Source organism: Oncorhynchus masou, chromosome 24, assembly GCF_036934945.1.
Source record: "Oncorhynchus masou masou isolate Uvic2021 chromosome 24, UVic_Omas_1.1, whole genome shotgun sequence".
Taxonomy (NCBI): domain Eukaryota; kingdom Metazoa; phylum Chordata; class Actinopteri; order Salmoniformes; family Salmonidae; genus Oncorhynchus; species Oncorhynchus masou.
In genome coordinates this window covers 57,205,318-57,344,272 of record NC_088235.1, presented here as the reverse complement: position 1 = coordinate 57,344,272, position 138,955 = coordinate 57,205,318, and the positions used below count along the sequence as shown (strand labels likewise).

General features: G+C 42.8%; 1 protein-coding gene and 1 long non-coding RNA gene across 3 annotated transcripts; one reads left to right on the top strand and one right to left on the bottom strand.

Annotated features, from left to right (window-relative positions):
* The first annotated feature begins 41,289 nt into the window (after window positions 1–41,289).
* eno4 (enolase 4) lies at window positions 41,290–80,846 on the top strand. Of its 2 annotated transcripts, XM_064934347.1 has the most exons (13): window positions 41,293–41,568; window positions 42,107–42,235; window positions 56,366–56,565; window positions 64,995–65,131; window positions 65,624–65,793; window positions 66,267–66,398; window positions 66,843–66,911; window positions 70,001–70,165; window positions 70,254–70,379; window positions 70,488–70,683; window positions 77,504–77,565; window positions 79,740–79,857; window positions 80,407–80,846. In XM_064934347.1, the coding sequence occupies exons 1-13, from the start codon at window positions 41,392–41,394 to the stop codon at window positions 80,469–80,471; spliced, it is 1,746 nt and encodes a 581-aa protein (XP_064790419.1). In that variant the 5' UTR covers window positions 41,293–41,391; the 3' UTR covers window positions 80,472–80,846. The 2 variants fall into 2 exon arrangements, with proteins under 2 accessions (XP_064790420.1, XP_064790419.1); XM_064934348.1 differs by lacking the exons at window positions 77,504–77,565; window positions 79,740–79,857; window positions 80,407–80,846 and adding an exon at window positions 72,050–72,117 and having other exon boundaries at window positions 41,290–41,568.
* A 14,799-nt stretch (window positions 80,847–95,645) lies between these two features.
* Window positions 95,646–97,011, bottom strand: LOC135511645 (uncharacterized). Its single transcript, XR_010451285.1, has 2 exons — window positions 96,884–97,011; window positions 95,646–96,516 (listed from the first exon to the last, which is right to left on the bottom strand). It is a non-coding gene; the product is annotated as an uncharacterized LOC135511645 (long non-coding RNA).
* Between the last annotated feature and the right edge of the window lie 41,944 nt (window positions 97,012–138,955).

The following is a 138,955-nucleotide window of genomic DNA, read 5'->3' as shown; positions in this document are numbered from 1 at the left end:
TTCCTCAAAAGTACGTAATGTCACGATTCCAAAGCTATACGATATTACAGAGAGCAATTAGTTATCTTACATCTCGGGAAATATTTGTAATGTTGTACTTCTGGTTGACGAAATTCGTGCTAACGTTGGGTTTTTGAAATAGCGCCCAATAGACTACCATTCACTCCTTGAAGGAGAGCACTCCTCTTCCCAGAATCGCCCAGAATGCACTGCGCGGCCCATTGGCGTAGCATGGGCAACATTTCCCATCTCCTCAAAAGTATATCTGCCATTGTGAATGTCAGACTCCACTCTCTGAGGCACATCGATCTGCCGGTTGAACGTGGTGAGATTGTAGGCTCCTAAATTGATAGTCTAGTTTGTTTTGGTGATTTTACAGCTAACCAGCTATTTTACATGCAGATATTTACTTTGTTATTAATGTGTGTAGCTACATTTGCTACCGAGCTTGTCACGACTTCCGCCGAAGTCGGCCCCTCTCCTTGTTTGAGCAGCGTTCAGCGTTCGGCGGTCGACGTCAACGGCTTTCTAGTCATCGCCGCTCCATTTTTCATGTTTCCATTTGTTTTGTCTTGTTCCCTGCACACCTGGTTTTCATTCCCCAATCACAATACATGTATTTATTCCTCTGTTCGCCCTCATGTCTTTGTGTGAGATTGTTTTGTGTTACGTGTCTATGTTGATGCGCTTTGCTGGTATGCGTTTATTTCCGTGTTTTATTTCACGTGGTATGTTATTGTGTTTAAACAATATTATTGTGACTGTTTATGCGTTTGCACTTTTGCATTGGCTAGAGGTTTCGACTCAGTGGCGCCCGTCTGTTGGTTTCTCCTGCCTAAATAAAGTGTGCACCTGTTCACAACTCTCTGCCCTCCTGCACCTGACTCCGCTCCCAGTACGCACACCATTGACCGAATCTCACACCATGGAGTCAGCAGGAGCAGGTACCCCGGTCAGAGGAGTCGAGGAGCGCGTCCAGAAACACTCTGCAATGCTGCTTCATCTCGGTGCCATGATGGATCGCGTTGTCCAGACTATGGACCGCTGGGAGAGACAGGAAGTCTCTCCAGTGCCTCGACCAGCTCAACCGGGGATACCTCTACCCGTCCCGTCCGGATTCAGTTCCAGTGGGATTTGTCTCTTCCTTCCCAGGGAGTATGATGGGACGGCAGCACAGTGCCAGGGCTTCCTCTTACAACTGGACCTATACCTGGCCATCATTCCCCCAGCTCCTTCGGGAAGGGAGGGAGTGTCCGCCCTCGTCTCATGCCTCTTGGGGAGAGCTCTGGAGTGGTCAAACGCTGTATGGGGGGATTGTGCAATAAATCTTCTGGTAGACGCTGCACTTCCCAGGAGTCACGTGTATCCGCTGTCGCAAGTGGAGACGGCAGCTATGGATATGTCGCAAAATCCCTGCGTCAGGGGTACATTCGTTCCTCCACTTCACTCGCCTCCTCAAATTTATTTTTTTGTGAAGAAGAAGGATGGAGGTCTGCGCCCGTGCATTGACTATTGAGGTCTCAATCAAATCACGGTGAGGTACAGTTACCTGATACCTATTATTGCCACGGCGATTGAGTCAATGCACGGGGCGCGCTTCTTCACTAAACTGGATCTCAGGAGTGCGTACAACCTGGTGCGTATCCAGGAGGGAGACGAGTGGAAGACAGCGTTTAGTACCCCCTCAGGGCATTATGAGTACCTCGTCATGCCGTACGGGTTGATGAATGCTCCATCAGTCTTCCAATCCTTAGTAGACGAGATTTTCAGGGACCTGCACGGGCAGAGTGTAGTGGTGTATATCAATGACATTCTGACATACTCCGCTACTTGCGCCGAGCATGTGTCCTTGGTGCGCAAGGTACTTGGAGGACTGTTGGAGCATGACCTGTAAGTCAAGGCTGAGAAATGCCTGATCTTTCAGCAGTCCGTCTCCTTCATGGGGTATCGCATTTCCACAACAGGGGTGGAGATGGAGAGTGACCGCATTGCAGCCGTGCGTAATTGGCCGACTCCCACCACGGTAAAGGAGGTGCAGCAATTTTTAGGGTTTTCCAATTACTACCGGAGATTAATCCAGGGTTTTGGTCAGGTGGCTGCTCCCATTACCTCACTGCTGAAGGGGGGTCCTGTACGTCTGCAGTGTTCAGTTGAGGCGGACAGGGCTTTTGGGCACCTAAGAGCTCTGTTTACCTCAGCTCCCGTGCTGGCCCATCCGGATCCCTCTTTGGCGTTCATAGTGGAGGTTGATGTGTCCGAGGCTGGGATAGGAGCCGTGCTCTCTCAGCCCTCGGGCACGCCACCGAAGCTCCGCCCCTGTGCTTACTTCTCAAAGAAGCTCAGCCTGGGGAGTAGAACTATGATGTGGGAGACCGGGAGCTGTTGGCTGTGGTTAAGGCTTTGAAGGCGTGGAGACATTGGCTTGATGGGGATAAAACCCTTTTCTCATCTGGACTGACCACCGCAACCTGAAGTACATCTGGGCAGCTAGGAGACTGAATCCTCGTCAGGCAAGGTGGGCCATGTTCTATACCCGTTTTGTGTTTACCCTGTCCTACAGACCAGGTTCCCAGAATGTGAAGGCAGACGCACTGTCCCGGCTGTATGACACAGAGGAGCGGTCCATGGATCAGACTTCCATTCTCCTGGCCTCCTGCCTGGTAGCGCCGGTCGTGTGGGAGCTGTACGCGGACATTGAGCATGCGTTACATACAGAGCCTGCTCCACTCCAGTGTCCCGTCGGGCGTCAGTACGTTCCGTCTGCTGGCCGTGACCAGTTGATCTATTGGGCCCACACACCACCCTCCTCTGGTCATCCGAGGATCGGTCAGACGGTGCCCTGTCTGACTGGGAAGTACTGGTGGCCCATCTTGGCTAAGGACGTGAGGGTTTATGTTTCCTCCTGCTTGGTGTGCGCCCAGTGTAAGGCTCCTAGGCCCGGAGATAAGCTACATCCCTTACCTGTTCCACAACGGCCTTGGTCACAGCTGTCGGTAGATTTTCTGACGGATCTTCCTATCTCACCGGGCAACACCACGATCCTGGTTGTTGTGGATCGTTTCTCCAAGTCTTGTCATCTCCTCCCTCTGCCCGGTCTCCCAACGGCCCTACAGACTGCGGAGGCACTGTTTACAAACTTCTTCCGGCACTACTGGGTGCCTGAGGATATAGTGTCTGATCGATGTCCCCAGTTCACTTCGAGAGTCTGGAGGGTGTTCACGGAACATCTGGGGGTCTCGATCAGCCTCACCTTGGGTTTCCACCCCGAGAGTAATGGGCAGGTGGAAAGAGTGAACCAGGATGTGGGCAGGTTTCTGTGGTCCTATTGCCAGGACCGGCCGGGGGAGTGGGTGGCGTTCGTGCTCTGGGCAGAGAACTCGCTCGGCCACTCCTCCACCAACCTCTCCCCCTTTCAGTGTGTATTGGGGTACCGGCCGGTTCTGGCACCGTGGCATCAGAGTCAGACCAAGGCTCCTGCGGTGGACGATTGGTTCAGGCGTGTGGAGGAGACATGGGAAGCCGCTCATGGCTCTCGACATGGCTCTCGACCCGAAACCTGCCCCTCTGCCTGCCCTACCGGATGCTGGGCCCGCGGTTATTGGGGCCATTTAAAGTCCTGAGGAGAGTGAACGAGGTATGTTACAGGTTACAGCTTCCTACTGTCACGACTTCCACCGAAGTAGGCCCCTCTCCTTGTTCGGGCGGCGTTCGGCGTCACCGGCTTTCTAGCCATTGCTGCTCCATTTTTCATTTTTCCATTTGTTTTGTCTTGTTCCCTGCACACCTGGTTTTCATTCCCCAATCACACTACATGTATTTATTCCTCTGTTCACCCTCATGTCTTTGTGTGAGATTGTTTTGTGTTACGTGTCTATGTTGACGCGCTTTGCTGGTATGCGTTTATTTCCGTGTTTTATTTCACAAGGTATGTTATTGTGTTTATACAATATTATTGTGACTTTGCGCATTTGCACATTTGCATTGGCTAGAGGTTTCGACGCAGTGGCGTCCGTCTGTTGGTTTCTCCTGCCGAAATAAAGAGTGTGCCTGTTCACAACTCTCTGCTCTCCTGCACTTGACTCCGCTCCCAGTACGCACGCCATTGACATAGCGAGCCAGCTAGCCCATTGAGAGAGCATTGCAGATTTTGGAGTTGACTGGAGCTGCAATAGATTCCCACAACAATTTTCCATGTTGCTACCAATCTTATTATAATGCCAAAATGAAACATTTGTTCACCAAAACTATTGTTCTCACATATTAGTGTAATTTCACACTGTAAATGAAAGGAATGAGTGGTTATGAGTGGATTGTCCTTAAGAATTTCCTAGATCAATTGTTTATTTAGTATTGTTATGTAGTTTCAACATTTACATAAAATGTGAACAATATTGGGATGTTAGAGGCTGCTTATGGTAGAGAAATTAACATTCAATGTCCACCAGAGCTGTTGCTAGAGAATTTAATGTTCATTTCTCTACTATAAGCCACCTCCAATGTCATTTTAGAGAATCTGGCAGTACATCCAACCAGCCTTACAACCACAGACCACGTGTAACCATGCCAGCCCAGGATCTCAACATCTGGCTTCTTCACCTGACTGCAGTTTGGCGTTGTAACCGACTTCAGTGGGAAAATGCTCACCTTCGATGGCCAGTGTGGAACAGTGTGCTCTTCACAGATGAATCCCGGTTTCAACTATACCATTTCTACTTTACCGGGCAGATGGCGTGTATGGCGTCATGTGGGAGAGCGTTTTGCTGATGTCAACTTTGCCAGAAACAAGCATCTTTCTGGTAAGAAGAGGGGCGGGGGTGGTATGCCTTATGATTAACGAGATGTGGTGTGATCATAAGAACATACAGGAACTCAAGTCCTTCTGTTTATCTGACTTAGAATTCCTCACTATCAAATGTCGACCGCATTATCTACCAAGAGAATTCTCTTCAATTATAATCACAGCCGCATATATTCCCCCCCAAGCAGACACATCGATGGCCCTGAACAAACTTTATTTGACTCTTTGCAAACTGGAATCCATACATCCTGAGGCTGCATTCATTGTAGCTGGGGAATTTAACAAGGCTAATCTGAAAACAAGACTCCCTAAATTGTATCAGCATATCGATTGCGCAACCAGGGCTGGCAAAATCTTGGATCATTGCTATTCTAACTTCCGCGACGCATATAAGGCCCTGCCCCCCCCTCCTTTCGGAAAAGCTGACCACAACTCCATTTTGCTGATCCCTGCCTACAGACAGAAACTAAAACAAGAAGCTCCCACGCTGAGGTCTGTCCAACGCTGGTCCGACCAATCTGATTCCCACACTCCAAGACTGCTTCCATCACGTGGACTGGGATATGTTTTGTATTGCGTCAGACAACAACATTGACGAATACGCTGATTCGGTGTGCGAGTTCATTAGAACGTGCGTTGAAGATGTCGTTCCCATAGCAACGATTAAAACATTCCCAAACCAGAAACCGTGGATTGATGGCAGCATTCGCGTGAAACTGAAAGCGCGAACCACTGCTTTTAATCAGGGCAAGGTGACCGGAAACATGACCCAATACAAACAGTGTAGCTATTCCCTCTGGAAGGCAATAAAACAAGCTAAGCGTCAGTATAGAGACAAAGTAGAATCACAATTCAACTGCTCAGACACAAGAGGTATGTGGCAGGGTCTACAGTCAATCACGGATTACAAAAAGAAAACCAGCCCCGTCACGGACAAGGATGTCTTGCTCCCAGGCAGACTAATTAACTTTTTTGCCCGCTTTGAGGACAATACAGTGCCTGCAATGAAAACAGCCTGCAACGGCCTGCAACGAAAACATGCGGACTCTCCATCACTGCAGCCGAGGTGAGTAAAACATTTAAACGTGTTAACCCTCGCAAGGCTGCAGGCCCAGACGGCATCCCCAGCCGCAACCTCAGAGCATGCGCAGACCTGCTGGCTGGTGTGTTTACGGACATATTCAATCAATCCCTATCCCAGTCTACTGTTCCCACATGCTTCAAGAGGGCCACCATTGTTCCTGTTCCCAAGAAAGCTAAGGTAACCGAGCTAAACGACTACTGCCCCGTAGCACTCACTTCCGTCATCATGAAGTGCTTTGAGAGACTAGTCAAGGACCATATCACCTCCACCCTACCTGACACCCTAGACCCACTCCAATTTGCTTACCGCCCAAATAGGTCCACAGACGATGCAATCTCAACCACACTGCCAACTCATCTAACCCATCTGGACAAGAGGAATACCTATGTGAGAATGCTGTTCATCGACTACAGCTCGGCATTTAACACCATAGTACCCTCCAAGCTCGTCATCAAGCTCGAGACCCTGGGTCTCGACCCCGCCTTGTGCAACTGGGTACTGGACTTCGTGACGGGCCACCCCCAGGTGGTGAGGGTAGGCAACAACATCTCCACCCCGCTGATCCTCAACACTGGGGCCCCACAAGGGTGCGTTCTGAGCCCTCTCCTGTACTCCCTGTTCACCCACGACTGCATGGCCACACACGCCTCCAACTCAATCAAGTTTGCGGACGACACAACAGTGGTAGGCTTGATTACCAACAACGACGAGACGGCCTACAGGGAGGAGGTGACGGCCCTCGGAGTGTGGTGTCAGGAAAATAACCTCACACTCAACGTCAACAAAACTAAGGAGATGATTGTGGACTTCAGGAAACAGCAGAGGGAACACCCCCCTATCCACATCGATGGAACAGTAGTGGAGAGGGTAGTAAGTTTTAAGTTCCTCGGCATACATATCACAGACAAACTGAATTGGTCCACCCACACAGACAGCATTGTGAAGAAGGCAAGGCAGCGCCTCTTCAACCTCAGGATGCTGAAGAAATTCGGCTTGTCACCAAAAGCACTCACAAACTTCTACAGATGCACAATCGAGAGCATCCTGGTGGGCTGTATCACCGCCTGGTACGGCAACTGCTCCGCCCACAACAGTAAGGCTCTCCAGAGGGTAGTGAGGTCTGCACAACGCAGAACTCCAGGACACCTACACCACCCGATGTTACAGGAAGGCCATAAAGATCATCAAGGACAACAACCACCCGAGCCACTGCCTGTTCACCCCGCTATCATCCAGAAGGCGAGGTCAGTACAGGTGCATCAAAGCTGGGACCGAGAGACTGAAAAACAGCTTCTATCTCAAAGCCATCAGACTGGTTAAACAGCCACCACGAACATTGAGTGGCTGCTGCCAACACACTGACTCAACTCCAGCCACTTTAATAATGTGAATTGATAGGAAATTATGTAAAATATATCACTAGCCACTTTAAACAATGCTACCTAATATAATGTTTACATACCCTATATTATTCATCTCATATGTATACTCCATATCATCTACTGCATCTTTATGAAATACATGTATCACTAGCCACTTTAACTATGCCACTTTGTTTACATACTCATCTCATATGTATATACTGTACTCGATACCATCTACTGTATCTTGCCTATGCTGCTCTGTACCATCACTCATTCATATATCTTTATGTACATATTCTTTATCCCCTTACACTTGTGTGTATAAGACAGTAGTTTTGGAATTGTTAGTTGGATTACTTGTTGGTTATTACTGCATTGTCGGAACTAGAAGCACAAGCATTTCGCTACACTCGCATTAACATCTGCTAACCATGTGTATGTGACAAATAAAATTTGATTTGATTTAATAAAAGGGTGTGATTAGCTAATCATTTTTTTTAAATCTAGACCCCTCCCCCAGAACAGTTTGCCACTGGAGGGAATGCTCAACGTCCTTGTATATATTTTGTAATGAGGGATTTTTAAGGCGGCAACACCAATTACAGAAAACTTAGAGACACCTATCATACAGTGCCTTCAAAAAATATTCACATCCCTGGACTTTTCCACATTTTGTTGTGTTACAGCCTGAATGCAAAATTGTTTAAATTGAGATTTTCTGTCACTGTTCTACACACAATACCCCATGATGTAAAAGTGGAATTATTTTTTCTCTCTAAATTTGTATAAATTACTAATAAATTAAAACCTGAAATGTCTTGAGTCGATAAGTATGTTAAGGCTTATTATGGCAAGCCTAAATAAGTTCAGGAGTAAATGTGCTTAACAAGTCATAATAAGTTGCATGGACTCACTCTGTGTCAAATAATAGTTTTTAACATGATTTATTAATGACCACCTCATCTCTGTACCCCACACATACAATTATGTGTAATGTCCCTCAGTCAAGCAGTTAATTTCAAACACAGATTCAACCACAAAGACCAGGGAGGTTTTCCAATGCCTAGCAAAGAAGGGCACCTATTGGTAAATGGGTATTAATAAAAAAAAGCACACATTGAATATCTCTTTGAGCATGGTGAAGTTACTAATTATACTTTGGATTCTGTATCAATACACCCAGTCACTACAAAGATACAGGCGTCCTTTCTAACTCAGTTGCCAGAGAGGAAGGACATTTCACCATGAGGCGAATGGTGACTTTAAAAAGGGTTACACCGTTTATTGGCTGTGATAAAAGAAAACTGAGGATGGATAAACAACATTGTAGTTACTCCACAATACTAATCTAATTGACAGAGTGAAAAGAAGAAAACCTGTACAGAATAAGTAATACTTCAAAAAAATGTGGCATAGCAATTCACTTTTTGCCCTGAATACGAAGTGCTGTCTTTGGGGGAAATCCAATATAACACATTACCACTCCATATTTTGGAGGTGGCTACATTAGGTTATGGGTATGCTTCTAATCACTAAGGACGGAGGAGTTTTTCAGGATAAAAAATAAATGGAATGGAGGTAAGCACAGGCAAAATCACAGAGGAAACCTGCTTCTATTTGTCATTTTAAAGTGTTTTTCATGGTTGCAAAGGTGAGGGACGCAAATACCACTCCAAAAATCACCCACTTGCTAGTTAGCAAGGACAACTTTATTGATCCCAAAGGGGAAATTGGATTGCATCAACCAATACTGACACAACAATGAATATTGACCAGAACACAAACAACTAACTATCAGTGAATAAAGAAATGCCAAGGTTAATTGATTAAAAAGTCTGTAAACAAGCAGTTGGTGAAAAATATGTTTTAAGCAGTTGGCAAAAACAATATTTGAAACCGGCATTCTGCCTTGCTAAAGGGTAATATACATATTCTTGAAACAACCCTGTGGTAGCCAGTGTGGAATTTTAAAGATACATGCTCAACAATTTGCCTTTGGGGGTGCTCTTAAAAAAAATTGGGTCCCCTAAATGGCCAGAAATAGTGTCTATAAATTACCTCATTGGACAGCAATGGGCACACCTCCCCACGCCCATATGACCTAAAGCTTATATTGTAAAAATTGGTTAGCTTGAGGATTGTGGGGTATAGTACATGAAATGGGATCCATCATTCTCTCCTATAGCCACGGCCCTCCAGTGGAGTGTTACTATAGCAGTACCATCATGTATCAAACACTCAACTCACTTCCACCACATGATAGAGTGAGTAGGTGCCATCTTCCAGGGAAGGAAAAGAGCTACACTGAGAAGTGATGCTACACATGCAGAAGAAGTTTCCAATAAAGTCAGACAGAGTAGAGCCAGACAGCCAAAGCAGCACATACTTCACAACAGGGAATCTTCCTCTCGACCCCATTTCAAACAGAAAAGATGGAGTCATTTGAGAGGTGACTAGCCAGAAAAAAAATGTGAAAACATTTTCCTCCACTATTGTCTCATTGAGAGGATCCACATATATTCAGTTACTGTAGCAACTGGTGAAGAAAAGAGAAAATAACCTATCAAGGTCACTTCAGCATCCTAGCTCGTGGTGCACAAATGACCAGCTCCTTACCCCATCTAGTGGTCTTCTGCTATGTGACTTTCTCACTGTCAACTAACAATGATGGTAGTTAATTATGGTAGTACTACATGTTGATTCAGTGGACTGATAAGTGCACATTGGGTAAGTGTGAACAGTGTGGTATAGTTCACCATTTTTTAAATAAAAATATATATTTCTTCATATATATGCCTGGTTTAGTGTAAACACACCATACCACAGTCCCAAGTTATTGCATCAGAAGTAATCTGTTTACTCCGATTGTGTCAATATGTATTTTTAACTGATAATAACTTATCATCACTGATTATTTCTAAATGTAGACTCAGCAATATGACATCCTCATATGCAGCAAGGTAACTCCTTGCCATACATTCATTCGCTTCAAATAAAAATTGCCAAGACATCCACTATTGGTTCTTTCTCAAGCTTTCAAATGACAATATAAGAAACGCATATAACACACCCAGATTGATCCATAAGTCTAACAGAAAATGTATTGAGAATTCATGGTATATTACTATAACAGAAAACAGCCAACATAGCTTAAGATTTTTCAAAAAGTTTGGATTTGATTTGTCTTGCATTTCTTATTTTGAAATATTTTCAGATAAATAGGCTACTATTTCACACTATTTACAAACTTGTTTCCAAATACATTATTACAAATACTCCTAGGATCAAACATACCTGTGTTTTAATGCATGGACTGTTTCATTATTTGTAATTGAAAAAACCCTTTCCAAGTGTATTTCCAAACAAATGCAATCTTCAAAGAAAAAAAAACTTCAAGACGTATGTGAAAGTAATTGAATACAATAAATAGTATGCCAATTTAAACCCAGGTCTGGCATGCACAAACAGTGCAAGTGGCCATAAAGTGCAGTGGAGCATCTCTGAAACCCTGGTAATCATCTTTTTTAAAGGAAAATAAAGGGAAAAATATCCATTAATGATGCTAGGACACGAGAAGAAATGGTGATGGTGCTTAAGTGCCTTAAAAAATGTATATTGGTTGTGAGGACAAGGACCCTTCTCTCCTATCACAAAGCGCACGAAGGCTTGGATGAATCAGGCAACATTTTAAGTATAGCTGGATTCATGTTCCACCACTAATGATGTTACAAGCGTTGTTTCTTGTTGTAGTCTTGCAGCATTATTATGATTAATTTATATCCGCCTAATTGGAAAATGCTCGCATAATCCTGGAGTGCAAGACATATTTAAGGATGCTAAACACACGAGACGATTTATCCAACTGGGAAAAAGGATTATGTTTCTCGGATTGCAGAAGCACCGCATTTATGCCTGTTCTTTGCCATTCGCTCCCCACTGGGCAAAAACTGTTTCAATCAACGTTGTTTTCACGTCATTGCAACAACAACAAAAACTATGTGATGATGTAGAATCAAAGTGGAAAACTGATTGAATTTGTAAAAAGTCATCAACATGAGGGAATTTCATATTTTATTTCACCTAACTTCTAACCTAAATCCAATGACACGGTGACATGTTTTGTTGGTTGCCTATTTGTTTCCATTTACGTCAATCAATTACCATCTTGAATTGGGATTAGTTAATGTACTATAAATTATAACTGTAAAGACCAGTGTATTTCACTATTTATGTGTTGTGTGAATAAGCGACCACGACGGACTCCTCTTTTTCCAACGGATAAATGAACAACAAACGCATTTCAGAGGTATGCTATGCTCGATCTTTACAACATCAACAGCAGGTTATAGTGATTATGCATACCATTGACAACAACAACTTTGTTTGGTTAAAATGGAGAGAAAAAAATAACATCAATGGGGAAAAAAGAAAGTACCGCGCAGAAGCACATGGAAACTAGAAAATACCCATAAAAGTTATAGTTTCATACAGAAACTTTGTCATGATACACTGATCCAAACCACCACTTCCCTATCCACAAGAGGGGGGTGTCGTTGCAGAAAGAAGAGAAGCACCTGCAGGAGGGTCAACAAATTCATGAAACACATTCTCTAACAAGCATAATATAATAAATACCTGAATTCGCCTACGGAGGGGAGGGTACGTTTCATTCTTTACATGGGGGTGTCTTGTAATAATTATCTTAAACCCATACCTCAAAATGTATTACTTATTTATTATTAACCTTTATTTAACTAGGCAAGTCAGTTAAGAACAAATACTTATGTTCAATGAAGGCCTAGGAACAGTGGGTTAACTGCCTTATTCAGGGGCAGAACTACTGATTTGTACCTTTTCAGCTCGGGGATTTGATCTTGCAACCTTACGGTTACTCGTCCAACGCTAGGCTACCTGCCGCACCATTTTAAACGTTACTTAATTCATTACGAAAGATCTGATAAGATCAACTTGCAGGCTACAAGCGCGGCTACTAGCCTATATCCCCCCTCCAAAAAGTTCGTGAATATGGGAAAATATAATTAAAATAATAATTACAAATCATTAATATAAGTATAATAAAAAATAATGTGCATGTTATTTGTATCCTGCATTTTCAAAACCAACTCAACCGTTTGAATTGTTATCTACATTCAGTGACTAGGCTACAAACACAATCGCTATACATAAAATGTAACACAAGAGAAAATAAGTTTGGATTAATTGTTTTGTTGTTTGCTTCATAATCATTCTCTGTTGTATATACAGGCCTTGAATTAGGCTACCGTTTTGAGACAAGACCTTAGCTATAGGAACAAACAAAAAATAATGAATAAGATGATTTCAGTGTATGTTCAATTATTCAAACACGCTCTGTCCATTATACCATTTTCACACAGCACACAGCGTTGGGCACAAGTAACCTTTTAGGCTAAATTTGTATTGAAATTATTGAAATTTGATGTGTGTGCCAACCTTATCTTTAACCATTCATAATTAATAAACAACCTGTTTTGATAAGGCTAGTACACATTAACTACTTTAAATATGCTCGTAAATCTTGTGTTATTGTATATGACAGGTATGATGAGAATGTTCTCTAAATATCATTGAAATATATGTTTGAAAGAGGAATGAATTATGCGTTCTTCAAAAAGAGTAATTAAATGCTCTTCAAAGTGATGTTTTCAGAATAGTAAGCATGCTATTGCCTAAATGAAAAAACTCAATATTCGAAAAGTTATAAATTTGTCCAAAATGTTGTACAAATAATGTACATTTAGGCCTACTTGCTGTATAAGGCCTGCTTTAATTTCTAACGCACTCATCTGCAGTTTGCTGTGCGATGGACTATTAGTCAGATAGGTTTAAAGTGTTGACTTGGCTAAACAAAGTTTTCATTAATGGATATTATGGAACTATTATGTCTTTTTTCCAAGTAAACAATCTATGTGAGATTCCTATGCTTTTTTCTAAGCTTGCGTTTTTTAACAGAGGTATTGGTCCTATAATGTTTAGACAATTATTTTCCATTTGAAATCCTTATACGAGATATCAGAAGTAATACAATATTCAACTCTACTCCTTTTGTTGTTTGATTATTTTCAACAACAGATTGCAATTTGGACATAGCCTAAAGCCTTAGCAAAGTTGTCCTTGGGCGCTATGACACCTGGTTTGATACAATACCCTCTATTAATGGTGCTCCATATCTATACCCATGTATTTTCCCTTAATGTAATCTACTCATGTAGGAACTGATCGATGTGTGCAGTCTACTCTACACTCTTAGAAAAAAAAGGTTATATCTTCTTGAAAGTGTAGGCTGTCTGATTGATACATAGCCAGCCTACATATACGCAACGGTTGTTAGAAACATTGTTCAGTGGTGCATTCAAGTACCCATTTCAGAATACAATTGTTGTTGGCACGTATAAAACAGGGAGATTAGTGGTTTTGTGTAAATTACACTCTTAAGACTTGGCTTAATAAATGCACTAGCTAGATCTTGCTTAATTTACTCTCCTAAACCCGCTGAGAGAGTTCACAGACAGGTTTTTTTGTTTGCATTATGAAAAGGGACATGGTACACAGAAACTGCTCTGCTTGGGTTACCTGAACACGCCTGAGGATTATATGTTAAACTATTTGTACGTTTCTTCCCTCGTCGCCATCTGGAGCTAACGAAAATGCCAACAATTCATGAGTATGCATTTTCCACCATAGAACCAAAATATCTGTCAAACGTAATTTAATGCAAAGGAAAAGGGGCGAGGACAATTAGCAGGTGAATATCTTATGATACACAACTAGGTCCTTTTGACCTAACTGAACATTTGATAGCCTATAAACATATGAGTTTCGGGTAAATGGGTTCAGAGGCTTTTTCAGGAACTTGAAATAGTTCACCTTTTGAAAATGATCAAGAAACATTTTTGGTCAGTTAAAGGACCATCCTATATAAAATGTTTGATCAGTTGAAGGATTCTGCAATTTTGTGACAATCCCATGTGATGGCATATCAAATCAGTAACAGACTAGTCAAACAGCCTATTAAAGGAATAATCCACTCAAACACGATATTTAGGTATTTCTTTCATTAGTCCACTGTTGGTACAGTCCCAACATGTTTTGCATGTCAGCAATCACGTTTTCAAGATACAATTAGCTTTTTAAAAGTCCTGTAACTTGACACATCATCATGATGATGCCTTTAACATCATTTGATGCAGTTTGCATCATGATGATGATGTGGCAAGTTACAATTAGCTTTTTGAAAGTACTATGAAAACTTGCTGACATGTAAACATTTTGGGGCTGTATCAACAGTGGACTAATGAAAAAAAATAATAATAAAGTTTTGTAGAGGAATACTCCTTTAAGTGCAAAGTCCTTGAATATATCACATCCTCGTCATTGAGGTTTTACCTGTATTTTAAGAGTACAACGGAAATAAAATAAGTTCAGCTAATGGAGTTAGGGCGACCATCCAATTACAAAAAGGTTTGATAATCTTACGGAATCAATTAACATTTTGACAACTCACATTAGCATGATGTATGCAGCCAAATCATTTTGAAGTGCCCTTATTAAAATGTTCTCTTCAAGTTCGATTGAAGAATCAACCCATTTACTTAATTAAAATATTGTATTATTTGATTCAATAATCACAAGTAACCACCCACTTTGTGTTACATTGGACATTTTGTTTAGCAGCATTTGTTGGCCCTAGACTACATGTTCTATACTAATATTATTTCACTTAAAAAAATAGTAAGTCCATTGTGGAAAGACATTGAGGAACTTTTATCCACTATACAGATTTAAGAATGTATTATTCTCACTGAAGAGCGAAATATTGGGTTAGATATATAAATATATGTTTAAAAGACCATCAATACCCCATTCAGCAAACACCTGTTCAAGATTGAAAACATGACTAGGCGGGTATTTCAGTTAGAGATGATGGAAAAAGACGCACTAATTAGGTAGAAACTGCACTTTTTCATGTGACCCCACCAACACCCCTGGTAAGCTGTTTAACATTATTAGTTAAACAATTAAAACGTGTGAATGCAAATTAACCACCCATCTTGGGTTGGCGTGACAATCACAGACGGGTGTTGCATTTGTTTTGAAATAATGTGGCGTATAACACAGCAACAGGTGATTTATAGACTACCATTGTATAACTATAGATTACACTCTTGCTTGCGCCACCCTCTGCAAAATATATTTAAAGGCCTTTCCTTTAATGTAGTCTATATTGTCCGATTCCAAAAGCAGGTCATATTCATTTTTTTTTACCAAGTGGCCTATGTGCGCCACCAGATTAATATTGTGCACTGCATAATAAATAGACCTCAGAAAGACAAGCAAAATACTATTTCAAAAGCCTAGGGCCTACGTTGCAATGGTGTAGGTTTTTAGAAGCCTATAGGCACCCCACCAGGCCACCTCAATAAAATAATTGCGCCGGCCCCAAATGCAGCCACAAATTCGAGGGGTTGGGCAAACAGGGCTGGTCTTTTTTGGAGCTGGTATTTTTTTTAGCTTCACTGGTCGATTTCTGCAATTGAAACATGTATACTTTAAAAACATCTGCTTCTCAAGTAAGGCTATTACAGGTGATGCCGTTACTGGTTGTGCTGTCATTACCTATATAAAAAAAATATGGTCAGCAATTTGAGCAAACAGAACATGCTTGGTTTTAAATGCCACTAATCTTTCTTCCCCCCCCACAGGTTGCTATTTTCTTGCTATTTTCACAGGGAGGCAGCAAGCAAAGGGATATCCACAATCTGTAAGTTTTTATTTATTTAAATGGAAACCCATTATTGTAACCTGTTTATTGAATTCGTTTTTGTTTGGAAAAGAAGATTAGGAATTTCATACATGTTGTGGCACTTGATTTCATGGGACCATTGAGTAGCCAGCTACGTTACATAGTTGTGCTTTTTTAATCATTTATTTCTATTCGATTTTTTGGGGGTCTTACAATGGCTGACAAACGGAGTGCACTTTGTTGGTGCTGTGTTGTTTCATGAAAGTCCTCTTCATTTGGTCTTGTATGGAGCTTATGATGTTCACTGCCTGCATCTTATTGAACATGTAACTTCTTGCTACCAGCCATTACCAATCATCGGGAGGTCATACTGTTTTTGTGCCTCTGATGCATTTAGAAGTCTTCAGAAACAACTTTTTTTCCAATTGTAGTTATTGTTTCCTTTTGCAACATAACAATACAGTTGAATTACATTTGACACTAATTGACAAGCATTGAGATGTCCACTATAAATACAAAAATATCTGGACACCCCTTCAAATTAGTAGAGTCAGCAATTTCAGCCACACCACACACAATTTCAGCCACCGTTGCCGACTGGTGTATAAAAAGTGAGCACACGGCCATGCAACCTCCATAGACAAACATTGGGAGTAAAATGGCCTTACTGAAGAGCTTATTGACTTTCAATGTGGCATCATCATAGGATACCACCTTTCCAACAAGTCAGTTCATCAAATTTCTGCCCTGCTAGAGTTGCCCCGGTCAACTGTAAGTGCTGTTGTTGTGAGGTGGAAAAGTCTAGGAGCAACAACGGCTCAACCACGAAGTGGTAGGCCACACAAGCACACAGAACGGGACTGGAGAGTGTTGAAGAGCTTAGCTCATAAAAATTGTCTGTCCTTGGTTGCAACACTCACTACTGAGTTCCAAACTGCCTCTGGAAGCAACGTCAGCACAATAATTGTTAGTTTGGAGTGGTGTAAAGCTTGCCACCATTGGAATCATGTTCTCTGGAGTGATGAATCACACTTCACCATCTGGCAGTCCGACGGACAACTCTGGGTTTGGCGGATTGAAGGAGAACGCTACCTGCCCAAATGCATAGTGCCAACTGTAATGTTTGGTGGAAGAGGAATAATGATCTGAGGCTGTTTTTCTTTGTCCGGCTAGTCCCCTTAGTTCCAGTGAAGGGAAATGTTAACGTTACAGAATACAAGGACATTCTAGACGATTCTGTGTTTCCAACTTTGTGGCAACAGTTTGGGGAAGGCCCTTTCGTGTTTCAGCATGACAATGCCCCCCTCGTGCACAAAGTGAGGTCCATAGAGAAATGGTTTGTCGAGATCTGTGTGGAAGAACTTGACTGGCCTGCACAGAGCCCTGATCTCAACCCCATCGAACACCTTTGGGATGAATTGGAACTGCGAGCCAGGCCTAATCACCCAATATTAGTGTCCGACCTCACTAATGCAATTTTGGCTGAATGGAAGCAATCCTGGCAGCAATGTTCCAACATCTAATGAAAAGCCTTCCCAGAAGAGTGGAGACTTACACAGCAAAGGGGGGACCAACTCCATATTAATGCCCATGATTTTGTAATGAGATGTTCCACAAGCAGGTGTCCACACACCTTTGGTCATGTAGTGTATAATACAGAAGATAGAAAAGGAAACAACGTTTAATTGTTCACCGTCAATCCCCCGACCCTCCCCCCTCACCACAAACATGGTATGTGTCTGCTAGCCAGCTAGTTAAACACACACAAAACTATCTCAAATGAAAAACAAAATGTTGGCCTAACTAGTTAGCTAGCTAATATTATTTGTGTCTAGCTAGTTAGCCAACAAAGGCATTTTGTCCCATTGACTTAACATGGACTTCGATTACCATGATAGTCAATTAGCATGCACACAGTGGATATTTTTCGCAGTTGAACATGACAAACTGAAAAGAGTGTGAGGGCTATTTATTAACATATGTTGTACAATGAACAAAAAATGAACAACAATGAACAAAAATATCAATGCAACATGTAAATTGTTGGTCCCATGTTTCATGAGCTGAAATAAAAGCTCCCACAAAAATTATCAAAGTGATGTTGTGCTTATCGGGCAGAATTGTTGTAACTTAAGGATGAGGTCAGACGAGTCTCTTGCATAATGAGGGAAAACATTGTACATATAGTTTAATGTAGTAGTCTATGAATTGTGACAGGGGAGTTATTGCCTGACACTATTGGTTGTCCGGGGACTGGGACAGTTTTTTTTGTGTATCTTCGGGACTTTGTAGATTACTCGCATGGACCAGTTTTTGCTCACCAGAAATCTGTTCTCTTTGGGTGAATTTACCTTAGTGTAGGTTCTCAGTGACAATTTGATATATATATACCAAAAGCTGTTTTGTGGGGTTTGTGTCTTCTGATCGTTCAGTTGTCTGAGTACTTCAGTCTTATACTGAACAAAAATACAAACATAACATGTTAAGTGTTAGTCCCATGTTTCATGAGCTGAAATAAAAGATCCCAGAAATGTTCCATACACACACAAAGCTTATTTCTCTCAAATGTTGTGCACAAATTTGTTTACATCCCTGTTAGTGAGCATTTCTCCTGAAAGGTGTGACATATCATGACACTGATTAAACAGCATGATCATTACACAGGTGCACCTTGTGTTGGGACAATAAAAGGCCACTCTAAAATGTGCAGTTTTGTCACACAACATAATGCCACAGATGTCTCAAGTTGAGGGAGCTTGTAATTGGCACGCTGACTGCAAGAATGTCCACCAGAGCGGTTTCTAGATAATGTAATGTTAATTTCTCTACCATAAGCCGCCTCCAACATAATTTTTGAGAATTTGGCAGTACGTCCAACTGGCCTCACAAACGCAGGCCATGTGTATTGCATCATGTGGGCGAGTGGTTTGCCGATGTTAACGTTGTGAACAGAGTGCCCCGTGGTGGCGGTGGGGTAATGGTATGGGCAGGCATAAGCTATGGACAACGAACACAATTCCATTTTATCAATGGCAATTTGAATGAACAGAGAGATACTGTGTAAACAAAATCCTGAGGCCCATTGTTGTGTCATTCATTCGCCGCCATCACCTCATGTTTCAGCATGATAACGCACAGCTCTATGTCGCGAGGATTTGTAAACAATTCCTGGAAGCTGAAAACGTCCCAGTTCTTTCATGGCCTGCATACTCACCAGACATGTCGCCCATTGAGTTTGGAATGTTCTTGATCGACGTGTGCAACAGCGTGTTCCTGTATCCAGCAACTTCGCACATCCATTGAAGAGGAGTGGGACAACATTCCACAGGCCACAATCAACAGCCTCATCAACTCTATGCTAAAGAGATGTGTTGCGCTGTATGAGGGGAATGGTGGTCACACCAGATACTGACTGGTTTTCTGACCCACACCCCTACTTTTTTGTAATTATATATATTTTTCCCCAATTTTGACCTTGTCTCCTCTCTGCAACTCCTCAACGGGCTCGGGAGGCAAAGGTCGAGTCATGCATCCTCCGAAACATGACCCGCCAAACCGCACTTCTTAACACCCGCCCGCTTAACCTGGAAGCCAGCTGCACAAAATGTTACCCGCCACAAGGAGTCGCTAGAGCCCCCTGGCCAAATCAAACCCTCCCCTAACCCGGATGACACTGGGCCAATTGTACGCCGCCCTATGGGATGCCCGATCACAGCCGGTTGTAATACAGCCCGGGATCGTCTGTAGTGACGCCACTAGCACTGCGATGCAGTGCCTTAGACTGCTGCGCCACTCGGGAGGCTTTAAAAAAAGGTGTCTGTGACAAACATATGCATATCTTTATTCCCAGTCATGTGAAATCCATGGATTAGGGCCTAATTTATTTATTTAAATTGGCTGATTTCCTTATATGAACTGTATCTCAGTAAAACCTTTGAAATTGTTGCATGTTGCACTTATATTTTGTTCAGTATATTTATATGAGACAGGAATGGCCAACAGTGCAATCCAAAACCGGAGCTGCCAATCAAATTTTACTAGATAATAAATTGCTCATTAACACAAACACTACATAAACATGAGTCCTTGATAATGCATCTAATATCTAATCTGTTTTATTTATTTTTATTTTTGTCAAGTTTAACATAACCTATACTTTGGGTCCTGTGTGTTTGTGTCTTACCTGTTTGTGGAGGTTGAGTTTGTCTTTCATAGCACCCAAACTCTTTACAAGTGGACAGGGGCAGGAAAAGACAGGGACAAATGGATGGAGGATGGAAAAATGTGAAAGAGTATCGTGGGTTTAAATAGTGACTAACATTTCTCAATAGTGAATCTAGCTCGCTAACATTAGCTACAGTAGATAGCTCGCTAGCTAAAACTAGTTGGCCAACAATTACCAGCTAACATTACAGGCTATGTTGTTTGGCTAGCTGAAGAAAAAACGAAGAGTAGCCTACATAACATTATGTATTGTTTTTTCATAGTAGTTTAATTAATTATCTTAGCTAGCAAATAGCTAACATTTACCCCAGAGCCATGTAGCCTATTTAAAGATATGGCTCTGGTTAAACCTGTCGCATGGTTCACAGTTGAAACAGTGGGGTCATATAATTTTTTTTCTTGAGGCAAGTCAAAGTTCGGAAGCCGAAGTCTATGCCCCTTCATCTGTGATTGGTCAACAGTACTACTCCTAGTAGGAATGTAAACTATGGATGGGATTCTTCAATTAAGTGTTTGTTGTCATTTAAAGAGAGGCAACTACTTTCCATGCAAATTTCTTCACTTGAGAAATACTGCACCAGACATCTTAGTTAAGTGTAAAATTGCGTGACTAAGACCTCCTTGTCAAAAACGTTACAATCAATTTCATATTTCTTCATTTATCTTAGATCAGGGCTCTCCAACCCTGTTCCTGGAGAGATATCGTCCTGTAAGTTCACAGTTCAACCCTAAACTAGCACACCTAGATTCTAATAATTAGCTGGTTGATAAACTGAATTGGGTTAGTTACGACTGGGGTTGGAGTGGAAACCTACAGGAGGGTAGTTATCCAGGAACAGTGTTGGAGACTCCTGTTTTAGATTAATTCAGACTATTTTGAGGAACTGTAAAGAGAGGCCCAAATCAGCAGAAAAGCTGTCTCCCTCCAGCAGGTGGCGGTTTCTTTGTTTCTTTGTTTTTCTACCCACCAAGCAAGGAGTTTTTGTATGGAGGTCAATGAGAGTGTGTGGAATTTGGTCAACAATAAAAAATGTATGGCTTATTTGCTACATGGAGGTTTATTTGATTGAATAGAAGTTGTGTAATGCTTAGGGTGTTAAGAATGTACTGATATAAGTAGGACAAGTTACATCCCTGAAATTTTGAGAAAAAACTGATGGCTATTCATATTGATGGCAAGAGACTAGTGGCATAGCATCTCTCTCCATTGAATACAGGCAGTTGACATCAACAACTCTCATCAAATATTGAAACAAGTATTAAAATAATTAAATGTATCCACCAATCCAAAGAAAGGATAGGCAAGAGCTAGACTACGATGCCGCTTTGTGGACGAGGACTCCCATTGTTAGGGAGGAGAGACAAGTATAGCCATAATCTTTGATACTGGCTATGTTGTTGCTACTGCGTCTCAAGAGGGACAAACAGTAACATTGCAGCTTTTTTCTCGTTTTTCAAGCTAAGATATTTTAAGGGACTATGCAAGGCACAGATGTTGCTTTGCCTAGACAAGTTCTGCTAGAAGCAAACCGAACACGTCGGTAATTTCCAACAATCCGCACTTCCCTAGTGTTTCTTTGACCAAATTAGAATTATATGCACAAGCATCCTACTGGTTCCAAAATTAACCCTTCTTTTGAAAAAGGTTTTTCAAACCACCCGTCACATCTGCAAAGTTTAAAGAACGATCTGATGGCAGAGTATGGGTTCTTCAATTAACCTACAGGTTCATGAAATAACCTTAAGTTTCCTTTTTTAACCTTAAATGATCTTAAGGATAAAAATCTAATTCAAATGTATTGGTCACACACGTGTTTAGCAGATGTTATTGCAGGTGTAGCGAAATGCTTGTATCCACCAGGAAGCTTTCATTTTTTAGAGTGATGATGAAACATGGAGGGTGGAATAGAATTTTTAATTTAGATGAAAAGGCTGTAGTGTGATTACTTCAGCTATGTCCAGTTAATGGTGGCAGTAACAAGAAATCATACTATTTATTCTCCACATGACCTAACAATCATGCATATATAATTAACAATACACATGTATAAATGTGCATAACAATGTATTGCATTGACTGCTTGGTTTTGGACCAATATTGTAATCACTGCCGGTTATCCAAATAAGACGTTTTCCCCAATTAATTACATTCATTTCTGAAGGAAAGGGACTAAACAGGTTTGTCTTATCTTGAAAACAGTGATGGATCATTATTGACTAGTAGGTTAATTAGTCACCAGATAGTCAACTCAACTCTAGAATTAGTCCTGTTTCATTGGACTCACATCAGGGAAGCAGGACTTTGTTAGATTAATCATTTGTGCTTTCATTATATAAAACAACCCAATATGCATGCTCTACTATGTGAATGTGATGGAGATGAGCTTGTCTTTTTTTGTGTCAGATATGATTTGTGTCTAGCTAGCTAATGAATGCGCTCGATTCCGTGGTGTCGCCGACGCTGGGGCCCTCTCGTTGATTTCCTGTCCTGGTGCAAACTGCCCTTTTGAGTGAACCCTGATTACAGGCTTGAGCTGATACACAAGCCTCCTCGCCGGTGTGGCTGTTCATTCAATGCGGTTTTAGGATTGCTTAGTGTAAGGCCACAGTATACATTTGGGTAGAGATAGGGGTGAACAATTTGCTGCATAGTTTTTAAGTATAGTCACATTCTAAGCAACGCTGCTTGTTGGTTTCAACGTCGAAATAATGAACGCATAGATGTTTTAGCAGATGCGCTGATTTTACACACACACACACACACACACACACACACACACACACACACACACACACACACACACACACACACACACACACACACACACACACACACACGACGCATTACTAGCCTATATTTTCCATGTAGGCTATTTTTATTTCTTCCACCGACGATTTACGTTGTATTGATGCTCTTTAAAGATTTATAAAACATAGGCCTGACTAAAACATGGAAATAATATATGTAAATTATGTCAGATATTAAACCACCTCAACCAAACTTGTAGGCTACTATGTAGGTGTTTCTAGCCTATTGAACATACCTTTTGGCCAAATACAGCCTAACTCGAATAAAGGTTTCGCCATGATGTAAATATGTTTACAAAAAAAGAATCTGACTGTGGAACAGTATGCATTTTCTGTAACTGTTTAATTTAAAGAGGAAGGAAAATATGTTCAACTCTACAGTCATATATTCATTTTCTATACAATAGCCTAATGCAATTTGTTCCTTTCCTTCAAAAAACTATTTCAGCATGCCAAATGTGAACTACTGCAGTGTTTTCTTCCAGCAAGTGCACATTTTGATGTCAAACATTGTCTCTTCTAACATCTGTGACCTCTTTGGCAACCAACGGCTGTCAATTTACGAGACCGGTCTTAATTCAAAAAACGAGACATGGCCACATTGGTCTCAATCTTTTCCAGGTAAGCCGGATTTAACCCTGGTTGTCTGCCAAAATTGAATGCCCGGGTGTTATTATTAGAAGTGGACGTGGTAAATATAAAGATGCAGATTAAACAATCAGACTCACATTTGCGGGATATTCTAATTCACCGGACATTCTCCATGAGCACCAAACTGGGGAAAGTGATTACCAATTACAAGAGCATCCCTGAATTGTGCTTATTGCGCGCCTCACACTCCGATACACGAAGTCCTGTTCTCACTTATGATAGTGTAATAGTATTTCTGACTTAAACACGAGAATGCAATATAATTACGTGCTAGATAGGATCACCCATAATCCTGAAACAGGGTTTAAAATAGAGTAGAAGTTCACCATGGAATACCCCAAGTGAAGTCTCAAACTCGGGATTAGCCTATATTTTATTTTTTTAAAGGAAAGAGAACGGAATGCTGTCATCCTTACATCATGAAGTGAAACCTATTTCATATGGCAAAGATGCAAATAGTAATCATTCATTTCACAGTGATGTTTAAAGATGTGCCTAGTTGTTGAAGACTATTATTACATTGTCAGCAAACGGCAGGGGCGGCAGGGCAGCCTACTGGTTAGCGTTGGACTAGTAACCGGAAGGTTGCAAGTTCAAATCCCCGAGCTGCCAAGGTACAAATCTGTCGTTCTGCCCCTGAACAGGCAGTTAACCCACTGTTCCTCGGCCGTCATTGAAATTAAGAATTTGTTCTTAACTGACTTGCCTAATAAAAATAAAATAAACATTGTCAGGTCTATTCATGTCTGTAGGCCTACTACACATTGATTTGGCTATGAATTGTAATCAAACAGCCATCAACCTCTGTTTTTAAACTAATCAATGTATTGTTATCACCAGTGACTCAAGCCATGTGACCATGAAGGGTTGCTCCTATAGTCTAAACAAAATTAGTGTTGGTTGAGAATGAATAGCAGTGTTCAATTGCATAGCATGACCATTTCTGTAAGGCATTGTTTTCTGGTTTGTTATATATTTTTTGTTGTTACATTAAATTCATTTTGGTTTGGAAATCCATTGAATAGTAGACAGGTTGCCTACTGTTGACTGTTGGATAATCTAACCTATTGTCTATGGATAATCTAACAGATAATTTCAATTCATCACCAGATTTACCTCAGCTAATTATGTATACAGCCTTCTTCCCTGACACGAGTTATTATTAAAACAATTATAGCCAAAATGTGGATAATGCAAAAGATATTGCCATATTTCTAGACAAACTTAAAGCCAGATTTGGGTAAGGTGGGATGTAGTGCAGTCTAAAATAAAGATGTGGCAATCAGAATAAAGATTATTGGACATTATGCCGATGTGCTGTGCTATGCTATGTGATAGTAGTAGCCCAAAGGTCAAAGAGCAGAAGTGAGGATGGGAAATCCAAAGATCATCTACCGATCATCTTGAAATGTTCCTTTGTTGTTATTTTAAGTTATCCTAACACAACCTCAGGGTCTTTGCTAAACTATACATGACAGAGTCAACGCGTTCAATGGTTTAGACCTAGCCTACTCCAAATTAGGCCTTCATCAACTAACTTGAATTTATTATCGAAAGCATTTGTAGTGGAGGTTTGAGTTAAATACCAATGCCCCCCCCCCCCCAAAAAGAAAATCCACAATTGAATTATTTTTTTGTGGTTAAAGCTTGGAGTTGATGGGGAATAGTTGTTCTTTATTCAATCATTTGTCTCCAGCTCTGTGCACTCCTTTAATCAAAAGTACCATCATAATTTCCCTCATATTCTTTGAATGGACATTTCTCCCAACAATGGGAGCCTATACTGTAACATTTTTGGATTTGGTTTCTGTATGGCAGTGATACCTGGCTCAGCTGCATGGCTAATGAACACTGTAACCATCGTTTTCTGACCCTTCAAGACATATAAGCCTCAGCTCCTAATGCTGTTTCTAATATTAATAATACTAATATTAATACATTCATAATTTTAATAATAGTAGGCTATTAATAATAATAATAATAGTAATAATAGTAATAACAAATAATAATAATAATAAATCATTAATGATAAGAAATGTGTTTGCTTGTGCTTAAGTAGCTTCTTATTATTATGCAATTCATTACAGCTGTATTATGGTCATACTGTTCTATTTGGGGGTCACATGTTTAACCACAGTTAGCTGAAATCATTTATTATTTTCTTAGGTTTTAACTTTTTTGTTGTTACTGCCACATTTATTTATCCATAGGGGATAGTCATATTGACTTTTTTGTACAGTGGTATAAAGTAACTAACTGATACAGCCTGGAATCAAACCAGCCTGGAATCCACTACCTTCCCAAAGAAAATATTTACGTTTTACTCCATATATTTTCCTTGACACCGAAAAGTACTCGGTTCATTTTGAATAGCCCACTCACAACCTGACCAAAAGCTTAAGAAGGACAGAAAAATGGTCCAATTCACAGACTTATCAAGAGAAAATCCCTGGTTGCCTCCTGAGTTGTGCAGTGGTCTAAAGCACAGCACTGCAGTGCTTGAGGCATCACTACAGACCCGGGTTTGATCCCAGGCTGCGCCGCGACCGGGAGAAACATGAGGCGGTGCACAATTGGCCCAGTATCATCTGGGTTAGGGGAGGGTTTGGCCTGCCGGGATGTCCTTGTCCCATCGAGCTCTAGCGACTCCTTGTGGCGGTCCGGGCGCATGCACGCTGACTTTGTTTGCCAATTATACAGTGTTTCCTCCGACACATTGGCGGGTTAAGTGAGCTGTGTGACTTGGCAGGGTTGTGTTTCGGGGGACGCATGGCTCTTGACCTTTGCCTCTCCTGAGTCCGTACGGGAATTGCAGCGATGGGACAAGAATGTACCTACCAATCAAGGAGAAAAAGTAAAAAATATATAAATTCAAAACCTTTGGTTGAGTAAGTTTGAGGGATGAAGGTAGCACTTTGGGATGTGTGAAACTTATTGATCAGCCTCGTTAGCTAGCTTTTGAGGTGGCGCGATGTGTTTGTGAGTGCGAGGTTCCAAGTTCGGGCCAGGTATGGGCTGAATAGGTAGGAAGTGGTACTCTCTAAAGCAAGCAGCGTGATGTCCCATATGTCTTGAATGCTTGGAAGTCAGAGATTTCTGAGATCCCAGTTGTTTTGAACATGGCAGTCTCAGTGGAGGGAGAGCGAGCGGTTGAGGGCCTCTCCCGGTTCCTGCTATCTCCTTTCTTTTCTCCAGTGAGACTGACCAGAGAGTGGGCACCGTCTTCGACCTGATGGAGTCACACCCCATCTCATGCATAAATTCATGTTGTTCCTATGACCAGAGAAATTGAGATAATCATAGATATTAAAATAGACACAACGAGCTGCTAATAATAACAAAAAACACAGGGCACACTTGGCTACTCTTTCATTGCCGCACAAGTGGATGTAGGAAGAAGTGTGTTTTATGATTGTATTAAAGTGCTGAATAAAAGTGTTGATAGTGCTAAATACATATTTAGACTTGAACTCACTCGTAAAAACAGAATCTCTTTGCTGTGTTCTTTGAAAGTCTCTCTCTCTGGTAATGGTTTTAAAAGTTATGAAATTTCACAAGAAGAAAGAGGGAACAACTAGTCGCCATTAAAGAGCAGAGAAGACTCAGAGGGTTGGTATCCTCTCCTTTAGACAAGATGTTGGAAACCAACTACATTAGGGCAGAAGGTTTTTATATTAGTTTTATTCAGTGCAGTTTTATTTTTAAGTGAATGTGGCTGGCAACGGTTTTGACCTTAGAAAAAATATATTAAACGAAATACAGACAAGACAATAACGACATTGACAAGACAACCATAAAAAATCTGACCATTTTCTTCAAGATTTTTTTTGTATTAGAATCCTATCCTAAGTTCATATGTCTTGTTGTGCTTCTCTCCAGGCGTATGTCCTAGCTCCAAACACAGACCACGCTGAGGACTTCTCTGCCTTCCCACTGGGCACACACTAGTTGATTCAAAGTTGTTTCCACGTCATTTCAATGAAATTACATTGACCCAACGTGGAATAAATGTTAAGTTGGCATCTGTGCCCAGTGGCTTAGCTTACCAAGACGACAATTCCCCTGGTTGACATTTGCCTCCTGGTGAAATGGGTTGCACTTTAACTCTTATTTAAGCACTGTTTGGATTTTTTCTATTCCAACACACTGGTTATTTTGTACATTTTGGTGTCATTTCTCCTCCTGGCTTGTTTTCTGATAGAAGCACTATGAAGGAAATGTTCAATTAGGCCTGTGATAAAAAATGCGCTGGTAATGTTGATGGCTTGTCTCATCATGCTTTTTCCACTGCTATATTGAGGATAAGGAGTTACCTGTCTAACATAACACAGAAGGTGTTCTTTAATGGAAGCCTCCAACAAAATCCAGGTAGAATCAGGAAGGGCAGTTGTCTTGGCCCCTTACTTTTTTCAATATTAACTAACGACATGCCAGTGGCTTTGTGTAAAGCCAGTGTGTCTATGTATGCTGATGACTCGGAACTATACACGTCAGCTACCACAGTGACTGAAATGACAGCAACACTAAACAAAGAACTGCAGTTAGTTTCAGAATAGGTGGCAAGGAATAAGTTTGTCCTAAGTATTAAAAAACTTAAAGCATTATATTTGAGACAAATCATTCACTAAACACTAAACCTAAACTAAATCTTGCAATGAATAATGTGGAAATTGAGCAAGTTGAGGAGACTAAACTGCTTGGAGTAACCCTGGATTGTAGACTGTCATGGTCAAAACATATTGACACAACAGTAGCTACTGTAGGATGGGGAGAAGTCTGTCTATAATAAAGCGCTACTCTGCATTCTTAACAGCACTATCAACAAGGCAGGTCCTACAGGCCCTAGTTGTTTCACACCTGGACTACTTTTCAGTCGTGTGGTCAGATGCCACAAAGAGGGACTTGGGAAAATTTAAATTGGCTCAGAACAGGGCAGCACGGCTGGCCCTTGGATGTACACACAGAGCTAACATTAAGAATATGTCAATATCTCCTGGCTCAAAGTGGAGGCGCGATTGACTTCATCAATACTTGTATTTGTGAGAGGAATTGACATGTTGAATGCACCGAGTTGTCTGTTTGAACTACTGGCACCCAGTTCGGACACCCATGCATACACCACAAGACATGCCACCAAGTCCAGAACAGACTATGGGAGGCGCACAGTGCTACATAGAGCCATGACTACATGGAACTCAATTCCACATCAAGCAACTCATGCCAGCAGTAAAATTTGATTTAAAAAAACAGATAAAAATACACCTTATTGAACATCGGGGACTGTGAAGCAACATAAACATAGACACATGCATACAAACACACGCTAACATATGCACTATACACACACGTACAATGGATTTTGTGTTGTAGATATGTGGTAGTAGAGTATAGGCCTGAGGGTATACACTTCATTTATTGTGAAATCTGTTATGAATATATTGTAATGTTTTTAAAATGTATGACTGCCTTAATTTTGCTGGACCCCAGGAAGAGTAGCTGCTGCCTTGGCAGCACCTAATGGGGATCCATAATAAATACAAATAAAAATACAAAATACACTAACGTCGGCCTTGCCCAGCAGTTACGCAGCCTCAGACCATAGAATATTGGCAGTCATTTTCTGATAATTTCCCAATGATTCTATGAATGACCACCATTCGTCGACACCACTTAGTGCTGCACACGGCTGACTGTTTGAGTTGGTCTGTTTTGTCCTTTACACACTTGAATCTTGCTAGTTACCGTTAGGGTTGTTCTACATGATGTCCCTCAGTGGTGATTTCATAGATGTACAGCTACAGACTGAACATTCAGATCACTCATCACAGAAAACACTAGGGCTGTGTTTACACAGGCCTTATTCTGATCTTTTGACCAATCAGATTGTTGCAAAAAATCTGTTCGGCTGCCTGTATAAACACAACTTAAGAACAGGAAAAACATACTCTCCTGTGATCAGCAACCACTATCCAGCTGTGAAGTATACAATATATGTACAGTATTCAAGATTAAATGCACAAAGCTTGGGAAATTGTGAGCAGTGAAAAGCGAGGGGTGCCCATGAACAGAAAACATAGTTGTTTTTGTACAAGATGTCACCATGCTTTAATAATTGACACGTCAGAATATGGTTCAAAGTAAATAACTGTCAAGTACAACGGTGAGTATAAGTGGTGGTATTTTCTTTAAAAAGGCTGGTATATTTCATGTTCACTGAGCAGATATTTATTGCATGATAATCATGAATGAGATGAGGCCCCTTTAGGAACATCTTGTATGTTATACTGATTACTAAGGATCAAAAAGAAGTACAAAAATATTTAAACTGTAAATAAGTAATTTGATATACTGAAAACAATGAATTAGTACTTTTAAGTACAGCAGCTCAACAAAAAAAGACAACTGACTGGAAGCGTCACTGGAGAATGAAAGAAATCTGGGGCATTTTAAGTGAAAGACAACCGTGCAGAATGCCATCGATTATTCCAGAGAGTGGAATCGTACAAGTTCTTCTTTGCATTACATTTACATCTGCAACATTCTGAAAGATGGTCTCAGAAGAGCATACCCTGAATAAACACTGTGCTTGTTCTAGAGGGCCCACTTGAGCTAGGCTTTTCTCAAATGATTTCATCTACTAAACACCTCAACTCCCAAACAACTGATCATGAACTCATATCATACAAAGGTTAAGAAGATATCTGAGCAGTGCCTAGCTCAGAAGGACCTTCATCAACAAGTAGATTGATCCTGAACTAACTAACATGTCAATCTGGGTTGCCATGGCATCTTTCTACTTGTACTTAAACAAGCAGGCAACAAGTATGTACATCTGAAATGACACTATTCCCACTACTTATTGCCAGGACTAGTAGTGCACTATACAGGGAATCAAGTGTTTTAAGACACACACACCCTTTATGCTATACTTTTGTTTCATTATATAAACAGTGAAATCTAAAAAATCAGTGCCCTGTTAAAAAATGTTTGGCAAATTAATTGCAAACTAACCAAACACGGTTGACATCTTCATCATATCTGATAACTCGTTCTTCCTATTCCCAATTAGAGACATCAGATTTCCTCAACATCATCCCTTAATCAACAATGACTGGACTGGTTCAAGTAAAAATAAACCCAGACCACTCTTAAGAAATTAAAGCAAAATCTCAATTTGCAGGAGCTGTAGGTAGATTGGACTCCATGTAGAACACCTTTAGGATTCCGGAACACCAGGCTCAGCACAATTGAGGAGCTCTAGCTATGGTTATGGATTGACTTAAGGGACACACAGTTACTCCCAGGCAGAGAGAAAAGGGACATACAGCTCCTACAAAACCTCAATAATAGTACATGATCTTCTTTCCATTAACAATTAAGAATGACACCATAGGCAAGAGTTCACTATGCATACAGTCTGTCCATTTCAATCCTAATAAAGGACATGTTGGCAACTAAGAAAAGGACATGTGGGCAACTAAGAAGAGGACATGTGGGCAACTAAGAAGAGGACATGTGGGCAACTAAGAAAAGGACATGTGGGCAACTAAGAAAAGGACATGTGGGCAACTAAGAAGAGGACATGTGGGCAACTAAGAAGAGGACATGTGGGCAACTAAGAAGAGGACATGTGGGCAACTAAGAAGAGGACATGTGGGCAACTAAGAAGAGGACATGTGGGCAACTAAGAAAAGGACATGTGGGCAACTAAGAAAAGGACATGTGGGCAACTAAGAAGAGGACGTGTGGGCAACTAAGAAGAGGACACGTGGGCAACTAAGAAAAGGACACATGGGCAACTAAGAAGAGGACATGTGGGCAACTAAGAAAAGGACATGTGGGCAACTAAGAAAAGGACATGTGGGCAACTAAGAAAAGGACATGTGGGCAACTAAGAAAAGGACATGTGGGCAACTAAGAGAAGAGGTTGACTAGAGACAAACCTCGCACACAAACACAACAGCATAGAACAGAGCAGTGAGACGTACAATGAAACAGGAGAGAGAAGGGAAATAGATAACATAGTCTCATAAAGCGCATCGATTGTAAAGAACAGAGTTTTCCGTCCTCTGGACACAATGCGTCTGTGAAGAGGGAAATTAAGGTAGAGGCGTGGATCAGAAAACCAGTCAGTATCTGGTGTGACCACCATTTGCCTCATACAGCGCAACTTATCTCCTTTGCATAGAGTTGATCAGGCTGTTGATTGTGGCCTGTGGAATGTATTCCCACTCTCCAATGGCAGTGCAAAGTTGCTGGATATTGTCGGGAACAGGAACACGTTGTCATACACGTCGATCCAGAGCATCCCAATCAAGCTCAATGGGTAACATGTCTGGTGAGTATGCAGGCCATGGAAGAACTGGGACATTTTCAGCTTCCAGGAATTGTGTACAGGTCCTTGCAACATGGGGCTGTGCATTATCATGCTGAAATATGAGGTGATTGCGGCAAATGAACGGCACAACAATGCGACTCAGGATCTCGTCAAGGTATCTCTGTGCATTAAAATTGCCATTGATAAAATGCAATTGTGTTTGTTGTCCTTAGCTTACGCCTGCCCATACCCTAATCCCACTGCCACCATGAAAAACTCTGTTCACAACGTTGACATCAGAAACCGGTCACCCACACAACACCATACTGTGGTTGTGAGACCAGTTGGAATCCTCTAAAACAGTGGATCCCAAACCTTTTATAGTCCCGTACTCCCTCAAACATCCAACCTCAAGCTGCGTACCGCCTCTAGCACCAGGTTCAGCGCACTCTCAAATTATGTTTTTTTGCCATCATTGTATGCCTGCCACACACACTATAAGATACATGTCACGCTTGCTATCCTGAAACTCCCTGTCATAAATCGATCAAGGCGCAGCGTGCATGTAGTTCCACATCTTTTAATGAAAGTGAAACCGAAACAACCAAAAAACAAACAGCAAAGAACGTGATGCAACCGAGGTGCACACAAACACACAGAAAAATAATTACCCACAAAACACAGGTGGGAAAAGACTACCTAAATATGGTTCTCAATCAGAGACAATGACAGACAGCTGTCCCTGATTGAGAACCATTCCCGGCCAAAAACAAAGAAATACAAAACATAGAAAAAAGAACATAGAATGCCCACCCTAGTAACACCCTGGCCTAACCAAAATAGAGAATAACAAGCCTCTATGGCCAGGGCGTGACAGTACCCCCCCCCCCAAATGTGCGGACTCCGGCCGCAAAACCTGACTCTAAAGGGGAGGGTCGGGGGGCCTTCTTTACGGCTACGGCGGGCCCCGGACTGAAGACCCTCGTAGATGGCACCACTGATCTGAGGGGCGCCTTTGGATAGAGGGGCGCCTCTGGACAGAGGGGTGCCTCTGGACTGAGGGGCTGCCGCTCTGGACTGAGAGGCTGCGGCTCTGGAATGAGGGGCTGCGGCTCTGGACTGAGGAGCTGCCGCTCTGGACTGAGGGGCTGCTGCTCTGGACTGAGGGGCTGCGTTTGTGGCGCCTCCGGACTGACGGGTGGCTCTGGCAGCTCCGGACTGATGGGTGGCTCTGGCAGCTCCGGACTGACGGGCGGCTCTGGCAGCTCCGGACTGACGGGTGGCTCTGGCAGCTCCGGACTGACGGGTGGCTCTGGCAGCTCCTGACTGACGGGCGGCTCTGGCAGCTCCTGACTGACGGGCGGCTCTGGCAGGTCCTGACTGACGGGCGGCTCTGGCAGCTCCTGACTGACGGGCGGCTCTGGCAGCTCCTGACAGGAGGGAGGCTCTGGAAGCGCTGGACAGGTGGGAGTACCTGGAGGGAGGAGACGGAGAGACAGCCTGGTGCGTGGGGCTGCCACAGGAGGCCTGGTGCGTGGAGGAGGCACCGGATGTACCGGACCGTGGAGGCGCACTGGAGGTCTCGAGCACTGAGCCTGCACAACCTGTCCTGGCTGGATACCCCCTGTAGCCCGGCAAGTGTGGCGGGGTGGAACAGACCACACTGGGCTGTGCTGGCGAACCAGGACACTGTGCGTTGTGCTGGTGCCATATAACCCGGGCCGAGGAGACGCACTGGAGACCAGATGCGCTGAGCCGGCTTCATTCCTCCTGGCTCGATGCCCACTCTAGCCCGGCCGATACGAGGAGCTGCGATGAAGCGCACCTGGCTATGCGTGTGCACTGGGGACACCGTGCGCCTCACCGCATAACAAGGTGCCTACCCGGTCAACCTCTCTCCACGGTAAGCACGGGGAGTTGGCTCAGGTCTCCTACCTGACTTAGCCACACTCCCCGTGTGCCCCGCCCCAATACATTTTTGGGGCTGCCTCTCGTCCCTGTGGCGCTGCCGTGCTAACTCTTCATAACGCCGCCGCTCGGCTTTAGCTGCCTCCAGCCTGTGCCCAGGGCCCATTACCGTCCAAAATCTCCCCTCATGTCCAGGAGTCCGGAACCCTCTGCTCCTGGTTACCACGCTGCTTGGTCCGGTTGTGGTGGGTAGTTCTGTAACGAACCTCTTCCTCTTCTGATGAGGAATAAGAAGGATCGGACCAATATGCAGCCTGGTAAGTGTCCATGTTCATTTATTAGAACTGAACACACAAAACAAAATAACAAAGTGAATGAAAGAAACGAAACAGTCCTGTCAGGGGAAACAACACACTAAACAGAAAATAACTACCCACAACTCAAGGGCGAAACCAGGCTGCCTAAGTATGGTTCTCAATCAGAGACAACGATTGACAGCTGCCTCTGATTGGGAACCATACCATACCAAACACATAGAAATACAAACATAGAACAAAACATAGAATGCCCACCCCAACTCACGCCCTGACCAAACTAAAATAGAGACATAAAAAATGAACTAAGGTCAGGACGTGATAATACATTTATTAAACATAAGAATGAGTGTGAGGTTTTGTCACAACCCGGCTCGTGGGAAGTGACAAAGATCTCTTATAGGGCACAAATAAAAATATAATAATAATCTATAATTTTGTTCTTTAGTTAGCCATCTTACATATAAAACCTTATTTGTTAATCAAAAATTGTGAATAACTCACCACAGGTTAATGAGAAGGGTGTGCTTGAAAGGATGCACATAACTCTGCAATGTTGGGATGTAGTGTAGAGAGTCTAATCAAATTTTATTTGTCACATACACATGGTTTGCAGATGTTAATGCGAGTGTAGCAAAATACTTGTGCTTCTAGCTCCGACCGTGCAGTAATATCTAACAAGTAATCTAACAATTTCACAACAACTACCTTAAACACACAAGTGTAAAGGAATTAATAAGAATATGTACATATAAATATATGGATGAGTGATGGCCGTGAGGCATAGGCAAGATGCAGTAGATGGTATGAGTACAGTATGTATATGAGATGAGTAATGTAGGGTATGTAAACATTATATATACAGCCTGAAAGGATGCTCTCGATTGTGAACCTGTAAAAGTTTGTGAGTGTTTTCGGTGACAAGCCAAATTTCTTCAGCCTTCTGAGGTCCATGTGGGTGGACCATTTCAGTTTGTCCATGATGTGTACGCCGAGGAACTTAAAACTTTCCACCTTCTCCACTACTGTCCTGTCGATGTGGATAGGTGGGTGCTTCCTCTGCTGTTTCCTGAAGTCCACGATCATCTCCTTTGTTTCGTTGACGTTGAGTGTGAGGTTATTTTCCTGACACCACACTCTGAGGGCCCTCACCTCCTCCCTGTAGGCCGTCTCGTCGTTGTTGGTAATCAAGCCTACCACTGTAGTGTTGTCTGCAAACTTGATGATTGAGTTGGAGTTGTGCATGGCCATGCAGTCGTGGTTGAACAGGGAGTACTGGAGAGGGCTGAGAACGCACCCTTGTGAGGCCCCAGAGTTGAGGATCAGCGGGGTGTAGATGTTGTTTCAGAAAGTTGAGTCCCAGGGCCTCCCGGGTGGCGCAGTGTTTTAGGGCGCTGTACAGCAGCGCCAGCTGTGTCATCAGAGACTCTGGGTTCCCGCCCAGGCTTTGTTGTAACCGGCCGCGACCGGGAGGTCTGTGGGGCGACGCACAATTGGCCTAGCGTCGTCCGGGTTAGGGAGGGCTTGGCCGGTAGAGATGTCCTTGTCTCATCGCGCACCAGCAACTCCTGTGGCGGGCCGGGCTCAGTGCGCGCTAACCAGGGTTGCCAGGTGCACGGTGTTTCCTCCGACACATTGGTGCGGCTGTCTTCCGGATTGGATGCGCGCTGTGTTAAGAAACACTGCGGCTTGGTTGGGTTGTATATCGGAGGACGCATGACTTTCAACCTTTGTCTCTCCCGAGCCTGTACGGGAGTTGTAGCGATGAGACAAGATAGTAGCTAGTAAAACAATTGGATACCACGAAATTGGGGAGAAAAAGGGGTAAAATTCAAAAAGAAAAAAAAAAGAAATGAAAGTTGAGACCCAGGGTCTCGAGCTTAATGATGAGTTTGGAGGGTACTATGATGTTAGATGCTGAGCTGTAATCAATTAACAGCATTTCTTATATAGGTATTCCTCACAAAGACATGGGGGGAACAGAGGGTTAAATACACAACAATTAATGAGGGAAATGAAAACCAGGTGTGTAGGAAAACAAGACAAAACAAATGGAAAATGAAAAGTGGATCAACAATGGCGAGAAGACCGGTGATGCCGACCGCCGAACGCCGCCCGAACAAGGAGAGGAACCGACTTCGGTGGAAGTCATGACAGGAAGCCAGCCACACCAATGTGTCGGATGAAACACCGTACAACTGACGACCGTGTCATCGTGCATGTGCTCTGGCCCACCACAGGAGTCTCTAGAGAGCGATGGGAAACACTCGCCCTAACCTGGACGACTCTGGGCCAATTGTATGTCGCCTCATGGGTTCTCCCGATCGCAGCCGGCTGCGACACAGCCCGTGAGACACAGCCCGTGATTTAATCCGGATCTGTAGTGACGCCTCAAGCACTGCAGTGTCTTAGACCGCTGCACCACTCAGGAGGCCTGCTACCATTTCGGTCAAGCCATCTACGCATAGTTTGATGCATACCTTTGATAAATGCAATATATTTATATTTAACGCAATGCTGCAAGGCAAAAGCATCGTTCCATTGGAAATGAATGTACTTCTGGTGTACCAAAACGCAATGAAGCTGTTGGTGTGATCGAGGCATTAGGGTTAGTGAAAAGTTTTAAGGTTAGGATTAGCTAGCATGCTAAGTAGTTGCAAAGTAGCTAAAAAGTAGTAAGTAGTTAAAAAGTTGCTAATTATCTAAAATGCTGTGACGTTGTCTGTGATGAGACTTGAACTCACAACCTTTAGGATGCTAGATGTTTGCGTAATACCCATTCACCTTGACCAACCATCTTACTTTAATTTTTGTCCTAAGTCCTAAGTAATCATCGGTCTTATTTTAACCATACGAAATCTCACACATCATACTAAATGGAGTGTCACTGATTTACGTACAGAATAATACAAAATGTTCTGAGACCAGGTTGAGAGACCTGGCTAGTCTGGAGTGGTACAGACAGAGAGGACGGAAGGTTGAGTCAACAAGGAGCATGAATGGCAACGTCCTGACTTATGAGCCTCTGAGGCTGTTATTGAATCTGATCATGCTGGCAGGAATAGAGCTCACCCACTGGAACATATGCATCAGCCTAAAAGGCACTTTAAAAAATATATATATTTTATTTTTGTATTTTCCAATTAAGAACATTCAAAACAAAAGTGAAAAGATATTAGACAGCAATAGGACAAAGTGACAGTAACAGTAACAGACAAGCGTAAAAAAATAATTTAAAAAATAATTGTATATACAAACATAAGTCAAAATAAAGAGTCAAATAATAATAATGAGACATTGGATCATATGGTCACCTGCCGTAAGCTACATATTATACATTATGTGTGAAACATTATATAAGGGTTAAATAGAGGTTCAATCAATGTGATGTGAGGGGAGGTTCTCCATATAGTCAATAAAACGTTGCCAAATTCTGTAAAATGTCTCTAACTTATTCCTCAAGCAGAAAGTGATTTTCTCCAGTGGGATACAACTATTAACGTTCGATAGCCACATTGCAACTGGCAGGGGGGAATCCGATTTCCATTTCAAGGCAATACATTTCTTGGCAATCACTAACAAAATTAATGTTAGCTTTATAGTATGGCTTTGCCAAAGATTGGAGTTAGTAAAGTTACCCAGTAGACAGACCTCCGGGTCTAAAGGGAATGCAACCCTGTGAATTGAGGATATGGTAGAGCATACCCCCTGCCAGAAACTGTGTAGTTTTGAACACTGCCAAATGGAATGGAGGAATGTTCCTTCATCTGAGCCACATCTAAAACATAGGGAGGAGATATCATGGTTGAACGTGCAGTCCAGATGGGGTGATATAGAGCTGATGGAGGAAATTAAACTGGATCAGTCTGTAACTGGAGTTCAATGTGGATGTAACACCCTCACTGCATAGGTCACTCCATAGATCCTCATCAAGATCAATACCCAGATCTTTTTCCCATCTAAGTCGGGGTTTATCTAGCTCAGGCAGTGTTAGTCCTGACATAAGAGCATCGTAAACACGGGAAATGGTCTTGAACAGTGGTTCGGTCTGCGTGGCAGAGTTGTTCAATAGGTGACATCTTAGGTAGGTTCCATTGTCCCTTGACAGTCACCCTAATAAAGTTTCTTAGTTGTAGGTAGCTAAAGAAGTCCCTGTTAGGCAAGTGGTATTTCTGTTTCAGCTGTTCAAAAGACATAAGAACTCCCTCCTCATAACAAAGTTCCAGAAGAGTGATATCCTTATCAGACCATGGTTTAAAGTTACTATTCTGGAAAAACATAGGGATCAATCTATTGTTCCATAAAGGGGTTTTAGGGGAAAGGAATCCCCCTCGTCTGAACAGCTCATGCAGTTTGCACAATGGCAGGACAGAATGTATGATTAAAGGGTTGTCTGTGATGGTTTTTATAGATTTTCTGTCCCATTTTTAAAACAATTCTGCCCCAGTGTCATCATTCACCTCAAACTTTTCAATGTTCAACCATGAGGGAGAGGGACCATTGTCAAACCTCTGAGCCAGAAACCTAGACTGTGCAGCCCAGTAGTACATTCTAAAATTGGGGAGGTTTAAGCCCCCTTGACCGTAATCAATGGTCAGTTTATCCGGGCCAACCCTAGGGGTTTTGCCGTGTCAGATAAACTGTCTGGTCAGCTTGTCAAGAGAGGAAAGGAATGCTGCGGGCACAGGGATAGGGAGAGATTGAAACAAATATAGAAATATGGGCAGGACATTCATTTTAATTACATGTATTCTACCCAGTAGAGTGAGAGGCAAGTCCATCCATTTACAAAGGTCACCCTCCACCTTTTGAAACAAGCTGGCCAGATTGAGTTTATATAGGTTGTTCAGGTTACCAACCACCAATATGCCCAAATATGTGAAGCCCATAGGCGACCATCTAAAAGGAAACTTGTGCTTGATGGTATGGTGGTCAAAGACAGACAACGGTAAGATTTCGCTTTGATCAAAATTATAACACTGTAGTAGGATCTGCAAGTGAGAGAGGGAGTGTTCTGGGTTTGTTAGAAATAAGATAAGGTCGTCCGCAAAGAGTGATAACTTATGGGTATGGGGGCCCACCTCAAAGCCATGTATGACAGGGCACGTTCTAATAGCTTCAGCCAGCGGTTCGATGGCGAGGGCAAAGAGGTGGAGGCTAATTGGACAACCTTGCCTGTTCACCCTATAGAGAGGGAAAGAGGAGAAAGTAATCCCATTGGTAGCAATCCTAGCTTTAGGAGATTTGTAGAGTGATTTTATCAAATTTACAAACACGGTACCTAAACCAAACTTTTCCATGACGCGAAAGAGGTATGGTCATTCAACCCTATCAAAGACCTTTTCAGTGTCGAGGGACACTAGGGATTTTTTTTTGTTAGCAAGATGAATTATATCAAAGAACCTTCTGAGATTATTGGAGGACAATCTATTAATTATGAAACCACTCTGATCTGGGTTTACCAACAGGGGAAGACTTGACTCCAGTCTCTTAGATAGCATCTTGGTGACCAGTTTACAATCTGTGTTAAGGAGAGAGATTGGTCTATAGGAGGCGCACTTTAGCGGGTTTTTCCCTTTCTTGTTGATTACAGTAATCACTGTTTGAGAGAAAGATTCCGGAAAGCAGTTGTCTTCCCCGGCTTTTTTAAGTACATCCATAAGGTAGGGGACCAACAGCTCCCTAAATTCTTTATAGAACTCTGGAGTGAAGCCATCCTCCCCGGGAGATTTATTAGAAGGTAAGGATTTAATGGCCTCCAACAATTCAGGAACTGAGAACTGTTCACTCAGGCGCTCTCTGTCTTCCTCTGACAGGCATGGGAGGTTGAGAGTGGAGAGAAAGGAGACGATCTCTGATAGATCATCGCTTGATTGGGAAGTGTAGAGGCCTTCGTAGTATTTCTTAAAAGTATCATTAATTTCAGTAGGCCTAAAAGGCACTTTGACTGCTAATATACCTGCAATGAGTCTGCAGCATCTTGATTTATCAGCCTCTGAGGCTGCTATTGAATCTGATCAGCCTGCCAGGAATAGCGCTCACCCACTGGATCGTATGCATTAGCCTATAAGGCACGTTGACTGCTTATATGCCTGCAAGGAGCTTTGCTCATGAAACAGCCTACAATCTGATCAAGCTCTGAGACTAAAAACTAATCTGATCAGCCTGTCAGGAATGGAGCGCTGTATATGTAAATATTAACCACAAAACACGAAGTGTCTGTTATAATTATACAGATCAGTTATGCAAGCTAACAACCAGCATAGATAACTAGGCAGCTAACTAGCTAGCAAGACTACCTAGATAGCTCACAAGACTACCTAGCTAGTTCCAAAAACTGGCTCCTAGGGCCCCCCGTGGGTGCACATTTTGTTATTGTCCCTAGCAGTTTACAGATGATTCAAAGAACCAACTCATCATCAAGCTTTGGTTATTTGAATCAACGGTGCAGTGCTAACTTAGCACTGTGAAGGCAAAAACCCGAAGAGGCAGGCCCAATTATGGGAAACCCTGGCTCACAAGACTAGCAGCCCTGCTAGCAAGCAAGCTACCGAAAAGCACACAAATATGGTTAATCTACAACAAATCAGTCTGATATAATATCTGTGACATATCAGTATAAAGTTGCCTCAATTTAGAAAGATGTTAGCTAACTATTTTTTCCCCCTCTAGGCTTCAGGATTCTGGCTGTTTGAATGTGGCTTGATAGAGCATTGTTCCTTGACTGTTATTCCTCCGCTGGTCTTGGAGCAGCACGCAGCCTGGAATACAAGGCTGCCTGTCAGGCGCTGTTCCGGGCTTAAATGCCCACCAGCGATTTCTCTCCACATATCCATAGTTCAGGTTATAGATGAAAATGTAACCAGATATGTTTCCTAATGATCGTGTTACGTTCTTTACTCTCTGATGAAACATGTACATGGTATAATTCAATGTAGGAAGTTATGTCACATTTAAGTTGCTAAGCGACCAGTAATTGTACACAAAGACACGGCTCTGTTGACAGTTTGCTTGGTGTAGTAGCTATGTAAGTGAACAGTAGCAGTAGCTGCAGTACTGTCGGTAGCTCGTTTCTCTGGATGTGGCGACTGCGAATACAAGCCTTCTTTTCTCTACAACACTCCGACAGAACGTTATAGCTATGTCTTATAAAGGCTTTATAAATCGTAACAGTCGTGTCTCCAAAGAAGAGCATGAGTTTTATGATTTAAAAATTAAAGCTGCAGAATATTATAGGGCAAACGGCGTCCCACAGAAGATGGAGGGTGTCCTGAACGACATGTTCTTTGATAAGCCCGAGGATATTTATGGTTACCTGGTATGATTGACAATGTTTCATTGATTCCTGAATTGCTAACCATCATATTATCATGCTTTCTATCTAGCTAGTTTGCTAAGCCAATGTTAAGTTAATCAGCTAACTTACTGGAGCCAGAAGTTAAGTGTAAATGCGGGCAAGTGTTTGGGTGCTGAAATTCGTTTATTTTTATTTTTAATAAAAAATCAATTGTATGTAATGTCTAAGCTCCAGTCCTCCCTAGTAGTGGCTGCACAACTTCATCGTAAATCGTGGAGTTGAGTTTAGTTAGCTTCTGTAGCTGACTCAAGGGGAAAGTTATTTAGTCTTAGCTTACCATGTAAACAAAAAACAGCTATCTAACGTTAGCTAGTTTCGGCTCAAGTCGAGCACTCGTGTTACTGAGCACTGATGACCAAATCAAGCCCTTGTTTAGGCCTAATTGAATCAGTAATCCTGCTGGGCTGTGGCACTGCAGTGCACCGGCTGGTGTGGTCCCAATGTCCAGGTTGTTGTTTCTTTCTGCTGTGATTATTAAAAGTTTTATGAAATGTTCTAGGCAAATTACTTCTCAAAATTATCATCGCCACCTGTGATAAGCAGACTATTGGGGAAAGAAATTTATGATGGAAAGGGTCAACTATCCCTCCAGGCACAGGTCCTCTGCATCATCAAAAACGAAGAAAAGGTAAGTTCATGAGCAAGCTAGCTAGCGAGCTCCTTTTTCCTTGTACCAGGTTCTTTTCAGTTTTGTGCATCTTCTCCTTGTTGGAAATTGAAGTAGCCCACTCACTTCCCAAATGTTCAATTCATATAGCCAAATCTGTGATCAATATCTGTAGAGGTTGCAGTAGGCAGTGGGGGGAAAAGTACCCAATCATCATACATGAGTAAAAGTAAAGATACCTTAATAGAAAATGACCCAGTAAAGTCCTACTTGGGTAAAAGTCTAAAAGTATTTGTTTTTAAATATACTTAAGTTTCAAAAGTAATATACTTAAGTAAAAAGTAAAAGTATAAATAATTTCCAATTCCTTATATTAAGCAAACCAGATGGCACCATTTTCTAGAATTTAGTTTCTAGGCATGCTCCAACACTCAGACATAATTTACAAATGTTGGCTGTGTTTAGTCAGTCAGCCAGATAATTTTATGACCTGCTAAGCATTCAAAATGTAACAAGTACTTTTGGGTGTCAGGGAAAATGTATGGAGTAAAAATGACATCATTGGCATTAGGAATGAAGTGAAGTAAAAGTAAAAGTTGTCAAAAATATAAATAGTAAAGTACAGATACCCTCCCAAGTAGTAGTTCCAAGTATTTTGACTTAAGTACTTTACACCACTGGCAGTAGGTTCGTAATGTAACCTAATTTCTATTACAATTCCAGAAAGTTTTTTCATCTGTCATATTATGGATATTCAATCAAATGTATTTGTTGCTATCAAGTAGGGCATTGTTGCCAAAAAAAAAATGACTGCTAAGGTTTTCAATTGGAATTACCAGTATGGTAATGTTTGACATGACAGTATCTGGGCTCTTCAGCTATTCAGGGAGATCTGATGTGAAGATGCAGCTGGGGAAACGAGCAGGCTTGGAGGGTAGTCATCAGAGGACAACCACTGACCCCATGCCCTTTGCCATTTCAGTTTTTCAGTATTTTAGTCTAGTCAAAGAAACATAATCATGAACTATCAGTTTTTAATAAACAGTCGCCTCTACAACGCTTGGGCATTCGTTTACATCCGACTGTGCTGGGGCCAGCAGTTCTACACTGAACAAAAATATAAATGCAACATGCAACAATATCAAAGATTTTACTGAGTTACAGTTCATAGAAGGAAATCAGTCAATTTAAATAAATAAATGAGGCCCTAATCTATTGATTTCACATGACTGGGCAAGGGGTGCAGCCATGGGTGGGCCTGGGAGGGCATAGGCCCACCCACTGGGGAGCCAGCCTCGGCCATTCAAAAGTAGTTATTCCCCACAAAAGGGCTTTATTACAGACAGAAATACTCCTCAGCACCCCCTTCCCCCTCAGATGATCCTGCAGGTCCTGGGCTGGCGTGGTTACACGTGGTCTGCGATTGTGAGGCCGGATTGATGTACTGACAAATTCTCTAAAACAATGTTGGATGCGGCTTATGGTAGAGAAATTAACATTCAATTACCTGGAAACAGCTCTGTTGGACATTCCTGCAGTCAGCATGCCAATTGCACACCTTTTTAAATATTTTTTTTTATTTCACCTTTATTTAACCAGGTAGGCTAGTTGAGAACAAGTTCTCATTTACAACTGCGACCTGGCCAAGATAAAGCAAAGCGACACAAACAACAACACAGAGTTACACATGGAATAAACAAACATACAGTCAATAATACAATAGAAAAGGTCTATATACAGTGTGTGCAAATGAGGTAGGATAAGGGCGGTCGGTAATAAATAGGCCATAGTGGCGAAATAATTACAATATATCAATTAAACACTGGAATGATAGATGTGCAGAAGATGAATGTGCAAGTAGAGATACTGGGGTGCAAAGGAGCAAAATAAATAACAGTATGGGGATTAGGTAGTTGGATGGGCTATTTACAGATGGGCTATGTACAGGTGCAGTGATCTGTGAGCTGCTCTGACAGCTGGTGCTTAAAGTTTGTGAGGGAGTAAGTCTCCAGCTTCAGTAATTTTTGCAGTTCGTTCCAGTCATTGGCAGCAGAAAACTGGAAGGAAGGGCGGCCAAAGGAGAAATTGGCTTTAGGGTTGACCAGTGAAATATACCTGCTGGAGTGCTTGCTATGGGTGGGTGCTGCTATGGTGACCAGTGAGCTGAGATAAGGTGGGGCTTTACCTCGCAAAGACTTATAGATGATCTGGAGCCAGTGGTTTTGGTGACGAACGAATATGAAGTGAGGGCCAGCCAATGAGAGCATACAGGTTGCAGTGGTGGGTAGTATATGGGGCTTTGGTGACAAAATGGATGGCACTGTGATAGGCTACATCCAATTTGCTGAGGAGAGTGTTGGAGGCTATTTTGTAAATGACATCACCGAAGTCAAAGATCGGTAGGATAGTCAGTTTTACGAGGGTATGTTTGGCACACTCCCTCAAAACTTGAGACATCTGCAGCATTGTGTTGTGTGACACAACTCCACATTTTAGAGCAAACTTTTATTGTCCCAAGCACAACATTTGTGTGCAAAATTTGAGGGAAATAGGCTTTGTGTGTGTATGGAACATTTCTATGATCTTTTATTTCAGCTCATGGGACCAACACTTTACATGTTGTGTTTATATTTTTGTTCAGTATAGATTCGACACAGGAAACCTCTCTCACAATCGACAGAGAAACATTTCGGCCCAAGGGACAGAGTAGTGGATTTAACAGCCTTTAGAGTGATGCTCTTGAATTATTACCATCCCCACTTGGAAGATACCATGAGATGGCTGATGGTAATCTGCCATGACAGGGAACAGCGAGGCTAGTGGTTGAACCTAAAGGGAGAGAGAGAGAGAAAGAAGAGAGTGGATAATTAACTCAGATATTCCACCTTCTAACTACGCTGCTGGCTTCAGGTCAGTGGGAGGTGTCTGTGTTAGCGCTGCCTGTCTCAGTGCTCATCACAGTCTGGGACCACTCTAAGATGGCAGCCGAGGCAGAGGGAGGCACAAATCCAAACAAACCTTTATTTCACTGTTCTCCCTCAGTGCAACATTTGAATTGTTTCACACCTTGAGACATGTTAACTCAGTCAGGGTGCAATGCCTTTGACAGATGCTGTTTTTGTTTGACTTATTACACTGTGACACTCTGGTTAAATTTCTAAATCTTTTCCCCCTAATCGAACCAAAACAAATCTGTTTGTTGACATTGGGCCCGATTCAGACTTAGGAAATGTATGCCTTTCATGTGCCTTTCCTTCATACTTCTTAGTAGTTGGTATTCAGACTTACCCTTGTGTAGGTGTGTGTAAAGGGCTTTGCAGGTGTGGTTCCTTTGCACATGCTGCATAAATGTAATTGAACTGCTGAAAACTCTTACCCGCTTACAGGACAACAGATGTTCTCATGGAGTTTTCATTCAATAGGGTTTTCAGTACATTTATCTCAAGCCGTCCCTTTAAATTTGGTGTAGCTTTTAATTATAACTTTTTTTCTCGAAAGACTCACAAGAATATATGGAGAGAACAGTTCAGAATTTTAGGGATCATATTAGGAAAAGCCATGAATCCGTAAATACACTCATATTCGTCTCCTTTTCAGCACCAACTGGTAGATTTAAAAATACTCTGATCTATATTATTTAGGGTTAGGAAAGTATTTATGAATAATAATGAAAAACAGGTTTGGACAGCCTTTATGCACAAAATTGGTGAATCAAAAAACGGTGTTTCGATTCATCCTGAAAGTTGCCATATTTTAAACAGTTAAATCCATGAAATATTGGACGGTGATAAAAGTGTACAAGAGAGCTTGAACAGTAGTCCTATAAATCTACCCTAATAATCCTCCCTAATCACGGAACTGTGATGATAATGGTCCAGTTGTCGTGAATTGAGTACCCCAGGCTGCAGGTTTAAACTGCTATGTATGGTCTGCGTTTTATAATGATTCAAATAGGCTACATGTCCCAAATTATTGCACAATTTGTAATATGTTAGTCTAATATGATCCACTGTTGCTAGCGATCCTCAGGAACTACCACACGAACGTAACAGGAAAGAAAGGTAAATTAACGATGTAATGGAATGATGCAAAATGTAAGGAAACTAACACTAAAGTGACAGCTATAAATGTATGTGGGTAGAACTGACGGTGGCTACTGATAGTGGTTCATATTTAACACTATACAAATTGTAAAGCATACAGTAAAAAGTCTGGGCATATAATTTAAACATTCTTGAAATTATAAATAAACTTGGTAGGTTTGGCGCTATATGGTCATTTGCGCATGGCTACAGAAGCCTATAGCTTGTGTCTCCAAATTTCAGCTTTGCAAGTTATAAGGCCAGTATTTCATAAAATTCACTGTGCAAAAGGTAATATGTTGATATGCTTCAGTTGGCAGCTATATGACTGGTTTCACATTTGTTGCCAGCTATCATATACTTCCGGCGCCGACAGAGATGGCCGCCTCGCTTCGCGATCCTAGGAAACTCTGCAGTTTTTTGTTTTTTTACGTGTTATTTCTTACATTGGTACCCCAGGTCATCTTAGATTTCATTACATACAGTCGAGAAGAACTACTGAATATAAGAGCAGCGTCAACTCACCATCAGTATGACCAAGAGCGGATCCTGTGTTCTGCCTTCCACCCAGGACAATGGAATGGATCCCAGCCTTGCGACCCAAAACAACGACGTCATAAAAGAGGCAAATGAAGCGGTCTTCTGGTCAGGCTCCGGAGACGGGCACATCGCACGCCACTCCCTAGCATTCTACCCGCCAATGTCCAGTCTCTTGACAACAAGGTTGATGAAATCCGAGCAAGGGTAGCATTCCAGAGGGACATCAGGGACTGTAACGTTCTTTGCTTCACGGAAACATGGCTCACTGGAGAGACGCTATCGGAGTCGGTGCAGCCAGCTGGTTTCTCCATGCATCGCGCCGACAGAAACAAACATCTTTCTGGTAAGAAGAGGGGCGGGGGCGTATGCTTTATGGTTAACGAGACGTGGTGTGGTCACAACAACATACAGGAACTCAAGTCCTTCTGTTCACCTGATTTAGAATTCCTCACAATCAAATGTTGACCGCATTATCTACCAAGGGAATTCTCTTCGATTATAATCACAGCCATATATATTCCCCCCCAAGCAGACACATCGATGGCTCTGATCAAACTTTATTTGACTCTTTGCAAACTGGAATCCACATATCCTGAGGCTGCAGTCATTGCAGCTGGGGATTTTAACAAGGCTAATCTGAAAACAAGACTCCCTAAATTGTATCAGCATATCGATTGCGCAACCAGGGCTGGTAAAACCTTGGATCATTGCTATTGTAACATCCGCGATGCATATAAGGCCCTGCCCCGCCCTCCAAAAGCTGACCACGACTCCATTTTGTTGCTCCCTGCCTACAGACAAAAGCTAAAACAAGAAGCTCCCACGCTAAGGTCTGTTCAACGCTGGTCCGACCAATCAGATTCCACGCTCCAAGACTGCTTCCATCACGTGGACTGGGATATGTTTCGTATTGCGTCAAACAACAACATTGATGAATACGCTGATTCGGTGAGCGAGTTCATTAGAACGTGCGTTGAAGATGTCGTTCCCATAGCAACGATTAAAACATTCCCAAAACAGAAACCGTGGATTGATGGCAGCATTCGCGTGAAACTGAAAAGGCGAACCACTGCTTTTATTCAGGGCAAGGTGACCGGAAACATGACCGAATACAAACAGTGTAGCTATTCCCTCCGCAAGGCAATCAAACAAACTAAGCGTCAGTATAGAGACAAAGTAGAATCACAATTCAACTGCTCAGACACAAGAGGTATGTGGCAGGGTCTACAGTCAATCACGGATTACAAAAAGAAAACCAGCCCAGTCACGGACCAGGATGCCTTGCTCCCAGGCAGACTAAATAACTTTTTTGCCCGCTTTGAGGACAATACAGTGCCACTGACACGGCCCGCAACCAAAACATGCGGACTCTCCTTCACTGCAGCCGAGGTGAGTAAAACATTTAAACGTGTTAACCCTCGCAAGACTGCAGGCCCACACGGCATCCCCAGCCACGCCCTCAGAGCATGCGCAGACCAGCTGGCTGGTGTGTTTACTGACATATTCAATCAATCCCTATCCCAGTCTGCTGTTCATACATGCTTCAAGAGGGCCACTATTGTTCCTGTTCCCAAGAAAGCTAAGGTAACTGAGCTGAACTACTACCGCCCCGTAGCACTCACTTCTGTCATCATGAAGTGCTTTGAGAGACTAGTCAAGGACCATATCACCTCCACCCTACCTGACACCCTAGACCCACTCCAATTTGCTTACCGCCCAAATAGGTCCACAGACGATGCAATCTCAACCACACTGCACACTGTCCTAACCCATCTGGACAAGTGGAATACTTATGTGAGTATGCTGTTCATCGACTACAACTCAGGATTTAACACTATAGTACCCTCCAAACTCGTCATCAAGCTCGAGACCCTGGGTCTCGACCCCGCCCTGTGCAACTGGGTACTGGACTTCCTGACGGGCCGCCCCCAGGTGGTGAGGGTAGATAACAACATCTCCACCCCGCTGATCCTCAACACTGGGGCCCCACAAGGGTGCGTTCTGAGCCCTCTCCTGTACTCCCTGTTCACCCACGGCTGCGTGGCCACACACGCCTCCAACTCAATCATCAAGTTTGCGGACGACACAACAGTGGTAGGCTTGATTACCAACAACGACAAGATGGCCTACAGGGAGGAGGTGAGGGCCCTCGGAGTGTGGTATCAGGAAAATAACCTCACACTCAACGTCAACAAAACTAAGGAGATGATTGTGGACTTCAGGAAACAGCAGAGGGAACACCCCCCTATCCACATCAATGGAACAGTAGTGGAGAGGGTAGTAAGTTTTAAGTTCCTCGGCGTACACATCACAGACAAACTGAATTGGTCCACCCACACAGACAGCATCGTGAAGAAGGTGCAGCAGCGCCTCTTCAACCTCAGGAGGCTGAAGAAATTCGGCTTGTCACCAAAAGCACTCACAAACTTCTACAGATGCACAATCGAGAGCATCCTGTCGGGCTGTATCACCGCCTGGTAAGGCAACTGCTCCGCCCACAACCGTAAGGCTCTCCAGAGGGTAGTGAGGTCTGCACAACGCATCACCGGGGGCAAACTACCTGCCCTCCAGGACACCTACACCACCCGATGTCACAGGAAGGCCATAAAGATCATCAAGGACAACAACCACCCGAGCCACTGCCTGTTCACCCCGCTATCGTCCAGAAGGCGAGGTCAGTATAGGTGCATCAAAGCTGGGACCGAGAGACTGAAAAACAGCTTCTATCTCAAGGCCATCAGACTGTTAAACAGCCACCACTAACATTGAGTGGCTGCTGCCAACACACTGACTCAACTCCAGCCACTTTAATAATGGGAATTGATGGGAATTGATGTAAAATATAACACTAGCCACTTTAAACAATGCTACTTAATATAATGTTTACATACCCTACATTATTTATCTCATATGTATACGTATATACTGTACTCTATATCATCTACTGCATCTTTATGTAATACATGTATCACTAGCCACTTTAAACTATGCCACTTTGTTTACATACTCAACCTCATATGTATATACTGTACTCGATAGCATCTACTGCATCTTGCCTATGCCGCTCTGTACCATCACTCATTCATATATCTTTATGTACATATTCTTTATCCCTTTACACTTATGTGTATAAGGTAGTAGTTTGGGGAATTGTTAGCTAGATTATTTGTTGGTTATTACTGCATTGTCGGAACTAGAAGCACAAGCATTTCGCTACACTCGCATTAACATCTGCAAACCATGTGTATGTGACAAATAAAATTTGATTTGTTTTAAATTTGATTTGTTTTAAAATTTGATTTGTTTTGATAAAATAGATCTAAAACAATTGTCATTTATATTTACAATCCCATTATCCAAATGGCTTACTCATTTACCTAGCTCTTATCAAGAGCTGTTATCAATTTGTAAATTACAGTTCATGAAGAATGGTGTTCTTTCTAAATTAAAAAATGAAGTAGATGTTATTCCACTTGGAACTGACAGGTTGCTCGACCTTATTCATTGTGTAAAGGTGGAGGTATTATGAGGGACTTAAGTCAAGGTCAGATTATCTGTAGACACCTCCGCCACACATTTCTTTGCTCTCCACCCCAAATGAATGATATATGATGGTGATAGCATGCTTTTCTCATGCTTAAACTCAAGGTCAGAATATGCATAGAGATAAAAGTGCATAAAAGGTGAATTATGTTCCATTTATGCACACTTAACTCGGGTCGGAATTCCCCCCCACATGAATAGACGTATGATATAATTTGTTGGTATTGGAGGTGTGACCATAGTCAAATTTTGGGGGGATATCTCTATGGAAGTGACATTCAGGACTTTATGGTTTCCATGTGATGTTCGCACAAGGATTGAGTAAAGTCTCTGTTTATTATGGTAAAACTTGTTACAGACCGTTACTGTATACGGTGGCTTGCGAGGAGTATTCACCCTTCTTGGCATTCGACCTATTTTGTTGCCTTACAACCTGGAATTAAAATAGATTTTTGGGGAGCTGGTATCATTTGATTTACACCACATGCCTACCACTTTGAAAATGCAAAATATGTTTTATTGTGAAACGAACAAGAAATAAGACAAAACAACGAAGAACTTGAGAGTGCATAACTATTCATCCCCCCCCCCAAAGTCAATACTTTGTAGAGCTACCTTTTTCAGCAATTACAGCTGCAAGTCTATTGGGGTATGTCTTGTCCCGTCCCTTGTATATATTGTTTCTTTCTTCATATATATTTCGTATATATTTTTCTTCAAATTTTTCCTTCTACGGACTGCAACCCGCCTCACCCAATGCGGTATAGATCTGCAATTTTTTTATACTTTAGAACCGTAACCCCCTTCAGAAGCTAGCCAGCTGACTAGCTACTAGCTAGTCGTCATTTAGCCACTGCTAGTTTGCCATCACCGTTAACTGGGACATCTGCCAGCTTCAGCCCGGTAAACTCCTGCCAGCCTGCACAGTACGATATCAACCCAGAGCATATCGGACTGCTTTTCTCCACCATATCGCCAGATTCCTACCACAAGCTCTGAACCTTTACTCCCCAGAATCACCGCAGTTAGCTAGCTGCTATCCGAGTGGCTACTCCTTGCTAATGTCTCTGTCCCGAAGCAAGCACCAGTTAGCCTGGAGCTAGCCTCGAATCTAGGCCTATCTCCCGGCTAGCCGAAGAGATCTATCAAGCAATTCCTGGGCTTCAATTACCTCTTTTGCCAATTGGCCTGGACCCTTTTCTGCCGACACGGAGCCCTGTCGATCCATCATGACTGGTCTGCCGACGTAACCATCCGAGGGGGTTTCAACAGGCTCCCCCGTTGCGACATCCCCCTGAGGCCCATCTGCTAGCCCCTGTCTGCTAGCGGAACTCTCTGTTCCGAACGCACTAGATGACCAGTTATTTTAGCCTTTAGCCATGCTCTTATCCTACTCCTTTTCTGTTATTCTGGTGATGTAGAGGTTAACCCAGGCCTTCCACCCCTCAGCATCACTCCCATTCTCCAGACGCTCTCATTTGTTGACTTCTATAACTGTAAAAGCATTGGTTTCATGCATGTTAACATTAGAAGACTCCTCCCTAAATGTGTTTTATTCACTGCTTTAGCACACTCCGCCAACCCGGATGTCCTAGCTGTGTCTGAATCCTGGCTTAGGAAGGCCACCAAAAATCCTGCCATTTCCATCCATAACTATAACATTTTCAGACAAGATAGAACTGCCAAAGAGGGTGGAGTTGCAATCTACTGCAGAGATAGCCTGCATAGTTTTGTCATACTATCCAGGTCTGTGCCCAAGCAATTCTAGCGTCTTCTTTTAAAAATCCACCTTTCCAGAAACAAGTCTCTCACCATTGCCGCTTGTTATAGACCCCCTACAGCCCCCAGCTGTGCCCTGGACACCATATGTGAATTGATCACCCCCCATCTATCTTCAGAGTTTGTACTGTTAGGTGACCTAAACTGGGTCTTTCTTAACACCCTGGCCGTCCTACAATCTAAGATAGATGCCCTAATCTCACACAAATGATCAAGGAACATACCAGGTTCAACCCAAAATCTGTAACCATGGGCACCCTCTTAGATATCATCCTGACCAACCTGCCCTCTAAATACACCTCTGCTGTCTCCAGGATCTCAGCGATCACTGCCCCATTGCCTGTGTGCGTAATGGGTCCCGCGGTCAAACGATCACCCCTCATCACTGTCAAACACTCCCTAAAACACTTCAGCGAGAAGGCCTTTCTAATCAACCTGGCCCGGGTATCTTGGAAGGATATTAACCTCATCCCATCAGAAGAGGATGCCTGGTTGCTCTTCAAAAGTGCTTTCCTCTCCATTTTAAATAAGCATTCCTCATTCAAAAAATGTAGAACTAAGAACATATATAGCCTTTGGTTCACCTCAGACTTGACTGCCCTTGACCAGCACAAAAACATCCTGTGGGGTTCTGCATTAGCATCGAATAGCCCCCGCGATATGCAACTCTTCAGGGAAGTCAGGAACCAATATACTCAGTCAGTTAGGAAAGCTAAGGCTACGCTTTTTCAAACAGAACTAATTCCAAAAGGTTTTGGGATACTGTAAAGTCCATGGAGAATAAGAGCACCTCCTCCCAGCTGCCCACTGCACTGATGATAGCAAACACTGTCAGCACCGATAAATCTACGATAATCGATAATTTCAATAAGCACTTTCCCACGGCTGGCCATGCTTTCCACCTACCCCGACCAACACCTCAGCACTCCTTGCAGCAACTCCCCCCCCCCTTCTCCTTGACCCAAATCCAGACAGCTGATGTTCTGAAATAGCTGCAAAATCTGGATCCCTACAAATCAGCTGGGCTAGACAATCTGGACCCTCTCTTTCTAAAATTATCTGCCAAAATTGTTGCAAGCCATATTATTAGCCCATTCAACCTCTCTTTCGTATCATCTGGGATCCCCAAAGATTAGAAAGCTGCCGCGGTCATCCCCCTCTTCAAAGGGGGAGACACCTTAGACCCAAACTTTTATGGACATATATCCATCCTGCCTTGCCTTTCTAAAATCTTCGAAAGCCAAGTTAATAAACAGATCACCGACCATTTTGAATCCCACCGTACCTTCTCCACTATGCAATCTGGTTTCCGAACTCGTCATGGATGCACCTCAGCCACGCTCAAGGTCCTAAACGATATCATAATCGCCATTGATAAAAGACAGTACTGTGCAGCCGTCTTCATCAATCTGGCCAAGGCTTTTGACTCTGTCAATCACCTCATTCTTATCGGCAGACTCAATAGCCTTGGTTGTCAAAAGACTGCCTCGCCTGGTTCACCAACTACTTCTGAGACAGAGTTCAGTGTGCCAAATCGGAGGGCCTGTTGTCCGGACCTCTGGCAGTTTCTATGGGGTGCCACAGAGCTCAATTCTCGGGCTGACTCTTTTCTCTGTATATATCAATGATGTCGCTCTCTCTGCGGGTGATTCTCTGATCCACCTCTACGCAGACGACACCATTCTGTATACATCTGGCCCTTCTTTGGACACTGTGCTAACAAACCTCCAAACGAGCTTCAACGCCATACAACACTCCTTCCGTGGCCTAAACTAAGTGCATGCTCTACAACCGATTGCTGCCCGCACCCTCCCGCCTGGGTAGCGTCACTACTCTGGACGGTTCTGACCTAGAATATGTGGACAACTGCAAATACCTAGGTGTCTGGTTAGACTGTAAACTCTCCTTCCAGACTCACATTAAGCATCTCCAATCCCAAATGAAATCTAGAATTGGCTTCTTATTTCGCAACAAAGCCTCCTTCACTCATGCTGCCAACATACACTCATAAAACTGACTATCCGACCGATCCTCGACTTCGGCGATTTCATTTACAAAATAGCCACCCACACTCTACTCAGCAAACTGGATGTAGTCTATCACAGTGCCATCCGTTTTGTCACCAAAGCCCCATATACTACCCACCACTGCGACCTCTATTCTCTCGTTGGCTGCCCTCACTACATATCTGTTGCCAAACCCACTGGCTCCAGGTAATCTATAAGTATTTGATAGGTAAAGCCCCGCCTTATCTCAGCTCACTGGTCACCATAGCAACACCCACCCGTAGCACCAACTCTAGAAGGTATATTGCACTGGTCATCCCCAAAGCCAACACTTACTTTGGTCGCCTTTCCTTCCAGTTCTCTGCTGCCAATGACTGTTACTAATTGCAAAAATCTCTGAAACTGGAGTCTTATATGTTGGGATGTTATTGATCTTTAAGCATCAGCATCACTTTAAGCATCAGCTGTCAGAGCAGCTTATCAATCACTGTACCTGTACACAGCCAATCCGTAAATAGCACACCCGACTACCTCATCCCCATATTATTACTTACCCTCTTGCTCTTTTGCACCCCGGTATCTCTTCTTGCACATCATCATCTGCACATATTTCACTCCAGTATTAATGCTAAATTGTAATTATTTCGCCTCTATAGCCTATTTATTGCCTACCTCCCTACTCTTCTTCATTTGCACACACTGTACATAGATTTTTCAATTTTTCTTTTCTTTTGTGTTATTGACTGTACGTTTGTTTATGTGTAACTCTGTGTTGATGTTTTTGTCGCACTGCTATGCTTTATCTTGGCCAGGTCGCAGTTGTAAATGATAACTTGTTCTCAACTGGCCTACCTGTTTAAATAAAGGTGAAATTAGCTTGGCACATCTAGCCATTGGTATTTTTGCCCATTCTTCAGGGCAAAACTGCTCCAGCTCCTTCAAGTTGAATGGGTTCTGCTGGTGTACAGCAATCTTTAAGTCATACCACAGATTCTCAATTGGATTGAGGTCTGGGCTTTGACGAGGCCATTCCAAGACATTTAAATGTCTCCCCTTAAACCACTTGAGTGTTGCTTTAGCAGTATGTTTAGGGTCATTGTCCTGCTGGAAGGTGAACCTCCGTCCCAGTCTCAAATCTCTGGAAGAATGAAACAGGTTTCCCTCAAGAATTTCCCTGTATTTAGCATCATCCATCATTCCTTCAATTCTGACCAGTTTCCCAGTCCCTGCCGATGGAAAAACATCCCAACAGCATGATGCTGCCAACACCATGCGTCAAACGTGTTTGCTTATTTTGTCTATAAGTAATGGCTTTTTTTCTGGCCACTCTGTGGAGTGTCCGGCTTAAATTGGGCCTATGGACAGATACTCCAATCTCCGCTGTGGAGCTTTGCAGCTCCTTCAGGGTTATCTTTGGTCTCTTTGTTGCCTCTATGATTAATGCCCCCTTGCCTGGTCCATGAGTTTTGGTGGACGTCTTGGAAGGTTTGTTGTGAGGCCATATTCTTTCCATTTTTAATAATGGATTTAATGGTGCCCCGTGGGATGTTCAAAGTTTCTGATATTTTTTTACAACCCAATCCTGATCTGTACTTCTCCACAACTTTGTCCCTGACCTGTTTGGAGAGCTCCTTGGTCTTCGTGGTGCCGCTTGATTGGTGGTGCCCCTTGCTTAGAGGTGTTGCAGACTCTGGGGCCTTTCAGAACAGGTGTATATATACATTGAGATCATTTGACAGATCATGAGACACTTAGATTGCACACAGTTGGACTTTATTTAACTAATTATGTGTCTTCTGAAGGTAATTGGTTACACCAGATCTTATTTAGGGGCTTTGTAGCAAAAGGGATGAATACATATGCATGCACCACTTTAACATTTCCTATTTTTTAGAATTTTTTGGAACAAGTCATTTTTTTGAATTTCACCAATTTGGACTATTTTTTTGTATGCCCATTACATGAAATCCAAATAAAATGTATTTTAATTACAGGTTGTAATGCAACAACATAGGAAAAACGCCAAGGGGGATGAATACTTTTTCAAGGCACTGTATCATGGTATTCCTAGGACTATAGTAGATTATGTAGCAGACAGCATCATCATTCTTCTAAAAGGCATCATAGTAGGTTTTGCCTCACATTGTCCACACACTGCTTTTTCTTGCTAAAACCCTCCTCCCCCTTGTCTTTGTGTTTAGACAACGTGTTCTGCGGTGATATCAAGCCACAGGGAGGTCCTCGACAACAGTTTCCAGGACCCAAGTGGTGTGACCAATAACAACAATGATAAGAGGAGGGATTCTGTGATGGCCGCTCTCCACTGGATCCATGAATCACTGAACACAATCCTAAAGGGCTCTGATCCCTGCGACCAGACAGGAGTGGATAAAATACTTAGGTACGCATCCTCTCTAGAGCTCTGTGCACAGATATGTTTGTGAAACCAGTAGTTGTCAATACTGAAAGTCAAGATATTGGTGATGAATGATTATCAGATATTATTCGCAGAGTGCAGAAATAATATATATATTTTTTACATGGTTGGATATGTAACTAATAACTATAAAAACAACCTTGCTGAAATACCCCCAGGTCTAATAATAACCCTCCTGCTGTAGATTTGAACCAATTTACAAGTTTTGAAAATTGATTGTCCTAAGGTTCCATTACTTTGTCCACTCAGGGAACCTGAACACACAAACTACATTTGGGTGATTTTCACAACATTTTGGGTGTTTTATTTAACTTTTGTACACCAGCGGTGTTCCCTGACCGGTCATTAGAAATGAATGAGTGAGACTACAATTAGTGTATAAAATTTAGTTCAGGCACATGCCCATTCATCAGATGAACACACTTCCTCTCCCAGACCCCCACATGCAAGTGTGTTTGAGCGCACACACACCTCACTCTTTCATGGCAACCTCCACGGGAACCTTTCCCCAATATAATCTTTCCCCCACAGGAACCACACCTGTTGGCATTCTCACAAACAATCACAACATCGTTTCAATGATATATACAATTTTCTTGCAACTCTGGTGTATAAAGCTTTTTTGAGGCCTTGCTCACAATTCATTCTGTGGCAGCACAATGACCAAACGATATACTGTATGTGAGGCTCTTGATCATATCTTTGATCATGACACGGGTGAAGGGAGAGAGTCTTTGTTAAACTTTGACACAAAATAGTCTGTGACAAATAGCACAATATGTTTCATTCTGAGTATCTGTTGTAGTCAAAATAATCCATACATTATGCTTTTTTTACTCAACAATGAGTTGTATGAGCTCAGGTCAATGAGGCCTACAGGCTATAAATAGCTAATAGAAGTTCAAAACTTGTAATGTTCACAAGAACTTAAGTTGATAAAAAAGATTTAACACAACATTAAGTGATAATATATGTATTACTATGGATTTATAATCAACTATAATGGGGCGTTCATTTTGGAACGGGAACACATCATTAATTAACATGAAATGAACACAACAGGAGGGTTAAATTAAGTCAAGGTCAGTGTTGAATGAATCATAGCAATCATAGGTTGAATGCAGCATTGCTGTATGGTGCGCTCAATATGTCTTGTAGTTGAGTAGCCAGCCTAGGCCACTGCTCAAATGTTCCTGTAATAGTCCTGGGTTGGTTATTCGTTGTCAAGCTTTAAAAGAATGAAGCCAGACTGCAACATTTTAGTAGCCTAGATGCCAAAATCCAAGCTGTCTGTACACTTTCCCTCAGCTGCGCGCTGTAAACAGGACACACGAAAGCAGCGCAATTGACATTGCATTCACCCAATGCAAGTGCATCGGGCTGTAATTCTATAAAGTAGATGACTCAGCTGTTTACTTATTTATACTCGCTGTGTGTCCTATGGTCCGCGTGCGAATCCTTTATTTTATAACTTTTTGACAACCAAGATTACATTTTCAGCAATGACCTGTTAGAACAGAAACTTGGCATGAACATTTAGCCTACATGTTTAAAGTTTTGGTCCGGTGGAATAATTGATTGTGTGGGTCTGGGAGGAGTGGGGTGTGTGTGTAGGCAGTGCATTGGCAGTACTTGCTGTGACTTGTAGTGTAGAGCATCAGTCGCGATATGGAAGCGGTCCAAAATGATTTGACAACACAAATCATTGCACGTGTCACCGGAAAGATGTGCCAGGGACTGGATTCGTCCCTGCCTTGTGTTTGACATGTGGTCGAGACTTAAGGAAATGCATTGATTCAATGGAGCCTAAACTATTTGGTGTCAACAAGTATCTAATGTAATTAAATAGTATATCACAGCTGCAACGTTTTAAGAGTATCTTCTAGTTAATTAACTATATCATTCTGGTTATTTTATAGAATACCCCAAAAGACAAAACTAGATTAATAACAATCAAAATAAATGAAATAAATAAATTAAACCGGTTTGCCTGTTCTAGAACCAGGGACTGTAGCTTGTGCTAAATCCTAGTGAAATACATCAAATGTCTGATAAATGTTCCCAGACAAATGTATTAAATGATAAAGAACTTGAATCTCCTTTCAGCAAATCCTGATGCCTCCCAAGTCACGCAGCGGTCTAAGGCACTGCATCAGTGCTAGAGGCCTCACTACAGACACCCTGTTAAGATTCCAGGCTGTATCACAACCAGCTGTGATCCCATAGGGCGGCGCACAATTGGCCCAGCGTCGTCTGGGTTTGACTGGTGTAGGCTGTCATTGTAAATAAGAATTAGTTCTTAACTGAAAAAAAGGCAAATCCCAGTTGTCTTAGAGGAATGTTTTTCATATTTTTCTCCTCAAGTTGGATGGCATAGCTTGTAATGCCAATACTTGTCTAACAGTGCATGCATATCAGATTATTTGAAAGGCATGGCACTTCTCCAAGTGGCAGCATTAGCTGTAATGATCACATAATATGATCTCACAGATATTGGCATCCCTGGGGAGTCACGAGGGCACTAGGTTAGAGGGAGAAGGGGTCACTGCTTAGCTTTACCCCTGCCCCCGGTGCATACTGTGCCAAGATGCCAAAGCCTAGCATGCTATTGTCCTCTGCTGAACTGCTGTCGTTCTCTCCTCTTGGCAGAGCTGCAATATCAAATTAGATACCCTTGCCTAAAGGGTATTGCGTTAGTGACACAAACATGAAATCATACAAATTTCTGCTGGGTTGTTTCTGAAAAAGTCTTGATTTGGTATACACTGAGTGTACAAAACATTAGAAAAACCTTCCTAATATTTAGTTGCAACCCCTTTTGGCCTCAGAACAGCCTAAATTTTTCGGGGTATGCTCTACAAGGTGTCAAAAGCATTCCACAGGGATGCTGGTTCATGTTGACTCTAAGGCTTCCCACAGTTGTGTCATGTTGGCTGGATGTCCTTTGGGTGGTGACCATTTTTGATACACACTGCAAAATGTTGAGTGTGAAAAGCCCAGCAACATTGCAGTTCTTGACACACTCAAACGGTGCGTCTGCTACCAACTACCATACCCCGTTCAAAGGCACTTAAAATAAATGTTCTTCATTCACTGAATGGCACAAATAAACAATCCATGTCTCAATTGTCTCAAGGCTTAAAAATCCTTCTTTAACCTGTCTCCTCCCCTTCATCTACATAGGTGACATCAATAAGGGACCATAGTTTTAACCTGGATTCAACAGGTTAGTCTATGTCATGGAAAGAGCAGGTGTCCATAATGTTTTGTACACTCAGTGTACACAGTGCATTTGGAAAGCATTCAGAACCCTTGACTTTTTCCACATTTTGTTACGTTACAGCCTTATTCTAAATTGGATTAAATCATTGTTTACCCTATGATTGATTCAGATTTGGTCTGGCCCGAACCAAAATCCAACGTCCGTGGATGTGGAAATCAGGGCCGGTATATCATACAATGCAGTTGAGGAACAATGGGAAAGTTATTCTGCTTTGAACGTTGATAAACTTGTAACCCCACTTTTGAGAAAATGGCCCTTGAATGTTTTGGTACACCTATTGCAGAGCTGGAGGGGATGGCTGACTTTTTACGTGCTCCCAACCAACTGCTATTTTGTTCATTTTTTTTACGTTGTTTGTAACTTATTTTTTAAACTTATTTTGTACATAATGTTGTTTCTACCATCTCTTATGACTGAAAATAACTTCTGGACATCAGAACAGCGATCACTCACCTCAAACCTTTTACTGTAACGAGTCCGACGTGAAGGATATACTGCTTTCTCGGGAACGGGCCCAAATCCCTGTCATTTGCTTGAAGAAAAGACTGAGAATAAGGAGGCGGAGGTTGGCCTACCTTCTGAGAATTTGTAGGGGAGTGAGTAAATTCCCATTGCCATCCATTCTATTGGCCAACGTGCGATGATTGAAAAATAAAATGGATGACCTAAGATTATACTACCAACGGGACATTAAAAATGGTAATATCTTATGTTTCACCAAGTCGTGGCTGAACGACGACACATAGTATATAGAGCTGTCGGGATCTTACATGTACTGGCAGGACAGAGAAGCTACTTCTGGTAAGACGGGCGGGGGTGTGTATCTATTTGTCAATAACAGCTGGTGCCCGATCATGTCTAATATTAAAGAAGTCTCGAGGTATTGCTCGCCTGTGGTAGAGTACCTTGTGATAAACTGTAGACCACACTATCTATATTATTCGTAGCCGCCTATTTACCACCACAAACCGATGCTGGTCGTAAGCAAACAAGAAAATTCTCATCCAGAAGCGGCGCTCCTAGTGCCAGGGACTTCAATGCAGGCAAACTTAAATCAGTTTTACCAAATGTTTACCAGCATGTCACATGTGCAACCAGAGGGAAAAATTTTTAGACCATGCCCTCCATTTGGCAAATCTGACAATAATCCTGATTCCTGTTTACAAGCAAAAAGTAAAGCAGGAAGTACCAGTGAGTCGCTCAATATGGAAGTGGTCAGATGACACGGATGCTACGCTACAGGACTGTTTTGCTAGCACAGACTGGAATATGTTCCCGGGATTCATCAAATGGCATTGAGGAGTATACCACCTCAGCCGTCGGCTTCATCACTAAGTGCATTGACGATGTCGTCCCCATAGTGACCGTACGTACATATCCCAACTCGAAGCCATGGATTACAGGTAACATCTGCATCGAGCTAAAGGCTAGAGCTTCCGCTTTCAAGGAGCGGGACACTAATCCGGACGCTTATAAGAAATCCCACTAAGCCCTCAGACGAACCATCAAACAAGCAAAGCGTCAATACAGGATTAAGATTGAATCCTACAACACTGGCTCTGACGCTCGTTGGAAGTGGCAGGGCTTGAAAACTATTACGGACTACAAAGAGAACCCAGCCGCAAGTTGCCCAGTGATGCGAGCCTATCAGGCGAGCTAAATGCGTTTATGCTCACTTTGAGGCAAGCAACAAGCTGTTGTGGACAACTGTGTGATAATGCTCTCGGTAGCCGATGTGAGCAAGACCTTTAACTTCTTCAATATAGGGGGCGCTCTTTTAATTTTTGGATAAAAAAACGTTCCCGTTTTAAAAAAGATATTTTGTCACGAAAAGATGCTCGACTATGCCTATAATTGACCGCTTTGGAAAGAAAACACTCTGACGTTTCCAAAACTGCAAAGATATTGTCTGTGAGTGCCACAGAACTAATGCTACAGGCGAAACCAAGATGAAATTTCATACAGGAAATGCCCCAGATTTTGAATGCGCTGTGTTCCAATGTCTCTTTATATGGCTGTGAATGCGCCAGGAATGAGCCTACACTTTCTGTCATTTCCCCAAGGTGTCTGCAGCATTGTGACGTATTTGTGGGCATATTATTTGAAGATTGACCATAAGAGACTACATTTACCAGGTGTCCGCATGGTGTCCTCCGTCGAAATTATTGCGCATCTCCAGCTGCGTGCACTTTTCCATTTGGTTCAGAGGAGAAAGGCAACTGCCACAAATGATTTATCATCGAATAGATATGTGAAAAACACATTGAGGATTGATTCTAAACAACGTTTGCCATGTTTCTGTCGATATTATGGAGTTAATTTGGAAAAAAGTTTGGCGTTGTAATGACTGAATTTTCTTTCTTTTTTCTTATCCAAACGTGATGAACAAAACGGAGCGATTTCTCCTACACAAATAATCTTTTTGGAAAAACTGAACATTTGCTATCTAACTGAGAGTCTCCTCATTGAAAACATCTGAAGTTCTTCAAAGGTAAATTATTTTATTTGAATGCTTTTCTTGTTTTTGTGAAAATGTTGCCTCCTGAATGCTAGGCTTAATGCTATGCTAGCTATCAATACTCTTACACAAATGCTTGTGTAGCTATGGTTGAAAAGCATATTTTGGAAATTTGAGATGACAGTGTTGGCTAAGCTTATGAGCCAATATATTTATTTCATTTCATTTGCGATTTTCATGAATAGTTAACGTTGCGTTATGCTAATGAGCTTGAGGCTATGATTACGCTCCCGGATACGGGATTGCTCGACGCTAGAGGTTAAACAGGTCAACATTGACAAAGCCGCAGGGCCAGATGGACTACCAGGACGTGTACATAAAGCAGGCGTGGGCCAACTGGCAAGTGTCTTCACTGACATTTTCAACCTCTCCCTGACTGAGTCTGTAATACCTACATGTTTCAAGCAGACCACCATAGTCCCTGTGCCCAAGGAAGCGAAGGTAACCTGCCTAAATGATTATCCCGTAGCACTCACGTCGGTATCCATTAAGTGTTTTGAAAGTCTGGTCATGGCTCACATCAACAGCATCCTCCCGGATAATTTAGATACCCACTCCAATTCACATACTGCCCCAATAGATCTACAGATGACGCTCTCAGTTGCACTCCACACTGCCCTTTCCCACCTGGACAAAGGAACACGTTACGTGAGAATGCTGTTCATTGACTACAGCTCAGCGTACAGCACCATAGTGCCCACAAAGCTCATCATTATGCTAAGGTCTCTGGGACTAAACACCTCCCTCTGCAACTGGATCCTGGACTTCCTGATGGGCCGCCATCAGGTGGTAAGGGTAGGCAACAAAACATCTGCCACGATGATCCTCAACACTAGTCCCCTCCTGTGCTCCCCATTCACCCACGACTGCATGGCCAAATACGACTTCAACATCATCATTAGGTTTGCTGACAACACAACAGTGGTAGGCCTAATTACCAACAACAATGAGCAGCCTATAGGGAGGAGGTCAGAGACAACAACCTCTCCCTAAATGTGAGCAAGTCAAAGGAGCTGATCGTGGACTACAGGAAAAGGCGGGCCAAACAGGCCCCCATTAATATCGACGGGGCTGTAGTGGAGCTGGTTAAGAGTTTCATGTTCCTTGGTGTCCACATCACCAACAAATTATCATTGTCCAAACACACCAAGACAGTCGTGAAGAGGGCACAACAACACCTTTTCCCCCTCAGGAGACTGAAAAGTTTTGGCATGGGTCCCCAGATCATCAAAAAGTTCTACAGCTGCACCATCAATAGCATCCAGACCCGTTGCATCACCGCCTGGTATGGTAACTGCTCAGCAACTGACCGTAAGGCACTACAGCGGGCAGTGCGTATGGCCCAGTACATCACTGGGGCCAAGTTTCCTGCCATCCAGGACCTATATACTAGGCGGTGTCAGAGGAAAGCCCCCAAAATTGTCAAAGACTCCAGTCACCCAAGTCAAAGACTGTTTTCTCTTCTACCACACGGCAAGCGGTGTCAGAGCACCAAGTCTAGGTCCAAGAGGCTCGTTAACAGCTTCTTCCCCCAAGCCATAAGAGTGCTGAACAATTAATCAAATGGCTACTGGACTATTACCTATGCATAGTCACTTCACCCCTACCTACATGTACACGGTAAGGTCTACACATGTTGTATTTGGCGCATGTGACTAATAAAGTGTGATTTGATTTGATTCTTTGTCTACACCTATTCAGAGTCGTTCACACCCTCTTAATCTTCTTTGGGACTATGGGGCAGTATTGAGTAGCTTGGATGAATAAGGTTCCCAGAGTAAACTGCCTGCTACTCAGGTCCAAATGCTAGAATATGCATATAATTAGTATATTTGGATAGAAAACACTCTGAAGTTTCTAAAACTGTTTGAATGATGTCTGTGAGTATAACAGAATTGATATGGCCCGCAAAAACCTGAGAAAAAAATCCAACCAGGAAGTGGGAAATCTAAGGTTTGTAATTTTTCAAGTCATTGCGTATCCAATATACAGTGTCTATGGGGTCATATTGCACTTCCTAAGGTTCCCACTAGATGTCAACAGTCTTTAGAATCTTGTTTCAGGCTTCTACTGTGAAGGGGGAGCAAATAAGAGCTGTTTCAACCAGGTGTCTGGCAGAATAGGCTATTTTTCATAATGAACACTATCAGAAAAATGTTCACGATAGGTGGTTGGTTTTGTCGGTGTCGATAATTTTCAGTTGTTCTTCCCAGCTTTACATGTCAACTGAAAATAAGACCCTGTGCTTTGTTTTTACATAGCCAATCATGCAAGCTTGTTTACTCTGTACCTAATTCAGAAATCATTTAAGAAATGTATGATGGCTTTGTAATAGCAGAGACAGAACATAGTTCACTGTGCTCTCTCAAATACAATGCTCCGGTAACTCTGGTGTCACACAAGGAGTGTGTTCCATTCCCCATCAGTACCTATTTGGTCAATATCTGACATTTCTCCTATTATGCAATGGCTCATCCAAGGGTAAAATAAACCCTTGTCCTGATCAACCCCATAGTGTCATGCATGCTACTTTTGATAACTCTATGCTGCTCCTGTGGATGAAGGCCAAGTGGTATTTGTTTTGTGTGGCAGTGATTTCTTCATGGCCCGCTACCTGGAGGACCAGGACATTCGGAACAGAGAGAAGGAGAACCCGCCACCTAGTGTGCCTGTACCTGAGCCATCCCCTCCCACCGCACCCCCCAAAGACAAGAAGGGTGGAGACAAAGGTAACGAACCTCTCCCCTGGGCCAGCCTGCCAGATAATCTGACATCACACATCATATTACCACTGGATGCTTTTCTTTCAAAACATTAGCTTGTTCTCAATCAAATGCAGCAGCGGGACCCTGTGTATGTTTTAAGTATGCATAAAGAAACGGACTGGTGCCCAGAGGTTATGTGCAGGTTCAATGTTACACTGAAGTTTCCACCTGGGTGACACATTGAGAGGTGTTATTTTAAGAGCTCTGCCAGTATTAGGTCCCGGCTCCATAGAGAAGTCTTAGTTGAAGCGCTGGTCCAATGGTCCAATCCAATGCTCTCTTTCTTATTTTCCTAGTGGTCCCCCTGTGGTAAACCGTCTCCTCCCCTCTCTCTAGTCTTGTAAGAGAGTCCCCGTGGGAAGCCTGGCCTCTCAGTCAGTCACTGGGGACATTTTTTCTTCCTCTCAAGTTGTGTAACAACATTGAGGCAGATGAAGTTTGTTTCTGGTTTTCCAGGCAAAAAAGGCAACAGCACAGAGAAGCCCATTCCACCTCCAGAGCCCTCAGAGCTGGTCCTGCCTGGCAGCATGGCCATTGGTTCAGTGTCCTTGGCTGTGGCCAAGACTGGGGCTCTACTGCAATGCCTCCCCCTGTACAAGTACATCAAAGCTCTGAGAAACCAACAAGTCAGTGAGCCCCCCCTTCAACACACATAGCTGCACACACACAAACACACCATGCAATGTGATATAGGTCATTGATCAGGAATGATAGGCCTAAGGGCAATACCAGATACTATACAGTATATGTGGGTGTAGGGAGGCTATTTCATCTAGTTGTCATACAAAACATGTAGCCAGTAGTTTTTAAAAAGTGTCAGAAGTGCTGAGTAATAATATTGACCATCTTCTCTTGACTTGGGCATAAATGTCCAAAATCTGCTACTGTAACTAAAGTGTTCAATAATACCTCACCAAGTCTTTTATGTTCCAGAAGGCATTTCTGGCAAAAAAAAAAGATTTCATTTTTTTTTAAATAAAAAAACGTTAAAATGACTCTTCTGTGAAGTAGTGGCGTGCGACATACACCTCGCTTCTTGAAACGGGTCACATTTGTAAAACACCAAATGCTTTACTATGCTTTTTCTTTATTTTAACAGCCATGTCCAAAAGAGATGCACATCCCTGTGCCCTTGGTAACTTTGTTGAGCTGTGGCAAGATGTCCCCAGGAAAACTCAATTTACTGGAGGAAGTCATTGTCATCCCTAAAGCTGGACAAAGACTGAAACAAGTACTGACACTCACAACCACAACATATTTTCAGCCTTTATTCTCCAATTTCAAGTTACACATTTTGTTCTCCATCTGTCCAGTATTACTGGGAGAGTCCATCAAACCTCAAGTTTATTCTTTGTGTTCTATCTGAACACTTACATATTTAAGTAATTTAGCAGACCCTCTTATCCAGAGTGACTTACAGTAGTGAGTGCATACATTCATTCTGGTCTCACGCTTGAATCGAACCCACATCCCTGGTGGTGCAAGCCCCAGGCTCTACCAACTACGCCGCACACGACCATACAGGACTTACTGAATACCAGTCTTGAGAGTGTCAAGGTTAAATCAACCAATGTTCCTGATTATTTTCCAACACAGCACATTTTCTCTGCCAAGCTTTGTATTACATAGTTTAAAGAAACATGTATCGAAGACAACCTGTGAACTCCCCCAACAGATCATTACAATGGTACTTGAGCTTCAAAAGGAGATGATGAAAATAATGAACGCTGCTTCAAAAACAGGGGTAAGGAACATTGCTGCAGATATTTGTATATTGGCTCTACTGTACAGTATAGGGCTCTATTTGTGTCTTATGACTCACAGTTGAGTCAGGGTCTACAGTACATGTTGTCTTTCTTACTCTACCTTCTAGAAAATAAAGCAAATACATTTTGGTGGACATAAACTCAGCAAAAAAAGAAACATCCCTTTTTCAGGACTCTTGTCTTTCAAAGATAATTTGTAAAAATCAAAATAACTTCACAGATCTTCATTGTAAAGGGTTTAAACACTGTTTCCCATGAACCATAAACAATTAATGAACATGCACCTGTGGAATGGTCGTTAAGACACTAACAGCTTACAGATGATAAGCAATTAAGGTCAATTAATGTCAAGGACACTAAGGAGGCCTTTCTACTGACTCTGAAAAACACCAAAAGAAAGATTCCCAGGGTCCCTGCTCATCTGCGGGAACATGCCTTAGGCATGCTGCAAGGAGGTATGAGGACTGCAGATGTGGCCAGGGCAATAAATTGCAATGTCTGTACTGTGAGTCGCCTAAGACAGCGCTACAGGGAGACAGGAAAGACAGCTGATCATCCTCGCAGTGGCAGACCACATGTGACAACACCTGCGCAGGGTCGGTACATCCGTAAGGCACTTCCTCACCAGACATCACCGGCAACGACGTTGCCTATGGCCACAAACCCACCGTCGCTGGACCAGACAGGACTGGCAAAAAGTGCTCTTCACTGACGAGTCGCAGTTTTGTCTCACCAGGGGTGATGGTCGGATTCACATTTATCGTCGAAGGAATGAGCGTTACACCGGGGCCTGTACTCTGGAGCAGGATCGATTTGGAGGTGGAGGGTCTGTCATGGTCTGGGGCGGTGTGTCACAGCATCATTGGACTGAGATTATTGTCATTGCAGGCAATCTCAACACTGTGCTTTACAGGGAAGGCATCCTCCTCCGTCATGTGTTACCCTTCCTGCAGGCTCATCCTGACATGACCCTCCAGCATGACAATGCCACCAGCCATACTGCTCGTTCTGGACTTGATTTCCTACAAGGCAGGAATGTCAATGTTCTGCCATAGCCAGCGAAGAGCCCAGATCTCAGTCCCATTGAGCACGTCTGGGACCTGTTGGATCGAAGGGTGAGGGCTAGGGCCATTCCCCCCAGAAATGTCGGGGAACTTGCAGGTACCTTGGTGGAAGAGTGGGGTAACATCTCACAGCAAGAACTGGCAAATCTGGTGCAGTCCATGAGGAGGAGATGCACTGCGGTACTTATTGCAGCTGGTGGCCACACCAGATACTGACTGTTACTTTTGATTTTGACCCCCCTTTTGTTCAGGGACACATTATTAAATTTGGTCACGTCTGTGGAACGTGTTCAGTTTATGTCTCAGTTGTTGAATCTTGTTATGTTCATACAAATATTTACACATGTTAAGTTTGCTGAAAATAAACGCAGTTGACAATGACATGACGTTTATTTTTTTGCTGAGTTTAGATGTTATCTGAATGTTACTTTTTCCAACTTTTGTTGTGTTACAGCCTGAATTGAAAATGGATTAAATTGAGATTTTATGTCACTGGCCTACACACAATACCCCATAATATCAAAGTGGAATTATGATTTTAACCTTTTTTACTAATTAATTAAAAATGAAGACCTGACATGTCAAAGCCTTAGCAAGACTACTGTAAATAAGTTCAGGAGTAAAACTGCGAAACAAGTCACATAAGTTGCATGGACTCAGCCTATGTGAAATAATAGTTTTTACATTTTTGAATGACTTCTTCATCTCTGTACCCCACACATACAATTATCTGTGTGGTTCCATCAGTCGAACAGTGAATTTCAAACACAGATTCAACCACAAAGACCAGGGAGGCTTTACAATGTCTCACAAAGAAGGGCACCTATAGGTAGATAGTAGTTTTTTTAAGCAGACATTGAATATCCCTTTGAGCATAGTGAGGTTATTAATTACACTTTGGATAGTGTGCACCCAGTCACTACAAAGGTACAGATAGGAGAAAACTGAGGATGGATCAACAACATGTAGTTACTCCACAATATTAAACTAATTGACAGAGTGAAAGGACGCATGTACAGAATACACATATTCCAAAACATGCATCCTGTTTGCAACAAGGCACTAAAGTAATACTGCAAAAATGTGGCAAAGCAATTCACTTTTTGTTCTGAATACAAAATGTTATGTTTGGGGCAAATCCAATACAACACATTACTGAGTACCACTCCATATGTTCAAGCATAGTGGTGGCTGCATCATGTTATGCTTGTAATCGTTAAGACTGGGAGTTTTTCAGGATGAAAAAAAAGGAATGGAGCTAAGCACAGGCAAAATCCTAGAGGAAAACCTGGTTGTCTGCTATCTACCAGACATGGGAGATTAATTCTCCTTTCAACAGGAGAATAACATAAAACACAAGGCCAAATCTACACTGGAGTTGCTTACCAAGAAGACAGTGAATGTTCCTGAGTGGCCGAGTTACAGTTTTGACTTAAATCTGCTTGAAAATATATTACAAAACCTGAAAATGCTTGTCTAGCAATGATCAACAACCAATTTGACAAATCTTGAAGAATTTGGGAAAAAGAGACTTATCCAGAAAGACTCATTTGTAATCACTTCCAAAGGTGATTCTAACATGTATTGACTCGGGGTTGAATACTTATCTAATCAAGATAAATTAAGTGTTTTCTTTTTCTTTTTACAAATGTTAGATTTTTTTATTCCACTTTGACATTACAGACTGTTTTGTGTAAATCCTTGAATTTTTTTACAATTAAATCCACTTGAATCCCACTTTGTAACTCAACAAAATGTGGAAAAAGTCCAGGGGTGTGAATACTTTCTGAAGGCACTGTATACCTTACATGAAAGCGTACATTTTTCAAGGCTTGAATCAATTCAATGCCGTCTGTTTATGGTTAAACACGAGTTGCACTATCAAACTGCAAATAGATGATCCAGCACTTCTCTCCACATACGTGTATATAGGTATATTATTAACAATGACACTTTGTGTTCCTTTCCAGGTGGCTGACTAAACATTCCTTCTCTCTTTCCAGCCTGTACTGCCAACAGTGTCTGACTCTGGAGCCTTAGTTGTTGGGTATGAGCGTCCTGAGCAGCCTCTCGATCTAATTACTGAAGCATCTAACAATCTTGGATTGGCACTTGGAAAGGGGATCCATTTAGCAGTAAACTGTGCTGCTCACAACCTAATGGACTATGTATGTAAACAAAATGTTAAACCATGCAGTGTGCCCTTGCACAATGAGTACAATTCTATGTATTAATTCTGTCTTTGCTCCTCTACAGCCAAAAGGAAAGTATGAAGTTATTACAGGAACACCCAAGACTCCTGATGAACTAGTGGACATGTATGAGGCTTTGATTAGTAAATACCCAGCAGTCGTAGCTCTGATCGATCCTCTGCGAAAAGAGGTAAGACGGGAACACAGCTCTGAACACAATACCACAGTAAACGAAAGACATGCGTTGGTGAGTACAAATGTGCTTGTAGAAGCTCATGGTATGTGTCCCCTGTGTAAGGATGTGGAGCAGTGGGAGAGACTGAGCAGTGTGGTTGGAGCCTCGTGTAGCCTGCTCTCTGACATCTCCTCCAAGCCCCAGTGTCACAGCTCACGGGAAGACGCCCCATCTCTTCCAGGGGTCAGAGGGTATATCCTCAATCAGAGCAATGAGACCACAGTCACCGACCTGATCCACGTCACCACAGAGAACAAAGGTAAGGGAGCCACTAATGGAGTCAGTTTTACATAGAGCTATTGTTTACTAATACATGACTCATTGTCCTATTGTAAGTCAAATGTATAGTATGCATAGTTTTATGGAGGGAATGTCAAATCCATGCTAGTGGAATTAGCCTACATATTGGCCAGATTGATCTAAATTAATTGATGTCATAACATCAAAACTGAATAGACACAGTGTATACGACAGAGATGGAACTAAGGATTTGTACCAAAGGATGGGGTGAGTTCACTCACCCGCTGACATACATGGTTGCTCTGATGGATTCTGTTGGATGAATCCTTTAGACGTCCTTTCCAGATGTTGAAGTCGGGTGCATTTTAGGTGCTGAATAAAAGGTGCAATGGCGTATTCTACGGATGTCGAAAAGACGTATGTTTCGGACGTTGAAAATACATATATCCGGACATTGAAATCCGGTGCATTTTAGGTGCTGAATGAAAGGTGAAAATACGTATTTTCCAGACGTTGAAAATACGTAATTTACACAAAATAAGTTTTTTTTCAGTCATTAATTCTATGGCCAAATTTCAACTGCACATACATTCTCATTGAAGTATGCATTATATCACAATAATACTTTTTCAAGCCTCTTAAATTAAGAAAGAGGAGCTAGCTGAAAGAAAGAGGAGCTAGCTATTTTTTTTGTTTGTTAACAAAGCCCCCTATACCACCTACCACTGCCACCTGTATGCTCTAGTCGGCTGGCGTTCGCTACATATTCGTCGCTACATATTCGACCCACTGGCTCCAGGTCATCTGTAAGTCTATGCTAGGTAAAGCTCCGCCTTACCTCAGCTCACTGGTCACGATAACAACACCCACCCGTAGCACGCGCTCCAGCAGCTATATCTCACTGGTAATCCCCAAAGTCAACACATTCTTTGGCCGCCTTTCTTTCCAGTTCTCTGCTGCCAGTGACTGGAACGAATTGCAAAAATCGGTGAAGCTGGAGACTTACATTTCTCTCACTAACTTTAAACATCAGCTATCTGAGCAGTTAACCGATCACTGCAGCTGTACATAGTCCATCTGTAAATAGCCCACCCAATCTACCTACCTCATCCCCATATTATTTTTATTTACTGTTCTGCTCTTTTGCACACCAGTATCACTACTTCAACATCATCATCTGCTCATCTATCACTTAAGTGTTAATCTGCTAAATTGTCATTCCTTCGCTACTATGGCCTATTTATTTCCTTACCTCCTCACGCCATTTGCACACACTGTATATAGACTATTTTTTTCCTATTGTGTTATTGACTGTATGCTTGTTTATTCCATGTGTAACTCTGTGTTGTTGTGTGTGTCGCACTGCTTTGCTATATGTTGGCCAGGCTGCAGTTGTAAATGAGAACTTGTTCTCAACTAGCTTACCTGGTTAAATAAAGGTGAAATAAAAAAATCCAAAAGTTATTATATCTGTGACATGGACTTATGTTAGCTTTTTCAAAAGCAGCGATGACGTTCATAGTAGTCAAACCTACAGAATAAACCAACAGACCACTTCAACTACAATAACATTCTCAGTAACAATTACATACTGTGCATCATATATACAAAAGTATGTGGACACCTCTTCAAATTAGTGAATTTGGCTATTTCAGCCACACCTATGACTGACAGGTATATAGAATTGAGCACACAGTCATGCAATCTCCATACACGAACATTGGCTGTAGAATGTCCTTACTGAAGAGCTCCGTGACTTAAAGGGGCGCCATCATAGGATGCCACAAACAACAGGTCAGTTTCTCAAATGTCTGCCCTGCTAGAGCTGTCCTAGTCAACTATAAGTGCTGTTATTGTGAAGTGGAAATGTTTAGGAGCAACAAGTGGTAGGCCACACAAGCTCACATAACAGGACCGCCGAGTACTGAAGAGCCTAGCAGGTAAAAATCGTCTGTCCTCGGTTGCAACACTCCAAACTGCCTCTGGAAGCCACATCAGCACAAGAACTGTTTGTCGGGAGCTTATTGAAATGGGTTTCCATGGCCGAGCAGCTGCACACAAGCCTATGAATGGAAACGAACACTATTATTCCAATGAGCTCCGCCCCAACAAAATTTGGTCCATGCAGATCAGATCCAAATCTGAACTAATGATAGACGTCTACGCTATGTTTCACAAATTTGAACATCACAGTACAGTGCCTGACAGTTTAGGAGAGTGGAGTACAATGCAGTACGGTATGGTACGGTACGGTATAGGACAGTAGAGTTTTATTCAGTAAAGTACAGTATGGTTTGGTACAGTATAGGACAGTAGAGTTTTATTCAGTAAAGTACAGTATGGTTTGGTACGGTATAGGACAGTAGAGTTTTATTCAGTGAAGTACAGTATGGTATGGTAGAGTATAGGACAGTAGAGTTTTATTCAGTATAGTACAGTACGGCATGGTACGGTATAGGACAGTAGGGTTATACTCAATATAGTACAGTTTAGTTCAGCAGAGTATACATTAGAGTATAGTAGAGTACAATAGTACTCTATATTTGACTTTTCTTTTATTTACTGTACTCTAATGTGTTCTGGTGTATTGTACTGTACTGTACTTTTTTTACTGTACAGTACTGTACTGTGCTGTCAACTTGTGAAACATACGGGTAACTGCCAAAATAATGGAAAAACTTGAGTAAATGAGGAATACAAAGCATATTGCAAGTAGGTGCTTCATGCAGGTGTGGTTCCTGAGTTAATTAAGCAATTAACATCCCATCATGCTTAGGATCATGTATAAAAATGCTGAACAGGCCATTCTGTTGGCCATTATTTTTGCTACCGTGGCTATGCCCTCATAGGATGACAATGCTCCATCCACAGGGCACGAGTGGTCACTGAATGGTTTGATAAGCATGAAAATTATGTAAACCATATGCCATCTCAATCACCATATCTCAACCCAATTGAACACTTGAGATTCTTGAGAGGCACATGAGACAACCTTTTTCCACCAATAAAACCAAATTATGGAATTTATTGTGGAAGAATGGTGTCACATCCTTCCAATAGAGCTCCAGACACAGAATAGGGACCAAATTTCACTTGCTCGTTTGGGCAGCCACAAAGCACAAAAATGTAATCTCTGGTTAAAGATTGAGTTTTGACATCCATTTGTATACTCGATAACTCGATAACTCATGCCCTTCACGATTGTAGAATCTATGCCAAGGTACATTGAAGCTGTCATGGCTCATGGTGGTCCAACGCTCTATTAAGACACTTTATGTTAGTGTATCCTTTATTTTGGCAATTACCTGTAGATGTCTATGTTTGGTTCAGATTTGGTCCGGTACTCTTGAAGTCACCCTTGGAGTTTCGTCAGCAACACATGACGACGAGTTGGTAAGTGCCCAAAATCTGTCCATGTTAGAGATGCACTCCAGGAATTTAAACGCAACAAATTCGGAACATATAGTACGAAATGGATTCGTAACATATACGAATAAAAAATATAAATAATCATTGTAATTTTTGCAGGATGTAACATAGCATACGAAATTGATGACGTAGTACACCATTTAATGACATAGTACATAAAACGTGGGGACTGCTTTTGCCTGCTTTGCTTTTGCATGTGTTTCCTCCACGTACTCGTCCTGAAGTGTGTGTCACCATTCCGGTACAATTTGTGCCGGCCCTACGCACCAGGTCTCCAGTGTGCCTCCACAGCCCAGTATGTCCTGCGCCAGCTCCCCGCATTCGCTGTGCGAAGTGTGTCATCGTTCCGGCACCATCTGTGCCAGCTCTATGCACCAGGTCTCCAGTGCGCCTTCCCAGTCCGGTACGTCCTGTGCCTGCTCCTCGCACTCTCCCTGAAGTGTGTGTCCCCAGTCCGGTACATCCTGTGCCTGCTCCTCGCTCTCGCCTTGAGGTGCGTGTCACCAGTCTGGTACCACCAGTGCCGGCCCCACGCACCAGGCTTCCTGCGACGATCCCCAGTCCAGAGCTTCCGGCGACAGTTCCCAGTCCAGAGCTTCCAGCGACGGTTCCCAGTCCGGGACCTCCTGAGACGGTCCCGAGAACGGAACCTCCAGAGACGGTCCCCAGTCCGGAACCTCCTGCGACGGTCCACAGTCCGGAATCTCCTGCAACGGTCCAAAACTTCCAGCTCCATGGCCGGAGCCTTCCCCTGCGTTGATTCCTAGTCCGAGCACGACGTCCAGTCCAGCTCCATGGCAGGAGCTCTTCTCTGCGCCGATGCTCAGTCCAGGCATGGCATCCAGTCCCACTCCATGGCTGGACCCGGGTTCTGGGCGGGGCCAAAGACCCGCACCGGAGCCGCCACCGACGCTAGACGCCCACCCGGTCCCTCCCCTATTGAGTCAGATTTTGAGGCCAGAGTCCGCACCTTTGTGGGGGGGGGGTGTACTGTCATGCCCTGACCATAGAGAGCCTTTTTTATTCTCTATTTTGGTTAGGTCGGGATGTGACTGGGGTGGGTGATCTAGTGTGAATATATCTATGTTGGCCCGGTATGGTTCCCAATCAGAGGCAGCTGTTTATCTTTGTCTCTGATTGGGGATCATATTTAGGCAGCCATTTCCCCATTGTGCTTTGTGGGATCTTGTTGTCTGTGTATTTGCCTGTTGAGCACTGCTTGAGCTTCACGTATCGTTTATTCTTCTTTGTTATTTTTGTGAGTTTCATTTTGATTAAACATGTGGACCTCTAAGTACGCTGCACCTTGGTCCGTTATTTCATTAGACGATCGTGACAATACCCCATAATGACAAAGCGAAAACATTTTAGAAATGCGTGCAAATGTATTCAAAATAAAAACTGAAATACCTTATTTACATAAGTATTCAGACCCTTTGCTATGAGACTCAAAATTGAGCCCAGGTGCATCCTGTTTCCATTGAACATCCTTGAGATGTTTCTACAGCTTGATTGGAGTCCACCTGTGGTAAATTCAATTGATTGGAAATGATTTGGAAAGGCACACACCTGTCTATAAGGTCTCACAGTTGACAGTGCATGTCAGAGCAAAAACTAAGCCATGAGGTAAAAGGAATAATCCGTAGATCTCTGAGACAAGATTGTGTCGAGGCACAGATCTGGGGAAAGGTACCAAAAGATGTCTGCAGCATTGAAGGTCCCCAATAACACAGTGGCCTCCATCATTCTTAAATTAAAGACGTTTGTGACCACCAAGACTCTTCCTAGAGCTGGCCGTCCAGGCAAACTGAGCAATCAGTGGGAGAAGGGCCTTGGTCAGGGAGGTGACCAAGAACCTGATGGTCACAATACTTATTTTCCACCATATTTTGCAAATAAATTCATTAAACATCTTACAATGTGATTTTCTGGATTTTTTTTCTCATTTTGTCTGTCATAGTTGAAGTGTACCTATGATGAAAATTACAGGCCTCTCTCATCTTTTTAAGTGGGAGAACTTGCAAAATTGGCGGCTGACTAAATACTTTTTTGCCCCACTGTATCTGATATATTTATAAATATATATATATATATATATATTTGTGCCAAATATTAAGTTCTGCTTTTCTGATGTATCAAATACTTATGTCATGCAATAAAATGCAAATTAATTACTTAAAAATCATACAATGGGATTTTCTAGATTTTTATTTTAGATTCTGTCTCTAACAGTTGAAGTGTACCTATGATACAAATTACAGACCTCTACGTGCTTTGTAAGTAGGAAAACCTGCAAAATCGGCAGTGTATCAAATACTTGTTCTCCCCACTGTATATATATTTATATATATTTATATATATATATTGAACAGGATTGTGTATTAGTAATGGATAGATAAATGCTGCAAGAGTGCTCGCACGTGCACTGCTTTAAAGCAACGATATTCGAGTGATAGGCTGTTTAAAAAAAAGTATCTTTAAAATTAAACAAATAATGTGACCCCCAAAAGCCAGATGGAGATGTGTAAATTAGAGGCGCATTCGGTCCTTATATTACTGTAGCATAGGCTATGCTGCAGAAAATGTAGGCCCACCTGTCACAAGAAAAAAAGCTCCCATGATGAGATGATAGGTCAACATGCATTGTTAACTGCGGTCCATACTGAGATGGGCAGTCTGTTCCCACCCTGAGCATTGATGATTGATCATGCAGAGAGTAGAGAGAAAGCCTTAGAGAATCCAGATTGAGACATTGCATATAATTTAACAGTTAAATTTCACGTCATGCTGTTCATATAAATAATTTATTATAATTTACCGGTCTCTCTAAGTGATTTTACCCAGGAAAAATCGGTAATTCTTGGTAAATCTCCATAACCGGTTTCCCGCCTTTCAACCCTAGTCTGGATAGGTATTTTAAGTATCAGCTAACCACATCATATGTTATAGCAATCTGGTGCCCAACGGTACAGTCGAATGACGTGGCATGCAACCATTGGTTGATGCATGCAATGTCTGAGCAGAGGAACGTAACCTTCATATCGAGTATGATAGGGCCGAGGGGCTTGTTTGGGATTCATCGCGATAGTTTCCACTTAGAGGGGTTGAGGCTTCGTTTGCCTCTTAGTATATTTTCTAGCATGTCTCCCCTCAGGATTTAACCGAGCATCTGACACAATTTCGCAAGATTCTAGTTCTGGGTTTCGGAGATTGTTCTTACGATCTCACTCAAATGAATGTTTATATGAAACTAAGGTTTGTTAGTTTGTTCATGTTTATTTTGGGGAATGCAGTTTATTTCAAGAGGGAACGAACCCCTGTAATGACAGATAGTGCAAATAGTTGATTAATTGACCTGGTCATGTACAGTAAATTACTTGAGTGTGTGTGTGTCACCTTTTGTATGTCAGGTGCAGTGATAATTGGAACGACATGCGGTGAACCCTGCAGTGATGACGCCCTCTCAGATGTGGTGAGGTTTAGTCATCTACTCTTGGGCTTTGTGTGTCTCTTTACATCTATATGTTTACATGTCTATCTCTCTCTGTGTCTTTATCTATCAAGCTGTTTGACGGAAAGTCTGACAAGGGTCGTTCCACCAATTAGGTGCCTTTTTAACTTTTTACACTCGTGGGAATTGGCATATATGGATAGGGCTCAATTGAAATGTTTCTGACAGAAGAAATATGATAATATGTATAAGCATGGTAGCATTTGAAAGGGAACGGTTTTAAACCAAAGTTGAGGACACAACATTTCACCTGGGACACAAAATTACACTGTTCATTTTATGTGCATTTGACATTTACTGTACTTTTCACCGCATTAGCTAATAACAACATCTGACAATACTCTGGATACATTCAGTAACATGATACGAATATGCCTGGAAAATGTGGGGTAGGTGCGACATAAGACCAAAAAAGTTACACGGGTTTGAGTGAGAGGACTAACTGGTGTCTCCAAGTGGCCACACACACCTCTCCAAAGTGTGCACAGTTCCTAAACTATTTCAAAGCACTTTTCTGACTTAAAGAAGAGTCTTCAACGATAAGGTGCTTTTGGGCTCTTCTAGCTGTGCTGTTGAGGAACTAGAGGAAGCACACTTGTAGTTGTTTTGTTGGGAACACAACCCTGCGTCCCTGCCATCACACAGTTACTGTTGTTGTTTACGTAATCCAAAAACGGCCCATTATAAATCGCAATCTGGGTCAGGTAGGCATAATTTGAAAGCTTGTTCTATTGCCTACATGACTAGCTAAATTATAAAATAGGATCATACGGGGCAATTAAAAAAACAGATTATTTTGGTGCGTTTAGAAAGGAGTCATGAGTGCATTCAGGTTATGACACTATGTCATCTTGTAACTGTACATGTAACATAGTGATCATAAATGTTGACACTGTATATGACCTGATTTTTATGATATGGAAACGTGAAGTGCACATTTGGACTCATGGGTGTTTGGCTTGCTTGTATAACTTCAAATGGATGTTTATTATAATCCTCAAGGTTTCATCTTTCAAAATACATAGAGTCCTTTTAATTGACAGCATTTCCCTGATTCAGACTACAAAAGAATTGCAAAAGTTGACCAATTAGTCGGAGGGATTGGGGCAAACATCTTGTCGCGTGCTGTGCCCAAATTCAGAACGGCTGTCAGTCAAAACCCAAGAATACTGTGAATGAAGCGTAGAGCCTGAGCTCTGACGTCATGTATAGCATGTTACTGTACAGCCACTGCGTTCCAATTTAGGAGCTTACCAGTTCCCAAATCTTCCATTTTCAACCTGTACGAGTGTAAAGGGCTACGTAGTGGAACTTTATTTATTTTATTTTACCAATTTTTTTACTTTCTGTTATAAAAAGCACATGTTCAACTTCTTGAAAAACACATTTTTCCATCACAAGAGATTAAATAAAAAAATAACTATAGTAAGTGCCTAATAAGTATAACGGGGTTGACCATAACAGGATTGACAACTTTATCTTAAATCAGCCATAAATCCCCTTGTAACATGGGGAATGGAACCTTGTTGTGTGCAGCCGGGAGGAACTTTTTAATCCAAGTTTCACAAAAAAAGTTGTTGAAACATTTTTATCCCATCTAAATAACTAGGGCTTTAGAATGATGGTGAAAACTTGGTGAAGTGTTTGGGTTATTTGAGTTAAAATCTTCATAGAAGTCACAGAGAGATGTCAAAATGCAGAATATGGGCTCTTTAGTAAGTCTAATTATATAAAAAAATCTGATTTATTGAATATTCAATGTGGTCTATATTAAAGGCATTTCATTTTATATAACAGGATGTTTTTATTAAATATTTGCACACAATTTCTTCTTAAAATATCCAAGGGATGCAAAAGGCACTCATTTCGTGGAACGACCCACAATCAATTGCAGTAACTCAGCAATTATGAATGTATTCTGTTCTGCACGAGTTTGACAATACACGTGTGTGTATTTACAAGGCCCAATAACCTCTGTTGAAGAGATATCATAAACAGTTTGCCTGTCATTGTGTACTCACACTACAACAAAGCTAACTGACGGCGCCTTGTCCTTCCCTTGCTGATGAGCAGTTGCATGTTGGAGCTCTATGCCTGTAAACTGTTGTCATTGTGCGTTTCGCTCTCTCCCTCAGGTCGTAGGCCTGGGAGTTGGGTATGTCAAACTGGGAGGTCTGAGTCGTGGAGAGCGGCTGACTAAATACAACCGTCTGATTTCTATAGAGGAAGAATTGGCCCAGCAGGGAATACTGGGTATGGCTTTTTCTTCTCTTGTCTTTTCAGCCGGTAGAAAGAGGAGGCTAGACAAAGCTATGGGGAGGAGAGGCAGTAATGGGTTGGCTGGTGAGAACACATCTCTAACTGCCCGTGAAAGGAAACTGTGTGTCAGGAATCATGAAGGGGGGGAGGAGCTGGCAAAAAAAAAATCTACCTTGGTTCTGTTAATTGGCTACATAATTATGCCCCCCCCCCCAAGGGACAGGGACATTGGACAATTGCTGAAAAGCGAGTTCATCTTTGTATAAAATAAAGAATTAACTTGTGCACCAATTGCATATACAGGACTCTTGTATACTGTTTGGTTCTGGCTCTGTGGAATATATATTTTTAGTACTGTCAAAGCAGTAGAAAACATCACAGCCCTAGAATAGAGGGGCCTGGAGCAAGGAGGGGCATGTTCAATGTACACAGACCTCTACAGAACTTGTTCAATAGGCTGTCATACAGGGGCTAGTTTCTCTTTGGCCTTTTTAAAGTCTTTGTTGTCCATTCAACTTATTCCACTTTTTTCCCTGTCTGCAGATTCAAGAAAACAACACACATCCCCTCTCTTTGTTGGAGAAACGGAGGAGCAGCCATCTACATAATATAAAGGATTGAACAAAAACCATAATGTTTTTATTCCAAATTACATTTTCTATTTATGTTCACATCAATATAATGTAAATACAGGACTTAAAATGAATAGCTCATACAATCTATTTAAATGATACATCATTACATTTTTTAATGGATTTACCAGCCTTCACTTCACTGGGTTTCACTCTAACGAAATGAAGTCTTGGTCTGTATTTTACCCTAGCAACAAAACTGAATTGATCAAAATACTTTTGCATGAACTGAAAATGATATTTAAACATATTTTAAAAATCCAAAGAATATATATATATGTTTAATCTAATTCAATGTAAGGCACTATGCTGTGGTCATCATTATATTGAATAAACCTGTCCATATAATAACCATAAATTTTGGTGTGGTTTATGAATATTTTTCCATTATTAATATAATGCAGTGTGGACAACAGACAGGCTTTGTATTCTGAGGTCTTCTTTCCTTCAGCAGAGAGCGGACTGTAGCATTGACAGATGCAGGTCTGTTGTATGAAGATACATAGATAGAAAGGCATATACAAACACAAATATAAACACAAGTGTTTGTCCCATGTTTCATGAACTGAAATAAAATATCCCAGACATTTTCCATATGCACAAAAACCTTATTTCTCTCAGATTTTGTGTACACATTTTTTTACATCCCTGTTAGTGAGCATTTCTCATTTGCCGAGATAATCCATACACCTGACAGGTGTGGCATATCAGAAGCTGACTAAACAGCATGATCATTACACAGGTGGACATTGTGGTGGGGACAATAAAAGGCCACTCTAAAATGTGCAGTTTGGTCACGTAATGCTATTCCACAGATGTCTCAAGTTTTGGGGCAGAGTGCAATTGGCATGCTGACTGCAAGAATGTCCACTAGAGCTGTTGCCAATTAATTTAATGTTAATTTCTCTACCATTTGCCATCTCCAACGTCAATTTAGATAATTTGGCAGTATGGGGTGGGGTTATGGTTTATCAATGCCAATTTGAATGCACATTTTTTTAAAGGTTTATGTGACCAACGTCTGTATTCCCAAGTCATGTGAAATCCATAGATTTGGGCCTAATGAATTTATTTAAATTGACTGATTTCCTCATATGAACTGTAACTCTGTAATTTTGAAATTGTTGCATGTTGTGCTTATAGTTTTGGCTCAGTATAGATGAGACACTGAGCAAGACCAAGGATTTCAACACTTAACAGCCCAGTGCAGGCACTATATCATATTGTACAACAGCTGATGAAATGAATTCTGTAAATGTGTGATCAGTGTTAATTCCTGATAGTTTCTGATTGAAAATACAATCTCCACAGGACTTTCCAATCAACAGGTTTGGATAGGTGGGATTTTTCGGCTTTCCATGGTGCCAATACCATACGGTAAATTGGTTAATAGACCCATAAAGAGAGTTCCAAACAGCTAATTGTCAGTTTTCCCCTCCCCACTCCCAGACAGTCCTAGCTAAATTCTTGCTTGAGAAATATTTTTTTTTGCTAAAAAGATACTTTTGCACATTTTAATGGAAATCTATTACAATAAGGTTACCCAATTGTTACCGAGGAATGATTTAATATTGAGATTTAAATGAGCTGCATTGGGCATTTAAGCGTAAAGCAGGTGGACCCCGAGTAGAAATCCTGGAAGTAGGAGTACTGGAATAGTTTGATGCTGACAGAAAAATATTTTACATTAGTTGTACTCACAATTACTCAATGTGTTTATGTAACATGTTAGTGCTGATATAGGCTGTTATAGAGGAAACATATTTTTAAGCAATATTGAGAGGATGCTGACTACCAAGTAAAGCCAACACATTGAGAAAGGGCCCCTTCATAATTTGTCATATTCTCATCTGACCCCACAATACAGTTTCTAGAGGAAATGAAGTCCATTTTAAAGACAAAACCACCGGTCTAAACAGTTGTGGCATCCCCTGCGCCAGTGTAACAGTTGGGGCAGTTGTTCCAGTGGGAAGCAGAGTTCAAAGCTGCTTTGGGCACCAATAGACAGGGAGAACCAGCACACAACTGTGTTGGAGCACTTATGGCCTGCATCAATGAGCCTGTCAAGGGAGTTTTCCTTCATTCATGCCTCTTTTCAACTCGAAAGACAACGTTGATTTAGCGACATGATCCATGAATTACTGTATTTCACCTATCAACTTACTTGATTTATGATTTAGGATGTTTTTTTCCATAATTCAATTAATAATTTTCTTTAACTTAGAACGATAGGTCTACGTAAGCTGTAGCTGCACATGGCACAAAGCACAATTACTCCTATTATCAAGCATACCTGTGTAATTACAACAGTTTAGCGTGAGTAAAATTGCATTTAAATTGAAATATCAACTTTAAAAAAAGATTAAGTATCATAATAGACTGGATTTCACTTGGTCTCAAAGTGCTTAGCTCAGCATTGCTTCATCTACTTTGGTATGTATGAAGTAGAAATTGTTGCGAAACATTTGGGAATATTCTGTGTGTTCATACAGCCATCTACTGAACCTCCAAACAAACCAAGGAAGGAGAGAAAGAAAGAGATAGGGAGCACACGGGATATTTACAGACATCCTCTAATCAATGAGTGTGGTTAGCCAGACAAAGCAGTCCTGTACATTGGCCCTGAGCAGCCATGGCTCCCTACCAGGCAATTACTCTGTTTGGAAAATAAATGAAATGACTGACAAAATAGGCTAAATTAAGTGTTTCCTAAACACACTAAAAAGGGGATTCCTAAATGCCAATCCCTCTGGGGGGGAACAACAAAACGTTGCATTGTAATAGCGGATGGCAACAGAAATTGAGAGCGGTAAAAGATGGCTCTCACCAAAATAGAAAAAAGGGACACAGCATGGCTCTGGTTAATTACATGGCTGGCCTAATCGGTAGAATATTTACTGCTTGTCAATCAATGTCAGACTGCAGGTCACTGAAAAGGAAGCAGGGAAAGGTATTGACGAGGTCATCGACTCTGAACTGTTGAGCTGTCCACGGGCTGAAAACAACAGCTCCAAGGGGAGCAAGTATCTGTTACGACAAATGAGTGAGGAGGTGTGGAGTCAGGCGCAGAGAGCAAAAGATGTGGGGAAAAACACGCTTTAATGTCCAGGAAAAATAACATGAACAAAAGTAGGAAAACAAATGATCAGAAATAATAACGGACAGCGCGAAACCCAAAATACAAAACAAAATACACTCAACCACAGAACAGGCGAACAAGCCCGCACGAAACAGAAGCGGGCTGAACAAACTATATATAACCCCACCCTAACAACCAAACAAGAAACAGGTGATACCAATCAGACAAAACCAAAGGAACACAGAACAACGGATCGGTGATAGCTAGTAGACCAGCGACGACGACCGCCGAGCGCCACCCGAACAAGAAGGGGAGTCACCTTCGGTAATATTCGTGACAGTATCAGCTGGCCATAGTCGGTGATACTGTCGGTGACTTCTACAATTAACACTAAATAAATAAAAAAAACGCAACATTCAACAATTTCAAAGATTTTACTGAGTTACAGTTCATATAAGGAAATCACTCATTTTAAATAAATTGATTAGGACCTAATTGATGGATTTCATATAACTGGTGTGGCAGACCAGGGGGTTTAATCTAGATGTTTACACAGATCAGGCACAGACACAAGTGTGATACCTCAGTTTCAAGGGTGTTTATTTAAAATGATAAAGAAAAAGAAAAGAAACCGGTCTCCTCAAGGAGACCACTTCTGGGTTAACGCCTTCTGGGCTCTGGGGAATGCCGTCTCCCCTGGGATAGAACACCTAGCCCCTTGGTTCTAGCAGACTGTGTGGACGTCTATCTGGTAGCAACCTCTCGCTACCTCCAACCCTCCCGTGTGCTGCACTCCTGGCACCTTTATGGGCCCTGTATGTATGGCTGGAGAGCTTTCAGCCCCTTGATTACTCACCAGTCTCAATCAGCCTCAATTAGTCCTGGCCGGAGGAGCATGGTCTGTGACCAGGGTGAGTGGGTGCCCAACAGGTAATACTTAAGAGTATCTAGCGCCCACTTCACCGCTAGACACTCTCTTTACAATCAAGTACTTCTTTGCTCAGGTATCATCTTCCGGTTTTCGTACATGATGGGGTGTTCCTCCCCATCGTATACCTGGGACAGGATGGCCTCTAGTCCCGTGTCGCAGGCATCCGTCTGCACCAGCATCAGTACCTGGAAATGGTGTGTCACAAGGCTGGGAGCACAAGGCTTCCTTCAGGTGCCTGAACACAGCTTCGGCCGCATACGACCACTTCACTGTTTTCGGAAGGAATCGGCATGTATTGGTGCGGGGAACGGGCCAGTCACAAACCAACTGGACCTTCCTCTCCTGGGGCTTGACGTACCCTAGGTACTCCACATCCTCGAACCCCAGCTTGCATTTCTTGCCATTTGCTGTCAACCCGGCTTGCCTGAGTGTGTCCAGTTCCACCTGGACGCACTTAAAAAACTAACACCTTGTCACCCACATGGAACTCTCGGGGCCGGGTTGAGCCTTCTCCATATGTTCCCTTACTACTAGCCATATGGCTGTTATCCGCTCCCTCGTCGTCTCTGTGTTCCACCACGCTGCAAAAAGGGGTCGGCTGGGCTTCCCACACCTCCTTAGTGGCTACTTTGGAGAATCTCCAAAAGAAAATATATTTTATTATGTTTAACACTTTTTTGTTACTACATGATTCCATATGTGTTATTTCACAGTGTTGATGTCTTCACTATTATTCTACAATGTAGAAAATTGTACAAATAAAGAAAAACCCTATATATAAATTAATCAAGTGGTTGTACACATGTTCTATAGGCATTTTGACAGTTGACACACTTGGAAACAAGGAAATATTTTACACTTTTGAATCAGGATCACAGTGCAAATATTGTTCGAATCTCAGCCTGTGGCACCACCATTTTCTGCTGTAATATCTGTTATTACTAAAGAATTCTCTTTTTCTCTCTCTCTTTCCATCCCTCTCTTTCCATCCCTTTACTCTCTCTTTGTCTCGCTTTCTGTCTATCCAGCACGTAGAGCTGCTTACTCAAGCAGGGTCTGCTGCTCAATGACACTCATCTCATTGGGCATTATCTGAGTTAAGTCTTAGTTAACCTCATCTTCCTTCAACATGACAAAAAAATGGAGGGCCATAAGAAAACATGTCAGTTTGCACAATTCCGAGTCCTTGGTCCATGCAAAGTCCCCCTTTCCACGGCCCCCTCTGTCTGCTAGGCCATTGTTGAGGGGAAGTCTGCAGTTAAATAAAATTACAAAGTGACTTCCTCTTCCAACAATGTTGTAGCCTCATCTGTGTTTAGGGGCAGTCAGCTGAGGAATGAATGTACAGAGCCAATCGGTCTTAAGATGAAGTCTGAGCCCCTTGAGGACCCCGCAAGATAAATCTAACACAGGACACTTTATCCTCATATAGGCTTTGGGGGTAAGTTGCATGCATGTAAACAATATGGCAGAAAGAAAAGTCACTTACATTGAATTTCCTACACAATCCTAGGAGATTTCACCTTTCTTTCAGCTGTGCTCCAAGTGGAAATTGTGCCTTAGCAGCAAATGAGGCCCAAATCCTCAATTAATGCCCCACACAATGGTTACGGGACGTCACCCTAGCTCTCAAATTTCCCCCTCACTTCAAAAATAGTCCAACAAATGTGTACAGGTGAGGGGAAAAAAAAAAAAAAGCCACATTCTCATGGTCAACTAAGCATGATGGTCATTGTGGCGTTCTGAGGGCAGGTTGATCCCAATCCAATTGGTCCGTAAGAAACACCTAGCATAACAGCTTAACCTCTAGCTGATGTGCCAAACATCAAATCAAATCAAATTGTATTGGTCACATACACATGGTTAACAGTTGTTATTGTGAGTGTAGCGAAATGCTTATGCTTCTAGATCTGACAGTGCAGTAGTAGCTAACAGGTAATATCTAACAATTCCACAATAAAACGGAAAATCAAACAAATTCCACAACAAACCGAATACACACAATCTAGTAAAGGAATGGGATAAGAATATATAAGTATAAAATCTATGGATGAGCAGTGACAGAGCGGCTAAGATGCAATAGATAGTAAAGAATAGATAGTGAAGGATACAGTATACAGTACACATGAGATAAGCAATGCGAGATAGGTAAACATTATTAAATTATTAAAGTGACGAGAGTTCCATTTATTAGCCTTAAGATAGAAGCTGTTTTTCAATCTCTCTGTCCCAGCTCTGATGCACCTGTACTGACCTCGCCTTCTGGTGGTGAGGGTAGGTGAGGGTAGGCAACAACATCTCCACCCCGCTGATCCTCAACACTGGGGCCCCACAAGGGTGCGTTCTGAGCCCTCTCCTGTACTCCCTGTTCACCCACGACTGTGTGGCCACACACGCCTCCAACTCAATCATCAAGTTTGAGGACGACACAACAGTGGTAGGCTTGATTACCAACAACGACGAGATGGCCTACAGGGAGGAGGTGTGGGCCCTCGGAGTGTGGTGTCAGGAAAATAACCTCACACTCAACGTCAACAAAACTAAGGAGATGATTGTGGACTTCAGGAAACAGCAGAGGGAACATCCCCCTATCCACATCGATGGAATAGTAGTGGAGAGGGTAGTAAGTTTTAACCTGTTGAAACTCTGGGGGCGCTATATCATTTTTGGATAAAAAGACGTGCCCGTTTTAAGCGCAATATTTTGTCACAAAAAGATGCTCGACTATGCATATAATTGGTAGCTTTGGAAAGAAAACACTCTGACGTTTCCAGAACTGCAAAGATATTTTCTGTGCGTGCCCTAGAACGTGAGCTACAGGCAAAACCAAGATGAAACGGCATCCAGGAAATGAGCAGGATTTTTGAGGCTCAGTTTTCCATTGTCTCCTTATATGGCTGTGAATGCGAGAGGAGTGAGTCAGCCCTTTCTGCCGTTTCCCCAAGGTGTCTGCAGCATTGTGATGTATTTGTAGGCATATCATTGGAAGATTGACCATAAGAGACCACATTTACCAGGTGTCCGCCCGGTGTCCTGCGCCGAAATTGGTGCGCAAAAGTCAGCTGCAAGTATTTTTCCACAGAATTCAGAGAAGAATGCAGGCTTCCACGAACGATATATCAATGAAGAGATATGTGAAAAAACACCTTGAGGATTGATTCCAAACAACGTTTGCCATGTTTCGGTCGATATTATGGAGTTAATTTGGAAAAAGTTTGACGTTGTAGGTGACTGAATTTTCGGTTCGTTTCGGTAGCCAAATGTGATGTACAAAACGGAGCGATTTCTCCTTCACAAAGACGCTTTCAGGATAAACTGCACATTTGGTATGTAACTGAGAGTCTCCTCATTGAAAACATCCGAAGCTCTTCAAAGGTAAATTATTTTATTTATTTGGTTATCTGGTTTTTGTGAAAATGTTGCGTGCTAAATGCTACTCAAAATGCTAAGCTAGCTTAGCATACTCTTACACAAATTAGTGAATTGCTATGGTTCAAAAGCATATTTTGAAAATCTGAGATGACAGTGTTGTTAAGAAAAGGCTAAGCTTGAGAGTAGGCGCATTATTTTCATTTTATTTGCGATTTTCAGAAATCGTTAACGTTACATTATGCTACTGAGCTTCAGGCTATAACTGTATACAGGTTTTTTTCATAGCCAAACGTGAACAAAACGGAGCGATTTGTCCTACACAAATAATATTTTTTTGAAAAACTGCACATTTGCTATGTAACTGAGAGTCTCCTCATTGAAAACATCCGAAGCTCTTCAAAGGTAAATGATTTTATTTATTTGGTTATCTGGTTTTTGTGAAAATGTTGCGTGCTAAATGCTACTCAAAATGCTAAGCTAGCTTAGCATACTCTTACAAAAATTAGTGAATTGCTATGATTCAAAAGCATATTTTGAAAATCTGAGATGACAGTGTTGTTAAGAAAAGGCTAAGCTTGAGAGTAGGCGCATTATTTTCATTTTATTTGCGATTTTCAGAAATCGTTAACGCTGCGTTATGCTAATGAGCCTGAGGCTTTAGTCACGATCCCGGATCCGGGATGGGGAGTTTCAAGAAGTTAAGTTCCTCGGCATACACATCACAGACAAACTGAATTGGTCCACCCACACAGACAGCATCGTGAAGAAGGCGCAACAGCGCCTCTTCAACCTCAGGAGGCTGAAGAAATTTGGCTTGTCACCAAAAGCACTCACAAACTTCTACAGATGCACAATCGAGAGGATCCTGGCGGGCTGTATCACCGCCTGGTACGGCAACTGCTCCGCCCACAACCGTAAGGCTCTCCAGAGGGTAGTGCGGTCTGCATAACGCATCACAGTGGGCAAACTACCTGCCCTCCAGGACACCTACACCACTCGATGTTACAGGAAGGCCATAAAGATCATCAAGGACAACAACCACCCAAGCCACTGCCTGTTCACCCCTCTATCATCCAGAAGGCGAGGTCAGTACAGGTGCATCAAAGCTGGGACCGAGAGACTGAAAAACAGCTTCTATCTCAAGGCCATCAGACTGTTAAACAGCCACCACTAACATTGAGTGGCTGCTGCCAACACACTGACTCAACTCCAGCCACTTTAATAATGGGAATTGATGGGAAATTATGTAAAATATATCACTAGCCACTTTAAACAATGCTACCTAATATAATGTTTACATACCCTACATTATTCATCTCATATGTATACGCATATACTGTACTCTATATCATCTACTGCATCTTTATGTAATACATGTATCACTAGCCACTTTAACTATGCCACTTTGTTTACATACTCATCTCATATGTATATACTGTACTTGATACCACAGGGTGGGGTCGAGACCCAGGGTCTCAAGCTATATGATGAGTTTGGAGGGCACTATGGTGTTGAATGCTGAGCTGTAGTCAATGAACAGCATTCTTATATAGGTATTCCTCTTGTTTAGATGGGATAGGGCAGTGTGCAGTGTGATGGCGATTGCATCGTCTGTGGACCTATTGGGGCAGTAAGCAAATTGGAGTGGGTCTAGGGTAACAGGTAGGGTGGAGGTGATATGATCCTTGACTAGCCTCTCAATGCACTTCATGATGAGAAATGTGAGTGCTACGGGGCGATAGTCATTTAGTTACCTTTGCTTTCCTGGGAACAGGAACAATGGTGGCCATCTTGAAGCATGTGGGGACATCAGACTGGGATAGGGATTGATTGAATGTGTCTGTAACACACCAGCCAGCTGGTCTGCGCATGCTCTGAGGACACGCCTAGGGATGTCATCTGGGCCGGCAGCCTTGCGAGGGTTAACCTCTTGGAACTCCCCATCCCGGATCCGGGATCGTGACTAAAGCCTCAGGCTCATTAGCATAACGCAACGTTAACGATTTCTGAAAATCGCAAATAAAATGAAAATAATGCGTCTGCTCTCAAGCTTAGCCTTTTCTTAACAACACTGTCATCTCAGATTTTCAAAATATGCTTTTGAACCATAGAAATTGACTAATTTGTGTAAGAGTATGCAAAGCTAGCATAGCATTTTGAGTAGCATTTAGCACGCAACATTTTCACAAAACCAGATAACCAAATAAATAAAATCATTTACCTTTGAAGAGCTTCTGATGTTTTCAATGAGGAGACTCTCAGTTACATACCAAATGCGCAGTTTTTCCTGAAAGCGTCTGTGTGTAGGAGAAATCGCTCCGTTTTCTACATTGCATCTGGCTACCGAAACGAACCGAAAATTCAGTCACCTACAACGTCAAACTTTTTCCGAATTAACTACATAATATCGACCGAAACATGGCAAACGTTGTTTGGAATCAATCCTCAAGGTGTTTTTTCACATATCTCTTCATTGATATATCGTTCGTGGAAGCTTGCTTTCCTCTCTGAATCCCATGGAAAAATACTGGCAGCTGACTTTTGCGCACTAATTTCGGCGCAGGACACCGGGCGGACACCTGGTAAATGTGGTCTCTTATGGTCAATCTTCCAATGATCTGCCTACAAATACGTCACAATGCTGCAGACACCTTGGGGAAACGACAGAAAGGGTTGACTCACTCCTCTCGCATTCACAGCCATATAAGGAGACAATGGAAAACAGAGCCTCAAAAATCCTGCTCATTTCCTGGATGCCGTCTCATCTTGGTTTTGCCTGAAGCTCACGTTCTAGGGCACGCACAGAAAATATCTTGGTAGTTCTGGACACGTCAGAGTGTTTTCTTTCGAAAGCTATCAATTATATGCATAGTCGAGCATCTTTTTGTGACAAAATATCTTGTTTCAAACGGGAACGTTTTTCATCCAAAAATGAAATAGCGCCCCCATAGCATCAAGAGGTTAATACGTTTAAACGTTTTATTCCTGTCGGCCACAAAGAAGGATAGCCCACAGTCTTTGGTAGCGTGTCGTGTCGGTGGCACTGTATTGTCCTCAAAGCGCGCAAAGAAGCTATTTAATTTGTCTGGGAGCGAGACATCGTTGTCCACAACGGGACTGGTTTTCTTTTTGCAATCCGTGATTGTCTGTAGACCCTGCCACATACGTTTCATGTTTGAGCCGTTAAATTGCGACTCTACTTTGTCTCTATACTGACGCTTTGCTTGTTTTATTGCCTTACGGAGAGAATAACTCACTGTTTGCATTCGGTCATGTTTCCAGTCGTCTTGCCATGATGAAATGCGGTGGTACGTGCTTTCAGTTTTGCTTGGAATACTGCCATCAATCCACGGTTTCTGGTTAGGAAAGGTTTTAATAGTCACAGTGGGTACAACATCTCCTATACACTTTCTTATAAACTTGCGTATACGTCAATGTCATTGTCTGAGGCTACCCGGAACATATCCCAGTCCATGTGATCGAAGCAATTTTTAAGCGTGGAATCTGATTGGTCAGACCAGCATTGGATAGACCTAAGGACGGGTGCTTCCTGTTTAAGTTTCTGCCAATAGCAACAATATGGAGTCATGGCAGTGGTTGAGTGTGTTACTCGCTCGTGTACTGCAATCGATATGCTGATAGAATTTAGGTACCTTGTTCTCAGATAAGCTTTGTTAAAACCCCAACTACAATAAATACAGCCTCAGGATATATGGTTTCCAGTTTGCATAATGTCCAGTGAAGTTCCTTGATGGCCGTCTTGGTATCCGCTTGCGGGGGGATATACACGGCTGTGCCGATAACCGAGGAGAGTTCTCTTGGGAGATAACACGGTCGGCATTTGATTGTGAGGAATTCTAGGTCAGGTGAACAAAAGGACTTGAGTTATTGTATGTTGTCACAATTACACCATGAGTTGTTAATCATGAAATATATACACCCGCCCTTCTTCTTATCAGAGAGATGTTTGTTCACGTCGTTGCAATGCACTGAAAATCCCGTTCGCTGAACGGACTCTGACAGCATGTCCCCAGCTAGCCATGTCTCCGTGAAACAGAGTATGTCACAATCCTGGATATCTCTTTGGAAAGCAACTCTTCCCCTAATTTCATCGTCTTTGTTAACCTCTAGTGTCGAGCAATCCCGTATCCAGGAGCGTAATCATAGCCTCAAGCTCATTACCATAACGCAACGTTTCCTATTCATGAAAATCGCAAATGAAATGAAATAAATATATTCAAACACAAGCTTAACCTTTTGTTAACAACACTGTCATCTCAGATGTTCAAAATATGCTTTTGCATTTGTGTAAGATTATTGATAGCCTAGCATAGCATTACGCAGGCAACATTTTCACAAAATCAAGAAAAGCATTCAAATAAAATAATTTACCTTTGAAGAACTTCGGATGTTTTCAATGACGAGACTCTTAGTTAGATAACAAATGTTAATTTTTTCCAAAAAGATGATTTGTGTAGACGAAATAGCTCCGTTTTGTTCATCACGTTTGGTTAAAAAAAAAGACCGGAAAATGCAGTCACTTACAACGCCAAACTTTTTTCCAAATTAGCTGCATAATAACGACAGAAACATGGCAAACGTTGTTTAGAATCAATCCTCAAGGTGTTTTTCACATATCTATTTGATAATCTATCAGTGGTGGCAGTTGGCTTCTCATCAGAAGCAAACAGAAAAATACTGCAGCTGGAGATTATGCAATAATTGCGACGGAGGACACCAAGCGACCACCTGGTAGATGTAGTCTCTTATGGTCTTATCTCCCAATGATATGCCTACAAATACGTCACAATGCTGCAGACACCTTGGGGAAAACGTGAAAAACGTAAGCTGACTCCGAGCTCCTTCACAGCCATATAAGGAGTCATTGGCATGAGACGGTTTCAAAAAATGCGGCACTTCCTGATTGGATTTTTATCTGTTTTTCTTTCTATAACATCAGTTCTGTGCCACTCACAGACAATAGCTTTGCAGTTTTGGAAACATCAGAGTGTTTTCTTTCCAAAGCTGTCAATTATATGCATAGTCGAGCATCTTTTTGTGACAAAATATCTTGTTTAAAACGGGAACATTTTTCATCCAAAAATTAAAATAGCGCCCCCTATATCCAAGAAGTTAACTAGGGACCGGACATTAGCGAGTAATATACTCTGAAGCGGTGGGTGGTGTGCGCGCATCCGAAGCCTCACTAGAGGACCCCTCTGGCACCGTCTCCTCCGATGGCGTTGTTTTGGGTCGGCCTCTGGAATCAGTTCAAATGCTCTGGGAGGTGCAGACAGAGGATCCGCTTTGGGAAAATCGCATTCCTGATCGTAGTTCTGGTTGTGCTGGTAAGTTGACGTCTCTCTGATATCCAATAGTTCTTCCCGGCTGTATGCAATAACACTTAAGGTTTTCTGGGCTAACAATGTAAGAAATAATACATTAAAAAAAACAAAATACTGCACAGTTTCCTAACGACTTGAAGCGAAGCTGCCATCTCTATCGGTGCCATCTTGAGTTCTCACATTTGACTCAATTCTAAAGCTCCAGCACTGCCAGCTGCAACGCTGAATTAGATGCTTGAAATTCTTTAGTTTGAAATGGCCAATAATGACCAATTGATTCTGCATAAAAACTTTACCATAACACCTTCATATAACACCTGCACAGCCTGACACAAGAGGTCCCATTGGCCAAAAAAATCCTGGTCCATGAAGGTCTGGGGAAGCAACGAGCGAGGGGTGTAGTGGAAACTAAATCTGCCGCAGTGCCCTGTAATTGCTCACTGGGAGGCTACAAGGTTAATACTGGTCTAGACAGACCAATTTAAAAGACATACTTGCTCTGGCAAATGCTCAAGGCTACAAAAACTGGCTGGCGGATCCTCTCAGTGCAAACAAAGACTGTCAATAATTTGGGCTTCACCTTCACCATTAAGGAAATTTGAACAAAGCCTCAGGTTGTGGGAACAAAGTATTTAATTTCACTTAAATCAATTGCACCATGGTAATCCTTAATACTGTAGGGCACTCCCTCCCCAAAACAAAACAAACAGCAGCCTCAGAGCTGCTGTAATAAGTCATGTGATCATCAGAAACAACTACATCAAGACTGGTTCTTACACTGTATGAGCTTTTTCCTACAGAAAGAAGTAGGTTTTACATTTTCAACCAGTTGGGTCTTTTTAATTTTACCTTTATTTAACCAGGCAAGTACACATGCTTATTTTCAATGATGGCCTAGGAACAGTGGGTTAATTGCCTGTTCAGAGGCAGAATGACAGATTTGTACCTTGTCAGCTCGGGGGTTTGAACTTGCAACCTTGTGGTTACTAGTCCAACGCGCTAACCACTAGGCTACCCTGCTTGGGACTTGAACTTCAGTGTAAGTCATGCAGTGATGGTATATTTGAGGTGTTGAGCAATGCAGTGAGGCATACTTACCCAGGGCCCTGGGGTGCTAGTGAACAGCTCTCAGGCCAGCTGAGTGGGCCTAGAACTGTACAGAGTCCTGGGAGTTCTGCTTGGTCTGGGGCTGTTCCCCTCTCACACTGGTGACATCCAGCACACTGCTGGGGGAGGGATACGGTGAGGACGGCGAGCCTTCACAGACAGTTATAAATATTTGATGAGCTGCAGCACTTCTACTTTGCGTGACTATGCCATTTGTCTGATGGAAATATTTGCAGTGGCAGAGAACTGAAACTATTTGTAGGTATGTTTGCAACAGGGCACAACTTAGCTTCTTATATGTTAAATTTATTGCAGAGGAGCATAAAATAATCACACATAAAAAAGTTTTTTAACATTTAACAAAATCAACAACCAGCAGACAGCAACCACCTCCTCAATAGCGGTGCCCATTCTACAAAACTTGGGTGGGCTGTGTGGAAGATGGAATGTCATAATGTATATTTTTTGTTACAATATTTTGTTTCACTAAATTACTATTCTATAATTAGAATGTGTCTGGAAATTATTAATATTTATATGAATTTCACAACAGGTGAAGGGAGTAAGGCAATACCCTTATTATTGTGTGAATTACTAGAAATACATTTGAAAATCTAAATGCCTCATACAGTTTCCTAAAATGTAATGTCATGTCACTTTTTAAATTTAACATTCACAATAAAATAAGCTGTTCTTATTGAAACTATTAGCGGTCTGTCTTAATTGACAAAAAGTGATAAATATTGTTCCTCATGTTTACAACTACTGAAACCCCCTCCAGAGTCCACCCTCAGAGTAAGTATGGGCTCGTCATTCTTTAATTTGATTTAGTTCAAAGGATACAAAACTCACAACTTTCTTGTGAGGTCACAAATGAGGTCTCGAAAGCTCAGACTCAGTGTCTTTAGAACGCTCTCCAGCACACACTCAGGGTTTGTTAATGGAGATCCAACTTTGATGTGGGGGGAGGGCCTTTGAAAGTGTCCTGTACAGTTAGAACAAAAAGTGAATCAGATTCTGGTATGGTCTTGAGAATAACGTCTAATCAGGGTTTGGAACCAAAATTATTTTCCCAATCATTCCATTCCAAACAGAACCCCGAGGTCAGAACCGGTTTGAACTCAAAAAAGTAACGGTCCATAGTTAATTTTCCTAATATTTTTTACTTGTGAAATCAACATAGTTTTTAATTAGCACAGATAGAGCGTGCTATGGATTGGTAAGATATGTGCAAGTGTGAGATGCGACTGAAATTTCCCCGGTTGTCAGGTCTTCTAGGAGTAGTGGGTTTGGAGTCAGGCGCAGAGAGCAGAGGGTTAGGACAATCATATTTATTCCGGTACAAAGCGGTCACGCCAAAAATACTAGGCACATAAAACTAACCGGTCCAAAAACAGGACCCAAACAGTCCGGAGAAAATAAAATACAAATGCACATCCACAAACTAACATAGGAACAAGCCCGCAAAAAAGCAGGCGGGCATAACCGGCTTAAATAGCCCTTAACAAAACCCAAACAAGAAACAGGTGTAATCAATAAGACAAAACTAACAGAAAAGGAAAAGGGGATCGGTGGCAGCTAGTACACCGGTGACGACGAGCACCGAGCGCCGCCCGAATACGAAGAGGAGCCACCTTCGGTGGGAGTCGTGACACCGGTGGACATGGAAGGGGCTTTGTTTGAAGCACTGAACATCATGACATGACGTGAACTGGAAAGAGTTTAGGCTATTGCTAGCATTATAACTTCACCGCATTACAGAATTATATACTAGACATTAGGAATATTTTTCGAACTAAAAATAACACGATGAACCGGTTCTCTAGATTTTAAAATAACGGTTTTGTTCCAGAACACTAGAGATCTCTTTCGTTAGTTATTTTTAGATTTTCGGTTCTGTTCTCTGTAATGGTTCCAACCCCTGCTTCTTTTATTTTTCATTTTTTTTATTTAACTAGGCAAGAAGCCACTCTCCGCTGTGTATAATGACTCAACATTATACACAGTTCCCCCGCTATCACGTTTTAGGACAACGTCGAAGTAACAACAGTTTATTAATCGAACAGGGGCAGGCAAAAGGCAGGTCGAGGGCAGGCAGAGGTCAGTAATCCAGATAGGTGGGGAAAAGGTACAGGACGGCAGGCTGGCTCAGGGTCAGGGCAGGCAGAATGGTCAACACCGGGAAAACTAGGAAACAGAAACAATTAAAAGACAGAAGCAGAGGGAAAAATGCTGGTAGGCTTGACAAAACAAAACTAATTGGCAACAGACGAACAGAGAACACAGATATAAATACACAGGGGATAATGGGGAAGATGGGCAACACCTGGAGGGTGGTAGAGACAAGCACAAGGACAGGTGAAACAGATCAGGGTGTGACAGTACCCCCCCCCCCCCCTCCCTCAACTGAAGCGCCACCTGGCGTCCTACCTGGTTGACTAGATGAGGCCTGGGTCCAGAATTCCCTGGCGGGGACCCACCACCTCTAACCCTCCCAGTCAACCAGGTATCGGAACCCCCTGCCCCAAGGTTGAACCCACAGGAGAAGCCTCACAGTGTACGCCAGTTGCCCGTCGTAACCCTCCCAGTCAAACAGGTACTGGATCCCCCTGCCCCGAGGTTGAACCCTCAGGTGATGCCTCACAGTGTACGCCGGTTGCCCGTCGTTGAGATGGGGACAGGTGTGGGCCTGGAAACAGGAGACAAAGGGCTGTGAGACATGGGTTTGACTCTGGACACATGAAAGGTAGGATGTATACGAAAGGTATGGAGCAACAGAAGATGAACAGCAGAGGGGTTAATGACTTTTGAGATAGGAAACGGGCTGATAAACAGGTGGAAGAGTTTGTGTGATTAAACCTGGAGAGGCAGATCCCAAGGTGGACAGCCATACCTTCTGCCCTAGCCAATACCGGGGAGCCGGGTTACTGTGGCAATCTGCTTGTCATCGATACCTGGAGGTGGTCTTGAGGAGGCCCCGACTGGGCAATCCTCCAGGTACGACGACAGCAGCGGACAAACATCTGGGCTGAAGGTATGCCAACCTCTTCTTCTTGCTCAGGGAGGAGCGGGGGCTGATACCTCAAGAAACACTGAAAAGGTGATAGGCCCGTGGCGGAGCAGGGAAAGGTGTTGCGGGCATATTAGATCCACACAAGCTGCTGGCTTCAGGTGGTGGGGTTTATCAGAGACGAGGCAGTGCAGAGTAGTCTCTAGGTCCTGGTTGGCTCGCTCTGATTGGCCATTGGACTTGACCTGACGCCACTCCCCCAGTGCTCTCTCCCTCTCGCTGTCTGTGTGTGTGTGTGTGTGTGTGTGTGTGTGTGTGTGTGTGTGTGTGTGTGTGTGTGTGTGTGTGTGTGTGTGTGTGTGTGTGTGTGTGTGTGTGTGTGTGTGTGTGTGTGTGTGTGTGTGTGTGTGTGTGTGATTGTGTGGGCAGAGACAGGTGTGCTAGAGTCCGAGCAGATCCCCACCAGCTGCAACCTGTTCCATAACCAAGACCTTTACAAATATTCAGTCCTGCCACTTCTACACTGCCAGATCGTAATCTCTGCTCAGTCAGTCTATGTTTCTAGCCATTTGTTACTATTTAGCTCCAGTTATCCTGTTGTGCCTGTTTTCCTTGCCTGACACGGCTTTCCTCTCCGCTACAGTTCTGCCAGCTCTGACTCTGGTTCCTGTCTCCAGTCCCATGTCTCCTCATCCTGCTACTCTACCCTGGATTCCCCACTCTACTGCTCCCTTGGATTTCCCTCCGGACCTGCTTACCGTGTCCCAACCCCTCTCGCTCCAGCCTCAGCCTCCGCAACTAGTTTCCTGCAACCAGACCGAGCTTCCCCTGGCCTGCACTTCATCTTACCCCTGTCTTTCAATAAATACCTTGGTTACTTCATCCCAGTCTCCTCATCTGAGACTGCTCTTGGGTTTCCCTGTTCCACTCTGCCTAACAGTACGATCTGGCCAACGAGATGAACTCAGCAGACTCAGATCCTCTCCACCAAACCCTCGCTGGCCAAGGCGCCCTGCTCAAGCAACATGACCAGGCCCTGAAAGCCCTTCTGGAACACATCAAGGAGTTTTCACGGAATCTGTCTGACCTACAGGACCGAACCTTCGTCCAGAGCTTACAACCAGTCCCAAATACTTATTTTACGCCCTGGGAGCCGTTTGTTCCAAATCCTGAGCACTACGATGGCAACCGCGGAGATTGCAGAGCATTTTTAGTACAATGTTCACTAGTCACTTGAGCAACAGCCCTAATCTTATGATAGCGATAGGGCCAAGATTTCCTTCCTGATTGGCTGCCTCCATGGAGCAGCGCTATCCTGGGCTACGGCGGTGTGGGAGAGACAGTCCCCAATCTACTTCTTCTACTCCAGATTCACGGAGGAGATAAAGAAAGTCTTCGACCACCCGGTCTGTGGAAAGGATGACGCTAAACGACTCCAGTCCCTTCGCCAAGGCCCCCATAGTGTTGCTGAGATGGCATGTGAGTGTAGCACCCAAAGTCTGCTGCCTCAGTGTCTTTAGATATTTTTGTCAGATGTTACTATGACTGAAGTATTATTACAAATATTTCATTAGCGTCAAAGGCTTTTATTGACAATTACATGAAGTTGATGCAAATAGTCAATATCTGCAGTGTTGACCCTTCTTTTTCAAGACCTCTGCAATCTGCACTGGCATGCTGTCAATTTACTTCTGTGCCACATCCTGACTGATGGCAGCCCATTCTTGCATAATCAATGCTTGGAGTTTGTCAGAATTTGTGGGTTTTTGTTTGTCCACCCACCTCTTGAGGATTGACCACAAGGTCTCAATGGGATTAAGGTCTGGGGAGTTTCCTGGCCATGGACCCAAAATATCAATGTTTTGTTCCCCAAGCCACTGAGTTATCACTTTTGCCTCATGGCAAGGTGCTCCATCATGCTGGAAAAGGCATTGTATGTCACCAAACTGTTCCTGGATGTTTGGGAGAAGTTGCTCTCAGAGGATGTGCTGGTATCATTCTTTATTCATGGCTGTGTTCTTAGGCAAAATTGTGAGTGAGCCCTTTGCGGCCCTTCCTGACACCAGGCCATCCTCCAAAAGTATTTGTCTCACTGTGCGTGCAGATGAGCTCACACCTGCCTGCTGCCATTCCTGAGCAAGCTCTGTACTGGTGGTGCCCCAATCCCGCAGCTGAATCAAGTTTAGGACATGGTCCTGGCGCTTGCTGGACTTTATGGGCGCCCTGAAGCCTTCTTCACAACAACTGAACCGCTTTCCTTGAAGTTCTTCATGATCCGATAAATGGTTGATTTAGGTGCAATCTTACTGGCAAACTTACTGGCAGCAAAGCAATGATAACGGCAACGATAACGTGCAAAGCAATGATAATGGCACGTTTCCTTGCAGGAAACCATGGTTGACAGAGGAAGAACAATGATTCCAAGCACCACTACCACCCTGATGATGACCTACTGACTGTAGAAGGATGGATAGGAAAGTGTTGGCCCATGTCTCTGTCCTTCATTGTAAATAATAATGTGTTAGCGGTAAGCGTCCCGACAGCGGGACACCTGTTGACAACATCCGGTGAAATTGGAGGGTGCGCAATTCAAATAAATCATCAGAATATTAAACATTTATGAACATACAAGTGACTCATATCGGTTAAAAGCTTCAATTCTTGTTAATCTAACTGTGTTGTCTGATTTACAATAGGCTTTACAGCGAAAGCATATCATGCAATTGTTTGAGGACGGCGCTCCACATCAACATATTTTTCAACCACCACATGCTTCATGAAATCACAAACAGTGAATAAATAATCACATACTTTTTGAAAATCTTCCTGTGTTCGCAATCCCAACGGTCCAAGCTACAACATGCATATTCGTTTTGTTAGAATAAATCCTTCTTTATATCCCAAAAAGTCAGTTTAGTTGGCACCATTTGATTTCAGTAATCCACTCGTTCAACATGCTACCACTAAACTTTGTTAAAATAAGTCAAACTACGTTTCTATTTAAGCCTCAGCTGCTCTAAAATGTAAATAAACTATAATATTTCATACAGAAAGAAGTATGTTCAATAGAAAGTAAAATTAGCAAGTGCGCGTCCTCTTCGTTGCATGCCCACAGACTCAAAAATCTTCCTCGTTTTGGAAGAAGCAAGCCTTAAACCTTGAACAGAGACTGTTGACATCTAGTGAAAGCCATAGGAATTGCAATCTGGGAGCTGGAACTGCATAGGACCCATAGATTTCCATTGAAAGTGCATGGGATCTCAAAAAAATATTCTGGTTGGTTTTTTCGGCTACCATATCAATTCTGTTATAGTCTCATACAGTATTTTAGCATTTCTACACACGTCAAAGTGTTTTCTATCCAATGATACCAATTGTATGCATATCCTAGCTTCTGGGCCTGAGTAACAGGCAGTTTACTTTGGGCATGTCAGTCAGGTGGAAATTCTGAAAAAAGGACCCTAGCCCTAAAAGGTTTTAACTGACTTGCCCAGTTAAATTAAGGTTGAATAAAAAAAATAAAAAAATATTTATGCTGATGAATGTGATATAGATATTGGCATTCCATTTTGATACTTTAATTATTTGTGATACTGACATTGACATGCTATTTAAACCTTGATTATCAGTTGACTAACATTTACCAGTTGTGAATAAATAATGCAGGATTAGGTTTTTCTATTTTAAGTTTGCTTCCAGTCTCAAGATCAAGTTTGAATGTCACGTGCACAAGTACAGTGAAATGCTTTACTTGCAAGCTCTAAACCCAACAATGCAGTAATCAATATCAATGTAGTACTAAAATAACAAGGTAGATCAAAAACACACAACAAATAAAATTAGAACTAAAATACACAGGATTTGATTTGAAGTAACAAACTATATACAGGGTCAATTCCAATACCATATTTACAATGTGCAGGGATACTGGAGTGACAGAGGTAGACATGTATAGGGGAAAGGTAACTAGGCATCAGGATGTATGACAAACAGAGTAGCAGCAGTGTAAATTAAGATTGTATGTGAGGGTGTGTGCATGTGTGTATGTGTAGAGTCAGTATAAATGTATGTGCATGTTGTGTGTGTTGGAGTGTCAGCGTGCATGAGCATGAGTCCTGTGAGTGTGCATAGAGACAGTGCAAAAAGAAAAATAAATACATGGGTCAACTCAGATAGACATTTTGTTAGCTATTTAGCAGTCCTATGACTTGGGGATAGAAGCTGTTCAGGACCCTGTTGGTGTCAGACTTTATGCACCGGTACCGCTTGCCATGCGGAAGCAGACAGAACAGTCTATGGCTTGGGTGGCTGGAGACTTTAACGATTTCTCGGGCCTTCCTGTCACACGGCCTGATATAGAGGTCCTGGATGGCAGGGTCCTTGGCCCCCCACTGGGTGTCCGCACCACCTTCTGTAGAGCCATGTGATCGAGGGCGGTGCGGTTGCCATACCAAGCAGTGATGCAGCCAATCAATATGCTCTCAAAGGTGCAGCTAAAGAACTTGAGGGCTCATGCCAAACCTTTTCAACCTCCTGAAGGGGAAAGAAGAGCTTTCAAGCTTCTTCACGACTGTGCGCGTGTGTGTGGACCATTTTATGTCCTTAGGGATTTGAACCCAGAGGAACTTGAAGCTCTCGACCTGCTCCACTGCAGCCCCGTCGATGTGGATCGGGGAGTGCTCGCCTCCACCATATCCTGTAGTTCACTATCAGCTACTTGGTCTTACTGACGTTGAGGCAAAGGTGGTTGTCCAGGCACCACATTGCCAGGTCACTGACCTCCTATCTGTAGGCTGTCTCATTGTCGCCAGTGATCAGGCCTACCACCGTTGTGTCATCAGCAAACTTGGTTTTGGAGTCGTGCGTGGCCACGCAGTCGTGGGTGAACAGGGAGTACAGGAACAGGGAGACACACCCATGAATATGATTGCACAAGTCATAAAGCCATTTCACCAGCAAAGATGAAAGAGTGCATTTATGTTTAAACACAGCTTTTCTCTGAGGTGAAGTGGTACAATGTTGGTGACCCTTAGTGAGGTATGTATGGCTTTGGTTCTGTTGAGGGCCTGGCCCACGTGTCGGAGGTGAACCCCTCTCTTGACTCTCTGTGTCACGGGATACTAGGAGTGGTGGGTTGGAATCAGGCGCAGAGAGCAGGGTTCAGTATATCGTGAATTTATTCTCTGGCAAACAAACGGTCATGCCAGCACACAGGGCGCATAGATTAGACCAGACCAAACACAGGACAAAACAGTCCGGAGAATTCACACATGAAAACCACAATCCAACAGAGTAACAAAAACAATCCCGCACAAAACGAGGGCGGGACAACCTACTATATATGGGGAAGTTAATTAAACTAAAATACACACAGGTGAAACTAATAAGACAAAACCAACAGACAAACGAAAAAGAGATCGGTAGCAGCTTGTAGGATGGTGACTTCGGAGGAGGTCGTGACACTCTGTATCATCTCAGCCACAGCATGTTGCCTGGTATTAGTCAAAAACTACTGTCTGGATTTTGATCAATAATAACTATATGGTACCACTTCAGGAGGAGATTTTATAAGAAGCATTACCTCCATCCTCCCTTATTCCAGTTTTTACGTTCCATAAAGGTGAGTATTGAGGGTAAACATTGTAGGCAACAATTCATACAGTGGTCTTTACAAAAGATTGCGTAGGCTGCTCCTTCAAAATCAACAGCTATTATGTTTATTCAAATGGCAGGTCGAGGACAGGCAAGAGTTCATAGCCATGGCAGAGTCCAAAATGGAACAGGACTGCAGGCGGGCTCATAGTCAGGACAGGCAAGGGTCAAAACCAGGAGGACGAGAAAATATTTGAGATTCTTCAAAGTAGCCACCCTTTGCCTTGATGACAGCTTTGCACGCTCTTGGCATTCTCTCAACCAGCTTCATGAGGTAGTCACCCGGAATGCATTTCAATTAACAGGTGTGCCTTGTTAAATGTTAATTTGTGAAATGTTTTCTTTCTTAATGCGGTTGAGGCAATCAGTTGTGTTGTGACAAGGTAGGGTTGGTATACAGAAGATAGCCCTATTTGGTAAAAGACCAAGTCCATGTTATGGCAAGAACAGCTCAAATAAGCAAAGAGAAATGACAGTCCATCATTACTTTAAGACATGAAGGTCAGTCAATGCAGAACATTTCAAGAACTTTGAACGTTTCTTCAAGTGCAGTTGCAAAAACTATCAAGCGCTATGATGAAACTGTCGCTTATGAGGACCGCCACAGGAAAGGAAGACCCAGAGTAACCTCTGCTGCAGAGGAACCGTTCATTAGAGTTACCAACCTCAGAAATTGCAGCCCAAATAAATGCCTCACAGAGTTCAAGTAACAGACATATCTCAACATAAACTGTTCACAGGAGACTGTGTGAATCAGGCCTTCATGGTCAAATTGCAAAGAAACCACTACTAATGGACACCAATAAGAAGAAGAGACTTGCAAGAGCCAAGAAACACGAGCAATGGACATTAGACTGGTGGAAATCTGTCCTTTAGTCTGATGAGTCCAAATTTGAGATATTTGGTTCCAACCGCAATATCTATTTGAAAGACGCAGAGTAGGTGAACAGATGATCTCCGCATATGTGGTTCCCACCATGATGCTTGGAGGAGGAGGTGTGATGGTTTGGGAGTGCTTTGCTGGTGACACTGTCCGTGATTTATTTAGAATTCAAGGCACACTTAACCAGTATGGCTACCACAGCATTCTGCAGCAATACGCCATCCCATCTGGTTTGCGCTTAGTGGGACTATCATTTGTTTTTCAACAGGACAATGACCCAAAACACACCTCTAGGCTGTGTAAGGGCAATTTGACCAAGAAGGAGAGTGAGAGAGTGCTGCATCAGATGACCTGGCCTCCACAATCACCTGACCTCAACCCAATTGAGATGGTTTGGGATTGGTTGGACCGCAGAGTGAAGGAAAAGCAGTCAACAAGTGCCCAGCATATGTGGGAACTCCTTCAAGACTTTGGAAATGCATTCCAGGTGAAGCTGGTTGAGAGAATGCCAACAATTGAATGGGTAAACCCTTGTGACCTTCGATTAAGATAATACAATAAAGCCATTGTTAGCTAGCATATAACTCAGCTATGAAAATATGGTCCTTCAAAGTATTGACAGAAATATCCAGGGTATTAAAGAAATATATTTTCTTATTAAATGTTCTTATTCAACTGAAAAAGATAATTGATGACGATATTCAAGACGATCTTCTCTACCTCTAGAGGCAACCAAATGCAGTATTGAGCGCCCAATAACAGAAAAACAGAGAGAATAAAGGACTGGTAACAAAATAAGTGGATTTTTTTATGTTAATAAAATAGAAATGTACCACCCACTAGCTATTCAAGGTTTGTTTTTTGTTTGTGTAAATGGTAGAATGTAACTCACATGGCCCGTGAATGCCCAATGCATCCCCAATACATTCTCATAAACACAGCCACGTGCGTCCTTCGACTATTCAATTATTAATGTCATGGTTCCTCATACAAAGTGACACAACTGACCCAAATTGATTCTGGAAAATATAAATTACTATTTGAACAACTTTAATTATAGGTTAAATAATGGTCCTCGATTGAGTCGAGCTGCCATTCACTCCCACCAAGGAAGTTTTTGAAATCCTATTGAGATGGGGAAAATAAATGAAAGAAAAATGTATTGTAAGCTGTTTTAAATTAGAATGCAATTATGGATACTGCAAGAAACCCAAGGACAAATAACATGGTATATCAGCAAAATTCAAGATTAGAACTTGGTGAGGTGATTCAATCTGAGTGAAACTTGAAACAAGAGAGAGAGAAAACTATAAACAGTGAAACTTTGTGGACGGACTGAGAAAATGATAATATTGTGGAAATGACAGGTTGTCCAAAGTCAATGTGGACATGTAGGTAATGTATCAATAAGACCCATGTTAGTTAATAACTTAATGGGCACTATCCAAATAAAGTGCAACCCAAAGATCAGAGCTTCTGTGAGAGGCTCTGAAACAATTGGGTCACAGATTCAAGTCTTCCAGACAGTGCTTCTCGGCTGCATAGTGTACTGGAAATGGGGTGGCTGTACAATGACACCCTTGAACTACTATTCAAATGTTCAGTGCCAGTGCAATAAAATAAATAGTATAGAGTCACAGAGTGCCTGTAATTAAACGCTACAACCAAAGACAAAGCGGTTACAGGAACACTTTGTCAAAGCTCTTAAAATATAGATTTGATATATTTTTTCTGTTTACTGTACATGGCTCCTTTGCTGAGTCTTGAATCACTAAAAGAATATCACTTCTGATATCTTTCCTCTCCCCCCCACTCAGTGTTTTTGTTAAACAGAAAACCAAAACATATGGCAGCAGATCCACAAGGTCTGCCATGAGAGGTAACTGTATAGTTCCCTTAAGGAAAAGCACCTTTAGTAAATCCGCTTTCTCTGTGAGAGCTTCCCATGTCTGGAATACACCGCCATCAGACACACATAACTGCACCACCTATCACAATTTCACAAAATGTGTGAATACATGGCTAAAGGTCAATCGGATTTGTGATCATAATCCCTAGCTGTGTATTGCCGCTTTCTATGTTGTCTGTTGTCTGTAGCTTGTGAGGTGTGGAAACACTTTGTTGCTTTTATGAATTTTGTCTTGCTGCTTTTTGTTCTATGTTGCTCTGTCTGTATGCTATGTCTTGCTTGTCCTATGTTGCTCTTGTCTGTATGCTATGTCTTGCTTGTCCTATGTTGCTCTGCGTGTGCTCACTGCTCAATGATAGTCTGTATTGTAATTGTTTTTAATAACCTGCCCAGGGACTGGGGTTGAAAATTAGCAAGCTGGCTAAAACCGGCACTTTTACTGAAACCTTGATTAATGTGCACTGTCCCTGTAAAAATAAAATAAACTCAAACAAACTCAAGCTGTGAGCTGTAAAGAAACAGATAAGCAAAATCTGTGGCCGAAGAGAGTTTGCTGACCATGGACCAGATTTATTGATGTGTTACATATAGGGACCTATAGGGAGTTTTTCTGAACCATGTGACCTGACCAGGAAGTAAACCTGGTCACCAGTATGAAGACATCATGCACATACAATTAATCTAAAATGTACATAAATGATTCCCATTTGTTTGTATCTCACCTCAGTGGGTTAGTGAGTGGGCAGGAGGAGGGTTAGGTAGCGCCTGGAGCTTCTTCTGCAGCTCCTCAACTGGTCAATGGAACAAATGGAGGAGTAACATCATTATCCACTTATTAAGAGAGGCGTCAGATGCATTATAATAGGGCCTCCCGAGTGGCACAGTGGTCTAAATTACTGCATCACAGGGCAAGCTGTGCCACTAGAGATTCTGGATTCGAGACCAGGCTCTGTCCCAGCCGGCCGCGACCGGGAGACCCATGGGGCGGTGCACAATTAGCCCAGTGTCGTCCAGGTTAGGGGAGGGTTTGGCCGGCAGGGATATCCTTATATTCCCAAATTTGGTATCCAATTGCTAGTTACAGTCTTGTCTCATCGCTGCAACTCATATACGGACTCGGGAGAGGCGAAGGTCGATTGCAGTGCGTCCTCCGAAAACACATCCCAGCCAAGCCGCACTGTTTCTTGACACAATGCCCACTTAACCGGGAACCCAGCCGCACCAATGTGTTGGAGGAAACATTGTATACATGGCGACCGTGTCAGCGTGCACTGCGCCCGGCCCGCCAAAGGATTCACTAGTACGCGAGGGACAAGGATATCCCTGCTGGCCAAATCCTCTCCCATGGTTCTCCCGGTTGCAGCCAGCTGCGACAGTGCCTGGACTCAAACCCAGAATTGCGATACAGTGCATTAGACCACTCAGGAGGCTTTTTGGGAGAACTTTGACATGAAAAGATGAACCCACAAATGCCATAAAGTGCACTAAGAAACTATTGTCTGTGGAGTGCATTGCTTCTGCTAACAAATGAAGGATGTACTGTGTATTTCACTACAGTTAAAACCAAAGGTTGGATAGGTCTATACATGTTGGAATCCCATTGTCAAACCATGAAAATAATATGAATCTTTTGACAAAGCCCACTCATTCCCTGCTGGGATCATGTATAGCAACTTTGTGTACCATTAGTATGTCAGTCCTCCAATTCTGCTTTGCCACTCAATAGTAAACTTGAGATCCTTGGCCTCCCCCTAAGCCTTGGTACACCTCTCCTCATGCTCCCTCCTCTCCTCCAGGAGCTCTAGCTTGCGCTGTAATGCCACCACCTTCTGTAGCTCTAAACCCTTGAGCTGGTGTCAATCTCCTTCATCTGTAACCGCAAAACATTTTCACATTCACTCACAGAATATAAGAACACATCATTGAGAGAGCCACTGTTTGAGCTATGGTGGCTCTAAAGAGCATTAGTGTGAATGGTGACAATCCTCCAAGAAATTCTGTTTTCCTGTGTCATTCTTACTAAATTTGATGTGAATAAGGAAATAAAGAGTGCTATGGTGGTTCTAAATGGCATGCAATGGTTATTCACTACTGACAGAATTTTTTTGTGGCAAAAATAGTGAATAGTGGTACTGCTTTAAAGCAGTGCACACAAAACAATGGAACACAACGTAAGCTGCTCAGAGCCTGCACAACAAACAGCTCCTGTGGTGATAATTGCTGATCAGTAGCTTTGGGTTGGTGCCAGTCAACATTGTTTTCTCTGCTCCTCAAATCATGTGTTAATTGTTCTTTGAATGGAGGGTATGGCTCACCTTCACCCTAGACTAGGAGAGATCAGTGATCCCACTGATTTAGAATAGTTTTCATCCATCGTGCTGCAAGTAAATGGTGATGCTGAAGCTCCTTATTATTATTATTATGATGGATACAGCAAGTCGCTGCCCATAGCGCTCCCTTTGGCCATTATCATTCAAAAGGAAATTTCACAGTTTAATTGACATGCTTATTGACATTCAGTCTTGTTCAGACATACATTCATATTGGTTCCCCGCACAAAACTCAATTCAATTTTTTTCCAGATAATATTCTTGTAATCTATAAAAGGTGATATTTGACAAGGGAAATTATCTGTGATAGCGTGTTGGTAGTTTCAGTATAATAAAAAAAATATTTGTGTATGTAGATTAAAGCACCTTAGCTTGCATAGAATCCAGTGAGGCTATAAAAATGTGTGTTTGCAAAGAAGTCATATGTAAAGGTCTTATTATACAGCATGCCACACTTGGCCAATCTTTAAGGGCCACAAAATGAGCAACGACAATGCTGGGGGTGTAAACTGGATTTTTAAACTGAAGGGCTGAGAAGAATGATATCTAGTTTAAAATATACTGATAATTGTACACATTTTCCCAAATCTTCTCACTAATTATTAATTTACAAAATATACAGGATGAGACTCTTATTCTGAAGAATTGTAAAAAATCTGTGACCCAGAAATATTTCGATATTCTTTGCTGCTTCACCACGGTGAGACAGCCAGAGACAGGCAGGAACATTCTAAAGTGGATCGTTGAGCAACTGACCTCTGAGCGATGCAAGCATGGACAAGGGAGCTGAACAGGGAGGGAAAAGCTTACATTTATTCACATCCTCCATGATATCGCGACCAATTGAAGCTCACCATAGCTTCTAACCTGAAAGAGATGGCGAAAAGCTGGTCGGAGACAGCATGCTCAAGTGTTTTGGAAACAAAATAAATAAGGGATACCGGTCTGTAGTTTGACTTCAGAGGAGTCTTGTGTTGGTTTCTTGAGTGGAGAAACTCTGGCCGTTTTGAAGTCAGAGGGGATGCAACCAATGGTCAGGGATGAGTTTATAAGGGAAGTGAGGAAAGAGAGAAGGTCTCCAGAGACGGTCTGGAGAAGGGAGGTTGTTGGCCGGCCGGACCTCACTAGTCACAGGATTTCATCTGGAGAGAGAGGGGAGAAAGAGGTCAAGGCGTAGAGTAGTTCTGTGTGAGTGGGACCAGTGGACTGAATAGGCTGAGTAAATGAGGAGCGTTGTTGTTAACCTTCTTTTCAAAGTGGTTGACAACGTCGAGAGAGGGAGGAGGGAGGGGTGGAGGATTAAGGAAGGAGGAGATGGTGGAAATTTAGAGTGATATAAAGTGGCGTTAGCAACAGATACAGAGGAAGAGAAGGTAGAGAGGAGGGAGTGGAAGGATGATAGGTCCTCCGGAAGTTAAGGGTGCTTTCCTAAATTCACTCTGGCTATCTACTCTGATTTCAGAGCACTTTCGTCTGAGTGTGCCAGAGCACAGAATAACTGAATTCATGAATGCGCAACACCCACTGAATATGACCGGTGTCAGTAAAAAGTAATTAAAATTGTTGCCAGCAGCATATTTACAGTCATTAACACTCTAGTTCACATGAAAACAGCTTAACCAGCTCTGCTAGGCTGAGGAAAATGGTCAGAGGGAGGTCTCTCATTTGTGTCTGGAAGTAGCTTGTAAGCTACGCCTCGTCCATAGCGTCCAGTATGTGCTATGAATGCTCCGAGAGCGAAACGGTCTGAATTTACACATTATACAATGGTTAATACTTGCCTTTGTATAATGATTTAACTCTCATCGCTTGTGGGACATTTATTTTGAAGGCACGTATAAATAACAACTGCACGAGGACAGACATTGACAGACAGGCTAACACACACGTTAGTTACAAATAGTTGCTGGCTAGAAATTGCGCAAAAATTTGTTTTTCAAAGATTTAAAAGAAAGGGAAAGTAGACAATGAATGTAGGGTGCTCAAACAAGAGCGGAGATCAAAATATTTATTTATTGAGGTATCAGGGAAAGCTGTGTGCTTAGTGTGCAAAGAGAGCATTGATGTCTTGAAAGACTACAACTTGTTCCGAAACTTCCAGACGAAGCAGAGAAATATAGGAATATGACTTCTGAGCAGAGGGCAAATGCATCGAAAGAGCTGCTTTCTCAGTTGCCAAAGCAGCAAGGACTTTTCACAAAACTGCATTCAGCAAACAACAGAATTGCGAGAGCTAGCTTTGTACTTGTCAGTCAAGTCAATTTATTTACAATGACGGCCTACCAAAAGGCAAAAGGCCTCCTGAGGGTACTGGGGCTGGGATTAAAAATACTTTAAAAAATATATAGATATAGGACAAAACGCACATCACGACAAGAGAGACAACACAACACTACATAAGGAGAGATCTAAGACAACAACATAGCAAGGCAGCAACACATGACAACAACATGGTAGCAACACAACATGGTACAAACATTATTGGTCACAGTCAACAGCACAAAGGACAAGAAGGTAGAGACAACAATACATCACACAAAGCAGCCACATCTGTCAGTGAGAGTGTCCATGATTGAGTCTTTGAATGAAGAGATTGAGATAAAACTGTCCAGTTTGAGTGTTTGTTGCAGTTCGTTCCAGTCACTAGCTGTAGCGGACTGAAAAGAGGAGCGACCCAGCGATGTGTGTGCTTTGGCCACTTTTAACAGGATGTGACTAGAAGAACGGGTGTTGTATGTGGAGGATGAGGGCTGCAGTAGATATCTCAGATAGGGGGGAGTGAGGCTAAGAGGGGTTTTAAAAATAAGAATCAACCAGTGGGTTTTGCAACAGGTATACAGAGATGGCCAGTTTAAAGAGGAGTATAGAGTGAAGTGATGTGTCCTATAAGGAGCATTGGTGGCAAATCTGATGGCCGAATGGTAAAGAACATCTAGCCGCTCGAGAGCACCCTTACCTGCCGATCTATAAATTACGACTAGCATGGGTAGGATGGTCATCTGAATCAGGGTTAGCTTGTCAGCTGGGGTGAAATTGGAGCGATTAGGATAGAGGAAACCAAGTCTAGATTTAACTTTAGCCTGCAGCTTTGATATGTGCTGAAGGACAGTGTGACGTTTAGTCATACTCCCAAGTACTTGTATGAGGTGACTACCTCAAGCTCTAAACCCTCAGAGGCAGTAATTCTTCTTACCAAACCACATGACCTTTGTTTTGGTGTTCAACATTTTTTAACAGTGGAGAAAGCTTGTTGGACATGAAGAAAGCTTTGTTGTAGAGCATTTAACGCAGAATCCGGGGAGGGGCCAGCTGAGTATTAGACTGTATCTGCATATAAATGGATGAGAGAGCTTCCTACTGCCTGAGCAATATTGTTGATGTAAATTGAGAAGAGCGTGGGACCTAGTAGCTGAGCTGAAACCAGATCAGAATTTTTTTTCCCTGTGTTGCATTATTCATCAGGAGGTGCTCTGTAAATGTGTTCTGAAAATGAGCCATGTTGGGGATACAGTCTCTAAAGTGGTAAACTTCATAAGCGCACAATCTTTAAACCACAGACAGTTTGTCTCACTGTTGGAAGAGACAGAGTCGGGTCATGCAGATCTCCCCTACCATACAAACGTGAGATGGCTGAGTTTGGGGAAGGTGCTTAAAAGGGTATGGGACCTGAAGTCTGAGATTGAAAGGAAAACATGTGGATTTCCCTCAACTGCAAGATAAAGAATGGTTGGCTGATCTTGCCTTCACCGTGGACATCACAGCCCTAATGAATGAACTGAATTCTGAACTACAAGGGAAGGGCCTTTTTGCACAACATCATTTGTACATATCATTTTTGTACATCCTTGTCAAAGCCTTCAAGGGAAAATGACTCCTCCGAAATATTAGATGACGCTTACCAAGACACACTCTAAATTGATGGGTCATGTGAAATAAATGTTATATCCCCCAGCAACATCTTGCTAAGTGGATTGGTCTCTACAGAAGGTGTAAACGGTACAGCGAAATGGTTCCTTGCATAGTACCAATATCAAAAATAGACACTGTCAATATAAAGAAAAAAATAAGAAGTGTCAATGCCAGTAGAGAAAGAACAAAATAATATACAGTATCTACAAGAACAATATTAATAACGACATCAGTGATATTGGTGATAGACGAGGCAGTTATATGCATACAATCAGGTGTAAAGTGGCTCAGCAGCAGGATACAAAAATGAATAGTAGCAGCAAAATATGGCGTGTGTGTTAGGAGAGAGTCATGTGAATAGAGGCACTACAGATAGTGCTGATGACTGGGAACTCGCCCCCAGTGTTGAACTTGTCCGTCCGAACAACGCATGAACAAGGGAATCCATATTCGGAGCCTGTTTCTGTCCTGCCCTTGACCATAGTGCTGGGCATGTGATGTCCATAGCTTCTTCTTCCCAAAACTGCTCGATCTTCTCAAAACGATATGTGTCCAGTCCAGGTGGTGCTTGTACAGGCAGACAATCTATGTGAGGAAGGATGTCAGGGTTGTGCAGCAGCTGAAACTTGGTCCCGACTGATTCCAAACGCTCCTTGGCGACAACAACATTTACATTTACATTTAAGTCATTTAGCAGACGCTCTTATCCAGAGCGACTTACAACAACACCAGGCTCCAGATCATTGAAGCTGTAAAACAGAAAAATAACAAAAAAAATTGAAGACGTTACAACCTTGCTTAGCATCAATTCACCTCCCAAGTTTAGATAAGATGGAATAACTTCATACAATGCAATGAAAATTATATTCACCTGAAGTACTGGTACTGCTTGATCTGTGGCAGCGGCCAGAAGTACGGAGTCAGGTGTTGTTGCCAGCCATAGCTTTCCACCAGCACCGTACCATCCTCCAGTCCAACCAGCTGTGGGATGTTGACCCCTGTCACAGTGATGTCCTTCACAACACCAGCAATCTCAGACAAAGTCTTCACTCTGGTCTATCTGAAGCGCTGCTTAATGAGGCCAAAGCAACAGTCTGGGGGCAAACTTGGTGTGGCCTGTGATCAGGAAGTGAAGGTCCTGACTGTGGCGGTGTTTGTGTATAGTCCGCCAGGCACAATATCAGAGCACAAACTTGTTCGTGTTTTGGCCACTTGCAGATTTCACAATTCAGGTCAACGTGTGTTTTCTCAACTCTGTAGTTGGTGAAGAAATAGTGCATGCAGCTGATGACTTGATGACTGGACTGCTGCTTTTGCTGGATGACATGCCTTCATCAATCAATTAGTTGACTTGTTGTGGTATTCCTTCACAGCAGACACCAAACAAGCCACACTTGCAAGGAGTTAAAAAGTAGGTGGGACCTGGCTGCATAGGGTACGAAGGATAGTGCACTTGCAAACAGCAAAAGAACATCAAGATAAATTTAAATTAATTGGGTCTATCTATCTATGTCAGTATAAAAGAGGAAATGTTGCTTACTTGTTGAGCAAAAACAAAGCTGTAACGCATCCTGATGTCTTTGCTTGATGGTTCAGTAGGGCCCCCAGAGACAACTGCAGGTCTTGACAGGTGGTATTGCAGTCAGCAACCATCTTCTAGTAGACAGACCACTCACTCTGAACAAGTGCTTGCTTTTCCAGCTCTCTTTTTGATGGGAGGCATAAGACCATTATCCTTGTATGACTTGTGGAGGAGAGTCAGGAGTGTTCTACTGATTCCAGATTTTGCATTATTATACAATAGATAGTCGTAATAACCCACGGACACACCCGGCTAACTTGATAGGTCATGTAATCATCTGGCGAAGTAGAGTATTTGCTTTAGGCATGTAGCTAATGTAATTTTAGCTTCCAAATGAGAGATTTGGGTTTTCATAAGGTTAGGGCTCTGCTCTATCAGTGACCGGTCCCTGTGAAGACACATGGGCTGTAGACTGTGAAACACGCCCTTCTCCCTCCACTATATAAGCCCTTGACGACAATATAACCTCTGTTCCAAGTACGTGAGGTCTGCAGCCTCTGCGTTAAAAGGACTAACATGTTAACTACAGAACTAAGCCAACTTCAGCGTGAGCTTTGGTTGCGAATGGTATGAACTTTAAACTCTTATTCGCTACAGAAGTGATACCTCCTAGCCGTTGAGTTAGCAACAGCAGCTGCAAACGCGGCCTAGGAAAGAACAGACAGAGTATCCCGTCTACCACACAACAACGTTACTACAACGTATCCAATTGACCACCAGAGACATTCTTCAAAGGACAAAGGACTCGATTTGGCAACACGGCCTTTCATATACCACCAACCTACCGAAGCGCAGCTCAGAGTAAATATTTATTGCATTTTCCTTTTCCAAATGGGTGGTAATTTAGAATTCATAAGATACTGTGTTTACGATAGCACAGCTTCTCCCTTTGTCCCTCACCCTTTCTGCTCTTTCACTCAAACCCAGCCCCCTTTCTTTTGTGTAACCAGCTGTCATATCTGTTTCTCCCGCTAGGGATGTTTCCTTTATGATGTAATTTGTAATCAAGGTATGATTCATTTTTTTATATGTAAATCTGTGTGATTAGTTAGGTATTTAGTAAATAAATAATTATATTGCTGATTGTATTGCTGATTCAACTTGTTATCCAGGGTTCGTGAAGATAACCAAGAATTTACAACTTTCAGAAAATATAAAATATTACTAGGTCTTGAAGAGTTTATTCGGAAGATAACAGCTCTATAAATATTATTTCATGGTGCCAAGGCTCTAGTTAATTACATTTACATGATTAGCTCAATCAGATAATATTAATTACGGAGAAAGGATTTTATAGAATAGCATGTCATATCACTTAATCCGGCATAGCCAAAGACACGACAGGGGACTGAGCGTACTAGTGACTAGAGAAGGCCAGCCAACCCTGGTATATAAAGTGGAGTGGGGCGTAAGGGTTTTACAGTTTAAAATAAATCTCAATGCTCCATGGTAAAGGGTGTCAAGTGATCTCTAACACTAAACAGAAGCATTCATATATAAAATATCCCCATAGTCTAGTAAAGGTATAAATGTAGCTGATACTAGCCTCCTTCTGGCTTCAAAAGAAAACATGCCTTATTCCTCAAATAAAATCCCAACTTCAGCCTAGTTTTTTTTTGTAAGTTGTTGAATATGCCATTTAAAAGAGAGACCGTCATCAATTAAAATTCCAAGATATTTACATGAGGTTACAGTCTCAATCTCATTTCTCTGACAGGTAGTAATAGGTGAAAGGTTCAAAGGTCTATTTCTTGCTTTAGAAAACACCATTAGCTTAGTTTTGTCAGTATTGAGGATAAGCTTCAATTGACACAGGGTATGTTGAACATTATAAGAAGCAGTTTGCAAGTTCTGGAAAGCTTTTGAGAGAGATGAGGCACAACAATAAATAACAGTATCATCAGCATTAAAGTGAAGTTGCATATTTAGCAAATTTTTGTCTAAATTATTTATATAAGTAGTGAATAAGAGGAGACCAAGTACAGAGCCCTGGGGCACACCATTACAGACAGACAATTTAACCAACATGAGACCATCAAATTGAGTGCTATCAGACAGATAGTTAGCAAACCATGCAACTGCATGCTCTGAAAGACCTACACTTGACGATCGCTGCCTGAATATAGATTGATCAACTGTATCAAAAGCCTTAAAGAGATCAATAAAAAGTGAGAGTTGGATCTCACCTTTTTAAAATTGGTATGACAAATGCTGATTTCCAGATCTTTGGAATTTCATTACATTCCAGGGTTAGATTGTAAGGGATTTCTTCCATTGACGGAGAGGCGGACCAAAGCGCAGCGTGGTTATTTTGATTCATGTTTTAATAAATCACTTCACATGAACAAACTTACAAAAACAAGAAATGTGACAACCCCAAACAGTCCTATCTGGTACAGAGACAGGAACAATAACCCACCAACACACAGTGAAACCCAGGCTGCATAAGTATGATTCTCAATCAGAGACAACTAATGACACCTGCCTCTGATTGAGAACCATACTAGGCCGAAACATAGAAATACCCAAAATATAGAACAAACAAACATAGACTGCCCACCCAACTCACGCCCTGACCATACTAAATAAAGACAAAACAAAGGAAATTAAGGTCAGAACGTGACATAGATTGAACATATATGTAAGTGGTTCAGCTATGAAATCAGCAGCCAGATTTAAAAAGAGGGGATCAAGAAAATCAGGACCTGCAGGTTTTCTCTGATCTAAGGATTTCAGGGCTTTATGTACAGTACCTCCTGCGCTGAGAATGGCAAAAAGCTAAAAGTTTGACCAGCTCTCACTGGTTCATCCACACAGGGTTGTACGGAGACAGAGGACATTGAATCAAACAGCCTACCAGATGATCAAAGTGCTCATTAAAACAATTCAGCATTTCAGTTTTGTCATACACAGCAACAAAGTCATTCAATACACATGACAGAAATTCATTAACATTACCGTTTCCAGACATAGACTTCCAAAACTCTTCCAAAACTTTCTTGGGTCATTCAGGTTATCAGTGGTAACAGACATAAAATATTCAGACTTGGCCTTCCTGAGAAGAAAGAACACTTGTTTCATAACTGCCAAAAAATAAGCCAATCAGCATCAGAACATGATTTCCTTGCTTTAGCCCAGGCTAGATTACATTCGTGAATAATACAAGACAGCTCAGAAGAAAACCATGGATTATCCCGCCCTTTAACCCTGAACCTGCGGAATGGGGCATGTTTGTTTACTATTTGGAAAAAACATCATGAAAGAATGTCCAGGCAGTTTTCACATCAGGAAAAAGCTCAATCTTGCTCCAGTCAAAATAAAACAAATCATGAAAGAAAGCCTGCTCATTAAAACTCTTGCCTGCTCATTTCTCTTACGAATAAACCGTGGGTTTGTCTTAGGAACCTTAGTATTTCTAACAGCAACAACAGCACAAGGGTCACTTAACATAACATTACAAAATAACACCAACCGCAGAATATTTATGTGGAACGTTTGTCAATATCAAATTAATCAGGGTAGATTTCTCTGGACATTTGAGATCTGGGCGAGTGGGTGAGTTAATCAACGGGGTAAGATTCATAGAATTACGAAACATGTTTAAATCATCAGACACCGGCTTTAATCAACACCACTTGAGATCACCAATCAAGATCATTTCACTGTAAAGAAGTTTAGACATAAGGTGCATCGGAGAAGAAAATGCATCACCGATGTTATGTACTTGAGTGAAGACCCAAAAGCGGTTTTAACAGAAAACAGAGTTCTTTAATGAAAAAACAGGAATGGCATAAATCCTCTTCCGACGTTGTATAGTGCAGGATGCACCTGCCAGGCCGACTCCGACAGGATAGGACAAGGTGGAAGCAAACGAGACGATAGCTTGCTTCTGGCATGAAAAACACAAACAAGAATCTGACACTGAAAGTAGCAGGAACAGAGAGAGAAATAGAGACCTAATCAGAGGAGAAAGAGAGAACAGGTGGGAAAGGATGAATGAGCTAGTTAGGGGAGATGTAGAACAGCTGAAGAAGGAGAGACAGAGAAGGTAACCTAATAAGACCAGCAGAGAGAGACAGAGTGAAGAGAAAGGACAGGAACAGACATAATAAGACATGACAGTACCCCCCCCCCACTCACCGAGCGCCTCCTGGCGCACTCGAGGAGGAAACCTGGCGGCAACGGAGGAAATCATCGATCAGCGAACGGTCCAGCACGTCCCGAGAGGGAACCCAACTCCTCTCCTCAGGACCGTACCCCTCCCAATCCACTAGGTACTGATGACCACGGCCCCGAGGGCGCATGTCCAAAATCTTACGAACCCTGTAGATAGGTGCGCCCTCGACAAGGATGGGGGGGGAGGGACGAGCGGGGCGCGAAGAACGGGCTTAACACAGGAGACATGGAAGACCGGGTGAACGCGACGAAGATAGCGCGGAGAAGAAGTCGCACTGCGACAGGATTAATGACCTGAGAAATACGGAACGGACCAATGAACTGCGGGGCCAACTTGCGAGAAGCTGTCTTAAGGGGAAGGTTCTGAGTGGAGAGCCATACTCTCTGACCGCAACAATATCTAGGACTCTTGGTCCTACGCTTATTAGCGGCCCTCACAGTCTGCGCCCTATTACGGCAAAGTGCCGACCTGACCCCCTCCAGGTGCGCTCGCAACGCTGGACAAAAGCCTGAGCGGAGGGGACGCAGGACTCGGCGAGCTGAGATGAGAACAGCGGAGGCTGGTACCCGAGGCTACTCTGAAAAGGAGATAGACCGGTAGCAGACGAAGGAAGCGAGTTGTGGGCGTACTCTGCCCAGGGGAGCTGTTCTGACCAAGACGCAGGGTTACGAAAAGAAAGACTGCGTAAAATGCGACCAACAGTCTGATTGGCCCGTTCGGCTTGACCGTTAGACTGGGGATGAAAGCCGGACGAGAGACTGACGGAAGCCCCAATCAAACGGCAAAACTCCCTCCAAAATTGAGACGTGAACTGCGGGCCTCTGTCTGAAACGACGTCTGACGGAAGGCCATGAATTCGGAAAACATTCTCGATAATGATCTGAGCCGTCTCCCTAGCAGAAGGGAGCTTAGCGAGAGGAATGAAATGAGCCGCCTTAGAGAATCTATCGACAACCGTAAGAATAACTGTCTTCCCCGCTGATGAAGGCAGTCCGGTGATAAAATCTAAAGCGATGTGAGACCACGGTCGAGAGGGAATGGGAAGCGGTCTGAGACGGCCGGCAGGAGGAGAGTTCCCAGATTTAGTCTGCGCGCAGACCGAACAAGCAGCGACAAATCGACGCGCGTCACGTTCCCGAGTGGGCCACCAGAAACGCTGGCGAATGGAAGCGAGCGTACCCCGAACGCCGGGGTGGCCGGCTAACTTGGCAGAGTGGGCCCACTGAAGAACGGCCGGACGAGTAGGAACGGGAACGAACAGAAGGTTCCTAGGACAAGCTCGCGGCGACGGAGTGTGAGCGAGTGCTTGCTTTACCTGCCTCTCAATTCCCCAGACAGTCAACCCGACAACACGCCCCTCAGGGAGAATCCCCTCGGGGTTGGTGGAGACCTCAGAAGAACTGAAGAGACGAGATAAAGCATCAGGTTTGGTGTTTTTTGAGCCCGGACGATAAGAAATAACAAACTCGAAACGAGCGAAAAACAGAGCCCAACGAGCCTGACGCGCATTAAGTCGTTTGGCTGAACGGATGTACTCAAGGTTCCTATGGTCAGTCCAAACGACAAAAGGAACGGTCGCCCCCTCCAACCACTGTCGCCATTCGCCTAGGGCTAAGCGGATGGCGAGCAGTTCGCGATTACCAACATCATAGTTACGTTCTGACGGCGATAAGCGATGAGAGAAAAACGCGCAAGGATGGACCTTGCCGTCAGAGAGAGAGCGCTGAGAAAGAATGGCTCCCACGCCCACCTCTGACGCGTCAACCTCAACAACAAACTGTCTAGAGATGTCAGGTGTAACAAGAATAGGTGCGGATGTAAAACGATTCTTAAGAAGATCAAAAGCTCCCTGGGCGGAAACGGACCACTTAAAGCACGTCTTAACAGAAGTAAGGGCTGTGAGGGGAGCTGCCACCTGACCGAAATTACGGATGAAACGACGATAGAAATTCGCGAAGCCAAGAAAGCGCTGCAGCTCGACGCGTGACTTAGGAACGGGCCAATCAATGACAGCCTGGACCTTAGCGGGATCCATCTTAATGCCCTCAGCGGAAATAACGGAACCGAGAAAAGGGACAGAGGCGGCATGAAAAGTGCACTTCTCAGCCTTCACATAAAGACAGTTCTCCAAAAGGCGCTGGAGGACGCGTCGCACGTGCTGAACATGAATCGGGAGAGACGGTGAAAAAATCAGGATATCGTCCATGTAAACGAAAACAAAAATGTTCAGCATGTCTCTCAGGACGTCGTTAACTAGTGCCTGAAAGACAGCTGGAGCGTTAACGAGGCCGAAAGGAAGAACCCGGTATTCAAAGTGCCCTAACGGAGTGTTAAACGCCGTCTTCCACTCGTCCCCCTCCCTGATGCGCACGAGATGGTAGGCGTTACGAAGGTCCAATTTGGTGAAAAACCTGGCTCCCTGCAGGATCTCGAAGGCTGAAGACATAAGAGGAAGCGGATAACGATTCTTAACTGTTATGTCATTCAGCCCTCGATAATCCACGCATGGGCGCAGGGACCCGTCCTTCTTCTGAACAAAAAAACCCCCGCTCCGGCGGGAGAGGAGGAGGAGACTATGGTACCGGCGTCGAGCGAAACAGACAAATAATCCTCGAGAGCCTTACGTTCGGGAGCCGACAGAGAGTATAATCTACCCCGGGGGAGTAGTTCCCGGAAGGAGATCAATACTACAGTCATACGACCGGTGTGGAGGGAGAGAAGTGGCCTTGGAACGACTGAACACCGTGCGCAGATCGTGATACTCCTCCGGCACCCCTGTCAAATCGCCAGGCTCCTCCTGTGAAGAAGAGACAGAGGAAACAGGAGGGATAGCAGACATTAAACAGGTCACATGACAAGAAACATTCCAGGATAGGATAGTATTACTAGACCAATTAATAGAAGGGTTATGGCGCACTAGCCAGGGATGACCCAAAACAACAGGTGTAAAAGGTGAACGAAAAATTAAAAAAGAAATGGTTTCGCTATGATTACCAGAGACAGTGAGGGTTAAAGGCAGCGTCTCACGCTGAATCTTGGGGAGAGAACTACCATCTAAAGCGAACAAGGCCGTGGGCTCCCCTAACTGTCTGAGAGGAATGTCATGTTCCCGAGCCCAGGTCTCGTCCATAAAACAGCCCTCCGCCCCAGAGTCTATCAAGGCACTGCAGGAAGCAGATGAACCGGGCCAGCGGAGATGGACCGGAAAGGTAGTGCATGATCTTGAAGGAGAGACCTGAGTAGTTGCGCTCACCAGTAGCCCTCCTCTTACTGATGAGCTCTGGCTTTTACTGGGCATGAGGTGACAAAATGACCAGCGGAGCCGCAGTAGAGACAGAGGCGATTGGTGATTCTCCGTTCCTTCTCCTTGGCCGAGATGCGGATACCCCCAGCTGCATAGGCTCAGCATCCGAGCCGGCGGAGGAGGGTGGCAGTGATGCGGCAGGTGGCAGTGATGTGGAGAGGGGAGCAACGGAGAACGCGAACTCCTTTCCACGAGCTCGGCGACGAAGATCAAACCGTCGCTCTATGCGAATAGCGAGAGCTATTAAGGAGTCCAGACTGGAAGGAACCTCCCGGGAGAGGATCTCATCCTTAACCTCGACGAGGAGACCCTCCAGAAAACGAGCGAGCAAAGCCGGCTCGTTCCAGTCACTAGAGGCAGCGAGAGTGCGAAACTCAATAGAATAATCCGTTATGGATCGATTCCCCTGACATAGGGAAGACAGGGCCCTGGAAGCCTCCTCCCCAAAAACAGAACGGTCAAAAACCCGTATCATCTCCTCCTTAAAGTCCTGATACTGGTTAATACACTCAGCCCTCGCCTCCCAGATTGCCGTGCCCCACTCACGCGCCCGTCCGGTAAGGAGAGAAATGACGTAGGCGATGCGGGCTGCGCTCCTGGAGTAAGTGTTGGGCTGGAGAGAGAACACCACATCACACTGAGTGAGGAATGAGCGGCACTCAGTGGGCTCCCCAGAGTAACACGGCGGGTTGTTGATCCTGGGCTCCGGAGACTCGGAAACCCTGGAAGTGGGCGGTGGATCGAGGTGGAGTTGGTGAACCTGTCTTGTGAGGTCGGAGACTTGGACGGCCAGGGTCTCAACAGCATGTCGAGCAGCAGACAATTCCTCCTCGTGTCTGCCTAGCATCGCTCCCTGGATCTCGACGGCGGAGTGAAAAGGGTCCGGAGCCGCTGGGTCCATTCTTGGTCAGATTCTTCTGTTATGTACTTGAGTGAAGACCCAAAAGCGGTTTTAACAGAAAACAGAGTTCTTTAATGAAAAAACAGGAATGGCATAAATCCTCTTCCGACGTTGTATAGTGCAGGATGCACCTGCCAGGCCGACTCCGACAGGATAGGACAAGGTGGAAGCAAACGAGACGATAGCTTGCTTCTGGCATGAAAAACACAAACAAGAATCTGACACTGAAAGTAGCAGGAACAGAGAGAGAAATAGAGACCTAATCAGAGGAGAAAGAGAGAACAGGTGGGAAAGGATGAATGAGCTAGTTAGGGGAGATGTAGAACAGCTGAAGAAGGAGAGACAGAGAAGGTAACCTAATAAGACCAGCAGAGAGAGACAGAGTGAAGAGAAAGGACAGGAACAGACATAATAAGACATGACAACCGAGAGCAGAGGGGGGTCTATAACTGGCAATCACAGTTATAGAGATACTCTTTGAAACCTCAATATTCAAAGCAAGACATTCCAACTGTTTACAAATAGTTTCAGACTTTGCCACACTTATTTACTTAGTCTTTACATATATAGCCACACCCCCACCTTTCTTAACTCTATCAGTGCGATACACATTGTAACCATTGATACAAATATCGTTATCAAGAACAGGCTTGCTGAGCCAGGTTTCAGAAAACACAATTACATCAGAATCAATTGATTTAGCCAAAATACCAACCCCATCCATTTTTGACAACAGGCTTCGTACATTTATTTGAAAAATACCAAAACAAGATCTAGATTTAAAATGTGAGGGGGTTTGGAGACATTACTTATCAGGGTCAGGGTTAGGTTGCACGTTACTTGATATCAACAAAAGAAGAATAACTAGGCACCTCTGTTTAATAACCTTGCTCGGCTTCTCTTTTTTAAGAGACCTACTGCAAGTGAATTCTACAAGTGAGTTTCCAGACAATACAAAACAGACATTTAAAACCATTAGACTTTGGTAGTGACAAGTTCATACTGTTCACATCATGCCACAAATGCATCGGCACTTGGACAAGTGGACGGGGTGAAAAAGAGCGTGTTCCCGCAGACAAAATGTCTGATGGACGGGCGAGCACATTGTCAGATGTACTTACCGAGCGACAATGTTTAGTAAAGTCAGGCACAAAGCAATACCACGAAAATTGTCCTTTTCTTTGAGAGATGTAAGAAATAGAGGCCAAGGAAAGATAAGGGGAGAGAGGGACAGTGTGTATGTATGAGTCTGTATGTGAGTGTGTGCACGTGAGTAGATTGGGTGTGGGGGTCGATTGAGAAAACGGGTTGGGGATTGTTGAGCTGCCTATGACAGCCAGGCTGAGAGCAAAGAGGAGCAGCTTGGACCGGACACTCCTCGGAGGGAAAGCTGAAGAAAGAATTTAGGCCAGTCAGAGATAGGGTTACTTTGGTAAACTTCAAGTAAAGAAGTGCAAATAGCAAGACAAATCGACACAGTCTCCCTGGCCGAGTCTGAAATACCTACATGTTTCAAACAGACCACCATAGTCAAGAAAGCAAAGGTAACCTACCTAAATGATTACCGTCCTGTGGCACTCATGTCAGTAGCAATGAAGTGCTTTGAAAGGCTGGTCATGGCTCACCTCAACACCATCATGCCAGAAACCCTAGACCCACTCCAATTCGCATACCGCTCCAACAGATCCACAAATTACGCAATCTCAATCGCACTCCATACTGCGCTTTCCCACCTGGACAAATGGAACACCTATGTGAGAATGCTGTTCATTGACTACACCTCAGCGTTCAACACCATGGTGCCCACAAAGCTCATCACTAAGCTAAGGACCCCGGGCCTAAAACCCTCCCTCTGCAACAAGATCCTAGACTTCCTGGAAGGCCGCCCCCAGGTGGTAAAGGTAGGCAACAACACATCTGCCACGCTGATCCTCAATACTGGGGAATCTCAGGGATGCGTGCTTAGTCCACTCCTGTACCCCCTGTTCACCCACGACTGTGTGGCTAAGCACAACTCCAAAGCCATCATTAAGATTGCTGACGACACAACAGTGGTAGGCTTGATCACCGACAACGATGAGACGGCCTATAGGGAGGAGGTCAGATCTGGCAGTGTGGTGCCAGGACAACAACCTCTCTCTCAATGTGAGCAAGACAAAGGAGCTGATCGTGGACAGGCACCCATTATTTTTATTTTATTTAACTAGTCAAGTCAGTTAAGAACAAATTCTTATTTACAATGACGGCCTCCAGTGGGGACAGGGGCCTGGGATTAAAATAAATAAATAAATAAATACAATATACTGTTGAAGTCGGAAGTTTATATACAACTTAGCCAAATACATTTCAACTCAGTTTTTCACAGTTCCTGACATATAATCCTAGTAAAAATTCCCTGTCTTAGGTCAGTTAGGATAACCATTATGTCAGAATAATAGTATAGAGAATTCCCTAAATTATGTTAATAATGAATGATATGATTTGATATTTGATTGGATACATGTTATTTGTTTCCTTTGTGATGCAGCACAGACTACTCAGTAAATATACCACTTTATGGTTAAAGGAATTCCTGCCTCAGACTCATCCATTCCTCTGTCACCTGACACGTGACCACCTGTTCACCTTCACTGTCAGTCATCGTACCTGTCCAGCTACCCACACAGATTCCACGAATCTTTCATATATATTTCAGCTTTTATTTCTTTCATCACACTCCCAGTGGGTCAAAGTTTACATACACTCAGTTAGTATTTGGTAGCATTGCCTTTAAATTGTTTAACTTGGGACAAACATTTCAGGTAGCCTTCCACAAGCTTCCCAAAACAAGTTAGGTTAATTTTGTCCCATTCCTCCTGACAGAGCTGGTGTAACTGAGTCAGGTTTTTAGGCCTCCTTGCTCACACGCTTTTTCAGTTCTGCCCACAAATGTTCTATGAGGTTGAGGTCAGGGCTTTGTGATGGCCACTTCAATACCTTGACTTAGTTGTCCTTAAGCTCGCCGCCAAACTCACTGGCTACAGGTTATCTACACATCTCTGCGAGGTAAATCCCTGCCTTATCTCAGCTCACTGGTCACCATAGCAGCACCCACTCGTAGCACGCGCTCCAGTAGGTATATCTCACTGGTCACCCCCAAAGCCAATTCCTTGTTTGGTCGTCTTTCCTTCCAGTTCTCTGCTGTCCATGACTGGAAAGAACTGCAAAAATCTCTGAAGCTGGAGACTCACATCTCCCTCACTAGCTTTAAGCACCAGCTGTCAGAGCAGCTCACAAATCACTGCACCTGTACACTGTATTTGTTTATTTATCTTTCTCCTTTGCACCCCAGTATCTCTACTCGCACATTCATCTTCTGCCAATCTACCATTCCAGTGTTTAATTGCTATATTGTAACTACTTCGCAACCATGGCCTATTTATTTCCTTAACTTACCTAATTTGCACTCACTGTACATAGACTTTTTGTTTTCTTTTGTTCTACTGTATTATTGACTGTATGTTTTGTTTATTCCATGTGTAACTCTGTGTTGTTGTATAACTGAGTGTATGTAAAGCTAGGCTTTATCTTGGCCAGGTCGCAGATGCAAATGAGAACTTGTTCTCAACTAGCTTACCTGGTTAAATAAAGGTGAAATTAAAAAATAATTTAAAAAGCCATTTTGCCACAACTGTGGAAGTATGCTTGGGGTCATTGTCCATTTGGAAGACCCATTTGCAACCAAGCTTTAACATCCTGACTGATGTCTTGAGATGATGCTTCAATATATCCACATCATTTTCCTGCCTCAGGATGCCATCTATTTTGTGAAGTGCACCAGTCCCTCCTGCAGCAAAGCACCCTCACAATATGTTGCTGCCAACCCATGATTCACGGTTGGGATGGTGTTATTCGGCTTGCAAGCCTCCCCCTCTTTCCTCCAAACATAACGATGGCCATTATGGCCAAACAGTTCTATTTTTGTTCCATCAGACCAGAAGACATTTCTCCAAAAAGTACAATCTTTGTCCCCATGTGCAGTTGCAAACCGTAGTCTGGCTTTTTTTATGGCGTTTTTGGAGCAGTGGCTTCTTCATTGCTGAGCGGCCTTTCAAGTTATCTCGATATAGGACTCGTTTTACTGTAGATATAGATACTTTTGTACCTGTTTCCTCCAACATTTTTACAAGGTCCTTTGCTGTTGTTCTGGGATTGATTTGCACTTTTCGCACCAAAGTACGTTCATCTCTAGGAGACAGAACGCGTCTCCTTCCTGAGTGGTATGATGGCTGCGTGGTCCCATGGTGTTTATTCTTGCGTACTATTGTTTGTACAGATGAACGTGGTACATTCAGGCATTTGGAAATTGCCCCCAAGGATGAACCAGACTTGTGGAGGTCTACAATTATTTTCTGAGGTCTTGTCTGATTTCTTTGGATTTTCCCAAGATGTCAAGCAAAGAGGCACTGAGTTTGAAAGTAGGCCTTGAAATATATCCACATGTACACCTCCAATTGACTCAAATGAATTAGCCTATCAGAACCTTCTAAAGCCATGACATAATTTTCTGGAATTTTCCAAGCTGTTTAAAGGCACAGTAAACTTAGTGTATGTAAACTTCTGACCCACTGAATTGTGATACAGTGAATTATAAGTGAAGTAATCTGTCTGTAAACAATTGTTGGAAAAATAACTTGTGTCATGCACAAAGTAGATGTCCTAACCAACTTGACAAAACTATAGTTTGTTAACAAGAAATTTGTGGAGTGGTTGAAAAACAAGTTTTGTTGACTCCACCTTAAGTGTATGTAAACTTCCGACTTCAACAGTAAATATAGGACAAAACACACATCACAACAAGAGACAACACAACACTACATGAAGAGAGACCTAAGACGACAACATAGCAAGGCAGCAACACATGACAACGCAGCGTGGTAGCAACACAACATAACAACAACATGATAGCAACACAACGTGGTAGCAGCACAACACATGGGACAAACATTATATGGCACAGACAACAGCACAAAGGGCAAGAAGGTAGAGACAACAATACATCACACAAAACAGCCATAACTGTCAGTAAGAGTGTTCTTGATTGAGTCTTTGAATGAAGAGCTTAAGATAAAACTGTCCAGTTTGAGTGTTTGTTGCAGCTTGTTCCAGTCGCTAGCTGCATCGAACTGAAAAGAGGACCCAGGGATGTTTATGCTTTGTGGACCTTTAACAGAATGTGACTGGCAGGACAGGTGTTGTGTGTGTGGAGGATAAGGGCTGCAGTAGATATCTCAGATAAGGGGGAGTGAAGCCTAAGAGGGTTTTATAAATAATCATCATTCAGTGGGTCTTGCGACAGGTGTACAGGGATGGCCAAATTACAGAGGATTATAGAGTGCAGTGATGTGTCCTATAAGGAGTATTGGTGACAAATCTGATGGCCGAATGGTAAAGAACATCTAGCCGCTCGAGAGTACCCTTACCTGCCGAATTATAAATTATGTGTCTGTAATCTAGCATGGGTAGGATGGTCATCTGAATCAGTGTTAGTTTGTCAGCTGGGGTGAAAGAGGAGCGATTACGATAGAGGAAACCAAGTCTAGATTTAACTTTGGCCTGCAGTTTTGATATGTGCTGAGAGAAGGACAGTGCCCCATCTAGCCATACTCCCAAGTACTTGTAACTCCCTCAAGCTCTAAACCCTCAGAGGTAGTAATTACACCTGTGAGAAGAGTGGCATTCTTCTTACCAAACCACATGACCTTTGTTTTGGAGGTGTTCAGAACAAGGTTAACGGTGGAGAAAGCTTGTTGGACACTAAGAAAGCTTTGATGTAGAGCATTTAACACAATATCCGGGGAGGGGCCAGCTGAGTATATGATTGTATCATTGGCATATAAATGGGGGAGAGAGCTTCTTACTGCCTGAGCAATGTTGTTGATGTAAATTGAGAAGAACGTGGGGCCTAGGATCGAGCCTTGGGGTACTCCCTTGGTGACAGGCAATGGCTGAGACAGCAGATTTTCTGACTTTATACACTGTACTCTTTGAGAGAGGTAGTTAGCAAACCAGCCCAAAGACCCCTCAGAGACACCAATACTCCTTAGCTGGCCCACAAGAACGGAATGGTCTACCTAATCAAAAGCTTTGGCCAAGTCAATAAAAATAGCAGCACAATATTGCTTCGAATCAAGGGCAATGGTGACATCATGAAGGACCTTTAAGGTGACACTTCCATAACCTGAGTGGAAACCACATTGCATACCCGAGAGAATACTATTGTCACGTCGTGTATGTAGGTGGCAGGGAAGTCAAGCGCAGGAGAATCAAACATGGTAGAATGGGAGTATTTAATAACTCAAAACACAAACTCCAAAACCAAAGTCCTTGATCAAATAAATGTGGGTACAAGAAACCCGTTGCACACCAATCCATAAAACATGAACATAACAATAAACAATCTCTGACAAGGACATGAGGGGAAACACAGGGTTAAATACACAACATATAATGCATGGGATTGGAACCAGGTATGTAAGAAGACCAGACAAAACCAATGGAAAATGAAACATAGATCAATGATGGCTAGAAGATTGGTGACATCGACCGCCGAGCACCGCCCGAACAAGGAGAGGCATTGACTTCGGCAGAAGTCGTGACAACTATAGACATCAAGGAAGCCAGTCAGTTGATTATTGACAAGTTTTTCTAACACTTTGATAAACAGGGCAAAATAGAAATAGGCCTATAACAGTTAGGATCAGCTTGATCTCCCCTTTAAACAAAGGATGAACCGTGGCTGCCTACCAAGCAATGGGAACCTCGCCAGAAAGGAGAGACAGGCTTGGCGATGATAGGGGCAGCAAACTTAGAGGAAGGTGTCTAAACTATCTGACCCAGATGTTTTTTTGAGGTCAAGTTTAAGGAGCTCATTTAGCACCTCGGACTCAGTGACTGCCTGCAGGGAGAAACTTTGTAGCGGGGCAGGGGGAAAAGTGGGAGAAGCATTGGGGATAGTCTCATTTGAAGGGGTGGGAGATGAGAAAATGTTGGACAGCAAGGAGACATGTCTGAGTCAAATAGGAATCATGACTTAATGAAGTTGTGATTAAAGAGCTCAGCCATGTGCTTCTTGTCGGTAACAACCATATCATCAACATTAAGGGATGGGCAGCTGTGAGGATGAGGGTTTATTCTCCAGGTCTTTAACCATTTTCCAGAACTTCTTTGGGTTAGACCCACAGAGAGAGAACTGCTCCTTAAAGTAACTAACTTTGGCCCTCAAGATAATCTAAGTGGACTTATTTCTCATTTGCCTGATCGATAGCCAGTCAGCCTGAGTATGCTTGTGCCGAGCCTTTTGCCAAATGCAATTCTTGAGGTGGAGTAACTCCCGGTTGAACCAGCAGCTGAACCTGTTATTAATTCTCAATATAAAAAAAGAAGGTCCAAGTGTCTTCTACAGAGGGGATCGAGCTGATTCTATGCCATTTTACAGAAGCAAGTTGATGAAGGAATGCTTGCTCATTAAGGTTTTTTAGCAAGCATCTATGACAAATTAGGACAGGTCGTTTCACTAAGCAGCCATTATAAAAAAGCTGTAAAACAGTGATCACTAAGGTCATTACAAAAAACACCAGACTGATACCTATCAGGAGTATTTGTGAGGATAACATCGAGGAGAGTAGCCTTTTCTGGTTTGGAGTCATACTTTGTGGGATTGGTAATAATCTGAGAAAGATTTAGGGAGTCCCATTGCTTTAGGGCTTGGTCATGTGGTTTAAGCATGTCCCAGTTTAGATCACGTAGCAGGACAAATTTAGACTCAGTTTAAGGGGCCAGGAGAGAGCTTAAGGCAGGTACTGTATGGTACAGGCCGGTGCTGATGGAGGACGATAGCACCCAGCAATAGTCAACAAAGAGCTATTTGAAAGTTTAATGCTTAAAACCAGCAAATGAAATTGTTTGGGGACAGACTTGGTGGAGACAACAGAGCACTGAAGGTGATCCTTGGTAAAGAATGCCAATCCCCCACCTTTGGAAGATCTGTCTTGCCGAAAAAGGTTATAACCAGAAAGGTTGACATCAGTATTCAAAACACTCTTCCTGAACAACTTCTCAGGAATGACCAACACATCTGGATTGGAGCTGTGAACCCACACTTTCAATTGATACATTTTAGGTATTAAGCTTCTTGTGTTAACGTGCAGAAAACCCAGGATTTTAACATCAACGGGACTGGTGGAGTGGGTCAAGAGTTTTAAGTTCCTTGGTGTCCACATCATCAATGAACTATCATGGTCCAAACACACCAAGACAGTTGTGAAGAGGGCATGGCAATGCCTTTTCCCCCTCAGGAGACTGAAAAGAATTGGCATGGGTCCCCAGATCCTCAAAATGTTCTGCACCATTGAGAGCTTCCTGACCGGTTGCATTACCGCCTGGTATGGCAACTGTTCTGCATCTGACCATAAGGCGCTACAGAGGGTAGTGTGTATGGCCCAGTACATCCCTCAGACCAAGCTTCCTGACATCTAGGACCTATATACTAGGCGGTGTCAGAGGAAGGCCCAAAAATTATCAAAGACTCCAGTCACCCAAGTCATAGACTGTTCTCTCTGCTACCGCACGACAGGCAGGACCGCAGGGCCAAGTCTAACAGCATCTACCCCCAAGCCATAAGACTGCTGAACAACTAAACTAAATAAAATGGCCACCCGGAATATTTACATTGACCCCCCTACCCCTTTTTTTTACACTGCTGCTACTCGCTGTATATTATCTATGCAAAGTCACTTTACAAATGACCTCGATTAACCTGTACCTCCGGCACATTGACATGGACTCTGTACCGGTACCCCCTGTATATAGCCTCGTTATTGTTATCTCTATGTCTTGTGTTACTTTTTGATTGATAAAAAAGAAAAATACTTCTTGTGACTAGCAATCCCGGATCCGGGAGCGTAATCATAGCCTCAAATGAATTAGCATAACGCAGCGAACATAAATATCCCTAGAAAATGTTACTATTCATGAAAATCACAAATGAAATATATTGAGACACAGCTTAGCCTTTTGTTAATCACACTGTCATCTCAGATTTTCAAAATATGCGTTACAGCCAACGCTAGACAAGCATTTGTGTAAGTTTATCATGGCATAATGCTATGCTAGGCTCTGCTGGCAACATTTTCACGAAAATAAGAAAAGCAATCAAATTAAATCATTTACCTTTGAAGAACTTTGGATGTTTTCACTCAGGAGACTCCCAGTTAGATAGCAAATGTTCCTTTTTCCAAAAAGATTATTTTTGTAGGCGAAATAGCTCCCGTTTGTTCATCATGCTTGGCTGAGAAACCGACCGGAAAATGCTATCACTACAACGGCAAACTTTTTTCCAAATTAGCTCCATAATATCGAAAGAAACATGGCAAACGCTGTTTCGAATCAATCCTCAATGTGTTTTTAACATATATATTCGATAATATATCCGTCGAGGCAATTGGTTTCTCATAAGAAGCGATTGGAAAAATGGCTACCTCAGTATTTTACGCAAGATTTTCTGCGGGAGACATCAGGTGACCACTAAATGTGGTCCCTTACGGCTATTCTTCAACAGAAATGCGTAAAAAGACGTCACAATGCTGTAGACACCTTGGGAAATACGTAGAAAACGTAAGCTCATTTGTAGCTCATTCACAGCCATATAAGGAGTCATTGGCATGAGGCGGTTTCAAAAAATGTGTCACTTCCTGATTGGATTTTTATCTGGGTTTTGCCTGTAGCATCAGTTCTGTTGTACTCACAGACAATATCTTTGCAGTTTTGGAAACGTCAGTGTTTTCTATCCAAAGCTGTCAATTATATGCATAGTCGAGCATCTTTTCATGACAAAATATCTTGTTTAAAACGGGAACATTTTTCATCCAAAAATTAAAACATCGCACCCTAGTCGTTTATTTCGTAAATATTTTCTTAACTCTATTTCTTAAACTGCATTGTTGGTTAAGGACTTGTAAGTAAGACTTTCACAGTAAGGTCTACACCTGTTGTATTCAGCACGTGACAAATAAAATTGTATTTTATTTGATTTGAATGGAAAATTCAAATGCTTATCTAAAAATGTTAAGTGTGCAGGCTACGGAGAGAAACAAAATGTTGCAGTTTGAGGCCATGTGGCAAAAAGTGATGTGGGCACTGGAGATGGAGGTGTGTACTCGTGCTTCTGGGCAGGTGTAATCAAGTTGATGTTTGTATGTGTATATTTTGTATTGTGTATAAAATATCAAATAAAATCTTCCAAAAAATAAAATAAATAAATGTGGCTACTTACATGTTGTATCAGCACACAGTACCATAGCAAACACTACTTTGTCGATAGCTCTGCTTCCATGTGTCCATTTCCTCCTCTTTATCAGATAAGCCATACCCAGTAGGCAGACACCAGCAAGGTAATTGGAGGACTAAATTGTGTTCTGTAATGGTCTTTTTAACAGAGAGAGAGAGTGAGAGAGAGAGAGAGAGAGAGAGAAAAATAGATGCAGAGGAGGCTGACTGAACTCTTTCACATAGAAAGAACCTGGTGCTTTGGATTTACTGTCTTTGGCCTTTCTCATCTTTCTGATGGTATGTCAATAGTATTCAATTATGGTCAAACTATTATAGTTATATTATAGCAAACTGTCATGATGTTCTGGTTCCTAAAGCTCATATTGCACAGAACGGGCCCGGCTCCACGTGGGGGCTAAAGGGGGCTTAGCCCCCTAGGTTCAAACTTGAGCCCCCTCAGTTTAATTTTATTGTCCCTATATCAAAATAGCAAATAGTTTAAAAGATTGAGCGACAGGTTGGCTCAAAAAAAATCTGCATTTTTCATTGCGCTGTGTCAGCTTTCAGCTCTTATCGCTGTGGTAGGCTAAGTGAACCACATGATACGCCTGGTTTGGTCTTAATTTATAAGGGAGCGGTCAAGTTTACCTTTGAAGCTGCTTCACTCAATTCTGTCTCGGCGCCCCACCACTACCGAGTGTAGTTTAGTTTCTTAGCAAACTGTAAAAAGCGTTAGTGTTATTAGCCATAGCCTATTTAGCTAGCTCGAACCAGCTAATCTGTCACGATAGATATCAGAAATCGGCTTCGCCAAAGTACCCAAACAAAGGAGAAGAAGGAAAGCGATGAGCAGCAGAAGCAGCATCAACCCACCGCCTAACACAGCAGTGATGATGCTGCCGAGTTCAGCTAGTTCCGTGTGCAGAGCATACCCACCCCCACAAGTGCTGTCAGTATAATGGCTCCACAGCCACCTCCACCTGCGACTGTTCCTGAAACAGGGGAGCGAACCCAAGTTAACCTAGAATCCTACCATAGCCGCAGGTTTTCCAGTTCTTTTTTCTCTCTAAAAACTTTAATTTAATAGCAACTGGTTCATAGGAAGAGAGTGGCTGGAATACTCGGTTACTGCAGATGTGGCATGTTTCCCATGTTGAAAATTCTGTGTTGGGTCCAATGCTAACACAGACAAGGCCTTGACCCAAGATGGGTATTCTACCTGGAAGAATGCTATTGATAGTACCAAAAGATTTGATGCACCACCAACAGCTCGAAGCAAACGACAACGTTATGTAAGTAACAAATCTCCAGTAATACATGGTGGACAGTACAGTAGGCCAGCAGGACATAGGAGAAGAGACTGAGTGTTCTTTGGCATGTTGGATGCGTCATTGGTGAAATGTCAGAACGATTTTGCGAACCCAAGAACCAACTGGTTGGAGGCCCTGTGTGCCCTTGACCCAGAGAGACATTACTTTCTAGATGTGAACAAGGTGAAATCACTGCTGGATCTAAGCAAAATAGATTTGGTGGAAGCTGAGTTTAGAGTTGCTCGCCAGTTTTTGCAGACTGAAATCACCCGCTCTGGGACAAATGGACCCAACTTGAGGAGAAATGAACCCCACTTGATATCCTGATACAATTTTTGGAGCATCTCTCCGCTTTGCAGACTGTGCTTACTGCTTCAATCATGGACTGACTTTTGGGGTGTTCACATCTACATGGAATAACAGAGATGGCCGACAGAGATGGCCGCCTCGCTTCGCGTTCCTAGGAAACTATGCAGTTTTTTGTTTTTTTACGTGTTATTTCTTACATTAGTACCTCAGGTCATCTTAGGTTTCATTACATACAGCCGAGAAGAACTACTGTATATAAGATCAGCGTCAACTCACCATCAGTACAACCAAGAATATGTTTTTCGCGACGCGGATCCTGTGTTCTGCCTTACAAACAGGACAACGGAATGGATCGCATGCAGCGACCCCAAAACACGACTCCGAAAAAGAGGGAAACGTAGCGGTCTTCTGGTTAGACTACGGAGACGGGCACATCGTGCCCCACTTCCTTGCATTCTTCTTGCCAATGTCCAGTCTCTTGACAACAAGGTTGATGAAATCCGAGCAAGGGTAGCATTCCAGAGGGACATCAGAGACTGTAACGTTCTGTGCTTCACGGAAACATGGCTCACTGGAGAGACGCTATCCGATGCGGTGCAGCCAACGGGTTTCTCCACGCATCGCGCCGACAGAAACAAACACCTTTCTGGTAAGAAGAGGGGTGGGGGTGTATGCCTTATGGCTAACGAGGCATGGTGCGATGAAAGAAACATACAGGAACTCAAATCCTTCTGTTCACCTGATTTAGAATTCCTCACAATCAAATATAGACTGCATTACCTACCAAGAGAATTCTCTTCGATTATAATCACAGCCGTATATATCCCCCCCAAGCAGACACATCGATGGCTCTGAACGAACTTTATTTAACTCTTTGCAAACTGGAAACCATTTATCCGGAGGCTGCATTCCAGCCATTTTAACAAGGCTAATCTGAAAACAAGACTCCCTAAATTTTATCAGCATATCGATTGCGCAACCAGGGGCGGAAAAACCTTGGATCACTGTTACTCTAACTTCCGCGACGCATATAAGGCCCTGCCCCGCCCCCCTTTCGGAAAAGCTGACCACAACTCCATTTTGCTGGTACCTGCCTACAGACAAAAGCTAAAAAAAGAAGCTCCCACGCTGAGGTCTGTCCAACGCTGGTCCGACCAAGCTGACTCCACACTCCAAGACTGCTTCCATCACGTGGACTGGGACATGTTTCGTATTGCGTCAAATAACAACATTGACGAATACGCTGATTCGGTGTGCGAGTTCATTAGAACGTGCATTGAAGATGTCGTTCCAATAGCAACAATTAAAACATTCCCTAACCAGAAACCTTGGATTGATGGCAGCATTCGTGTGAAACTGAAAGCGCGAACCACTGCTTTCAATCAGGGCAAGGTGTCTGGTAACATGACTGAATACATACAATGCAGCTATTCCCTCCGTAAGGCTATCAAACAAGCTAAGCGCTGCCCTAACCCACACTGCCCTAACCCATCTGGACAAGAGGAATACCTATGTGAGAATGCTGTTCATCGACTACAGCTCGGCATTCAACACCATAGTACCCTCCAAGCTCGTCATCAAGCTCGAGACCCTGGGTCTCGACCCCGCCCTGTGCAACTGGGTACTGGACTTCCTGACAGGCCGCCCCCAGGTGGTGAGGGTAGGTAACAACATCTCCTCCCCGCTGATCCTCAACACTGGGGCCCCACAAGGGTGCATTCTGAGCCCTCTCCTGTACTCCCTGTTCACCCACGACTGCGTGGCCACGCACGCCTCCAACTCAATCATCAAGTTTGCGGACGACACAACAGTGGTAGGCTTGATTACCAACAACGACGAGACGGCCTACAGGGAGGAGGTGAGGGCCCTCGGAGTGTGGTGTCAGGAAAATAACCTCACACTCAACGTCAACAAAACTAAGGAGATGATTGTGGACTTCAGGAAACAGCAGAGGGAACACCCCCCTATCCACATCGATGGAACAGTAGTGGAGAGAGTAGCAAGTTTTAAGTTCCTCGGCATACACATCACAGACAAATTGAATTGGTCCAGTCACACAGACAGCATCGTGAAGAAGGCGCAGCAGCGCCTCTTCAACCTCAGGAGGCTGAAGAAATTCGGCTTGTCACCAAAAGCACTCACAAACTTCTACAGAGGCACAATCGAGAGCATCCTGGCGGGCTGTATCACCGCCTGGTACGGCAACTGCTCCGCCCTCAACCGTAAGGCTCTCCAGAGGGTAGTGAGGTCTGCACAACGCATCATCGGGGGCAAACTACCTGCCCTCCAGGACACCTACACCACCCGATGTTACAGGAAGGCCATAAAGATCATCAAGGACATCTACCACCCGAGCCACTGCCTGTTCACCCCGCTATCATCCAGAAGGTGAGGTCAGTACAGGTGCATCAAAGCTGGGACCGAGAGACTGAAAAACAGCTTCTATCTCAAGGCCATCAGACTGTTAAACAGCCACCAATAACATTGAGTGGCTGCTGCCTACACACTGACACTGACTCAACTCCAGCCACTTTAATAATGGGAATTGATGGGAAATGTTGTAAATATATCACTAGCCACTTTAAACAATGCTACCTTATATAATGTTACTTACCCTACATTATTCATCTCATATGCATACCTATATACTGTACTCTATATCATCTACTGCATCCTTATGTAATACATGTATCACTAGCCACTTTAACTATGCCACTTTGTTTACATACTCATCTCACATGTATATACTGTACTCGATACCATCTACTGTATCTTGCCTATGCTGCTCTGTACCATCACTCACTCATATATCCTTATGTACATATTCTTTATCCCCTTACACTGTGTATAAGACAGTAGATTAGGAATTGTTAGTTAGATTACTTGTTGGTTATTACTGCATTGTCGGAACTAGAAGCACAAGCATTTCGCTACACTCGCATTAACATCTGCTAACCATGTGTATGTGACAAATAAAATTTGATTTGATTTGACATATTTTCCATTTTCAGAAATGTGTTCAGTCAGCACAGAAGAAGCATGCTACACCCAAGGAAAGCTCACCTAATCCAACTGACATTTGAGGGGGATCTTACAAGAAGACTTCAGGGAGAATGGAATGATCGATTACTCAGGAAGGTCCACAGAGCATCAAGGAGGCTGCATTGAAAAGGTAAGATTGAAACAATCTAGCTGGTTGGTTTTTCTCAGAAATTTGCTTTATTGTGTAGGGCGCTGTCCACGGTTATGATAATGCACAGCTGAGATTTTGTGCCATTGAACCTGTCACTTCTTGGTCAAAACATTTGAACTTTTATGTTTATAGTGGTATAGTGTGATATAAGCAAAATTCTATATATTCCAATGCAATAACCCAAATGACACCCCTGGGTATAACTACAAATCGGTATTTTTCATCATAGAAATAGATACATTCTATTATGGTTTTCTTGGTAGCCTATTGGTTATCGTTGCTGTAAATGGAACTGTACGTATTTATGATAGGCTGCATTGCTTAATTGATTACGTGGGTCGAATTTGATTCACAGAAGTGTATTGTGCCATATCACAAAATGTTGCTTATCTCATGACCGAGCAGCATGGTTTTCCATGTTTGAAGGGGGGCTGTATAGGCCTATTTATTTGACAAGACAGCTATGCATGGCTGCATCTCACTCTAGTTGGCTGTAGGCTATGTTTTGGTTATTTTGATCTCCATTCTGCTTTTGTTTACATTGTTTGCTTACTGTTAACCTCTATGGGATATGTGGGACGCTAGCGTCGGAAAATGCAGAGCGCCAAATTCAAATGAATTACTATAAAAATCAAACTTCCATTAAATCACACATGCAAGATTGCAAATTAAAAAGGTACACTTGTTGTGAATCCAGCCAACATGTCAGATTTCAAAAAGGCTTTTTGGTGAAAGCAAACGATGCTATTTTCTGAGGATAGCACCTCCGTAAACAAAGAGAGAAACCACATTTATAAAAATCAAACTTCCATTAAATCACACATGCAAGATTGCAAATTAAAAAGGTACACTTGTTGTGAATCCAGCCAACATGTCAGATTTCAAAAAGGCTTTTTGGTGAAAGCAAACGATGCTATTTTCTGAGGATAGCACCTCCGTAAACAAAGAGAGAAACCACATTTCAACCCTGCAGGCGCGACACAAAACGCAGAAATAAAAATATAATTCATGCCTTACCTTTGACGAGCTTCTTTTGTTGGCACTCCAATATGTCCCATAAACATCACAAATGGTCCTTTTGTTCGATTAATTCCGTTGATATATATCCAAAATGTCAATTTATTTGGCACGTTTGATCCAGAAAAACACTGTTTCCAACTTGCTCAACGTGACTACAAAATATCTCAAACATTACCTGTAAGCTTTGCCAAAACATTTCAAACTACTTTTGTAATACAACTTTAGGTATTTTTTTACGTAAATAATCGATAAAATTGAAGACGGGATGATCTGTGTTCAATACAGGAAGAAGCATGCTTTCTGGTCACGCTCTATCTAACAGAACACTTCAAGTGACCCTCGTTCAAGATGGCCATACTTGTTCATTACACAAAGGAATAACCTCAACCAATTTCTAAAGACTGTTGACATCCAGTGGAAGCGATAGTAACTCGAAGAAGGTCCCTTAGAAATCTGGATTCCCAATGAAATCTCACTGAAAAGAGTGACCTCAAAACAAAAAGAAATCTGAATGGTTTGTCCTCGGGGTTTCACCTGCTAAATAAGTTCTGTTATACTCACAGACATGATTCAAACAGTTTTAGAAACTTCAAGTGTTTTCCATCTACTAATCTACTAATAATATGCATATCTTATCTTCTGGAGATGAGTAGCAGGCAGGTGAATTTGGGCATGTATTTCATCCGGATGTGAAAATACTGCCCCCTGTCACCAAGAAGTTAATGTAACTAGCCTAAATATAGATTGTGTCATGCCTTTATCGATTTTGTTCACATTCATTCATTTGCTTTTGCAGTTGTGTCTGTATTTTAAGCTAAACTGCTATTCA

Excerpts from the sequence above, each read along its gene's own strand:
- eno4 (XM_064934347.1), top strand. The coding sequence starts at position 41,392 with ATGTCTTATAAAGGCTTTATAAATCGTAACAGTCGTGTCTCCAAAGAA. Across the intron at positions 65,794-66,266 it reads AAGCTCTGAGAAACCAACAA|CCATGTCCAAAAGAGATGCA; the intron begins GTCAGTGAGCCC and ends TTATTTTAACAG. Across the intron at positions 77,566-79,739 it reads ATGACGCCCTCTCAGATGTG|GTCGTAGGCCTGGGAGTTGG; the intron begins GTGAGGTTTAGT and ends TCTCTCCCTCAG.